We start from the raw sequence: 144179 nt of genomic DNA, 5'->3' as shown, positions 1-144179 counted from the left end.
TCACAAACATCCTATCCTTTAATACTGTGCCTGTTGTTGCTGCCCAGTGTGCCATCATTACTGTACTGCAGTTCAGCTTAATCCTCCCAAACACTATACTTCATATATAATAGAATGTGATTAAAGATAAAAGCAGGAGAAGAACTACACAATCATGGGCCCCATGCCATAGATTTTAATGCTACCGGTGTAACAGGCCAGATAACCCCTTTCAAGTGATATACACAAGAATTACTTCGTTTTTCAATATTTTATTGGAGATTTAGCTTTGCCTGCTAAGTTAAGCGAGAAGCTACTGGCGTAAATCTTAAAAATCTAAATACATCGGGGACATTTATCATTGCGTTTGCTTTAATATATATATATATATATATATATATATATATATATACAGTGTATATATATATATATATATATATATATATATATATATATATATGTCCCCCGTGTTAGACTTTTATATATAGAGGTATCTATTTTGGCTAATAAGGAGATTTTGTGCACTTCATAAAAATCTGTGCAGGATTTATTAAGGGTTTTTGCACTATTTTCTGTCAGTTTTCAGTGCCTGCTCCTTTTTTAAATGTTTGCACTGGGAGGGGACGTGGTTTCTATTAACTTTTTTCATTGGATTTATTATGTGCAAATTTCCAGTTTTTGCACAAAATCCTCCCTTAGCACAGTTTTTTAGCCAAGCTGTTTTAGGCTGGGTTCACTTTTTGTTGCCAACCGTTTTTTCTTCATCCATTTTTTTTGCAAAAAACAGATGCATTTGTGTGCCTCTGTTTTGATCTGTTTTTCCATTGACTTCCATAATAAAAAAACAAATAAATAAACAATCAAAAAGCATCCATTTTTTTTAGCATACACGAAAAAGTTGGTTGACCGTGTTTTTGTCTACACTAAGAAAAAAATGCATTTTGATCTGTTTTTAATTCGTTTTTTTTTGGGTTTGCAAAAAAGGATTAAAAAAAAGGACAAAAAAACACAGTGCGCACAAGAATGCAAAAAACACAGTGTGAACCCAGCCTAGGCAAAAATTGTGCAAGATGTATCAAGGCGCCTGTGTCTAATGATGATTTTGCGCCACAACCATAAAATTTTGTGCAGCCCATAAAAAGCTCTTTCTGCTCTTAGAGTTGTGCAGATGATGCAGTGATGGGACAGCGCCACCCACTGCCAGCTCAATGTAAGCACTGTACTGTATTTCCCAACAAGAGGAAGTAGCTGTGTATCTGAGTATGATAAAAAAAAATGTACACTGTTTTCAACAAATTAGAGAAAAAATGAGAAAACCAGTCAAGTGATAACATTATGACCTGGAGGGATATATTCTGGCCTAGGCTATTTTACACCACCCGGTATAGAATATATCCCTTGGGGTATACTGTGGCCTGGGCCAGAAGTGAGAAAACCAGTGACATGATAACTTGGAGGGATATAGTCTGGCCTAGACTGTTTTAAACCCCCAAATATAGAGTTTATCCCCCAGGGTATACTGTAGCCTGGGTTAGACTATACCCAGGTTTATAGTATGGCCTAGGCTGTTTTACACCCCTGGGTATGAAAATATATCCCCTGGAGTATACTGTGGCCTGGGCCAGATTTGAAAAAACTAGTGAGGTGACAACATTATGGCTGAAGAGATATAGCATGGTCTAGGCTGTGTTACACCCCAGGTCTAGAGTTTATCCCCCGGGTATACTGTGGCCTGGGCCAGACTATACCCAGGTTTGACATTAGATGTATATATTTTGTCCGGGATGGGTATAGTGTTGCCTAGGCTATTTTATACAATGGGTTATAGTTTGGCCTAGGCTATTTTATACAATGGGTTATAGTTTGGCCTAGGCTATTTTATACAATGGGGTATAGTTTGGCCTAGGCTATTTTATACCACGGAGTATATTCTGGCCTAGGCTATTTTATACAATGAGGTATAGTTTGGCCTAGGCTATTTTATACCACGGAGTATATTCTGGCCTAGGCTATTTTATACAATGAGGTATAGTTTGGCCTAGGCTATTTTACATACCGGGGTATAGTTTGGCCTAGGCCATTTTATACCACGGAGTATATTCTGGCCTAGGCTATTTTAAACCCCAGGATATACTCTGGCCTAGGCAAAACTATACCCAGGTATAATGTGGATGGGGGCTAATCAGGCCTGCGACCAGACTCTTAAATTAGTTCAGACCCCCACCAGACACCTGCATAAATTAAGATCCCAGACCTAATCTCAAATTTAGAACAGAAATCCCCCATTCTGAAGCTTACAGGATCTTGCTAGTTTCAGTACTCCCTGGTCCATATCAACCTAGACATGGGGCCGCTGCAAAAATTGAGAGCTAGTTATGTGGTCATATGCTCATGTCAAAAAGAACCAGAGAGCATTGGAACTGTATCTGTGGCAGATCAGGTGAGTATGTCATCTTTCATTATTTTACACTATTGTTAGACATAAAAAAAAATGTAAGTGGCCAGACAACTCCTTTAATGTAAAATGCTTAGCTAGATGACCAACGTATTGATAGTACAGTAAAAAAAGCAATTCTATCAATCTATCTATCTATCTATCTATCTATCTATCTATCTATCTCCTATCTATCTATCTATCTATCTATCTATCTATCTATCTATCTATCTATCTATCATCTATCTATCTAACTATCTATCTATCATCTATCTATCTACTATCTATCTATCTATCTATCTCCTATCTATCTATCTATCTATCTATCTATCTATCTATCTATCTATCATCTATCTATCTATCTATCTATCTATCTATCTATCTATCTATCTATCTATCTATCTATCATGTTGACCTATTTTGTGCCCCTATTATATGGAGTTGTATACTATCTGTAACAGAACCTTCACTCTTCAAATAACAAGGGTCTACGTCAAGGCACCACCATGCAAAAATACAGATTAGATATGAGGTTTCTAATTTTGGATCTGTCTGCATCAGGTTACTGACAAACACTACCACAGATCACTGTTATGGAAACAGAGGCAATTGCATTGTGTCATTATGTGTTCTTGCCAGTAATGACATTTACAACAGGACCTTCAGTAGATTTCTATATTTGTGTAATGGAGTCCTCTGACACACACAGGGATGTTTTCCATGTTATGTTTTGTTTCTTGAGTGAGTGCTTGGAGATTGCCCATGTCAGAAGGAAGATACAGGATACTTTAAATGACTGATGAGGAGGAAACTGAGAATCTGTTAATCCCTGGCCATTAAGATTCTGATGTAGCAAATTACGGTTGTCCAGAGGATACTAGTAACTGGGAATAAATAAGAACATATTTTTGCAACATAAATGCATTTGTTTAGTCAGCAGTGAATGAAACAGAATTCAGGTATAATCCCCATCCTCTTTACCTATTGACAGATATGATGATTAAAAGAGTGCCCGATTTGATAGTAAACATACAATGCAGGGGTGAACTGAAATTCCCTCCATTACCCTGGGAATCCAACATGATATTATATTTATATAAGGACCTGAACTATAAAAGTATAAAAAGGGCCTACTAAAAAGCAATCAGAAAGTCACACATACCTGAAAATTATATCAATATAAACCTACAAGTTTTTTGCCAAAAAAAACCAGCCAGCTTGCATTCTGGTCCACCCCAATATTTACGTATCCTGCTAACATGCTCTGCTGGTGATGTTCCAAATGCCTGCAGCCTGGGTCATTGGCTGCAGTGTGTTCAGAACGTCAGGGCATGTGAACAAGGTAAGTATACACAAGCACCAGGGCAGACTGATCAGCTAGGGATTGCCCAGGCAAGGTGAGTATGTTGTAGTCTGTTATTTTACAGCCCTAGCAGGCTGTTGTATGATTTTTGAAAAGTTCAGAATACCCTTTTAAGAAAACTACAAGAAACTTCTGAGTGATTTCATATTAAAAGTTTGAATTGGATAGTTGCTTTAGTACTGCAATTCAAGGTATTCTAGAGGTGAGGATGTCATTAAAGGGCAACTCCAGCAAAAATGTTTTTCTTTCAAATCAACTGGTGTCAAAAAGTGCCAGAGATTTGTTGTTTACTTCTATTAAAAAATCTTCCAGTACTTATCAGCTGCTGTATGTCCTACATGTCTATGTCTGTATCTATGACATACAGCAGCTGATAAGTACTGGAAGACTGGGGATTTTTTAACAAAAGCAAATCACAAATCTCTGGCACTTTCTGACACTGGTTAATTTGAAAGAAAAAAAATCGCTGGAGTTGCCCTTTAAACTAAACAGAGACAGAGGGCACAAATAAGCTCACACCACATATCAGCAAGATAGCAAAGTTTAAAGTGTCACTGTCGTTACAACTTTCAAAATCTAAATCAGCAGTAGATGTGATATACATTTTTGAATTAACTTTTTTTTTTGGTTATCATGGAAAACACGGCACTTCCTGTTTTCTGACTCTTCTTTTTCTCAAAAATCAGGAAACAGTCAGAGAACAGGAAGTCCTGTGTATCCCAGGCCATCTAAGCGCTCACAGAGAGAAGGCAGTCATGTGACTGATGGACACACTGAGCTGTGACTCTCTGTACTGGCCGGAATTCCTGTGTTTAGTCTGTTTTTTTTCCAAGCAGCACAAGTCAGAAAATCTGCCTTCAGGAGACTGGACCTGGATTTCTGGTAAGTTCAGCTTAGTTTTACAGCATGATAATAATGAATGTAAATTGCAAACTTTCTTTATTTCACATCTATTGTTGATTTAGATTTTGAAAGTTATAATGACAGTGACGCTTTAAGATGTAGGATCCCTTTCCCCCACAATTCCTACAGTAACTAAAGGAGATGTTTTTTTTTTTGTTTTCTTGCTATACTCTTTCCCCATTTTAATAATCCATATATATATCTGTATTACATAGGTGCTTCAATAAATAAGTGTTGGCGTTTGTACAGAACAAAATTATAGCAAATTATAGCAAAATTATAGCAAATCTATTTTCTAAATTTGTGTTTTTTTTTAGTACTATTCTTCATGCACTTATCCATACAGTTCTGTATAGTCAATAACATAATGTTAGAAGGTGACCACTCTAAGGGAACATGGAAAATTCTTATTAATAACCAGGGTATAATAAATAAGTGCTGTATATGGATGATGCACTTGATCTAAGAATAGCTGCCAACAGCTCAGTGCACTCTTGACGATAAGTCTTGTGGTAGAAAGGCCCTCATACATTACATGGGTTTCTGCAGACAACAGGAATGACAATTCCTGATGCTGATGACAGAGTAGTAGAAGCTTTCTAGATAAAAGAGGCCACCGTAAGGTGTGTGTGCAGACTGTCACCATCCACTGAAACCAAAATAGGATGTGTGAAAGTCACAGAGCGGAGACAAGAACAATTTCAGAGTTGTGCTGGGACACAAGTAGGAAGGGTGACAGTATAAGAGGCATAGCTCACATTTTCCATTTGCAAGGGGATTCCCACCTGTCATTGCATTAAGCCATCAGTGCAAACATGTTCTGCAAGAATTTCAACAAAATTATTTTATAGCTGCCTCCTATTCATCTAAGACATCTATTAATATTAAGTTTATGTCTTGTGGCCTGCTTTCCCTTAATGCAGCAGGATTTAAACCCCAGCACATTTGTATTATTAGATTAAAGGTAATCTGTCAGCTGTTATTAACTTTCAAAACTGCTAAAACTGTTATATACCTGTTAGGGTAGGGACACACGATACCTTTCATATATTCCTCAGTGCTTCCAGAATGTAGAAACATGCTTTTATTCTCTGGTACAAAGAGTCAAATAGGCTTAGGTATTGGAGGGGGGAGTAAGGGGGTGTTACAGCTTGGTGCACTTCAGGAGATCAGGAAAGCCTTTTTGACTCTTCATACTGTGGAATAAAAGCATTTATCTATGTTCTGGGAGCACAGACAGAAATATGAAAGGTACCGTGTGTCTCCTTGTTCAAACAGTTACCTAACAGAAGAGCCGGAGTGCCCATCTGGCAATTTCGACAAATGCCAGATGGGCTGGTGTGGTAAGTAGGTCATTCCAAGAACAGCTGTTGGCTGGCTTTTTCCCAGCAAAGCACCCTCCTTGCACTTCACAGCATAGTAAGTCATTGGTTAAAAAAAGCTGTATAGTTCAGACAGCACCGTGCAGGAGAGGAGCCAACCGTCAGATTGGAGTCCTGTATCCAGCCATCCTTCATCTACAAGTTCCCAGCAGGCTCAAACTTCTCATGGTTGCTGCAGGTCTGACCTTGGAGGAAAAGAAGACTCCTTATCAGTACTGGTCCAGGCGGGGGTGACAATCAGAAGAGCAGAATAGTTCAACACCAAAGGGTTTAATGCAAATGGAAGGGGGGGGGGGGGGGGGGGTTAACAAAAGGGCAAGGCTTAGCAGGAATGCAGACAAAGCTAAGTGGTGGAAAGGAATCTAAGGTGCAGGGGTCCTGCCAGCTCCTGTTTGCCAATTACAATGTGAAGTCAACAACAACAACAAAAGCAGGTGAGAATAGCAATGTATGTGGTGTGTCCTGCTGACTGATATGTGTAGTGAGAGTGAAGGGTATATTGTCGATAGAATATGTCCATTGTATTTTAAATATTTAAATGCTTCTAGGATACCAGCCCTTACGTTTGGGTGTCTTGCTTAGTCTGGCCTCTCCCCATTGAACTATCTGGCACGGGTGACCCCTCTGGGACTACTACTCCCACCAGCTTAGCTCATTGGATCACCAAGACACGCAACCTCCCTGAACCTGTCAAGGTGAAAGCACTATGAGGAAGCCCCTCCACCCTAACCCGATAACCCATCCCAACCCTAGTAGGATTAAGTGAAGAAAGCTCCTGGCTGCAGCCCAGGCCCATCCCAGCATCTGATGGGGACCCTTCCTGCGACCTTCCGAGCCCAGGGCTGCCCAAGCCCCAAATGGGGAACCTCCCAGCATTCTTCCCAGACCAAGCCCATCCCAACCCCCTAATGTGGATCCTCCTGGCACCCTATACCAGCCCAAGCTCACCCCACCTCTCTAATGAGGACCCTCCTAATGCCATTTGAAGCCCAGGCCTGCCCCAGGTCCTTCCCCAGCCCTGGCTTGCCACAGCTACTTATGAGGACCCTCCCATCGCCCGTTCAGCCCGGGCCTGCCCCAGTACCTATTTTGGACCCTCCTGACACCCTCTCCAGATCAGGCTCGCTTCAGCCCCCCTAACGTGGACCCTCCAGGTGGTCTTGGCAGACCAGGTCTGCCCCAGGCCTCTAACAGGGATTCTCCTGGCACCATTCCCAGGCCTACCCCAGCCCCCTAATAGTACCCTCCTGACACCCTTCCCACGCCAAGTCCCTAATGCAGACACTCCCAGTGCCTCCCAGGACCCTCCAGGTCCCCTTTCCAGCCCAGGCCCGCCCCAGCCCCCTAACATATTGATACATGATGCCAGAAAGGGATATATTCCATTACACACCTTACCCATCCGTAGGTTTTATATTTTATGGAACATAGGAAGAAGCCCTTAGGCTGCCCTAATATGTTGCAGTAATAGTGTGTGGCTGCTGCATGCATTCATCATTGCAGTCAGTATCTGGAGTTACCAATTTAGGCAGTGTGAAGTCCAGCAGCCGGTCACAGTCTTAAAGGATACCTGCCACCCCCCGTGCCGGGGTGAAAGGCTCCCGACCCCCCGTTAGAGCGCCCTATACTTACCTAATCGCGCCGGGTCCCGCTTCCTGATGCGGTCGGGTCACGGAGATATCAGCTCCCGAAGCCCGGCGCGCGGGCTCACAGGAGAGTCCGATGCCCATAGAGAATGACGGAGCATCGGACTCCCCATTCATTCTCTATGAGCGTTGGACTGTGCGCGCGATTAGGTGAGTATAGGGGGATCTAGCAGGGGGTCAGGAGCCTGTCACCCCGGCACGGGGCGTGACAGGTCCTCTTTAAGTGCTGGTGGCAAGCTGTAAGGCTGTGTTCACACATACAGTAATGCAATAAAAATACAATGTTAAATACAAATGAATAATTTGGTTGCCGTCTAACTGTCCTTTATCGTGTTAACACAATGAAACTCCAACACGCCTGAGGTTCCCCAATAAATGTGGCAGCCACCTGGACTTTATACTGCTTAAAGCGAAAACCCCAGTTGCCAGCTGCAATGATCAACTGGCCCGACAGCTGCAGGCTCTCACCGACGCATCTAAGAGTAGATTTACATATTTCACAAATAAGCAATTAGCTTGAGACTGGTGGAAGTGACTGTAGCATGATATATTGATGTAGCATGCAAATGGCTCTCTTCAGCTTCAACAGTACATAAATATTAAGACGGCAGTGAGTCTGCAGTATAAACTAAGGGATTTTAATATTTACATACACAGTATATATGTAATGTGGAAAAACAATTGCACAACTTTTCTTTAATGCAGTGATTGACAAGTCAGGCCCAGCTTACTGCGTGGCCTGATTGACAACTATCCCTATTTGTGTACAGGAAGAGGTGTGGCAATCAATGGACGCTGGGCAGGGAGTGGCTGGCAAGGAACTGCCCCTGTGACTCTCCTCCCATCCGCCCATTTCCTAGCTATGTTTTCTCTGAAATGCTGGAGGGTTTCAGGGTAGAACCTACCTAGCTGATTGTTACAAGGGAGGCAGATAGGATTTCATACTGGCCATGTTTAGGGCAGCATGAATCTCCTGAATGGTTTCCTATAAGAAAGATAACATATGAGCAATATGTGTACAGCAGAAATATTTTATGAAGTTCCCAGAACTTTACAGTTCGCATCTGAAAACAGAATAGATGGAGCTTGCAAAGAAAAACCTCATCCAGTAAGTGAGGGGTATTGATCTGTAAGTGGCTGCAGTGTGCTTGGAGATCTATAATCATCCTGCTTTACTCTCTGCATTAAAGTTTTCTCATTTACTAAGCAACTTTATGAGGTCAACAGAGCAGCACAATTTATCTTCCATTGATTGAGACCTAAATGCTGAGTGACTGCCAGCAATAATATGTCACTTATTTGTATAAAAAGAGAAAAACATCAGGAAATAATATGATCCAATACAATGTTATCATGTGAGAGGAAATATAAAATGATAAACGTAAGCTAGGTTTTCTATGCCAGAGGCCCATTGTTCTGCGGATCATAGGGATCCTGGAGGTTGGATCCTCACCGATTATACAGTATATCATAGGTCATCAATGTGTTTCCCTTCAAAACGACTTTGTACCCACAATCTGCCTCCCCTCCCCTCAAACCGCTTGTACCCTCGGATAGCTGTTTTTAATCGAAGATCTGTCCTGGGGTCTGTTCGGCAGGTGATGCAGTTATTTTCCTAAAAAACAACTTTCAAGCTTGCAGCCCTGTGTCAAATTGGCATGGCCAACAGTGTCTGTGCCCTAGGCTTGCACCACCTCTCCATCCCTCCTCCCCTGTCCTTTTCATCATTTGGAATACCCCAGGCAGGATTTCTCCTAATCGTCACCTGTCTGAACACTGCACATGTGTTGGATCTTTAAGGCCCATGTGCAGTGTTCAGACAAGTGGTGATGAGAAATCCTGATGGTAAAGAGGGCGGGGAGGAGGGATGGAGAGGTGGTGCAGGCCTAGGGCTTGGTTACTCAAGGCCACGGCAATTTGAAACAGGGCTGCAACTTTAAAAGTTTTTTTTTTAGGACAAAAACTGCATCACCTGCCAAACGGACCCCAGGACAGATCTTGGATTAAAAGCAGCTGTCCGAAGGTACAAGCGGTTTGGGGGGGGGGGTGTAAGATTGTGGGTACAGAGTCACAGAGTCAGAGGAACAGCTCTTTTTTTTTTGCTGTAAAATACAAATATTATTCACAAAGATTACCATCAGAATGCAGTGTTTGAATTAATCCAAGAAAGAAAAACTGCTCTGTGTCTCCAGAAAGGAGTGTGTAGCAGAAGGCCCATCTGCATAGATGTGAAGGTACCATGACATGATCCTGCTGGAGATACTTCCGTTTATTTTCATTTATTTTATAAGTGATCTTGGCTTTGTTTTTATTGTATTGTATGGAACTGCAGCTGGCTGAACTGTAAGCGGCATGTTCTAAAGTTAAAGCAGCCTGCCCACTGGAGATGGAATTGGAACAGGGCCCGCTGTCCTTAAATATGCTGCAGACAGATCAAACCCAGATGTTAACATGGAATACAATATTAACAAATGGTCCCCAAGAGCCAAGAGGAAAAGAAATCTGTAAGTGGAAAGAATTCATAAAACTGGATACAATAGAAGATACTTAACATTGTTTATTATTTATAGATGCTGAATAGAATTGTTAATAGCCTCAGATGTGGCAAAGGTCTAGAAAGACGGAGAAGAGGCTATCAGTGGCATGACATGCTATTTGGCTTCCATGGCAATCTTGGCAGAAAGAGGCTTCCTCAGAATGGTGCCTGTGATCCCCTCAATGGTGGATTAAGAATCTTTTTCCGGATGGAACCTCGGATCAAACTTCTCATACTTCTCTGTTTATTGTCAGGGAGAGATCACATGACTGGATCCATGGCACCTGTCTTGTGTTTTGGAATATGACCATGACCATTTCTGCATGTCATATTGCCACGCTAAGAAGAGTGCAGTCATGCTGCTGCTAAATGTAGTATTATGTGACACCCATTCAAATAAATGGGTGAACATAGTACTTGTTTGTGCTGAATTTGAGTGGGAGCTGGTCTTTTTGGTGCAGTTTAACAATGGGAGGTCCTATATGATGTACCCACCTTTATTTCCCTATGAATAAATATTTGATCATATGGCCAAGGGTTGTAAAATTAGGACGTTTGTCAATATAAGATAGACAAATTGGCGCAACCAAAGTGAATACAGGAAAGTAGTACATGACTATAAATTGTTTTGGCACCTGTGGAGCACATGAGTTATTTATTTCTGCCCTCCATTCTGTTTGATTGAGTACATATCTATATATTGTATTATGACAATATATATATATTCTTCTGCATTTTCTTGTTACATTTTTTGATATTTAATGCATTAATATGTCACATTTATCCGAAACTTTTCACCTTTTTCTTCCAACATTGGCAATAAATATTACTATTTCAGCCATAGCTGCATCTAAAGGGACCACTACAAATTTTATTTTCTAATATTATAAGCCATAATTTGCAACTATTGGAAACCTAGTCATTTGGGAGAGTCGTATAGCAGAAGAGAGTTGAGATCAGTTTACAAGACAAACAAGACTGAAACCAAAAACATGCACTGAGAATAAACCTGACTATTCGAGCAGCACTACTACCCCTAATTAAAACATATAGCAGCCAAAACAGAAAGCTTCATCCCAGGGAATTGGATTCTGGATCTGCTTCTCTCCACAATTTTATGGACCTTGTTCAGTCCTGGACATCTGTCAGCTTTTCCCTGCGCATTTACTTCCACAAATAATCTGCCTCTGTTTTGGATACTAGAAAACTGTTTATTCTATGTCCCCTAGCAATTTTTAGACTGCGTCGATAAAAGCAAATCAACAAACGGAGAAGTTGATTTTGGAGTCCAGCCTGCCATGTAGTGGGCATGTGTCCATACAATGCTGGTATTTAAACCCCAGTAGGTTATATGAGTGATTATGTGGAAAGCCTTCAAAGCAGCACAAATAAGTGAAACTGGCTCAAATATTGTTGAGATGTTCTTGACATTTCTGCTCATTTTCTGAACACAACAGTTAAATAGTCATGTGTATTCTGCAGAACCTGGTTATAAATCAGGCAGAGCCTGTACGTCCCTTGTCGGCATCTATGAATTTTCAATGCTGTGAAAATATGTTATATATAGAGATGAGTGCAACAACAGAATGCTCAAGTCCGATTGTTCGGCATTGTAAAGGGGTTATCCAGCGCTACAAAAACATGGCCACTTCCCCCTACTGTTGTCTCCAGTTTGGGTGGAGTTTTGAAACTCATTTCCATTGAAGTAAATGGAGCTTAATTGCAAACCGCACCTGAACTGGAGACAACAGTAGAGGGAAAAGTGGCCATGTTTTTGTAGCGCTGGATAACCCCTTTAATACCGGAGTTGAATGCAGCCCTAGGGAGTCCAGGAAAAGCCTATGGCTATGGCTGTATCCATGTTTTTCCCTGGACATCCAACTTCTTGAGCCACCAGTACTCAAATGTCGAACAATCAGACTTGAGCATGCTTGAGTTGCACCCAATTCTAATTATATATGTGGATGCAGTGTAATGTAATAACCAATGATTGTTAACTATTATTCCTTTCATTGTTTACAATAGCTCCACTTTAAGTTGCATTACTACATCTTACCAAATACAAGGTTTAGATTAAGCCTGATTTCGCACAACTATAATACGGATGTCTTTCAGCTAAAATGACATAGTTTTGCATCTATCTTTGATAAAGTAAAGTAAAGTAAAGATAAAGTAAATACTGATAAGCTGTCATCTAGAGGAAACCGAATTATACCTTGAAACACAGATAATAAAAAAAGACAATACTATAACTAAATATGTATATAATACAGATCAAACCTAGATATATCTGTATTTTAATCCCTTTTAATAGACTTTATTGAGCCAAAAAGCAGAAGTTACACATGTTGCAATGTGAATAGCTCTATAGATTAACATATACTGTGTATTATGCACAGCAAAAAAACAGATGTACTAAGGACCCAAAATATGCTTATGTGAAAGAAAGCTTCATTTACATGGTATAGCTGTATGCACAGAAGGTGTACACAGTTAATGTAGCATCATACAGCTGCTATAAGGTGTATCCACACATCATGTTACTAAGGCTTTCTTCTTAAAGGGAACCAATCACTGGAAACAAGCATATAGAGCTTTTGAAATGTGCTGTTAGAGCACACAGCACACTTGCCACACGTGTTTCCATAGCCTCTGTGCCTTCCCCGTGTAAGCCGCAAAGTAACTTTATAAAACTGGCGCCCTGTATGCTAATTACCTGAGGTAGTCACCTGGGCGGTGTTCGGCTAGCAGGTAGTCACGGTCCCCTGGGCGTTCTTCCGCTGTAATCACGCCCCTCTGGGCGTGATTCAAATGGCAGAGTGGCTGTGGCGTCACTCGGGAGCGCGCCGTGCCCAACGTCGGCGCGCTTACGTACTGATGCCGGACGCCGCCGCACATGCGCAGTGCAGCCGCTTCCATTCCGGTTGCACTGCGCCTGTGCAGAATAGCCTCGAACTCCGGCTAACAGGCTATTCGAGGCTATTCTGCACAGGCGCAGTACCGCCGGAATGGAAGCGGCTGCACTGCGCATGTGCGGCGGCGTCCGGCATCAGAATGTCACAGCTACTCGGCCATTTGAATCACGCCCAGAGGGGCGTGATTACAGCGGAAGAACGCCCAGGGGACCGTGACTACCTGCTAACCAAACACCGCCCAGGTGACTACCTCAGGTAATTAGCATACAGGGCGCCAGTTTTATAAAGTTACTTTGCGGCTTACACGGGGAAGGCACAGAGGCTATGGAAACACGTGTGGCAAGTGTGCTGTGTGCTCTAACAACACATTTCAAAAGCTCTATATGCTTTTTTCCGGTGGTTGGTTCCCTTTAAGCATCTAAATACAGCCTGCATTAGAACATGGTACATTAGAGGCATACAGAGGTGCAGTATGGCCCCAAATAAGTATCTGTAGTCTGTAGGCTTGCTCTACGACTTAGGGTGCTTATACAATAATCTTCAGCCATCCGCGCCATCAGTGAGATAAGCGCTACAGTGCCTTTGGAAGGCACAGTGAAATCAGTGGCTGGGCTGCACAAACAATCCTTATATAGTTCATGTGGGCATTTAAATGTATTGCTATTGTCCATACTTCCCCTGTTAACACAGGGAGATGCTATCCGATGATTGCTGTCACTTTAACGGCCGAAGAAGCTACATAGTTACATAGTTAGTACAGTTGAAAAAATGTCCATCAAGTTCAACCAAGGAGGGGATGGATGAAGGGAAGAGGGATGGATTATAATCAGCTCCATCCTTAAGGCTTCTTCACAATAAGCATGTTTTGTATGAAACTAAAAACAGAAATCAGTCACACCAGCTGACCATCTAATGTGTATGCCATGTATAAAGATACATATATATCTTTCTTGGGACATGAGTTGTGTTTACAGTATGCTGACTTGTGCTAAATAAAGCACAGCAGACAGGGAATGAATGCAGCAGGTGCTGCAACCTCACTGTGCAATATTCAGCTGTGAAATATTGTGTTCTGTGACAGCTTTGGGTGGGGAACTGGCAGGAGTGCTGTGGGAGGGAAGTAGGCAGGGTGGGAGGACTGTGATGAACAGCTGAGGCAAAGCAACGCATTCTGGGAATTATAGTACTGACCAACCGCTCAACCAGGAAGTACAACCTCGTAGGAGGGTACTCAATGACCACCTGATATTTTTCCTATTAAATTTCAACTTAATTGTGCATTGAAAATAATCCCATCATTCTTAAGGCGATTTTACCAGCAGTACATTTTCTTTAAGATTTTCACATGGATAGAACGGCGCCTGCGCGGGTAAGCCAGTGGTGCGGCCCTTTTTATGAACTGTGGCCAGGTTTGTGCGTATGGCGCTGTTCTATTCCACAGCATCGTCCAGGGCTGAAGAACTGGTGGTGGGCCGGCCGACCCCGAGTGGGAGGAAACCCCTGCCCCTCTATGACACAGCTCCATTAGAATCAATCCGGAGTGGAGCGCGCTTCATAGCAGGTGGAGGCCGGCTGCAATCAGCAGCCGTCACCTCACCGTTATTGACACGCTGCAGCGTGACATTAACTCCTTAAACGCACCAGCGTTTAAGTGTAAGTGACAGGGGGAGTCCTGATCGTTAAAACGGACCGCCGGAGGTCTTTCACCTTCCTCCGTGCGGTCTGATCGGCGCTCTGGTCGCTGAGCCTGCACAGGCAGTCTCAATCAGCAGAGCGCCGATAACACTGATCAATGCTATGCCTATGGCATAGCTATGATCAGTGTATAAAATGAAAGTAATGTATGAACAAGTCCCCCAAAGGGACTTAAAATGTATAAAAAAAAAGTTAAAATCACTAATACACTGCCCTAAAACCCCTCCCCCAATAAAAGTTTAAATAACCCCCTTTCCCATTATATAAATAAAACATATAAAAATAAATAAACATATAATATACTGTAGCGTGCGTAATTGTCCGATCTACTGTAATATAACAAGCGTCATTGCGATTGGCGTACACGATAAGAGGGAAAAAAGTGCGCGGATTACCGATTTTGTTACATTATATATATTTAAAAAAATTAGAAAAAGTGATCAACTTTTCCAGACCATCCCTATCATCCTGCCTAGGTCCTTCTTCCACTCTCTCACCCGCCTTTTCTCTCGCTATGTATGGATGCGCTCTCACCCACGCATAGCATGGCGGACTCTGATCGGACCCAAGAGCCGAGGGGGCTTGTCGCTCCCGGATCCCTTTTACTATTTCCTCGCAGCGGTTGCTACTAGGCTCTTAGACTGGTCGCACCATGCCGACTCGAAGCTCTGGGTGGGATTGGAGTCCGCTCTCTCTATGCTACCACTCCATTCGGCCTTGTGGGTGGAGCCTGCACGACTGCCGCGCCTGGATCTAGCTATTCCCCCGCTTGTCTCGCAGATCACCTTTGCTATATGTTCTTCTAACCTGCCCAGACTCAAAATGCTAGTAAGGAACGGCCCTCTTACTCCCATACACCTGCACCCGGACTTTGCCCCGGGACATTCCTCTGAGCATTTTCTGTCTACTGTACCACATAGACCCCTTAGGTTTTTTTGTTTTTTTTTTTTTGTTTTTTTTTATGAATGGACAATTTATTGGATGGTGTAAACTTTTTGCTGTGCTAGGTTTAGCTCATGAGAAGACTCCATTTCACTGTTGTACATTTATAGCAGCAGCAACTGTAACCCTCGCTGTCCATGACTGCATATGACAGAGGGAGCCAAGTCAGGCACATTGGTTTATAAAGCTACCTCCATCTTCCCCCGTAAAAAGGCACCTCCTCTGTTCATTGGGACATTCATAGACTAAAAGTAGCTTATTAACATAAACACATAGGTATTACTAGGACTGTCAATGGTTTCCAAGACCTTTCATGTCTGCAAGTTGAACAGGATTCGGTGGCAGTGAGAAGTGATCCACATCTATATAATTAAAAAGCATAAAAGGAGAAGTAGTTGTCAGGTTTTTCATAAAAACACCAAGTGAGGGCAATATTCAACTTGGTTGTCACCTGAGAGCAAGGCAACTGTGCAATAGGTCACCTCTTATAATACAGTTACAGTATATTGTATTGGTAATTCCAGCGCAATTCATAAAGGAGTTCTCCAATATTGGGGCTTCCAGATTTTATTTGTTACTATAATTATAAGGACGTACTTGTATAAGACTTATTGGGGGACCTTATTTATTGCCGATCCATAAGCAGCTATAATGGAGAATTCCTTTAATTTTTTTTTTTTTTTTTAGTGTTGCCCCCATGAATTTGCCAAACATGCAGACCATATTTGGCATAAAATTATAAAAACTAAAACATCCCCTAGCGTTTCACTGCCAAAATGTTAAACGATCACATGCATGAAAGTGTTAAAAAAAAAAGTTCTCATTGAACAGTCACTCATAGCAATTTCATCTAGTTTTGCTAACATGCCACAAAAAAGGAAATTAAAACGTAAAATTTGGGTTGGCACTCGTGTTCTTTTTGCAATAGTCCTCCTGTGAGATCTGGCAAAATGTAGTGATGAAATGGTTGAGGAGTCTCTCTGAAGAAACACGTGAGATGCCCATCCTGCCCCAACCTTAAAATAAATACATAGATATCTCCGGTAAGACTGGCAGCTTATCCCTGTACCCAGGAGCCGGCCAGGATAACAGATCTATAAATAAGAAATACAAGTCCTTTAAAACTGATGGAGTCCATAGGAAATGAAGGCTGCGATTATCGGGCACAGCAGGAGCTCCACCTCTCCTGAGAGTCTGATGCATAACGCCTTTATGTAATCTGGAAGGCGGATACCCCAATGGTTTCTGCATGGTAGAGACTTCCAGAACTTCACGGCTTACATCTTGTAGCGATAGATTCACTTCTCCATGGCAGTTGTCACTGGTCTTTTCTTTGCCTCTTCGAGACCATAACCCATCCATAGTTAGCTTGTATGGGGACTAGTGGATTTCAATGTGGACCTGCAGCCGGATGTTCAGCATCATGGAGGCGATAACATAGAGATAGGGGAACTTGATGCGCAGCCTCCAGGCCAGGTTGAAGAAGATGAGCAGGGTGCGGGTCAGGCCCTTGGAGAAGACCCCGTAGGAGCGCACAGCCGCGGACCTGGAGAGCCAGACTAGCAGCTGGGACACGGACGCCATACACCCCGCCGGGCCGGGCCCTGCCTCCGCTCACAGTGGCACACAGCGCCTGCAGCCAGCGATCACCATACCAGTAGGACCCATTGAAGATACACACAGCTCAGACCCCTTAGGTTTTATCACGTTACATCCTCTACCTCACTCCTTCCCCTTGAATCTCTACTCTCGGGCCAAGCCCACCCCCCGTCTGTGGTGCTGCAATATTTACAATTAAAACACTTTTATACCTCCCTAGCGACACGCTGTGACATTCACAGAGACCTAACTGACTTCGAACACTTATGTGTGGCTACTGAAGCACCTTGTCATACGGTTTCGCTCCTTTATAACTTGCTTCTACGTATAAATGGGGAGGACCGATTGAAGTTCCAGAGGGCATGGGAACGGGATGTGGGTAGAGCCCTAACCCCGGAAGAATGGGACAAATCCTTCCACTTCTGCCACAAAGCCTCAGTTTCCTGTAAAGTCCAGGAAACTAATTACAAGATTATCTCCAGGTGGTACAGAGTGCCAGAGTTGCTGCATAGACTCTTCCCCGAGGTTCCAGATACTTGCTGGAGGTGCGGAGCTGCTGGCGGAGGCATGTTGCACGTCTGGTGGGATTGTGGACTCCTCAGAGACTTCTGGGATAAGGTGAGGGACCTCATAGGTAAAATCTCGGGCTGCACTCTACCTAACGACCCAATAGTCTTTCTCCTCCTGGTCCTGCCAGGTGAAATACGCCGGCAAAAAAAGAGCATTGTCAGATTTCTAATTGTAGCGGCCCACTCAGTCATCCCCAGGAAGTGGCGGTCTGCCTCTCCCCCGACAGTTTCTGATTGGCTTCTGGAGATTAGACATATTGCTAGGATGGAGGAGCTCAGGGCGGAAACGCACTCCACTCAGGCCGCAGTTGCACGTCTGTGGTACCCTTGGGATAGTTTTGTCTCCACACCGGAACTCTGTACTGCATAGACGAACCCTGCGTCCTCTCGCACTTGATTATTCCTCTTCCCCTCTACCCCCCACCCCTTCCCACCCCTGGACCACGCTGGCTGATCCACTCTCTTCTTCTTTCTCCCTTTTTTTTCTTTTTTCCTCTCTGTTCATTCTTATCCCTTTTTTTTGTTGCTTTTGGTTCTAAAGCATAGACGCACTTGTGTCAAATTATCATATCTTTTTTTTGTCAGAATCGCTACGCGTTGAAGGGAACTGTTACTGCCAGTTTATATGAAGATGTATGTGTGTCTATCCCTGGAGCTTGTGCTCTTTGCTCTCTTTATTTTATGTTCTCATCTACTGTTTTGACATCATTTGTACCTTCCACTGGATTTAATAAACAGTTTGAATATGACAAAAAAAAAAAGAAAAAGTGATCAAAACGTCCGATCTTCACAAGTATGGTATTAATAAAAACTAGAGATCATGGTGGAAAAAATGACACCCCATACAGCCCCGTAGGTGAAAAAATAAAACTGTTATAAGCGTCACAATAGGCCCATTTTATTAATAATTATTTGCCAAAAAAAAGGATTTCATTAAAATAATATATAACATTAGAGAATCTGTGTAACCTGCATATGGTTGTGTTCGGACTGACCTATAGAGTAATAGTATCATGTCGCTTTTACCATATAGTGCATTACTTAGACACAGGAACCCCCCAAACGTTACCATATTGCATTCTTTTTTACGATTTCACCTATTTATATCTTCATAAATAATATATTTGGAATTCCATCATACATGTTATGGTAAAATGAAAGATGCCATTACAAAGTACAACTATTCCTGTAACAAACAAGCCATTACATGGCCTTGTAGATAGAAACTGAAAGTGCTAGAGCTCTTAGAAGGGGAGGAGGGAAAAACGAAAGCGCAAAGATCAAAATTTGCGTGGTCCACTGGGTCATTTTGGGCCTGGTCCTCAAAGGGTTAAACCAAAGCTGGCTGATTGATCTGACCACTTGGGGAGTAAAGGTCATGTTCCTCCATCCACTAGGATCTACTTTTAGAGCAGCATTTATGTCATATGTTTTATATTTTTTCCTCTTTGCAGGCGTTTTTCTATTGTAGGCTAAGAACCACCTCTCATTATGAGCCCTCAGGCACCTCTAAATGGTTAGCTCACCCCTGATTGGCGCTATCCCATTTTGACATTATCTACATATAGGTACAAGCAATTCAATATTTCCAGCAGATGCTCACTATCGCTTTCAGAATTCATTTCATACCAAACGCCTGGGAATCTAAGGAACGCCATGTTCACTAATGATACTCTTTCAACATGTTGCTTTCATTTAAAATCCCATGGTATGGTCTCCCTTTTCTTCCTGTTCATGGTGGTGTTACTGCACAGACTGTCAAGACAAACACTATTACTTTCTTCCTTCTGCTTTGTCTTTTGGACTTTAAACAAATGGCACAGGCCAGATGTTCCTGCTGGGATCAGCTTACATTTTCTGTTGCTAAGTGCGGTTCGAAGTGAAAAAAATAAAAGTAAAAATAAATATTATTGTGAATCAACTATGATGAGTCTGCTGGGAATTCTCCCTGCTCATTTGGAGATTTCCAACATATTTTACATTATAGCAGCTGCAAAGCATTTTACATTCTTTAAATGCTTTTTTCCCCTTTTTCCAGAAAGGCTTGCAATGGTTTAGTGTAATGTACAGATTTCTATATATATATGATTGAGCTCACTGCAAAGAAAAACTCTAATGCTGGTTTTACACATGGCAGTTTTTGTAGTTTTTGAGCCAAAACCAGCAGTGGACTCAAAGTAATGGGTAAAATAAAGGAAGAACTTATATGTCTCCTACCTTTCAGACCCACTGCTAGCTTTGGCTCAAAAACTACAGTGGCAGTTTTCCGAAAAACTGCCATGTGTGGAACCAGCATAAGCCTTGTATGTGATGGTAAGAAGGAGTATAACAAGAAGGAATAACAATTACTAGAATACTCTACACTGTGCTGTCTCATATCCTTTTGCTGCTTTTACTGTGCAATAAAAGGCATCACTAAACTCGCAAAACAAGAGTCCGTGGAGCATTGGTTGCGAGTCTTAAAACAAGGGCTAGCCAGATATCTTTAGCCTGTTGCCACAGGGTGCCGTCATGATGGGAAGAGCACCACACCACCCTGATAGATAGCCCCTTAAGTCCCACTCGGTTGCGAGTATTGGAACATAAATAGGGCAACAACAGGGTGGGCCCTTTTTGTCGGGCATCCATCCACAGACAGCCGTTTCGGGTATTTGCCCCTCGTCAGTGTGCAGCAGCATTCTGGCTGGTTGGGGCAATGACAAATCAACCAACAAAACACAGTAATCACTGAACTCAAGGAGATCAGTGAAAAAATCCCAATGAAGTACTCAATCCAGAGTCTCCACTGATGCCCCTCAAAAATTTTGGGGGCATCAGTGGAGACTCTTGATTGAGTACTTCAATGGAATTTGTTTTGCTGATCTCCTTCAGTTCAGTGATTACTGTGTTTTGTTGGTTGATGCATCACTAAACTCTCTTCACATATTCCAGCTGCATCACCAGTATATGTTGTGATACCAGAAAAAAAGGTATTCTGACGTATACCGCAGCATACTTGGTGCACTCCAGTTGACCATAATAGAGTACATGTTGTATACTAGTGACTGTGCCTGAACCATACTTTTTTAGCAGGACAAAAGACATTGCAGACTATGCCTTTGATGTCCATACATGTTCTGGCCAGTATAAACATTTATGACCAGCTAAATACATCCAATGCATCCCATAAAGATTTGGTAATACCTCCTACCAGAGCTGTAATTGCAGCCATTTTAGTTGTTCCTCACAGTAAGATTTGAATATTAATAACTTGAAGAATAATTCCAGGATTCCTATTAACTTATCATTTTCTTTAATGCTATTAAAGCTTTTGTGGACTGTCCAAATTATCTTTCTTGTTTCCTGGAAAGACTGGAACCAACCAGAACTAGAATGCAGCATCATGTAGTAATTACACTTACTGCTTCCTATAGGTGCATACGTCTCTCACAGGAAAAATGCCGATTGCTAGCACTTTCCTCTGTTCTGAAGCCTGGACTTGCCTGAGGCCTATGCAATCTCATCAATATCCTATACACCTAGGATATGTTCTGCTGGTCTAGCATTTGCTGAGAACTATGATTTCCAGGATAATGGCTTCTTGAAATCATCCTTTGGGAAATTTGACAGAATCATTAATCATATATTGTTGATGTAGGTTATAAACCAGTGTTGCTTTGTTGTTATGTAAACTGCACATCCTTCAATCCTTCCTTCAATTTCCTTCACAGAGAGAAGGACAAATAAGACCCCAAAACTGCTGAGAACTAGTTGTGTATGACATGATGATATAGTAACTTTTTAAAGGACTTGTATAGTTTAGAAAACTTTTGACCATTCCTAATAATAAGGGTCCCTTTATCAAGCTTTTGAAAAAGAGCACCCTGCTTAGTGGTAGGGTTACACTGCTCACTACTGGCCTTGATTGTTGCAGCTGAGCAGTGTTCTTTGACTGACAGTTTCCTCTGCCCTTTCTAAAACCTGGGTGATCAGAGCACCGGTCCAATGAGGATCCAGACCGGGTTCTTGGTCAGCATAAAACAAGTCCTAGCGCTGGCTATTAGGTTAACTCCCTGGTCCCAGCTTCCCTGCCTACTCCTGCGATCCCCGTTCCTAATCCCTCTGTTTGTTCAACTTGTTTTCTGACCTCCTGTCTGACTATTTGACTATCCGTGTTGTCCGTTTGGTTCTGACTTGGCTTGTTCACTATCCTTTATTGTGTTTGTTTGTCTGTCCTGTTGAGTGTTCCACATATACAGCGTAGGGAACGCCTCTGTGGTTGTCCACAGCCGCCTAGGGCCGACTGAGGCAAGTAGGTAGGGACAGTGGGTGGGTTCAGACTCAGGGCCCACTGTCTTGTCCTGTTCGTGTCTTCCGATCCTGAAAGTTATATTATGTGCGGCAGTAGTGTGGCATCGTTGGCAGCACTTAAGGCAAGGCAAAGTATTCTGCCTCGCTGATGCCCCTAGTATTGTAGATAAAGGGGTTTTCCCATTTCAATGTACTTGTCACCTATCTACAGGATAGGAGACAAGTATGGGATTGCAGGGGTCTGACCTCCGTGTCCCCTGGAGAGCTCTATATAGTCGCCCCTGCTCCTTTGTTATGAATGGAGCTGCAGGTTGCCACCTGACCTGCAGCTCCATTCATTCTCTCTGGCAGCTCTATAGAAAATGAATGGAGCTGCAGGTTATGTGCAGACCTATGGCTCCCTTCATAACAAAGGAGCCCAGGCACAGATCTAGAGATCCCCAGGGGACACGGAGTTTGGACTCCCATGATCTCTTACTTGTCCACTCTTCTGTGAATAGGCGACAAGTAGGTTTAAATTGGAAAACTCCTTTAAACCCCCATGATGCCCCTAGTACTACATTAACCCCACTCCCTAGTATTGAGTTAACATCCCACTCACCTTTCCTCTGCTCCAGAACTGTCTGGCTCCTCTTCTCTCTCTTGTGGTCTTTGCCTGAGCAGTGCAGGGCTAATCCTACAGAGGGCCTTCAATAAAATGGCATCATTGCATGCGTAGGAGACAGAGAAGACCAGCTCCACTCTGGCTTACAGGAACTGGCAGGCACAGCACCGTCTTGTGTCTGGTGGCCGCCGTCCCCAGTTATACTGGGCACAGCATGCGCCGGACAAAGGAAGGCGCTGTGCACAGCACACAAGTCCATGGGCCGCATAAGCAGATCTTATGGCCAGATGCAGGCTGCGGGCTGGAGGTTTCCCACCACTGATTTTTTAGACCATGGGTCTCCAAACTGCGGCCCTCCAGCTGTTGCAAAACCACAATTCCCATCATGCCTGGACAGCTAAAGCTTTGCATTTGGCTGTCCATGCATGATAGGAAATGTAGTATTGCAACAGCTGGAGGGCCACAGTTTGGAGACCCATGTTTTAGACCATAGACTGAAACTTTAAAGGGGTAGTGCGGCGCTAAACAATTATTCACTAAATAACACACATTACAAAGTTGTACAACTTTGTAATGTATGTTATGTTAGTGAATGGCCCCCTTCCCCGTGTTTCCCCCCCCCTGCCCACGCTAAACCCGGAAGTGTAGTGCTCTATACTCACCTGATTCGTGTCGACCCCCGTCCGCCATCTTGGGACAATGATGTCATCTTCAGGAGGCTGGCCGAACCGCTCCGACCGTCCCTCGTGCCGGCCCCCTCACAAGTTGGCGGACGAGGGTCGACACGAATCAGGTGAGTATAGAGGACTACACTTCCGGGTTTAGCGTGGGTGGAGGGAAACACGGGGAAGGGGGCCATTCACTAACATACATTACAAAGTTGTATAACTTTGTAATGTGTGTTATTTAGTGAATAATTGTTTAGCGCCGCACTACCCCTTTAAAGTATGTTTAAACTCTACACATTATTTAATAAGGTCCTGGACCAGCTGGATCCAGTCCTGGGAATCTGGGAGAAGTTTACCAGGACTGGATCCAGGTTTTCCCGCTCCCCGGGGAGGAGCAGTGCAGAGCGACAGTCAGTTAAAAGGCAGCCGGCTGATGAGCAGAATGCAGAGATAGCAAAATGCTTTGCTGCTTTATTACTGTAAATTCCCTCATCTGTACAAAAACAAGCCTATTTATTAATATAAAAATCCTCAAATAAAAAAATAATACTAGTTTTTGATAAAAGAAGATTGTACAGAAGAACAGTAGTTAGATGCAACTTTGTTTTAGCCAGATTAATTTCTTTTGATAATCTGTTAATGTCAAATCTGTAAGTACAGTACAGTAAACTGCAGCATATATTTGTTCATGACTACATAAACTTCCCAAGGTCGTACCACTTAATGGGTTAAATCCGTTTTTTTTTCCTTTAACAATGCAGACCTTGGAGAACGGGAGCTGGCATGCTGTTATTACTTGTGTATGGGCCATCTCTTTGCAGCATGCTCCTAACTCAACCAGAGGAGAAAAGGCACAAAGGATCCAATTAATGTCAAGTACCAAGTGAAACTTTCCCTTTTCTTCAAGTGTTTCCAGGTCTCTGCACAATGATTCTCTTTGCTGATGCTTTTAAATAATTGGTTGTACCCTCATCCCTAAGAAAGATGACATTAATCAGGTCCATTTGAAGTTTGTACACATAGCAGCGGATCCGTCTCTCCCTCGGTGCATGGTCACTGAGATAATGCTGCTGTTCTTCTAATAAAAGGGCAGTTAGTTCTCTGCCATATCACACAAAAACAGTGGCCTACTGGTCCAGCAGAAGAACATTATAACAGTCTGAACTGCTGCTTTGGCAAACTTTCTTCTTGCTCACTATCATAAAATAAACAGGGTTTATCTCCTTGTTGAATGGTTTTATTACTAGGATTATTTCACACTTCCTGAGATTGGAGCGCAGAAGGCGTAAAACAGCTTCCTCATGTTTTTGATGTTGAGGCTACAGTCTGGAGACATCTGCTATTGAAAATCTTATAGGTTTTAAGAAGCAGTTCACAAAAAAATATTATTGGCCCCTCCCCCGCTAGGCGCTGGCACGTATACGTATGGAGGAAGCGATAGACGCGAAACGTGCGTTGAGGGGGACTTGGTGGCAGTGGCATTTGTTTACATCTCAATGGGTGAGCTTTCATGATGTTTACTATAGATTGTTTATGTGTATTGGGAGGCCGGTAGGATTACTCCGGGTAGGGGTGGCAGCGAGATAGGTAGCAACCCATACACAGCACTGTGAGATTGTTGAAATTATCTCCCCATGAATTATTACTTACACAATGTGTTTTGGTGATATATGTTATTTTTGCACACTGCCACTTTCATCCTGGTCCGTTTTCTTGTTGTTTGTGTATGTTTTATAATAAAGTACATTGTTTTTATGGGAACTAGCCTCAGTGTTTTTTCAGTATATAAGTTTGTATAGAGGTGTTGATGTTTTGAGGTTTTTGGACTAGTACATAAGGAGGTTATGATGTATTGAGTTATTTCTATATGTCCAGGTGGGATTATAAGTATAATTACTATATAATACTGTTACATGAGTGACCCAAATAGAAACTAATAAGTATGATGTAACGGAGATACCAAATGGAACCCTATGGTTTTAAAATGATATTTCTGAAGAATTGTATGTTCAGTTAATTCTATAAATAACTGTAGTACTTTGCCTTTAGACTATTGAGTAGGTTGTGCCTGAAATTCAACCTTAGGGGATCTCCACTTATCACTGGCTCTAATGTATCAGCCTTAAAATATTCATTTACTTTTCTTATAGCAGAAAGCATAGTGTACAGCTTCCAAAAATAACATCATGCAAGCACCCAGGCCTGGTATATAGCTCAGATACCACAACCCATCATCATCTTTTAAAAGATGGGTGTCTTGTAATCATTGTAGTAGATGTCAGTGCTACCAATACACCTTCAGGCTACGTTTTTTTGGCCGTTTTTTTGGATGTCTGTCATTTTGGCACCAAAACACAGCCGTTCATGCAAATAGCGACATTGATTTGCATAAAACAGACATGTTTTAGTGCCAAAATGACAGTTGCTAAACAGCCAAAAAAATACCTTGTGTGAACATAGCCTTGGTTGAAGTTGATAAAAGTGGACAATTTCAAACAAAATTATAGTTTATTAGGTAAATGTACGAACTGATGACAGCCTGTTATTGTCTGAAAAGACAATACAAATCTTCAGTTAAGAGGTAGAAAGGTTGTTCGTTCAGGAATGATCATTTGTTCACGAACATTCTTTCAGGTAAGAATATACCCACAGTGGGGGAATTTGTCAATTACATAAAGCCCCGCCCCCATGCCCCAAGCCGGATTTCCTTAAAGGTGCATGCCAGGAGCAGAAATGCTATGAATTATGCCTGCTAGCAGGTTTAAATCATGATAAATTAGGCACGGGAGGTGGCTATGCTTCCTCCTTCCCACCCATCACATATGGAGAGTGTATGCAAGGATTTGTGAAAAAAATCTGTGCTTTTCTCTTGTGGTACGCCAGTCATACCTTTAAGAAATTACCCCCAATGTTACCAGAATTTTCTCAAAATGTTCTCAGAGTATTTACAAAAAGATTGTTCATCCTTTTCCCGGTAACACTAAGGGAGATTTATCAAACATGGTGTAAAGTGAAATTGGCTCAGTTGCCCCTAGCAACCAATCAGATTCCACTTTTCATTCCTCACAGACTCTTTGGAAAATGAAAGGTGAAATCTGATTGGTTGCTAGGGGCAACAAAGCCAGTTTTACTTTATACCATGTTCGAAAAATCCCCCCTGGGTCTACATGGCCAATATGGACTAAATGTACATGGCTGAATATGTGAAAAGATTGTTCGTCATATGAGTTCAACCTACTTTTATCTAACGTGTATGGTCACCTTTTTAGGTGGCCATACACCTTCAATAACTGAAGCCTGAGGGGGCTCATAAATTTACTCTACACAATACTATAAATAAAGCATTATGGTTGAGGCACCCTGTGACAGAGTGGGGCCCACCAGCTTCACGTTACACCTTTGCATTTATTTGTTCCCTATATTGAGGGGAGGCTAAAGCCATTACCAAACTGCCCTGGCGCTGGCTTATTTCAATGGAAACAAAGGGGTAGTATAGTGAAAATCCATCATGTCCAACCCGTATCTCCATCATCGGTTGGTGGAGACTTGTATGAGGGCTTTAGGAGTAGGTAAAATGGGTGGAAGCCTAGGGTGGCTTTGACCTAAAAATGTCTGATGCCACTACATCAAGGGTGGTACAAATCTAAGCACGGCTCCTCAACATTACACCTTGTTTCTCATTAGACTTATCGGTAATTCTATTCATTTTTTCAGTTGTTTTGTAGTTCTGAGCAATCAGAACTGTTGAATTTTAGCAAGCCAAATTCCTCAAAATGTATAACTACATGTGTGTAAATGCCATAGCTCTGCAGCTTATCACACGCTATTATTATCCTTTTTTTATTTTCTTTTTTTTTTTTTTTGCTAAGCGAAGTCTAACAGCTGCTCTAATTTTAAAGGCTCCACTGAGAACGTTTACTGAAATCAGGAAACCAAACACCTCTGAACAGCACTTGTCTACTATGACTGTTAGTATCCTGGTGATAGAAACCTCCCTCAATTATTCATGGCCCATTTGGCTGAAATGTCCTGAAACAGCTAGCCTGTGCGAGACATTCAATAAGCTGTCATAGGCAAAAAGGACAAACACAAAAACAAACCATATACAGCATGTATCTACAGGGTCATACAGTGGAAAATGAAGATTACTTAGTTTTTAATCAGTTTTATGCCAATATTGAGAATAAAGACATGAGAGAGATACTGTATGTTTTGCAGAAGATCTTGCCCCAGAGAAGAACCATGAACTGCTTTGCACCATGTGTCTGTCTAGATAAAATAATGTGAGCTGAAGACCGAAATGTGCAGTATCAAGTTATACAACTTCAAAGCTGTAAACCACCAGACATGTATGCTGTTACCACTGAAGGCAATGCCAGGTTACAGTGTGATGGATAGTTCTGCACCGTGACAAAAAAAAATACTCTGTAAGCTTAGTTTAAGAAATGTCTTTAAGAGGTGTAGATAATAAATGTTTAATATAAAGGTTTTCCAGTGTTTTTATTTCCCTACAGGCTGGAACTGTGGTTAAAAAAAAAAAAATTGCTGCCAGTCCAGTGCAAATAATTTGCTGCCAGTCCAGTGCCGCTGTAACCTCTGGTATCCGCTGCCAGAGGTGCTGAAATGACGCCCCATACATTGTGCATGTGACACTATAGCCAGTCCCCAGGCAGTGTCAACCTACATGGACTGTATATGACCACTGAAGATGGTTATGAGCTGTAGTGTCTCTGCACAATGTATGAGGTATCATGTCAGCACTTTTGGTAGGGGACATCAGTGCTGGGTCACCACTGTAGGCCTGGTAAATCTATAAGTGAATATATATATATATATATATATATAAAATTATTATTTTTTTTTGCCCCTGATCCCAGCCTGTATAAATAGTGCCCCCACAGATGCCAGATGCTCATTCACCCTATTCAGGCTGGGTTCACACTACGTATATTTCAGTCAGTATTGTGGTCCTCATATTGCAACCAAAACCAGGAGTGGATTAAAAACACATAAAGGATCTGTCCACACAATGTTGAAATTGAGTGGATGGCCGCCATATAACAGTAAATAACTGCTATTATTTCAATATAACGGCCGTTGTTTTAAAATAACAGCAAATATTTGCTATTAAATGGCGGCCATCCACTCAATTTCACCATTGTCTGAACAGATCCTTTCTGTGTTTTTAATCTTCTCCTGGATTTGGTTGCAATATGAGGACCACAATACTGACTGAAATATACGTAGTGTGAACCCAGCCTGAAACTGTATAGTCAGCTTTATACTACACATAAATTGGATACATTCTTTTTAGTATGTTTTAAGTTTGATTTATAAAATATGAAAAATATTTTTGGTAAAGCCTGAATGACACCTGGATAAGAAGTAAGAGCTTTGATTCTTAGCTCTGAGTGTTAAATTGTTTTCTTGAAGTACTCTATTGCTTCCTTGAAGTGGAATTAGTGTTCTTCATGGCAAAGAAAGAGTTGATAAGAAGGATGCTGTGTAACATGAGAATACTTTGTGCTGAGGCTGTACATTGTGAGTTGTATTTGCTGACGTTGTCATACCGATACATTACAGACGTGGCGCTCAACAGTACATTCTCATCAGGTGACACTGTGAGGGTGAGTCATGAAGCCTGGAGAAGGAATCCCTGGGTAAAAGCTGATGTAATCTTACTACAGCGCACATGCACCAGATGGCTTGTCAAGAGTTGTTCTTTTAGTGTCGTTTTTGTCAGGAAGTTTTTTTTTTAATTAAACTTTACAATTCTAAAGGATGAAGTGGGCCTAATCATAGTGCCTATATCTATTTCATGCTGCCTCTAGCATGAGTATGTACAAATCACTGACAGGTGATTACTTTTTAATAAAATTAACCTTCTCCGCCGTACACATCAGCATAACTTTTTGTGGCGTCCAGCCCAAATGTGGTGTGAATCCAGCCTAAAATAACCATCAGCTCAGTTCTATATTCCCTTGTAAATCTACTCATTCAGTCCAGACATGTTTCAGTAAAGGGGTGAGAAGCTGCCAAACATGTACAGTACTGTTTACATGCGAAAAACAAAAGATTGGCTGTTATCTGTCTGACATTAGGAGACAGATGCTTAGAATCTGTGGGAAAGTAGGAAAAAGTAAAAAGTAGAATACCTGCCAATAGCCAATCAGCTCTTATCAGCTAAATGATATTGATAACCTAAACATTACATAGTGATTCTACTATGAAAATGCCATCATCAAGCGCTGTAAGCTATAAAACTTATATATAGCTCAGTTGCCTTTATTCAGAATCCATCACAGTCAGTTGCTATTATGTCAGTTCCACAGACCTCTTAGTGTGAGGGAACTTCCCATATGTACAAGTCAAAGCCTGTTCTAGGACCTGCCAGGTTTCGCTTGAGATCTGACAGTTTAGTAGCAAGTGGGACATGTGGAAACTTTTGTCGAGATGAATTATAACCATTATGGAGGGAATTTACATCAGAGGGATGGTAGTGACTGCTTGTTGCTTTTTAATGTAAGAGGAAAACTAATTTTAGCTCAATTTAATGTTATTAAAAGATGACATTATTAAATTGTTGCATCCTGATCTGAGATTACTAGGTAACATACATTGAGTGCTAATTCATCTGTATATTGTTACATTGTGCATAAAGGTTTCTGGGTTGCATGGTAATAAGTGATCATCTTTGAGACTGTAACATAAAAACATGCAAAACAGGGATGGGAGCAGAAAGAGGAAAACGCATACTGTAATTCATAGATGGAGGTAAAAAAATCTACACCTCACCTCAAAGAGAACAAAAACAAACAGACACAGATGACATCACAGTGGTGGGAGGGGTGTCAACGTCTGTAGTCTCATCAACTGTATTGTAGTTTATTGCTTTTTTGTTATTGTTTCTGTATTTCATCCTTCTTTAGTTCTCATTATTATTATTTTCTACCATGCCTGCAGCAAGATTTCTGTTATTTTTTCATGCAGCTGCCTGATTTACTACTGTTGAACCATTTTAGGCTGGGTTCACACTACGTATATTTCAGTCAGTATTGTGGTCCTCATATTGCAACCAAAACCAGGAGTGGATTAAAAACACAGAGAGGCTCTGTCCACACAATGTTGAAATTGAGTGGATGGCCGCCATATAACAGAAGCGGGACCCGGCGGGATTACGTGAGTATAGGGGGATCTAACGGGGGGTCAGGAGCCTGTCACCCCGGCATGGGGGGTGACAGGTTCCCTTTAAACTGGACTGCAAAGCACAAGATAGAGCTGAGACCTTTACCTTAATGGGCAAGCAGTGCCTAGATTATTGGAGCCAGGTACCGAAAGCGGTTCTTTTTTGTAATCTTTTGTCATTATCTGATAGGAGAGGGAGACAGAGAAAGAGGCTCTCATACAGATTTTTGTGTCTTTAACAGAAAGCAGCCCAGAACTGGGGAAAGGAGAGTGAATAGATAATAACAAGTATGGAAGGAATTATTAGTCTCGCCATGGGCAGCAACATATCAAAATTTATTAACCTAAATTCGGACTACTTATCTCCAATGTCCATATGCATCAGAAAATAAATATATCTCCTACAACAAAAAATGATGCTAGACAGTACACCCAAATCAATGAATCAAATCCATACTTTATTGTCACATATAGAAAAAAGAATATATATTTAAAAACATATTAAAAACAAGGAGGCATGAAAATAATACAGTACATGCATCGGATGGCTTACAAGGCAGATGAGATAATATATACTCTGTATAGCAATTTAATTGATGATATGTCACTCAATCCCAGGAGGTACCAAGGTGTATAAATCTAGGAAAACAATATACTCCTAAAGTGCTTAGATCTTTTGTACATGGGTATATGTGCAAAAGAGTGAGCTGCAAGTGCAGCTAAAAAAGTACAAAAAAATATCAATACAAAAGTGTACAAAGGAATGTAATCAGAAAGAAAAAATAGTATAAGAAAATAGTGCAAAAAAGTATACTTAGACCTCTGGTAACAAAAGTATGTTCTGCCCGGTAAGACCGGAGTGGTCTTGTATCTGATGCATGTACTGTATTATTTTCATGCCTCCTTGTTTTTAATATGTTTTTAAATATATATTCCTTTTTCTATATGTGACAATAAAGTATGGATTTGATTCATTGATTTGGGTGTACTGTCTAGCATCATTTTTTGTTGTAGGAGATATATTAAAATTTATGTTTGAGTAGGATACCCCTTTAGTTCATTGGGTTGAATTGGCGAAATTAAATAATTGTAAAGAAAATGTTAATTTCTAATACTTGGTTCAAAACCCTTTGTTGGCAATGACTGCCTAAAGTCTTGAACTCATGGAAATTACCAGACGCCATGTTTCCTTTTTTTATAATGCTCTGCCAGGCGTTTACTGCAGCGGTTTTCAGTCGCTGTTTGTGAGCCTTTCTGTCTAAAGTTTAGTCTATAACAAGTGAAATGCTGCTCAATTGGGTTGAGATCAGGTGACAGAATATCCCACTTCTTTGCTTTGATAAACTCCTGGGTTGCTTTGGCTTTATGTTTTGGGTCATTGTCCATCTGTAGTATGAGACACCGACCAGTCAGTTTGGCTGCATTTGAGTGCACAGTATGTTTCTGAATATCTCAGGATTCATCTAGATGCTTCTGTCAATAAACACTAGTGACCCAGTGCCACTGGCAGCAATGCATGCCCAAGCATCACACTGCCTACACTATGTTTTACAGATGATGGGTTGTGCTTTGGATTATGAGCTGTACCATGCCTTCGCCATACTTTTTTCTTTGCATCATTCTGTTAGAGTTTGATCTTTTGCGTCCAAAAATGTTCTTCCAGAAATGTGCTGGATTTTTTAAATGTATATTAGCAAAGTCCAACCTAGACTTCTTATTCTTTAGGCTCATAGGCCCATCTTTCATGCGGTCTTCTCTTTATGGTAGATTTGGATATTGATACGCCCACAGTGTTTTCACATCTTGTTTCACCTGCATGGAGAGCTCCTTTGACCTCACATTTTCTTTACAGCAGAAATCTTCCAAATCCAAGCACCACAATGCGAATTTGTAACAACGGCTTTGATTAATAGAAAAGTTATGTTGCACTGCAGTCAGAGGGGAAGATTTATCAAACATGGTGTAAAGTGAAACTGTCTCAGTGGCCCCTAGCAACCAATCAGATTCCACCTTTCATTCCTCACAGACTCTTTGGAAAATGAAAGGTGGAATCTGATTGGTTGCTAGGGGCCACTGAGCCAGTTTCATTTTACACCATGTTTGATAAATCTCCCCATAGTATATAGTTCAGGGGGGATCCCAAGCAGCCACAATGAAAACTGACATGTTAGTTTTGTGCGGCCGCTATTCATTGAATAGTGGTCGCACAACACTAACAGCTCACACAATGGACAGTGCAGTTCCAGCTGCACTCTCCATTGTGTGTATTATGGTGAATTGATCAATTTAGCACAAATTAAGTTCATTCGGCCAGTGCTGCAGCACCAGCCGGGATGATCTGACACCAGCCATTCTGTGACATAAGTCACAGAATAGCCCGTGACTCACGTAGTGGGAACCTGGTCTTAATATGGATGCCCTCAAATGAAAGCTTAAAGTCTGGACTTTATGTCCATGTCTGTTTTATAACTATAACTTGAATATATCCCAGTAAACAGGTAAAAAAACCAAAAACAAACTGTATTTCTAACTGTACTGGCTGCTCTACAGTGAATAGCAGAAAATGTAAAGACCTGCTTATGGGAAGAGTGACTGAGCATATAGATAGATAGACGATAGGATACCTCTAATAGTGCATATGTAATCCACACATACTTCTACTGAAAACTATGGTCCCTTTTGATTTTAATTGAAAAATGGTCACTTAGAAGGTATATTTTTCCAATATCCCATAAAATATTCTTCCAGCAAAATCTGTTTAATGAGACTGGTAAAAAGGGAGAAGAGGTTTGTTTTGTCTCATCTGTGTGCTGTTAAAACTCAGACTAGAAAAGGGATATGGATGAACCCGACAGAAGATATGAGTAATGAGAATTTCATTTTGACTCATTAAGATTTATGTGTGAGAAGCCGATCACCCTGGGACATGTATATCTCTCTATCTCAGACTGAGTTAGCAGAGGTCTATGCTATATGGGGTCAGTCAAGTGTGAAACCTCTTTCACAATTCTTCAGCTAGCACAGATGGTATATTTAATCATTGTGCTGATACCGACGTCTGGGAATGACTTGTTGAAATTGAGGGTTTCCGAGTACCTAAAAACAGCTAAAAATAACTAAGAAAATACAGACATCATAAACAGAGGGAAATGAAAAGACCATTTATACTTAGCATCTAACCCTAACCCCATGGTCTGTGATTTTCAAGTGGATTTTCAAGTCTTATGTAAATTATACTTAGAAGGGTTAACCACTTAAGGATGCAGCCTATTTTGACCTTTAGTACTTTTTTTTTCTTTAATTCCAGATTTCCAAAAGCCATTATTTATTTTTGGAACATTTTTATTGACCTTATTTTAACATATAAAAAAAGAAAACATCTGTTGTGAGCCATAAAGTATAAAATATGAATTGAAAACAATTCTGATAGTAACATAGCACATGAGTATTAGGAGTATTTGCCAACAAATAAAAGGACATTTACTAACAGTAATCAAATAAATGGTATGTCCTTGACAATAGCCACGATGTTAACTCACTTTTGGTATTGTCCATAAATCTGCCATGTCTGCTATTTTCTGACTGGTATAAGGGATTTTAATAAATCTCATAAAACAATTCTTGGTGCCTTCATTTTTGCACCACTCCATGTCTACTCTGCCTCCTCATAAAGTAGTTTCAGCTGAGATTAGTTTTTAAATTGTTCTGTTGACTTTTTCTTTAATTGTTCTGTAGACCTCCGTGAGCAAGACGCGAAACACACGTTGGCGTTGACGTGACAGGTAATATCATGCCCTTACATTCTCTGGTATATCCTTGGACAGTCAACTTTGCTGTATGAGATTTAAATGACAACTCAGGCATTAGTGTGTTTAGCCTATTTAACAAACATTACAAAGTTATATAACTTTTTTAATGTGTGTTAAGAGCTATCTGCCATTCTATATTTTATTATATGATTATTGGAATTATTAATAAATGTATTGTGTTTATATGAAATAGTTTTTTGGGGGCCTTTGTGTAGGATATATATTGTTGTGGTTGGCCTGTGGTCAGTGTAGGACTATATTATATACACACTAGACAGGATCACCAAAGGATTTTAGTACCTTTAAAAATAACAAGATGTAATATACACAGATAGGGGTCTGCTATTTACAACAGGTGCATTTTGTTATTTTTAAAGTGTCTAAAACTTTGATTATCTCTGTTTTATATAGCATCAAGTCCGATGAAGGGGGCTAGTATCCCAAAAAGCTTACAATAAAATATACTCAGCTTCTAAACGGTATTACCTGATTTCTTCATTATTCTACTGGCAAACCCTGTGGCCTTTTATTACCCTTCTTTCTGCAAAAAGTAAGACAAAACTGATGCATCACTGATGTGTGGATGAGGCCTGGGATGGAAAGACCTAGGATCAACAGCTATGGCAACCCACCTTCACTTTGTAATTGTCTCATGCCATTAGACCACCTAGTTAGCACTAATCAAGTAAGGGATATGTGCACATTACGGAACCCGGGCGGATTACCTGCCATGGATTCCGCAGCTCGCCATTGCTTGAATCTCCACCTGTGCCTTAGACTCCATTCTGTCATTTCTTTGGACGGATGGCGGAATCGGGCTGACCATAGAATGGAGCCCATGGTACAGGTGAAGAGCTGCAGAATCCTCGGTGGGTTATCCGCCCAGGTTCTGTAGTGTGCACATACCCTAAGAGTCCACACTTAGCCCCAGTCGAGGCTATGGCTCCTTATTGGGAACAGCAAAAGTATGTGTCTAGATTGATCAAAACTCATAAGAAATGGGGAGAACAGTCCTATGCATCTCTCCTTGAACAGACGGCTCCAGTCATACTCTGTGAGCGCCGGACTCATCTCTGGTGAGCGCGCGTATGGCTTCCGACAGCGATATCATGGCGGCAGGACCGAGTCCAGGACCGGGACTTGGGGGAAGGGGTAAGTATATGGTGCTCCTCCAGGGGGTCGGCAGGTGTCACCCTGGCACGGGGGGTTACAGGTTTCCTTTAAAGAGTCCGGGGCTTTGTTTTGCAGGTGTGGTCACAAAATTAGGGATGAGCATAAAAGTCCTATTACGCACACAGATATCTGACAGATTATTGAGGCCAAAGCCAGGAACAGGCTATAAACAGAGAACAGGCCATAAAGGAAAGGCTGAGATAACTCTTTTCAAATCCATTTTTGGCTTTGGCTTCAAAAATCTGTCAGATATCTGTGTAATAGGGTCCTAATTCAAGCATTCTCAAGTCCGATTGGCATTTGATTACTGGAGGCTAAAGAAGTTGGATGCAGCCCTAGGTAGTCTGGGAAGACATGGACCCGGCCTATAGCAGCCACTGATATTCAAAGGCTAAACCAATGGGAATGAAGCATGTTTGTGCTGTGCTCATCTCTACACAAAATCATTTGCAGTGCAATGACTGTGAACTACAATAAATGAGGCAGCACCTGTACTCAGGTAAACTAGACCAAAGCTAGTCACAAGCTCTATTGAAGTCTATGCATATGCTGGACTATCCTTTCCATGGCATTGGGACATACACCACAGCAGTCAATCCATGTAATATGAATAGGCCCCATAATGCATCACGGTTATCCAGTGTTCTGCTATCCTGTGCCCCAGTATAGTAGCAGGCTGTGTTAGGTGAGTAGTCCGCAGGCGCACAGCGCTCCTCACAAGGACACTTCACTGCTCTGCATAAACAGCGGGAAAAGCAGCGCGTACAGAAACACCCCGCCTCTAGGGCGTGTCCACGCAGAAGGGGCGGGGCCAGCGACTGCTCTATGTGCAGCCTGTGTAAGCTGCTTTACGTGCGCGCCCCCGCTGAGTGACAGCAGTGACGTAGTCGCCGCGGACGCGCCAGCTCCCCTCCGCAGTGTCTTTCTCTGAGGGCGGAGGCGCGCTCTGGGCACGGTAACGGCTGCTCGGCGTAAAGGTAGTACCGGGGGAGGAGGAGGAGACGACACCGGGTGTTCACCTCACAGCATTACGGCTGGGGCAGAGCAGAGGTGAGTGCCGGGCGGGGAAGGGGTACCGTAATACTAGTTGTAGCTCCTGTGAGCACACGACGGCCGCGTCTGGCTGTAATAACAGAAGACCCCCTCCTCTTTCTTCTGGTCACCCCTCCCACTGTGTTCCCGCCCTTCCCCCTCCCCGGTATACCGGCAGCCGCATTGTCTTCCTGGGAGATGTTGTTTGTGGCGAGGCTGCGGCCTAATCCGCCCCAGCTCAGCCCTCCTCCCCGGCTGTATGTAATCCCTTATCCCCGGCCTCCCGCAGGACGACGAGCCGCTAACGGCAGCCTGCTGTGTGTGTGGTGGGGGCCCTCTATATACTGTGTGTACGGTGGGGGTCCTCTATATATACCGTGCGTGCAGTGGGGGCCCCTGTATATACTGTGTGCATGGTGGGGGCCCTCTATATACTGTGTGTGTACGGTGGGGGCCCTCTATATACTGTGTGTGTGTGGTGGGGGCCCTCTATATACTGTGTGTACGGTGGGGGTCCTCTATATATACCGTGCGTGCAGTGGGGGCCCCTGTATATACTGTGTGCATGGTGGGGGCCCTCTATATACTGTGTGTGTACGGTGGGGGCCCTCTATATACTGTGTGTGTGTGGTGGGGGCCCTCTATATACTGTGTTTGTGGTGAGGGCCCTCTATATATACTGTGTGTGTACGGTGGGGGCCCTCTATATACTGTGTGTGTACGGTGGGGGCCCTCTATATACTGTGTGTGTACGGTGGGGGCCCTCTATATACTGTGTGTGTATGGTGGGGGCCCTCTATATACTGTGTGTGTATGGTGGGGGCCCTCTATATACTGTGTGTGTACGGTGGGGGCCCTCTATATACTGTGTGTACAGTGGGGGTCCTCTATATATACCGTGCGTGCAGTGGGGGCCCCCTGTATATACTGTGTGTGTGATGGGAGCCCCTGTATGTACTGTGCGTATGGCGGGGGCCCCCCACAGCCCCCTCTATATACTGCTGCGTGTATGGGGGGGGCCCCCCACAGCCCCCTCTATATACTGCTGCGTGTATGGGGGAGCCCCCTCTATATACTGCTGCGTGTATGGGGGGAGCCCCCCACAGCCCCCTCTATATACTGCTGCGTGTATGGGGGGAGCCCCCCACAGCCCCCTCTATATACTGCTGCGTGTATGGGGGGAGCCCCCCACAGCCCCCTCTATATACTGCTGCGTGTATGGAGGGAGCCCTCCACAGCCCCATCAATATACTGTGTCCTCTCTGTATGGATTGTGTTGCTTACCTGATGTTTCTTTGCTGGGTTGGATCAATCATTAGGCTTTGTTCATACAACGTATATTTTCATAAAACCATTCGTACTAAAATATATGTTGCTTTCCCATCTATGGAACCCCGGCTGGAGCGTATACAACTAGGATATGCTCCGGCCGGGATCCCTAGCGGCATCGCAAACAACTGACATGTCAGTTTTCTGCGGCCGCCATTCACTAAACAGCGGCAGCAGAAAACTGACATGTCAGTTGTTTGCGATGCCACTAGGGATCCCGGCCGAAGCATATCCTAGTTGTATATGCTCCGGCCGGGATTCCATCAGTGCACACAGTGGAGCGAGCTGCTCCGGCCACACGCTCCATAGCGTGCAGTGGGGAGTTGTGATGCGGGCGCTCAGGGATGTTCCCACATCAGAACTCTGCGGCGCCAAAGGTCATCCGGCCAGTACTGCAGTACCGGCTGGGATGATCTTTTCAGAGACCGGCAATTCCGGTCTCTTACGTAGTATGAACATAGCCTTATTCTGCAGGGTTTCCATTCACTGACACTAATCATTTTTTTAACAGTTGTGAGCGTTACCATAGCGATGAGAATGAACAAATGATAATAGCCATTGATAAAAACCTGAATGCAGTTGTTATGATATTGAATGGATATGGGGGTCATCACTGTAGTTTGGTGACATTTCTTTCTCCTCCTATCTGCCCAATGTTATGGAAGCATATTGGCCGCTTATCTAATCCTGTTGGCTTCTTCCATTTACAGCCCTTTTGCAAGAGGAAGAGGGGGGGCTTGCATTGGTTCTATCACTACATTTCCCTGGGGCATCTTTACTTATGCACATATGTCACATGTTCGGTGGTGACATAGCAGACTATCCGTATATAGAGAATGTGTAATGAGGCTGTTTATTCCTGATACATGAATATGTCTGGGCTGGCACAAACTGTATTTGTCTGGGTTGAGTTGTATTCGTCCTTGCCATGCCTTTATAAAGGGTATATATGATCCTGTGTCTCTCTAGACTGTGTCTATATGATATGTTATGGTCTATATGATCACCATAATAGTGGAACTGTCTGAGGTGAAGATTATTTCTGATTTGCATAGTTAATGTGGATTTGCATAAGTGTATTTCTCTGCTGGCAGTGAAAGGACAAATCCAGGCATTTTGCATATATGTGAGGATCCTTGTTTGATCTCCTTTGCTTTTTGGAAAGCAAGGAATGGACGTGCTGTGTGTGATAGTAGGCCAGTTGCGAATCTCTTGTGACCTGCTCTCAGACTTTGTGCTGGTGGATTTTTTATTTTTAGAGATGTAGAGCAGAGTAATACACTCCTGTTTGTGCCAACATGGCGAGGCCTAGCTTTATTCTTGCAGGGGTCTTGCGTGACATATCTATTGTTCCCAGCATGTGGCTTCTGGGTATAACCTCAGCAGGCAAAGGCCTGGTCATTATGTCTTCATGTGTTTGCTTTGCATGACTTGCTAAATTACTGTGGTGATACTGAGCAGCGATATCCAATTTCTTTCTATTCTGCTACTCACACTGTTGTTTTATTTTTTTGTCCTCTTGGATGAATGACATCTTCTGTATTGTTAGTATTTCTAGATGGGCATTTACAAGATTCATTCTGTGTAATTTACAAGCTTATAATAAAATAAAATACAAGTGTTTGCTTGAAGCCTACAAAGCACCCCTAATGCTACTCTCAGAAAGAGAGCCATACAGTGGTGATAAGACCGCACACAATCTGACTGACTCCAATACATCCTGGGACTATGCACCAGGCTCCTCTTTATAAGGTGTAATGCTCACTCAAAAATGATATACAGTGGTGCCTTGGATTACAAGAATAATTCGTTCCGGCGTTGTGCTTATAATTTTCCCCATAAGAAATCATAGAAATGCAGACAATTGGTTCTGCACCCCAAAATAATGATTTATTATGTAACATGTAAAACAAATGAAACAAACATTCAGAAACAGCGGAATGTGATATTATAAGTTACAGTACAGTAATGTAGAGGATAGGAAACACAAGGACTGACAGACTGCAGGGAGCATGAAGGAATGAGCCCTTCTGAGGACAGATGTGGGCACATACATGCAGCACTCTATCTGGGGATAGAGGGGTTACAGCTATGGACAGATTACCTCCACAGTCCTGTCCCCTGATGTAAGCCCCAGCCTGAAGTGGATCTGCTATGATTTTGAAGGTGGGGGAGACTTCCTGGGTCAGAGTACAGGGCTGTAGACCCCACTTTGCAGACCATGCTGCTCCCCCTCCCACCCAGTTCAGGGAGCTCTTAAACCAAAGCAATGCTCTTAAACAAAGTCACAATTTTGAAAAACTGTGAGCTCTTAAACCAAGTTACTCTTAAACCAAGGTACCACTGTATTTAAACTGTTGCCAGGTTTCCTTTTTCACAGGCAGGGTTGTGTACTCTGCTGCCTTACAGAAATAGGAGCTATTATTTACCTATTAAAGGGGAACTATCAGCAGGTTATACTAATCTAGCCTTATGATAGGCCTGTATAGTGCCGGGGACGATATGTGTTTTACCTACCTCCTCAATGCCGGTCTGGTGCTGCTAGGGTACTCTCTGCCCCCAAGCACCGTTAAGGGTACTGCCATGTGACACGGGAGTGCTCTTGAGCGAAGTTTACCCTGACTAACAGCGTGGGACTGGTTCGGAGGAAGAAGGTAAGAGACATATATTCCTCCTCAGCGTGTCTGGCACTATAGGAGGCTATCAGTAGGTTAGATACGTCTAACCTGCTGATAGTTCCCCTTTAACTTTTGTATTTTCATATTAATTATTAATGGTAAGGTAGAGCTCTGACCAAAGTAAATGTATTTAGGCTTTGTATTTAAGTACTGAATCTTGGAGAGCAGAGAAAGCATAGTATGAATTCTTGGGCATGTACTGAGAAACAGCACAGGTTGGAGGATGTTAATATGGAAAGAAATAGGCCATTGTATCTAAACAGATTACCCAGAAAGCAATAGGCAATTCTGTTTCTCAACATGTTACATACATAGGAAGAGGCCTCTTGTGATTATATCTGTTAGGACTGTTGATAAACAGTGGTGATAAACAGTGGAAAAAGCTGGTGCTGGGCATAGTTCCTGGAAACATAGTGAAGGTATAAGGTATGAAGTGACATATCCTGCCTCGATGTCTGCATACATAGATACAGAGTTTGCAAAGTATGTGGAAATTCAATCCCCAAACATGCATCCTGGGGACCACTGCAGGTGGAGATGTTTTACTCATTGAACTCTGCATATCCACATAGCATTGTAAAACAAGGTGATGCATACATAGAGGATGGTATGTGTACTACCCCCCTTCTGCAGTCATGGCCTCTGACATCCATCACATATAATGCGTTACACACGGGTAACACCTTTTAATGCTCAATTAGAGAGCCACACTAAAGCCTTTTGAGCATCTTTTATGTGCATCAAACACCTACACAAGTCCCGCATGACAGCTCAAAGGTGTCGTTGTTTAACAGATTTAAAATAATGAAACCTTTTGCAATCCTGGATCTCGTGTCCATGTTCAGCGGTCTGGCAGGGTGCATTACTCCACAGAGGGTATGCATTCTTTGGGGAGAATGAACCATACAGTATGTACAAGCATCCACTGTCAACACAATTAGCCCATGTTCACATATTACGGACCTGTATTTACAGATGGCACTATGGACCCACTCTTTTAAATGTCCCTGTTCACACTTTCTGTAGGTGTTATGGACCAGTGGTCCATGCATCCAAAAATAAAGGCTTCATTTTTTCAAAAACAGCACTACCTCTGTCCTCAGGTTTTTTTTGTTTTTTTGTTTTTGTTTTATTACATTTTTAGCTCCATTCTCTTCAATGGAACCAAGCTGAAAATCAGCCATGTTTTTCCAAGTCTGGACAACCCATTTAAAAAGGTTATCTAGGATTAGAAAAACATGGCTTTTTATCCAGAAGTGACACCACTATTGTCCTCACCTTGTGTGTGGTATTGCAGTTCATTTCCATTGAAATATGTGGAGTCTAGTTGTTATGGTACACACTATCCAAGGACAAGGAGAAAGCTGCAGTGTTTTTCTAATCCCAGATAGTCCCTTATGTTCATAAGGATTTTGTATATGGTGGTGGTCTTTACTTTAGGATATTATATTGTCAGGCAGGTGACTGCTGCATGTAAGCTTTAATGCTGGTTTTACACTACGCTTTTGCAATCCGTTTTTTTTTTCATCCGTTTTTGCAAGTGTGTGCATCCGTTTTTCCATTGACTTCCATTATAAAAAAACGGATCCGTAAAAAAAGACTGATCCGTATTTATCCTTTTTTTTTATTTTTTTATAATGGAAGTTAATGGAAAAACGGATGCACACAGTTGCATCTGTTTTTTGTATTTTTTGCAAAACAGAAAAACAGATTGCAAAAACGTAGTGTGAACCCTGCCTTATGGTCCTTTTACATGGAATGATTTATCGTTCGATAATGCACGATAATGATCGAATTCGAACGATAATCGTACGTGTAAACGCAGCGAACGATCAAGTGACGAGCGAGAAATTGTTCATTTTGATCTTTCAACATGTTCTCAAATCATCGTTGATCATTTGCAAAAAATTCGCAGATCGTTCAGTGTAAACAGTCTTTCAGCGATTTCCCTTATGTGTGTGAGAGGCTTAAGCAATCGCAAAACGATTTTTCCGTACAATGTATGCATCAGATAAGGAGTGCTCACCCCGCTGCAGCAGCTGTAATAGAACCGGGCAGGGGGATGGGACAGAGGGAGGGGAGGACATAACCAGTGCAGGGAGGGAGAATAGACGTCTATTCTAATTCTATACTTTTATATGCGCCCCCTGCTGGACCCTACACTAGAGACGTGATGTCACATTTTTTTTTCGAGGAAGTGAGCCTGCCTTGTCTACTAAATTGAGGGAAATGGCCCTATATGTGCGTTTCCAATAATTAGTGTATATTAGGGATTTGTCTAAGTTTCTTTATGTAATATATTTAAGTTGCAACAATATCCCTTGTCAAACATTGGCATAATTATTACACTTGACAATGTCTGAGGTAACTTTAGGCTGAGAACCTCAGAGCAACCTCTGCTATTTTGTGGCATGACTACAACATAAACACTATCTGCTCTTCAGGTTTTCTTTTGTCTCTTGCATCATCAGTTCACTGGGGATTTGCTAAATTGTAGTGATGGTGCTGGGAAGATTGTCATAGTGCACATAGTACTATGCTGTGTATATCCACCTACCAATAGTTATTTGACTTTTTTTTTTCTAAAACCGTTTTTCAGTTCCCTGCATTGGCACAGTTTATCTGTGCTTAATTCCTGACCTACTTATAAGAAATGGATATAAGCTGCAGAAAGTTAGATTCCTGCAGCTAATATTAAGGGCATTTTCTACCAGGTTAGTTGGAGCAGGTTTTTTTTTATTTTATTTTTTTTTTAACTCTTGTACCTGTCCCAGATGAGCAGGAGATTGATGTACCTAATAGGATTTCTGGCTCATACCCAGGGGCAGCCATGTGGGAAAGTGTCCCTGGTATGCAAAATTTGGTATGGTTCATGCAGTGGGAACTGGTGCTATAGTTTCCATTTAACATTTATTTTAGAAATGAGCAAAGTGCTTCCTTAGCTCAGCAGTCGGCTTATCAGCCGGGTGCCATTGAAGTCCATGATGCTCCTTGTTGCTCCTTTCTTGGTGCCTGGAAAAGCTGGATCAAGTCCTGGGAAACTGGGAGAAGTTTCCCAGGACTGGGTCCAGCTTCTTCCGGAAACCGGAGCCGTATTACTGTGTGACAACAGTACTACGAAGACTCAGAGCTCCTAGCATTCTGCAGCCGAGCTTGCAACCTACTTTAAATCTTTGCGGTACTGTAGTGACACAGCCATGTGGCAGTACTGCAGTGTTTTCGCTGCAAGGAAACTGGAATGTGTGAACACAGCTTTAGGGCCCTTTTACACGGAGCGACTACCTGCTGAATCAGGCGGATTTGGGCAAATATTACTATGTGTAATAAAGACAACAATCGACCAAGATGACATAAGTGGCTTATCGTTGTCTTTCAACATTTTTATTAATCATTGGCTGGCAACTACGTATTGCTACTTCTTACCTTGAATGAGTTACATACCCACAGCAGAATTTTCTTTCCGCTGCCAGTATGTAACCCGGCCCCTTTAACCCCCCGCAGCTCCCGACACGGAGCATACATTACCTGCTTGGTGCCGCGGCTGTGTGTTAGGCTTCGTTCCCACTGAGCAAAACTAGCGGAATTCCGTGGCGGAATTGTCCGCTGCGGAATGCCGTTAGCCTCCCTCTCCTAATGGGAGTCTATGGGAGGCACGCGCTCCTGCTTTGTCCGCGCTGAAGAATGAACATGTTCATTCTTCAGCGTGGACAGAGCAGGAGCACGCGCCTCCCATAGACTCCCATTATGAGAGGGAGGCTAACGTCATTCCGCTAGTTTTGCTCAGTGGGAACAAAGCCTTTGGCTGATGGGGAGCGACGGGAGCCACACACACAGCGAAGGCGCCGAGCAGGTAATGTATGCTCCGGACTAGGGGCTGCAGGGAGTTAAAGGAGCCGGGTTACATACTGGCAGCGGAAGGAAATTCTGCTGTGGGTATATAACTGGTTCACTTCACACTACCAGGATCCGCAGCGGATTTCGCTGCAAACTCGCAGCGTGAAATCCGGTACGTGTGAAGCTATCCTTAGAAAACATACTTACCACGTCCAACCTTTTCCCTGCTCACTGCAGCCACCGCTAAAGCTTCTGAATCTGTCTCTGAAGTAACAGGCTGCTCAGCCAATAAATTGCTGCAGTGCTGTCCTGCTTTGGCCAAAGATCAGCTTAGCTTATGATAAATACCCCCCTATGTGTGTGTCCACTGAAAAGCAGCAACATGTAAATGTGGGAACACAGCTTTAATCACATTTTTGACTAGAAAAACCTGTGAATAGCCTGGTAATGCTAATCCCACAAATAAGACTGTTCACACATGGTGTTAATTTATGGTTAATGATTTGTTTGCCACAATTTTAATTATCTTTTGCCTCAAATAGCATAATTGTAAAATAACTTAAGTTTTACTTCAATTTTGACATACTCGTGTCAAAAATGGGGCCATTTTACAGCAGTTGCTCCATTCGCTGCAAAATAGCGTTGCATCATTAATGCAAAATAAACACAATGTGTAAATGAAACCCAGACAATCAATTTAGACAGATATTCATTGCCCATATAATCAATAAGGTCCTAATTATGAACCATAACAAAACTGCAAATGTAAGTGAATGTAAGAACATAGCTTCATACGTATTACTTAAGAAGTTAGCTGTTACTGAACGGCTTTTTGTTTTTTGAAGGGCTTTATGTAGTGGCTTGTTAGCAGGGCTGTGGAGTCGGTAAGCAGCTCCGACTACAACTCCTGGTTGAATAAGGCAAAGATATATAGTCGATTCTCCTGTGTGGATGCAGCTTGCCTCCATGTCCTGAAGAACCCAAAGCTAGACTAGATGGACTAGGTGGCCTTTTTCTGCTGACAATCTTCTGTTTCTAACTAAATATTTCCCATAAACAAAGAAACACTGCTCAATAGACCAACAAAACACAACAATCACTGAACTCAGGGAGAACAGTGAAAAATTCCAATGGAGTACTCATTTACGAGTCTCCATTGATTGTCCCATACAAAATTTGAATATGCAAAAAAGAGGTCTGTGGAGCCTCAGTTACGAGTCTCAAAACACGGGAATAGCCAGATATCCCTCTCTCCAGAGAAGGAAGCCCATTGCCAAGGGGTGCCTCCTAGTGAGGAGAGCACCAAACCACCCTGATACGTAGTCGCTCAGGTCCTCACTCTGTTGCGAGCTTTGGGACCTAAATAGGGAAACACCAGGGTGGCCCATGTGAGTAAAAGTCTAACTCTGTGGCGAGTATAACCACATAAGACAAGGGTTACCAAGGCTAGGCATCCATCCACAGACTGCAGTTTCAGGGTATTTGCCCCTCGTCAGTGTGGAGCAGGATTCTGGCTACTGGGGCAATGATAAATAGACCAACAAAACACAACAATCACTGAACTCAGGGAGAACAGTGAAAAATTCCAATGGAGTACTTAGGGCTGGGCGGTATACCGCAAAAATACCGATACCGTCACTGGCGTCGGTTAACCGACCTCAACTTAGCCAGGACGGTATCTGCGGTATTTTTGCTTTTCTATCTCCCTGTTAGAGTGGCCCCTCACTGCGCCCATCCTGTGAGAGCGCCCCCCGCACACACGCACGCCGCCTGGCATTAGCGCTGTACATTATGTGCAGGGGCGCTAATATCAGAGCGGGAGGTGGTGGAGGAGCAGCAGTGTAAGAAGGCCCCGCCCCCCGCAAGTCCCGTCCAAGCGCCCGCCCTCCTTACCCGTCCGGTCCCGTCTGAGGCTCCTCACCTGTCCGATACCACCCCACCCCCAGCGGTCCAGTCCCGTCCGATGCCCCCCACTGGTCCCGTCCTGTCCGAGGCCCCCCACCTCTCCCCTCCGAGGTTCCTCCCCCCCACACCCGGCCGGTGAACACTGCCCATGTTTCCTGTGTGTGCAGGGACGCCGGCGTGTCAGAGCTGGAGGAGCAGCATTTGGGGGCGGCTGTCCTGTACTTCCCTAAGTAACAGTACAGGAGTGTAGCATAGGAGGAATGAATGGGCTGCAGCATGCAGGATAAGTTATAGGAGACATCCTGCTGCAGCCCATTCATTCCTCCTATGCTACAGCCCTGTACTGTTACTAAGGGAACTACATTTCCCTGTATAGTAATACACCCCTATCCGCCGCCCTGTATAGTAATACGCCCCTATCCGCCGCCCTGTATAGTCATACGCCCCTGTCCGCCCCCCCCCCCCGTATAGTCATACACCCCTGTCCGCCCCCCCCCCCCCCCGTATAGTCATACACCCCTGTCCGCCCCCCCCCCGTATAGTCATACACCCCTGTCCGCCCCCCCCCCGTATAGTCATACACCCCTGTCCGCCCCCCCCCCCCGTATAGTCATACACCCCTGTCCGCCCCCCCCCGTATAGTCATACACCCCTGTCCGCCCCCCCCCCGTATAGTCATACACCCCTGTCCGCCCCCCCCCGTATAGTCATACACCCCTGTCCGCCCCCCCCCTGTATAGTCATACACCCCTGTCCGCCCCCCCTGTATAGTCATACACCCCTGTCCGCCCCCCCTGTATAGTCATACACCCCTGTCCGCCCCCCCTGTATAGTCATACACCCCTGTCCGCCCCCCCTGTATAGTCATACACCCCTGTCCGCCCCCCCTGTATAGTCATACACCCCTGTCCGCCCCCCCTGTATAGTCATACACCCCTGTCCGCCCCCCCTGTATAGTCATACACCCCTGTCCGCCCCCCCTGTATAGTCATACACCCCTGTCCGCCCCCCCTGTATAGTCATACACCCCCGTCCGCCCCCCCCACTGTATAGTCATACACCCCCGTCCCCCCCCCCCCCCCTGTATAGTCATACACCCCCGTCCCCCCCCCCACTGTATAGTCATACACCCCTATCCCCCCTGTATAGTCATACACCCCTGTCCACCCCCCGCCTGTATAGTCATACACCCCTGTCCGCCCCCCCCCCCGTATAGTCATACACCCCTATCCCCCCTGTATAGTCATACACCCCTATCCGCCCCCCCCCCCGTATAGTCATACACCCCTATCCGCCCCCTGTATAGTTATACACCCCTGTCCGCCACCCCTGTATAGTCATGCTTAGTGAGTTTTTTTACTTTTTTGATATTGACAGTTTTTCATAGCAAGTGGGTGTGGTTTGCAAAAAGGGGCGTGTCATAATTATCGTTCAGTTATCGTTACCGCGGCTACATGTGCGATTAACCGCGATATTGATTTTGGCCCATATCGCCCAGCCCTAGGAGTACTCATTTACGAGTATCCATTGATTGTCCCATACAAAATTTGAATATGCAAAAAAGGGGTCCGTGGAGCCTCAGTTACGAGTCTCAAAACACGGGAATAGCCAGATATCCCTCTCTCCAGAGAAGGAAGCCCATTGCCAAGGGGTGCCTCCTAGTGGGGAGAGCACCAAACCACCCTGATACGTAGGCCCTCAGGTCCTTACTCTGTTGCGAGCTTTGGGAACTAAATAGGGAAACACTGCTAACAATGCCAGATCTCAGTGATATAGATGTCAGACATAGGCCCAGATTTATCAGCTCTCTGTCACTGTCCGTGCTCCTGAATCATCGTGGCCCCACAGGAACTACCCTCTCAGCCAGTCAGTGACTGCAGCTTTGTCCTGCCTCAGTCACTGATTGGCTAAGTGGAGCCATGACATCACAGGATCAGAAGCCCACCGGGGGACCATGAACCATGATCCTCTCTGCAGGGGCACGGGTAAATAGGATTTCTGTATTATGATCCTACCACCCACTGCCCCCCCTGGATTTTTCACTGTTGCCCAAAATAACCTTTTGATTTCGGCCTCTCTCTCTCAAACACACATGCAGCCTGCTGCAGCCATAGCACACTGGAGAAACACACACATCTTCTCCCAGATAGAAAACACCACATTGAGGACAGAGGTTACTGCTACACTATGTGTGGCTTCTCTTTAGATTAGTAGAACATGAAATATATTGATGAGGTACAGAGGGCTATCAGCGAGTCCAATATCCAGTTACTGTAAGAAGTACACTGTTACTTAGCAGTGTATAGGTCTTAGCAGTGTATAGGTCTTTGTGTTTAATCGCCCTACTGAATCTAGTGATACTTTCCTGCTACTGCATACCTATGAATAATATATAATTTATTTTTTACCCACATGTATGCAAGCATGTGATTTAATTCTCAGGAGATGATCTTTGACAGTCTATTGACATAGAAAATAAAATTTAATCCTAAATTTAATTTGTCTGTGAGGCAATACAGAGTTAAGTCTTCGCATTTACAGTTTAAGGGTATAAACCCACACACCGTATATGCAGCAGATATGCAACAAATACGCAGCAGATTTGTTGGTACAGATTTGATGCTGTGTTCAGTTATTTAGATCTAATCTGCTGCGATTTTGCTGCGAGTTTTCTGCGAGTTTGCTGCGTATCGCAGCAGTAAATACGCTGCATATACGGTGTGTGGGTTTATACCCTTAGGCAATATTTACGCAGTGTACAATCAACGGCTGTTGTTTTACACGTTCATCCGTTTGACACTGCATTATCAGCCGGATTAACATTATTTTAAAATCAGTATTATCTGGCCGCCCTGTAGATGTGCCTTGAATGAAGCCTTTCTGTATATTTATATGGTATAAATGAATCCTGCAGACTTTCTTGTTTACCTGCCGCTTACTCCTCTAGCGTGCTCCATTTTGGCTGGAGAGTAGTGTTACTAAAGCCTATCAGGTGTCCTGCAGGTAGTTCAGCCAACAGTCTTTCTTTGCATGATGGAGCATAGATTTCTTTAAGTGGTGCATATCCATGGAATGGGCAAAAGATGATGTACTTGTAGTAGGTCTGTGGAGTGCTAAAGAATGGGTGGGGAAAATTACGGGTAACACTCAGTGAAAAGAAGTGTCTCAAATTTTTGCAGATGAGGCAACCTTCAGAAGGTATTTACTGACCAGGGCACTGACTACTGAGGGACTGAAGTAAAGTGAATATAAGGTGAGTAAATGAATACTGAAACCCCAGCATGGGGGTTGAGCATTTATTTAAACTGTCACTATTGTTACAATATTTTAAAATCTAAATTAACTTGGAATGTGAATGTAAAGTTTGTAATTTTACATATTTTTATTTTTTTTTATTTTTCAAAACAAAGCTATACTTGCTTAAAATCCAGGTACAGACTCCTAAAGGCAGCCATTTAGTCTTGTGGTGGTTGAAAAAAAAAAGACTAAATGCAGGAAGCCATTGTCATCTTCACGCTTACAGAGAAAGCAGTCCTGTGATTGATGGATACGTTGAGCGGTGACACTGCACTGGCTGGGACTTAGTTTTTTTTTTTTTGTTTTGTTTTTTTCAAACAGCACAAGACTGAAAAGCTGCCTTCCGGAGACTGGGTCTGGATACAAGTAAGTATAGCTTTGTTTTACAGCATGGAAAAAAAAAGTTAATTGCAAACATGCTTTAGATCACATAACGACACTGACACTTAGTAACCTATCAGCAAGGGTAATTTCTGATATGTATATTGTGCTGTGTTTAAAGTGCTACCTTTTTATAACTTTCAAAATCTCAGCTGAAGATGAGATATAAAACACTTCTGCATTATACATTAATTTTTATTCATCATGCTTTAACCTGTTAGTGACCGCCAATATGCCTTTTTTTACGGCAGTCACCTACAGGCTTTATTCCAATACATATGCCTTTTTACGGCATATGTATCACAAGGCTGTGCCACACACAAGCGCTGGCAACGCAGGAGATCAGCTTGGGGGGGGGGGGGGTTGTTAGGTCATGGAGGCACATATGTTACCTTTCTTACTCTCCCCTTCCCCTACCACTTTCTTACTCTGTCCTCCCATACCTGACCCTGTTTGGTAATCAGCTTCCAGGTATAAGGCCCCGTTCACACAAAGCAAGAGGGACAGAATTCCGCGGTGGAATGCCGTTAGCCTCTGTGTCGTCATGACACTCTATGGGAGGCGCGCGCCCTGCAGTGCCGAGAGACCCTAAGCGTGAATGGGGCCTTTTACAGAGAGGGGGAGAGAAAGGATTCCAGCATGCAGCTATTCAGGAGCTTGGAAAAGCCTCTGACTGCTTGTACCAGAGAATAAAAGCATTTTTCTATATTATAGAAGCACAGCTGGATATATGAAAGGTTACATGTATCTCCTTGGCTATCTAAGGGTCAGCAGTTTGGAACGGGCCTGAGGCCTTTGTTCTGGGAAAGATGAACTGCAGCCAGACCTCTCTGGCTAGGTTACAACTTCTCTTTCCCCATAGAGTACATAGAAACACTTGACTCTGTTGGGGTGGGGTGGTGGGGGGGTGGACATGGGCCAGATAGGAAAAGATAACTGATGGGTGAACCATCTTTGGCCATCAGTTATTAAAGGTCTGTGGGGACTTTAAAGGGGTACTCTTGTAAAAGTCTTTCAAATCAACTTGTTTCAGAAATTTATATGGATTGGTAATTTAGTTATATTTTAAAAACTCTCTAGTCTTACAGTACTTATCAGATGCTGTATGTCCTGCAGGCCGTGGTGTTTTCTTTTCAGTCTAACCGTGCTCTCTGCTGCCACCCCTATCCAAGACAGGAACTGTCCAGAGTAATAGCAAATCCTCTCCTGCTCTGGAAAGGAAACACCACTTCCTGCAGGACATACAGCAGCTGATAAGTACTAAAAGACTGGAGATTTTTTAAATAGAAATAAATTACAAACCTATATAACTTTCTGAAACCAGTTGATTTGAATGAGAGATTTTTTTTCTTTAATTTATTTCTATTTAAAAAAATCTCCAGTCTTTTAGTACTTATCAGCTGCTGTATGTCCTGCAGGAAGTGGTGTTTCCTTTCCAGAGCAGGAGAGGTTTTCTATGAGGATTTGCTACTACTCTGGACAGTTCCTGTATTGGATAGGGGTGGCAGCAGAGAGCACGGTTAGACTGAAAAGAAAACACCACGGCCTGCAGGACATACAGCATCTGATAAGTACTGTAAGACTAGAGAGTTTTTAAAATAAAACTAAATTACCAATCCATATAAATTTCTGAAACCAGTTGATTTGAATGAGAGATTTTTTTTCTTCAGAGTACCCCTTTAAAGTGACTGTACCACCACGCCCAGGCTGAAGCACTGGAGGCGGGCCGACCCACCCTTAGTGGAATGAAACCCTAGCCCTTCTATGATGTGACTCCATTAGAATCAATGGAACCCTGTCATGGAGGGGCTGGGGTTTCCTCCCATTGGGAGTGGGTCGGCCCGCCTCCACTGCTTCAGCCTGGGCCTGGTGGTACAGTCACTTTAAAATCAGTTAGTGAACCTTGCGCACACTTAGGTTCATTGAACCTGACTGCTCTGCATTTGATTACTGGTCACTAAAGAAGTTGGATGCTGCTCTAGGGAGCTCTGGAAAACATGGATACAGCTAAAGACTGTATCAATGTTCTCTATGGCAGCCTTGTGGCTGCATCCAGCAACTTAAGCCACTGGTAATGAAATGCCGAGCGTTATAGGTTTGATGAACCTAGTGTGCTTGAGGCTCACTTACGTCTAATCCGAGCATCACAATCTTATCTGCTGCAGAGGTAAACGTGACTTCCCCAGCAGAGATGGAGTGTTAGGCTGATAGCAGAGCCTATTGATAAAGTTACCCTAGTGGGTCAGGTACACCAAGAGATCTTTTTTTGAAAATGAGCACAACTCACCACTATGCATCCAACCCGCTGCCCCATCCAACCCTTTTAGCCACCAGTATTCATATGCCAGACGATCAGATTTCAGTTGTGCTCATCTCTAATCCTTTTACTTTAATGGGAATGATTTTATTTTTGTATGGACAAAGCTACCGTACCATCGGAGGAAGTCTTTCATAGGATTTATAATTTGCTCATAGAAATTCTTGGAGATGATTGATATCAGCCGATTGGGTCTCTTGGTATTATTATTGTGCTGGTAAACCAGTAAATGTAAGGCCAGCCTTAAAGGGGACTCCCATATTCTGTGATTTTCTGACGTCCTAGTTGAGGCAGAATTTATGTAAGGACTAGAACAAGAGCAGAAACAGCACCACTACTGCCCTCAGGTGGTGTGTGGTATTACATTCCATCTCCAGCCAGTCTGATGGAGAAGAGCTACAAGAGTGGTGCTCCTCTTGAAAGAGAGCGGCCATGTTGATGGATAAACCCCTCTAGGCTTTATTTACAGTTAGATTTGGATATTGTCTTTATTTCCTTTTCCAGTTTTAGCTTACAAATATAAATTAAAGAGTGATGGAAAGATCTGCATCTCTATTATGAAAATAGGCAGGTGTGAATGGCGCCTTAGGCTGCTGCATGCTGCCAGTATTGTGGCTGTTCCCGGGCCGGCACTGTGGTGAAGGAGGACTCGTCCCTGTGACATGTCTCTCTCGGGGTGACCGGCCGCTGCTGGGTTTGGCGCCCTCTCTGGTGGCTCTTGGCACTTGCTCTCTCACATTAACCCTCGTTGGTCCGGCCTCCTGTCTACGACCCATGAGCTGAGTGCAGGAGCCGGGAGGGACTTGGTGGAGTGGGCATGGTACTGCGCATGCGTGCCGGCTGTGCTGCGGGTGTGGTCGGTACTAGGAGCCGAGCTGCAGTGAGAGTGCTGGGGAGGCACCTCAGAAGGAGGAGCTCCCGTTGTGTGGAGGGTCAGGAGCTCGGTCCCGGCTGCAGTGCCATTGCTGGAGCGTAGTATCGGGGCGTCGTGTGTGAGAGCCCGGGGCCGCCTCTGCCCGGATCTCCCTGGAGTGTGGCGGCGCAGGACGGAGCTGGCATGGGCAGCGGCTGCGCGGCTATTTCTGATCCCTTACCTCACCCCCTCCTCCCGGCCCGTGACAACAACTGCTGAGGCTTCACCAGGGGAGGGGGCTCCGCTATGTACTGCCCAACCCATGACTGGCAAAGCCACCCACAGCGTGCTCTACTCGTGGAAAGGGGTGCTCCTCACATGCCTGGCCGGGAGTAACCCGAAGAAACGCAAAGGTAACGCACCGCGGACCGTGGGAAGGCTACTAGGTGGATGGGGGAAGGGAGAGGGCTGTCACCAGCTGGGGGATCTCCTCCCAGCATAGAGCCCTGCTGCTTGTGTCCATCAGGGCCAGATGTGTGTCCTGTACTGCTCTAGTGGCCATCACACACACAATACCAGGTGCTGTGGCCTCATACAGGCATACATTGTCCTGGGTGGTAACCCAGCATTGTGCATGCTGTCTATCCTCTGTCATCAGCCTGCCTGTATCCTGTGACTATACAGCAGTGACCTTTCTGTCTGTGGAAAACTAGTTTTGTTTCTGCTGCAGCCTACAAAGCCGATGAGACTGAAGCAAATGTGCATGCACAGCCTCACTGCAGTGATCACAAAGGTGTGAACGCCTTAAAATAGCTGCCTGCTTACTATAAGTGCAGCTGTCAGGTGTATAGGAGAATGTCAGCTCCTGCCTGAACTCGAGCTCTGCACCATCACAGTATTACACTCCTGAGGCTATTTATGGAAGCTCACTTACTGTAGGGAAGCTAAGGCTGCATGGACCTTGTAGGTTAGGGAACAGCTTTGCTTATCAAGGTGCAGGGAAGTTTTATTGTGGGTTCACAGTGTTCATGGTTTCCATAGGCTCCAGTTATTATTAACTAGATTGTTAGACATTAGGAAACTAGTGGCACAAAGGAGTAGAGAGGTGTCCTCCAGTCTAGGGGTTGTCTCCCTGTGAAGTTGTGGCCCCATCAGAGTAATAGTTGTGCACAGTCGCCTTGTACTCAGGATAAACTGCATCTGTACAGGCCTCTACAATATATACAATGTGCTATGCTGCCCTTAATACATACATGCATGAACATACTCAAAGGAACAGTGTTATAACTTGGCCCATTAAACCTTATAGTTGTATACAGAATATATATTGGTGGCATTTCCCAATGTTTTATGCCAAACCTCTGGGGTAGAGTCTATGTACCCTTTCAAATCATGTATTAACTTTCCACAACAAAGTGATGTAATGTGTTGTAAGTCCATCCTTGAGAGCAGGACTGAGGCCACAGGTGCTCCTGGGTGTTTACAAGCAGCATCACCATGTATGAGGAACAGCTTATGGTAACATCCCTTCGGTCTGGAGCAGCCTAGCTGCTTGTGCTGTTACGCTCTTTAATACGCTTTATTTCACTATAGATTTACTAATGTTAATTGCAGCTTAACAATGCAAATATTTGGCTCATTGTTACGTATTGGCAGACCCAGAGGGAGATCAGTATGTAGTTTATTGTGGTGTCCCTTGACTCCTGTACGTCATGATTCTGCTATATGCATCTTGTGTATTTTTACTCCAGTTAGTCAACTTTGGACTAGGCAGTTAAGTAAATTGACCTAGCTTTAATAAGACATGAGAAATGGCTTTACTGTACTGCAGTACATGTGACTGGTCACATTTCTGCTTGCTTTCTACATTTATTGTCAGAGGATGAAAGTGAGGCCTTCAGAAATAACATGGTAATGGTCAATGTGAAAGTGCAGTAAACAAAGTGCAACTGGTATACAGAAAGTGTTTGTGGAATGTGAGGATCGACTACCTGGGGGCGTCATGCATGCAGGATTTGGTAACTAGCGCCCTATCCAGGATTGCTAGAAAGCCTGTACAAAGGGCCCAGAGGCAAATGCTTGGCAGAGATTGCTGATCTTTAGTATAAGAATGCTACAGTAGCAGATTTTTTTTTTTTTACCCAGGTGAAATAAAAGTATAGATAGCTCTTTAGCTCTCCAAGGATGTCTGTAACCTATGGATTTTTACCTGTTGTAAAACTACTAACTCCTAGCATGCTCTGGAAGACAAAGGAACTTCAGTTTCTCAGCTGCAGAGACACAGGTTGCAGATCTTTTGAGTTTACTTCTCTTGTGTGTAGTGTTGGCGTCACATCCTGTCTTGACTTCTGGATGGTGTTTTGGGTCATACAGTTGTATATGTGCTGGGCTGGTGTGGGCAGGCCTTTCTACTGCAGAGTTTGTATCTCTTGCTGCCCTGTGCCAGAACATCCATCCCATACTGTCAGGGCATTAAAATACCATTTTGTCATTTTCCCTCTTGGTCTCCTACTGTATGTGAGCTGTAAAATAGACTAATCTCATTTATTTTCTTTCTGGAAAGTAACTGCTTCTATTTTGTCTCCTAGAAATGAGCCGTCAGACTGCTGCAGCCATCCCCACTGGTACCTCAAAGTGTCCACCTTCCCAGCGGGTGCCAGCTTTGACAGGAACAACGGCTTCAAACAATGACTTGGCAAGCCTCTTTGAATGCCCTGTATGCTTTGACTATGTTTTGCCACCTATTCTTCAATGTCAGAGCGGACATCTTGTGTGCAGCAACTGTCGCCCCAAACTCACATGTTGCCCAACCTGCAGAGGGCCCTTGGGATCCATCCGCAATTTGGCAATGGAAAAAGTTGCCAACTCTGTCCTATTTCCATGCAAATATGCCTCCTCTGGTTGTGAGGTAACTTTGCCACACACAGAGAAAGCTGACCACGAAGAGCTGTGTGAATTTCGACCGTACTCGTGTCCCTGCCCTGGAGCATCCTGTAAATGGCAAGGGTCATTGGATGCAGTGATGCCACACCTTATGCATCAGCATAAATCCATAACAACGTTACAAGGAGAGGATATTGTGTTTCTTGCCACAGACATTAACCTTCCTGGGGCTGTGGACTGGGTTATGATGCAGTCCTGTTTTGGTTTTCATTTTATGCTTGTCTTGGAGAAACAGGAAAAATATGATGGTCACCAACAATTCTTTGCTATTGTACAGCTAATAGGAACACGGAAGCAAGCTGAGAACTTTGCTTATCGTCTGGAGTTAAATGGTCACCGGCGACGATTGACTTGGGAGGCTACTCCACGTTCTATTCATGAGGGTATTGCAACCGCTATCATGAACAGTGACTGCCTAGTGTTTGATACAAGCATTGCACAACTCTTTGCGGAAAATGGCAATTTAGGAATAAATGTAACAATTTCAATGTGTTAAATGGCAATCACAAACTTCCAGGGCCAGTGTTTGAAGTCCTTGCTTTATATTTCACTTTCTACATACAGTTCAAATGACTTTCACCGCCGGCCACAGACTTAAAAAAAATAAAATAAAATAAAAATAAAAAAGGAAAAAAATAAAATTGTGGGCATGGCTAATGAACTACAGAAAGCAGATGCATGTAAAAAAGTAAACACTAATATTTAAAAATCAACCACTGAAAAATCCCATACCCTGTACTCGGGCATCTTGTCTTTTTGTTTTTGTTTTTTATTATTTTTTTTATATATAAAAAAAAACAACAAAAAAGAAAGCGAAATTTAAATTAAAATAACCCAGAATTAATTTGTGTTTGTACTTTGTACAGTAAAATACTGTCTGTGTTTCTTTTCCTTTTTGACGGACAAGCCATTCTGCGTGGCCTCCTCCGGGTGCTGCGTTCCTCATTTGTAAGTCACTATATAGAATTGCTGCTGTTTGTGTATATTTTCTGTGTATTGCTAATTTTTATTAACTTCTAGTTTTTCATTCAATAAATTTGACTTTCTTTTCTGTAATTAAGTATATAAATATATTATATATTTTTTTTTTGTACACATAAGTTTGCTATGCATAATTTGAGTTACTCTCGCTCCCCCATATTTTATTTTTGCTCTCAAACCTGGATTGAGGAATGTTAATATTTTTAGTGAAATTGTTTGACCTAACAAGATTGTTTTGACTTGGACGTTGTGGTACATACAATGGTTGATTTGGTCATACATTTTCTGAACACCTATGACTGAAGCCTTATCTAAATGCTAAAAAGTCTAAATACTGGTTGGTCTTTCATGGCACCTACACAGAGGAGAGTCAGCCATTTTAAGGATTGAACTAAATTCTGCCCATTTGGAAATGGTTATTGGTTTCATATGAATTCACTGACTGCATCACTAAAAGCAGTGGTTTGGACCATAAAATGGCAGTATTCGTTGTGAAGGTGGCAGAGTTTTTGAAAAAATATGTATGGAAAGCTATTTTTTTTTTTGTAAACATCAGAATTATCTGTTTTGCAGCTGGTGGACCTGTGAAATTTAGATACGGCTTTAGAAAAGTTGACATTGCATTTGGCGAGTTTACAGTGCAGGAGGCTGTTTGTTTTGTAGTGCAAAGCTCCATTGTCTTTTCAAATTCTAATTGAAACCAGATATTGTTTCATGAGTAGTCTCAAAATGAGATGTTCTCCATCTTTTTATAATTGTCATTAAAAATACTTGGCAAACTTCCCTCTCAGCTGTAATTTGTGCTGCTATACTTTGTCTGCAGAAATGGATTCAGCTTCTTTGTGGGTTTATTTACAGTGCGATCCGTAATTGTGCAGCTATGTGAGATTCAGGATCTTTAAATTCATTTCAGGTTTTGCTTAAAAAAACAAGTCTGGCCATTTAAATGGGCTGCATATCTTTCTGTGTAAAAAGTGAAGTGAAAGCGTTATTCAGGATTTTTTTTTTGTTTTCTTGCAAAAAACAAACAAACAAACTGTCAGGTTGTGTGTATTGCAGTTCAGCTCAGTTTACTTCAATGCAACTGACCTGCAAAACCATACTGAAACAAAGTACAATAGAGGTGCTTTTTCTGGAAGATTTTAACCCCTTTAATAAGCAGCACAACTGGCTGATCCTTGGAAAAGATTGTTGCTCACTTTTGGTGCTGCATAGAAAATCAAGGCCACTGTCTTTCCTACCTGACTAATCTGCTTATGTAAAAGGCCTTAAAGTGACTCTGTACCCACAATCTGACCCCCCCAAACCACTTGTACCTTCAGATAGCTGCTTTTAATCCAAGATCTGTCCTGGGGTCTGTTCGGCAGGGGATGCAGTTATTGTCATAAAAACAACTTTTAATCCTGTAGCCCTGTGTCTAATGGCCGGGGCTTACATTTGTATATGCATTAGGCTGGCACACCCTCTGTCCTTCCTCCCCACCCTCCTCATCATTAGGAATGCTCCAGGCAGATTGTCTCCTATTCCCCACCTGTGTGTATAATGAACATGGGCTGGATTGTTAATACACCTGTGCAAAGCTCAAACAGCAGTAAATGTTCCTGGATCATTTCTAATGATGAGGAGGGTGGGGAGGAAGGACGGAGAGGTGGTGCCAGCCTAATGCATATACAAATGTAAGCCCCGGCCGTTAGACACAGTGCTGCAGGATTAAAAGTTGCTTTTAGGATAATAACTACATCACCTGCCGAACGAACCCCTGGACAGATCTTGGATTAAAAGCAGCTATCTGAAGGTACAAGTGGTTTGGGGGGGGACAGATTGTGGGTACAGAGTCGCTTTAAGAAATGAAAGGGCTACTCCCGCGAAAATGTCTCTTTTAAATCAACTGGTTTCAGAAAGTTAAAGATTTGTAACTTCTATTCAAAAAATCTCAAGTCTTGCACCATTTTCTGCAGGACATATAGCAACTTATAAATACTGAGATTGGAGATTTTTAAATAGAAGTAAATTACAAATTTTATATAACTTCCTGAAAACAGTTGATTTCAAAGAGAAACATTTCCTCTGAAGTACCCCTTCGAAAGCGGTGTTGTGATTGGTAGCTATGGGGAAAAACAGCAAGTTTTAGACTCTGTTAAAAGGTAGTCGGAGCTAGTTTTGGCTGGAGTCGGAAAAATGTACTGACTCCAGCTTTAAAAAAAAAAAAAAAAAGTTTCGCTCATCAATACATATTATAAGCAACATTCTAATAGGACACTGGCCCTATTGAATAAAGGGGGTCGGGGAAAAGTTGTAGGTCACTATGGGCAGTTTGTTTCTGAGCTGGAAGAGTCCATTGTGTGGGGGGAGATCTGTGCTGTTCTTCCGTATATGAGCAGCAGTGTAATATGGAGATATCCTGTGTAATATAGAGGAGAAGACATAAGTAGTGTAGCAGTAACCTCTATCCTCATTGTGTTTTTCTTCAGTGTGCTATGGCTGCAGCAGGGTGTGCGTGTGTGCGTGCTATGGCTGCAGCAGGGGGTGTGTATATGCTATTGCTGAAGCAGGCTGTGTGCTATGGCTGCAGCAGGCTGTGTGTGTATGCTATGGCGTGCGCCCACACCCACAGTGACCCCTCTATATCACTATGGCTGACCTCTATATTACAGGTATCTGGCATTGTTAGCAATGTTTCTGTGTGTATGGTGAATATTTAGTTAGAAACTAAAAGACCACCTGCTCCTTCTAATCTAGTTGTGAGTTGTTCAGGACATGGAGGCTGGAGACACAGGGGAATCTGCTTTATATGTTTCCTTATTCCCTCAGAAGTTGCCCCAGGATCATGTAGGACATTAGGGAGAAGCTGCTGAGCCAGTGTGATAAATAACTTCCCTGGTATATGACCGGCCTTTTATGAAGGAGCAGGAGTCGGTCCTGATCAAATTCAAGAGTCGGAGCTGCGGCTTACCAACTTCACAGCCCTGCTTTAAAGGAACACTTTCCTGGATCATGCTGGTCAAGTCCATGAGTCTTGACTCCTCCATTGCTGAATTAAAGGGTTTTAAAATGTGTATGAAGTGGATCTTTCCTATGCTGGCTGCATCACTGGATAGATAAAAGCATTCAGAAAATAGCAATGCTACAGTCCGGGGAGTAAGCACCATCTTCTTGACTATATTTATGCCTGAAATAGTGGCTTTTTTTTTTTTAAATAATGCATTCAGAAAATACCTGTATTGTTTTTATTATCTACCCAGTAGTTCTGCCAGCTCAGGAGGTAACAGTTTTGCTTTCAAGGGAACCTGTCACCGGGGACGTGGGCACAGAGCGCGCCCCCCCCCCCCCCCCCCCCGGTATCCGGGGGCTGCACCGGGGCTCGGGCAGGCTCTGTGCCCGTGTCCCTGGTGACAGGTTCCCTTTAACCCCTTAGCGACCCATGACGTATCTGATACGTCATGGCCCGGCGGGACTCCGCTCTGAACGGCGCTGATCCCGGCTGACACGTGCAGCCGGGCAGTGCCTCTGTTAGCCGGCGTGGGTCCCGTTGCCGCGCCGGCTAATTAAGCACTTCAATGCAGCTGTCAAACCTGACAGCTGCATTGAAGTGCTTTATGCAAAACATCCCTGGGGTCTAGTGGGTCGGATCTCTCCCCCCGCGATGCGATCGCGGGGGGGAGATCTGTTCTTCTGGCCGTGCCAGGCCTCAGCGTCGGAATGACGCTGATCCCGGCTCGGCAGTAGATTGCTATGGCCTGCAGCAGGCCATAGCAATCTATGACCGATCTCATGGATCTTTGCTGTGTATATACACAGCATTGATCTCTATGAGAGAGCAGTGCTGTCTATATACAAGCCCCCCAGGGGGGCTTCTAGTCCATGTAAAAAAAAAAGTAAAAAAGTGTTTTTATTAATAAAAAAATTCCCTCCCCTAATAAAAGTCCAAATCATCCCCCTTTTCCCATTTTATAAATTAATAAATAAACATATTTAGTATCGCCGCGCGCGTAATCGCCCGAACTATTAATTAATCACATTCCTGATCTCGCACGGTAAACGGCGTAAGCGCAAAAAAATCCCAAAGTGCAAAATTGCGCATTTTTGGTCGCATCAAATCCAGAAAAAATGTAATAAAAAGCGATCAAAAAGTCGTATATGCGCAATCAAGGTACCGGTAGAAAGAACGCATCATGGCGCAAAAACTGACACCTCACACAGCCCCATAGACCAAAGGATAAAAGCGCTATAAGCCTGGGAATGGAGCGATTTTAAGGAACGTATATTACGTATATTGAATTTTTTACAGGCCATCCGATACAATATAAGTTATACATGTTATATATCATAGTAATCGTAACGACTTGAGGAACATGCATAACAAGTCAGTTTTACCATAGGATGAACGGCGTAAATGCAAAACTCCCCGAAATCAAAACAAATTCGTTTTTTTTTTTTCAATTTGACAGCGCAAATGATTTTTTTCCGGTTTCACAACATATTTTATGGAAAAATTATGCCTGTAATTGCAAAGTACAATTTGTTTCGCAAAAAATAAGCACTCATATAAGTCTCTAGGTGAAAAAATGCAAGCGCTATGGACTTTTAAACATAAAATGGAAAAAGCAAAAGCGCAAAAACGAAAATTGGCTTGGACCTTAAGGGGTTAAATTAGTATCTGTTTGTTGTAGGAATTCTGTAGGACAGTGTATTAAAAGGTCAATATTAGAGATAAGCGAATTTACTATATTAACAAAGCAAAGTGCTTCATTAGCTCAGCAGGTGGCTTATCAGCTGGCTGTCTTTGAACTTTGTGCCATTCTGCTTTTGGTGCCTGGGATAGCTGGATTTAGTCCTGGGAAACTTCTCCCAGTTTCCCATGATGGGATCCAGCTCTTTATTAACTGTAAATTTGCTCATCTCTAGTCATTATGTAAACAGAATTTATATACAGAACAAAGTCAGTTATGAATATACATAGTCAGCAGCTGCTTTCATAATTCTGCTGGTTGCTACTAAAATGAGCTATAAGTTAACACTGCACTGCAGCTTCAGAGCGGCCTGTCTTAACTGATAGGCCGCTCAGCCAATCACTGGCTGTGGCAGTCCCAGCCTCTGATTGGCTGAGGAGCGCAGGAGCAGCCCTGGACCATGGATAGGTAATGTTTTTACTTTGCAAATTGTCAGCTGCGCACCACTATTACAGGTAGCGGTGCACGGTCGGTGGTTGACAATTATAGGTCCAAACCTATATGAGCGATCAGCCGATGACAATTATCATTGGCTGATCATTGTGTTTATTACACTGAACGATAATCGGCCGGATAGAGCCAATTTGGCCATTATCTTTCCGTGTAATAGTACCCTTAGTCTCTGAGTAGCAAGTTTGTTAGCAGAGTAGTGTGCTGTGGCCACAATGCGCGCGATCGGCAGCAGATGGTAGTAGAGTCTGGAGATAAGAGGTCTGTATGCAGAGGTGATGGATCGTAGTTGCTAGGTGTAGTAGTAGCTTCTGTCTTAAAGTGCTATATGCATTTCAGAAAGAACTCTTTCCCTCATCAGTAGCAGATTGGTTAAACCTTGGGAGGAAGTGACAGTTCATAGAGGAGGTTTGGATCAGAAAGGAGGAAATAAACTTGAACATTCGGATCTCAGTATTACATATAAAACATGAGCTGGATTCTGTAGTTAATATTAGTATGGACATTTCCTACAATGTAGTCCTTAGACTTAGAACTATCTTTCAGACATGAAAGACCTAGAAAAAAAACAATGAGAACAAAAGATATCAAAGCATATATCACATATCCATAAAACACAAAATTATATAAAACGCATGTAAAACCCATCTATGTGAATAGGTGGCAAAAAAAAAAAAAAAAAAAAAAAAATCTTTCTGCTCTAAACCTCCTCTATAAAGTGTCACTTACTCCCAAGGTTTAACCAAAGTTCTTTCCGAAACACGTATAGCACTTTAAGACAAGCTACTTCTACACCCATCATCAACTACATCCTAGCAACTACGATCCATCAACCTTCACATGCAGACCTTTTTACACCTCCGGACTCTGCTACCACCTGCCCGCCAATTGCGCACGCTCTGGCCACAGCGCGCTACTCTGATAACAAATTTGTTATTTGGAGACTACAACTACACTATTGCTGCATTGTGTCCACACCCGGGAGAGAGACATTGTAGCCGCTAGCATCTGACAGCAGTGAACCAGTCCTGTATTACAAGCTGTTTGCTACTCTGCCATGTATGAATATACACCAGACTGGTAAGCCATCATCAATTAGCTGTTGTGTGAGCATGTTCTCAGTTGCATATGGATTTGTTATAGACTTTCATTATTTTTGGACTTTTAATGTGGACACTATGATGACCTTATTGACGTTTTACTTTTGCTAAATATACACATTATTATGTTCTACATTCGCTAGTTTTATATACACTTATTAAATTCACCATTTTTGGTCATTGTTTTTTTTTTTTTACCTTGAGGACCCAGTGTGAACAGGGTCACACCTTTTGAGAGTTACTCTGTTTTAACAATAGTAATAATAGTGGTGGGACGCACCTGTCTCTTTAACCATGTTTGCATACAGATGCTGAGTTGTATCTTTAGAAGTGTTGTGCAGAAGCCTCTCTTTGTCCCCCACCCTCTGAACAAGATGGAGGAAGCAGTGGTTTCCTGTATGTTGAAATAGTATTATTGCTGGTTTAGTTCAGCTTGGTTGGACATTTCTGGTTTAGACTATGCAACTGTGCCATTCATAAAGACTACCACGGGTAACTCTTATCATTTTCCACTTCAGGCAGTAAAAACAACAACATTTGGGATGGGAACTTTAGCTTTTCAACCATTAGAATTGTGTAATCACTATAGATTGATACAAATTGCAACTGGATCGCTATTAGGAAAGGGTTAACTAAGGTTAACCCTCTTCTAATATACTTATCTATCATTAGATGTCAGCTCTGGGAGATCACTGGGCTGGTCATGTGATTTGCCTGCTCCTGATCTCCTGGCTTCCTGTCATCTCCGGACCATCTCCTGTCATGCTTCCGGTTCGGTGAGGTCAGCTGCACTGAGTTCTCCTGTGTCAGGCTCTCCCTTAGCTGCAGAGCACTGATTGGCTACACACTAGGCTGTCAGCTCCAGGGGAGGGGGACATGTGAAGACGGAGGGGCAGGTCATAGCAGTGTCTCACTCTCAGCAGCAGCACAGACAGTGTCTCTTCACCCACAGAGTGAACATCAAAGAGTCATTCTGGGAGGGGGCATGCTGTGTGTGTCTGTGCTGCTGCCATCCTGATAGCTTGTGCATTCATTCTGTCCCAACATAGAAATCATCTCCTCCGGTCCTAACCCACCCCTCCCCCCTACACACACACACAGGACTCCTGCTAGCTGGTTCTGCTATATCAAAGGGCACTCTGCTGGTGGTGTGTGTGTGTGTGTGTGTGTGTGTGTGTGTGTGTGTGTGTGTGTGTGTGCGTGCGTGCGTGCGTGCGTGCGTGCGTGCGTGCGTGCGTAGGAGGTCGGGACAGGGGTGGAGATGAGCTCTGTGTGGCAGAACACTGTTATGGACTATTTTCCTCCAGCTTCTCCAGCCTCTGCCTGTGGTACAATGGTAAGTGTCAGGATTACCATGATCTCTGGCCAGAGTTCACATCCTCTCACAGTTTGATTTATTTATTTTTTCATCTTATTTTCAAATGATGGCTTGTGCTAAACATTATGGCCATTGTAGAAGAAACACTGAGGGTATTACACAAACAAGATAAAATTTCAAAGAAAATAATGCTCTACTGACAATAACTATTGACTCTATACCTTCTAAAACTGCTATGGATATCTGTATACATGTATTACCTAACCAAAATACCATCATATCTATTTGCCACAATATAATAAAAAAAAGAAGGTATCGAGTCAATAGAGCATTATTTTCTTTGAAAATTCATATTGTTTGTGTAATACCCTCAGTGTTTCTTCTACAATGACCATACTACTTAGCACAAGCTATCATTTGAAAATAAGATGGGGGGGGGGAAAGCAAACGCTGATGGGGTCTGAACCCTGGTCAGTGAGCATGGTAATCCTGATAGCTACCATTGTGCCACAGACAGGGGCTGGTGAAGCAAGAGGAAAATAGTCCACAAAATAGATCTAATTCTTAATAAATAAAAAATTTTAAAATAGAAAAAGATATATATATATTTTAGTCAAATCATTATAATGTTAGAATTCAATATGATTTTATTTTGGTTAGGTAAAAAAAACTAAACCTGAGGCTGCAGCACATGTGGCATTTGATTAGCTCCTTATACACTACAATTCCAACTCTGGCCACTGGGTGTGCTGTGTAAGTAAACAGACACAGCAGCTTGTAAACAAACAATACAAGATATAAAAAGAGCTTTTTCATCACTGGAGAAGCTGATGGAGAAAAAAAATTGATATGGAGAGGTATTTCTTGACTTAGGCAATAATGTTGAATGATTTTTGAAAAAACATAAAAATCTTGGAACACCTCTTTAATATGTAATTGACTTTTTTTTTATGAAATGACTTACAAAAACTGTATATACATACCAGTTGTACACTGTTTAACTTGCTCTGGGTGTCTAGTACATGAAGAGACAGCTTGAGTAAAGACTGATGTTTTCCACGTCATTCTTTAGCTTATCTGTGGTGGCCTTTGCTGCTCCTATTAGTAATATGATCACACATTTAGATTTTTCATTTTAGTTACTAAGTGCAAAGCCAGGAATGGATTTGAAAAAAAAAAAAAGTCTTAGGCTTTCCTTCATAAATGAAGGGCAAGTTAAATCGGTTCCTGGTTTTATACTCAACAATTTCAAATTAAAACACAATGTGTGAACACCTTTCAAGGCTGTATTCCCACATTGTGATCCAGAATGTGGCTGAAGCCATGCTACTTTATCAATAGCCATGTGATGGTGCAGAGATTATAAGCAACATTATATAGGTATTGGAGACCACATTGTGAAAATGTGGCCTAAGCGGTGTGCACAGGTTAATAAACTGGTTGTATCTAGTGGCTGCCTGTGTCCCTCTGACTAAACTCTATGCTATCCAGGAGCTGGTGTAGATTTTAGCTTCAAGTTTTAGTAAATCTGAGGAACACAAGAGGTGGTCACTCTCTTTATACTAAGCCCTATAAAGTGGTGAGCCATGTAAAAATAAGCAAGGGCTTGTGCAACTTTGAAACCAAAAATCTGGTGTACATATTTGATAAAGTCCCCCTAAAGTAAGTCCATAGAAGAGAGCAAGAATTACAATAACATTGTGATGCTTTTAAAAAAAAAAAAAAACAACAACCCTGTGAAGTGGTAGATTTTGAAGCTAGTTATTGGTTTGTTCATACTGTGTGTAATATAGACTGAGACCCACTGCGATCAATAACATGCCAAACTGTTTTTAATGATTTTTTATTATTATTATTATTTATTTATAAAGCACCCTTAGTTCCAGAGCGCTACACAATAGATAGGCAACAGGCAGGAACAATACAAGATCAGAAGACATTACATGAAGGCAAAAGACAGACTGGTACATGGGGGAAGAGGACCCTGCCCGCGAGGGCTCACAATCTATGGGGTATAGGGAGAGAAACAGGAGGTAAAGTGCAGCCAGTCAAGTGTGATGCAGAGTTATTGTAGGTTGTAGCCTTGTTTGAAGAGATGAGTTTTCAGGTTACTTTTGAAGGACTTGATGGTGGATGAGAGACGGATGTGTCGGGGTAGCGAGTTCCAGAGTATGGGGGAGGCTCGGGCAAAGTCTTGGGAGGCGGTTGTGCGAGGTACGAACAAGGGGGGAGCGGAGGTCACTGGAGGATCGAAGGTTGCGTGAGGGACGGTAGCGGGATATCAGGTCAGAGATGTACGGAGGGGACAGGTTGTGGATTGCCTTGTATGTCATGGTCAACAATTTAAAGTGAATACGTTGGGCAATGGGGAGCCAGTGGGGGATTGGCAGAGGGGAGAGGCTGAGGCAAAGCGAGGGGAAAGGTGGATTAGTCGGGCAGCAGAGTTAAGGATAGGCTGGAAGGGATCAAGGGAGTTAGCTGGAAGGCCAGAGAGGAGGATGTTACAGTAGTCCAAGCGGGAGATAATGAGAGCATGGACCAGCAGTTTGGTGGAGTCAGGGGTGAGGAAAGAGCGGATTCTGGAAATGTTTTTGAGGTGAAGGCGGCAGGAGGTGGTCAGGGCCTGAATGTCGTTTAAAGGACAGGGCAGAGTCAAAGGTGACGCCAAGGCAGCGGACTTGGGGGACAGGGGACAGAGTACAGCCATTGATAGTGATTGACAGATTAGAAGGCGGGGTGGAGCGAGATGGGGGAAAGATGATAAGTTCTGTTTTGTCCATGTTGAATTTTAGAAAGTGGGAGGAGAAGGAGGATATGGCCAATAGACACTCTGGAATCCTGGATAGCAAAGAGGTGACATCTGGACCAGAGAGGTAGATCTGAGTGTCATCGGCATAAAGATGGTACCTGAAGCCATGGGATTCTATGATATGTCCCAGGCCAGAGGTATAGATGGAGAAGAGAAGAGGCCCGAGTACAGAGCCTTGGGGAACACCAACAATAAGGGGACGAGGAGAGGAGGTGGTGTGGGAGTGGGAGACACTAAAAGTGCGGTTGGAGAGGTAAGAGGAGATCCAGGAGATGGCTGAGCTAGTGACACCAAGGGATGAGAGGATTTGTAGGAGGAGAAAATGGTCAACTGTGTCGAAGGCAGAAGATAGGTCAAGGAGAAGGAGCACAGAGTAGTGGCGCAAGGTTTTGGCAGTCAGCAGGTCGTTAGCCACTTTGGTGAGGGCAGTTTCTGTGGAGTGGTGGGAGCGGAAACCGGATTGCAGGGAGTCAAAAAGCGAGTTGGATGAAAAATGGGAGGAAAGTTCATGGTAGACATGTGTGTCCAGGAGTTTTAAGGCAAAGGAGAGAAGCGAGATGGGGCGGTAGCTGGATAAGGAGGTAGGGTCAAGGGATGGCTTTTTGAGGATGGGTGTGATGGTTGCATGTTTGTATGGAGTCGGGAAGATGCCAGAAGTTAGTGATAGATTAAAGAGATGGGTAAGTGCTGGGACAAGTGCTGAGGAGAGGTTGGGGATAAGGTGGGATGGAATAGGGTCAAGTGCGCAGGTGGTGAGGTGCGATGTGGAGAGTAGTTTGGAGAGATGTTCTTCTGTGATAGTGGAGAGGTGAGTTAGTGGGGACGGGCAGTAGACAGGCATGAGGGGGGGGCTGAGGGGACTGTGAGTTGAAGCTTACTCTGATGTCATCGATTTTCTGCTTGAAGAATGTGGCAAAGTCCTCAGCAGAGATGAGAGATGTGCGGGGTGGCAGTGGGGGGCGGAGAAGTTGAAGGTGTTAAACAGTTGCCTAGGGTTATGAGATAAGGAAGATATGATGGAAGAAAAGTAGTCCTGTTTTGCAGAGGTGAGGGCAGATTTGAACTCAAGGAGTGCTCTCCTGTATGTTTGGAAGTGTTCCTCAGAGTCAGTCTATGACCAAAACTAACAGAATCATGGGGATCTAGTAAACTTGGCCTTCAACTGTTCACAGTGGTGCAAGTAACTTTTGATGCTGGACTTTCACCCCTGAGCATTTGCAGCAGCTGAGATTCACCCTGAATAACAGCAGGGGCAATTTCCTTTTTATAGCAATGCCCTTGAATAGGCTGCATAGAAGGGGTTGTTTGCAAATTACCACCAATCCTACTGTAGGTCACTTTATAAAGCGCATATTTTTTAAAAAAAGTAAAAGCCGCCTTCTTCAGCATATTTCTGTTTTATGTCTGACAATTAAGGGTATGTTCACACTAAGGAACTGAAGAGGAAAATTTTCAGCTTGAAATTCCCTGCCTATTCAGCTCTGGCAGAATGAGAGCATAATTTAAGCTCAGTTTATTTCTATAGGATTCTTCTAGTGGAATCTGCCCAAAGAATTCACGTGTAAATTCTTCTGGCGGAAAGCCCATATAAGCCTATGGAAAGGACCAATGTTTATATTTTATGGGTGTTATTTCGAACTGATTCCGTATGAAATCTGCTTGAAATTCCGCCTCTTTTTCCTAATGTACACGTACCCTAAAGGAAGAACTTGTTTAAACAGGGTTCAGCTACCAGGCATGATTATTCACAAATCTTTTTTGTGGTTTAGGCATTTGTGTGCTGAACCTTTTTTTTTTTTTTTTTTTCTTCTCCTCTCTGCCATCACTAGAGACGAGCGAACCTGCCGGATTTCTGGTTCGTACGAAATCTCTCATGAGAGATGTCTGCCGGCTCCGTGCAGCAGGTGGATACAGTGTAAGGAACGCCTAGAAAACTGGGATACAGCCTATGGCATTGGCTGTATCCCAGTTTTCCAGGCGTTCCTTAGGCTGGATCCACCCGCTGCACGGAGGCAGCAAACAGCGGGTGTCAGATGCCGAGATTTCTGGTTCGTACGAACCAGAAATTCGGCAGGTTCGCTCATCTCTAGCCATCACATGACCTAGTGATGGACCACAAAAGGTGACAAAACACCAGAAACAAAAATGCCATACACACAGCAATGGCTTTTTTTTTTTTTTTTGAGAAACTTAGAACAATCCCATTAAAGTCTATGGGCGGGTTCAGACTGAGGAATTCTTGCGGAAAATGTCAGCGGAATTCCGTCAGCTGTCCGCCCGCACGGGCACGCGCTTTTCCGCCGGTTCCATAGACACCATTCTATGGGCCGGCGTATTCCGTGATCCGCTGAAAGAAGTGACATGACACTTCTTTCAGCGTATAGCGGAATACGCCGGCCCATAGAATGGTGTCTATGGGACCGGGCGAAAAAGCGCCCAGATGTGCAGGCGGACAGCTGACGGAATTCCGCGAGAATTCCTCAGTCTGAACTAGGGATGCACAATGCACCGAAATATCGATACTACTATCGATATTTCGGGCTGAAAAACGGTTCGGTACCAGGATTTCCTGGTATCGATACTTTATTTTAAGCTGCACTATTAGGCAGCTTAATATAAAGTATAGCGCAGAGAACACGGCCGGCGGCTATCTGAGCGTCGGCCGTGTTCTCTATGTGCCTCTAACTGCCCCCTGCAGTCTCCTCCTCTGCACTTCCTTCCTCCGCTCCCAGCAGCGCCAATTTCAAATAGCCGGCACTTTGCGATTGCCGGCTATGTAACTGTGTTGATGCCGCTGTCACAACTGACAGCGGCATCTGACCCCTCCTGAGCCGCTCCGTATGCAGCAGGGGTAGGCCACTATGTGTAACAGACCCCCGCTGCTGGTGTCTCTCTGATAATAGAGTCTGGCTCGGGCAGACTCTGTTATCAGAGAAATGATTTATGCTGAAGAGTCAGAGCTGCACGGAGGACAGCGGCTGGAGAGGAAGAGGAGGACGGAGAGGGAGAGCGGGAGGTCCGGTAGAGAGGACACATGTGAGGATCCAGCCGGCTGGCAGGTGGGGGAGGTGCAGGGGCTGTGAGGTGCCCGAGCCGAGTGGGCAGTGCATAGCAGAGCCGAGTGGGCAGTGCATAGCAGAGCTGTCTGAGCATTGTATAGCAGAGCCGAGTGGGCATTGTATAGTAGAGCCGAGTGGGCAGTGCATAGCAGAGCTGTCTAAGCATTGTATAGCAGAGCTGAGTGGGCAGTGTATAGCAGAGCTGTCCATGATCGCTGTACACGGTATAGCGGATCACTGTACTCTGTACACAATTATGTAAAAAACTTAAACCTTTATTTTTAACGTAATAAAATAAAAATAAAAAAAAGTCCATAAATTGGTATCTCTGTAATAGTGCAGGCCTGAAGAGTATAGAAAACATTTCAGGTTTATTATATTCGCTGTCTAGGGGGTATATTTCTATCGTTGTTTTAAAAAAAAATATTTTAGTAAGTATCGAACTGGTATTGAGTATCGAAATAAAAAAGTTAGTATCGGTCTCAAACTCAAAATTCTGGTATTGTGACATCACTAGTCTGAACCTACCCTAAAGGTGAAAAGCCTGAGGTTTCGATCCATAATATTAAAACCTTGGTGCAGTAGCTATACTATGTAAAAGATTAGCTAATGTTTCTTTAGGTAGAAAACAAAATTGGGTGGAAAATTCCATAAGGATGTCTTTACACAGGTTTTTAATTAAAATTATTAAAGATAAAGGAACAGATGGTATACTCTTTCAGTATTCCATTCGTGACTTTCTGTTGAATAACTACAGGTAAAAACCTGAATATTTGAATACCCTCTAAATGGACAATTATTTATGCTTATTGTTTAGATACAGTCTGGACTCACACTTTACTTATATGTTTATTTGAAATCCTTATAATTATCAATACAACAACCAATGGTAATTATCAATAATATGTTTCTTCATCTCAGGACCAGACACCATGTGTAAAGTGTTGTCATCTTGTAATAAGTGCTATGACATTATTAACGCCCTTTTTTTAAAAAATTTTTTTTTTGTATTTCCATTAGTAAGGTACAATATAGGACACAAGGGTGGTAGGGACACAAATCCTCTTCAATCAGACTTTAAGGTTAGGGCTACATTACATCTTTTTGTACTGCTATTGATTAATATTAAAGGGGTGGTGTCGCAAAGGAGGTCAAATCAGATGCATACTACATACATAAATGTAAAGGAGAGCAAATATGCAGTTTTTTTGTAAAGCAGCTTACATCACTGCACTATTTTTCTTCTCTATGCATCTGATCCCTTCCTGGTTTCCTCTCTGAACTGTGACCCTACTGTTGCCATGTACCAATGCAGACACTTTCCCACAATCCCCCTGGCTTGCATGTGAAGCGAAAACCAACTGCCAGTACTAATGGGGCCGATCATGTGACTGCAATTGAACTGAGCATGTGTGACCTAAGATGGTTAAGGCCCACCGGTTATCAAACAAAGCAGGCACATGGGAGATTAGTGAGTCTATATCTCGCAAACTATACATTCTAAGAAATGCTTGTATGTTAAAAATATGTTACATTTAACATAATGCTTCACTACAGACCTAGTTTTCTAAGTGATACAACCCCTTTTAACTATGTGATGGCTTGTCACCATGTCGTTAAAAAAAAAACCATTTCTATGTCAAGTTTTGAGCTATCAGGGTCTGAGTGTTTAGACTCCCATCAATTGTTAAAACAAACCAGGAAAAGTGTGTGATTAGCACTTTAATCCCCAGCTTCTTGCATCCGACCTTTATGGATCTTGTCCAATGCAGTGAGACGGAGGTGAATAACACAACCTTGTGCTTCTCCTGGCTCACTTTAGCGATAAGTGCTAGTTTGAACACTGAAACACTAACAGATTGCCATGATGTGCCATGTTTCAGCAACATGTATTTTTTTTCCTTTAATGATAGGGACACTTAGACTGGGTTTACACTTATCTGGCGGCATTTCCCTCCGGTGCAGTAGAAAAGCAATGGAGGGAACTGCCACCATCTTTGTCCCATTGAAATTAATATGATCAGTATCAGTATTGGTGTGCAATTAATATTACAACATGATCTATGATCAGTATCCGGCATGTTAATAGTGCTGCCGGATCGACAGACCCATCATACATCGGAACTCTAGTGCTGCGTTCTGCCTTACATCCTTGATATTTTATGTAAAAAAAAAAAAAAAAAAGGATATGACAACTGATGCATTTTTGAATCAATCAGTAGTGCTGCAAGCCTAAACAGGATAATGTTCATAGGTGCTAAGTAAGCTCTAACTAGACTCCTCCCAAAACTGTGCCTAGTGTCCACCTATAAAGAATTTGTGGGCAGGGCATGATAAACTCTTGCTGTTAATGCTAGAATATATATTCTTTATTGCTAAGAGATTGGTCTATACCCCCAACCTACCCACTATTAATACCAGCTAAAAGACAGAAAGGCACAGTATAAATGTCCCTGTTCTGGGATGTGTATACAAAGCACTTAGTTCCCTCACCTCTCATGAGTATCCCATCAATGTCTACCTATAAAATTCCCCACTTTACCATGCTCTTATAATAAAGTCTTTTCACAGTTTACTGTTGAGGAGCTCCTGTCCCCTCTTAAGCAGGAATCCTCCATCAAACGCTGCATTCAGGACATCCTCCAGTGTTGCTGCAAAGATAAAAGTCAGATCCCGTCTCACATTTAGAGGAATCTCTTCTAGATCTTTCTCATTCCTCTGGGGGATGATCACACGCTTAAGCTTGGCTCTGTGAGCTGCTAACACCTTGTCCTTGATCCCTCCAACCTATGTAAGAGAGATGAAAATGCAGTAAAGTTAGTCAAAACCTACCAAGTTTTGCACTACTACTCTGCAGCTTGTGAACCCAGGCTCAAACATAACTTTTGATATGTTGCCGCTCAGGGTGAGAACAATTCATTCTATACTTATTATCGATTTAGTCTTTGCCCAGTTCTCAGCTGCTGTTTTCTGCTGAAAACACAAAAATCTGTGTGTGGCCTCTCTCTCTCTCCCCCCCCTCCCTTCTGAGACAGCTGATGTAAATAAGTCCCTGACTGACTTTATCTGCATCATTGTAGCTTCTTTGTAATGCTGGAAGGATTAATCACAGTGAGTTCCTTAGCAACTTGACCTCAGAATAACCCTCCCAGCATTACAAAGCTGCTACAATGTTGCAGATAAAGCCAGTCAGAAGGTAGGGGAAGCAGACAAGAGGAAAAAAAGCTCACATGCAGTTGTGTCTTCAGCAGAAAGCAGCAGCTGAGAACTGGGAGAAGGAGACTACATAGAAAATAACAAGTATGGAATGAATTGTTAGTCTTACCATGGGCAGCAAGATATCAAAAGTTATACTTGAGTGGAATACCCCTTTAAAAAGGGGTTGTCCAGCCGGGACTCCTTTATGTGCTATGCCCAGGGAGGGGGTGTGAGTGGGGAAAAAACAAACACTTACCTCTCTGGCTTCAGCCCATACTACACTGCTCCAGTCCTCAATGTGCTGCTGTTTTCAAGGTTGAGGACATGACATAGCAGGCTGTTCATTCATTGGAAGAGATGGGACAGCAGGTGTATGCTTCGGTTTTGTTTGTTTCCCCTCCTGAGCATAAGTCTGGGTGGACAACCCCTTTAAAAACCATGTTGTCATTGGGTACAAAATATTGTGCTTCTAATACAAAGCTCCATATCCTCTTTACATAGCAAAGTTCCAGAATAAACTTAAAGCTATTTTCAGCCACCATAATGGGGTGATAACTATACATTTTAACTGCTGCAAGTTACACTTGTCATTGGTTTCATTTTAGATTATTAAAAAAATATATATTTTTTGATCACTCTTATGATTGAGATACCAGATGTGTATGTCCCCCCCCCCATGAGTCCACTTTGGAATCTTACCAAGCTTATTTGCTTCATTAATACACTGCATTATTTCTGTGCTATACACCAGATGGCAGAATTGCACCCCATCAGCAGGATTTCTGAGAAGAAGCCCCACCTTTCCCCCTCTGTCTAACAGAGTTGCAGTGGTCAATGTTGACCCCATAGCATCTAAGGGGTTAAATGGCTTTTATCCAACAGGGTCAGCTGGCACTTGACATAAAGTGCCACAGATGCGGGTTCAGAAGTTAGGTTTGCCCCAAATAGTTATGGTCCTGGGCCTTTTGTACCACTGGCCAGCGCTGTACTTGTGTGACACATAAAATCACATGCAGTGCCAACAATTTTATAACGTAACCCATTGGCTGTATGAAGAGAAGTGGCTACTTTATATTAGAAAAACACAGTCAACCCCATTTTGGCACTGCACAGGTGGAGCTACCTTACTATGTTGCGAAGAGGATTTAATATGGGAACAGTGGAATCCCTTTTATTTGAAGCACTAAGCTAGTAGTTGACTATGACAATAGGCTGAAACGTAGACTGGGCTACTTACAGGAAGCACCAGACCTCTCAAGGTGATTTCTCCAGTCATGGCTACATCTGAGCACACCAGCCGGCCGCTGAAGAGCGAAGCGAGACAGGTTACTATGGCCACTCCTGCAGATGGTCCATCCTTAGTGACGGCTCCAGCTGGGAAGTGTAGATGAATGTCAGTGCTTTCAAGCAGATCAAAGTTGCCCGATGCTGAAGGAGAAAGAAGACAACAGCTGAATAACATCCTGCAACATGTTTCACCCAAGACTACTCCACCACTTTCATTTATAACATTGTGGCAACAGTACAGTCCTGTGGCTTACAATACAGGTCAGTGGCGGCCTAGGCGCATACTCGGAATTACACTTTCCCCACATTACACACCACTAACAGAGACTGGAGACTTCTTACAGTACAATTCCTTAATAAATCATTGTGTCTCGGAATTAGCTATATGCAAGCCAAACCAATGTTTAATCTGTGGGTTTACTGGGTATTGGGAATAACATTTGTCCTTGGTAGTTTCACTTCTTTCTAAAAGAACCTCTCCACAACAGTGACAGCAGGTTGATATTTGCAATACTGTATGCACAATTAGAAAAGTCTGAGCCCTATAGAAAACATAATTCCACCTTGACTCAAGCATGAAAATTGACCAACTGCATGTAAAAGTTAAAGCACAGACAGACCTTCCTTGCCAATCTGACCCTTACAGCTTGAGGAACAGCAGAAAAAAATTGTTGAGCACCAATAGGTTACCCCACCAATAGGTTACCCCACACCCCGCAGACCTAAGCCAGCTTGTGAGAAATGAGAGCTCTCTGCACCCTCATAGTTTTAAACTGTATCCCAATCCTAAGGGACAGCTAAAAGTTGCACCTGCCCAGGCCACCAGGCAAAAACAGCTCAGACATGGACTGTGGATGTTTTATGCAGCCTGGGCTTTACTGAGATGGCAGGCCCAGTAGCAGCTGCTATGGTTCCTATGGTGGTAGTTATAGATTATATGGATCAATTGGCATCATTGAATACTTCTAGAATTACCACTATTATATGTAGATATGCAGAACACATTCTATTTTATCCATCAACAATGAGTATTCAAGATTACTGGATAAATGTGTATATATGAACCATTAGGAGCACAAAATGAAAATTTATAGTTATATATTGTGATATTTTATCTACAGTTCTATTAGTCCATCAACTGTCTGGTAGTACTGATGCCAAGTTTTACTATGGGCACATTAATAAAATTACTGCTAGCAGAAACTTTCATGAACTTTAGGTGAACTATCGCCCGAGGTCCCATGGTGTGTCTATGATATTGAGGCAGCATTCATTCACATCACATGTATTGAGGTTGTCTGTCACCATTTACCATTAGTCAGCTGATATTTCTTTGCATTGCTACGCAGCCAGCTGATCGCCAAATGTGCAGATTCCTTCATGACATCTCCCAGCTGACCGGTTAGGGTTAACTGGCCTTCTCCATCCATACGACTGGCCTCCACAAACATTATCTCCCCTCCAAGAGGGGTCCAGGCCAGTCCTATGGCTACACCCGGCTGGTTCAGGCGCTCAAATACCTGAGAACATACACAGGAATAAAAGACAAGGTGAAAATCATCAATATAACAACCACCAAATCCTGATAGTTACAGACGGACGGGGAATGATGCAGTGCTGCTCGTTTGCCTGTGCCAATGCCTGGTAATTGTCTTGTACTAAACACTTTCTGCAAATAAAATGTTTTCAGTCCCCAAAATAGCTTTACTTTATCTGCAGCGAGCGGAAAGATCTGCCAGCCCCAGCAACATGGAATGCTTCTCAGCATATCCTGTTCACTAGATTGTTACACACCCTGTAACGTAGCAGAAGAAGAAATCTTCCAGTCATGAACAAGGCAATCAGAGACCACCTGGACCCTCCTCTCCATGCCGAACTACAGTCCCCAGCAGCTACTGCTTCATATCCTTTCACAAATCTGGACATGTAGTGTGTCTGTTCAACAGAGTTGGCAGAAGGAGAAGTGTTCTCTTAGATGGCCTGATATTGGTCTGCCTACAGAAGCAAATAAGCGCTGATCAGTGTGATCAGTGCTCATTTGTATTGCCTGTACACAGCACACCTAATAGAATGATACAGGGATTGTTTGTGTGGCTATTTAAATACATTGCTATTGGCCGCACATCCCCGAGAGATTTGTAGCTGATAAGCCTGCTCAAAAGATGAAAGGAGCCAATGAGTGGACGCTGATCGCTGATGCATTTATACTGACTGATTATTGGCCAAATTAGCGTTTCTATCAACCCGTGTTGCAGCCATTGTAAAAGGGTCCTAAAGGTCCCCATACACTTTGGTAGTGATGAGCAAACAGATCTGTGTTACAAGTGGATTTCACAGCTTCATAGGCAGCACTGGCCCATCTATTCATCCTTACTTAGCTGAATGGGATTAAGAAGTTCAATCACAGCAATGACAGCCCCTGCATGAATCAATGTATTCTGACCATGGGGGGGGGGGAGGGAGGACGAAAACAAAGAAGGAGGGGATGTTAGATGCCAACTGCCCCCCCCCCTTTTTTTTTTCCTTAATCCACTTAAATGTTTCAGATGCATCATTGTAACCACAGAATTCCCTTGTTGTTACAGAATTTCATTCAGGTGTACAGATGTCAGACAACCTCAGATCTCAAGTCCCCCGAAGCATCAACATAACACAGCAGCCACTGCTGTCTGAGAGCTGAGTCACTCTGTCTGTATGATGCTGTGAAAATGTGTGTCTAGGCTGAGCCTCCTATCATAACTACACTTTAGGTCATACCACAGATAGGGATAATGACTATAGATGGAACTGAGAAAAACAATAGAAACTAGACAGAGGCAAAACAACAATAGAAGAGAGACAAAGAGAGCAATAGATAAAGAGTTCACAACTAGAAGGTGGCACAGAATAGATGAAGAGACAGAAAGAGAGTGAGTGAGAGAATATGTTAGGCAGCTAGAGATCGAGAAAAAAAGCATAACATAGCGAGAGAGACCCAAGGGATTTCCACCATAACCACCACATGGACACTAAGGGGGACATGTCTCATCCGGCGTACGGATGATTTTCGGCGGAAAGTGCCGATTTGCGCATTATTTTATTCGCAAATGGCCGATTTGCGAATAAAATATTCGCAAATTGGCACTTTCCGCCGAGTACGCCGGGGGGGGGGAGGGGTGTGAAGGGGGCGGAACGGAGGGCGCGGACTCAGAGTCCGCGCGATTTACCATCCGTTCCGCCAAAAGATACGCCAAAAACCTACTCCAGTCCTCAGCTGGCGTAGGTTTTCGGTGGTGTGCACCAGAGCGCACAGGATTTATGTAGAGGCAGTCCGCCTCTACATAAATCCCCGCAGCGCCGGAGATGCGGGGACATTTATAAGTCCGGTGTAAAAACCGCCGGACTTAATAAATGTCCCCCTAAGGGTACATTTACACTAACCAGATCCGCAGCAGATTTCATTCAATTAACTGAACACAGCATCAAATCTGCACCATCAAATCTGTTGCGGATCTGCTGCAGATCTGCCGCCGGATCCTGTAGGTGTGAACGCACCCTAAAAAAGCAAAACATAAAGCAGCAGATTTACTATTGATAATGCAACAGATTTCTGGCACATTTTCTGGTGCACATTTATTATATGTTTCATAGGAAATGTATCCCTTTTTTAATCGATCAGAACCAGATACTGGAACAAGTTTTTTTCTCCTAACTAAATGTTTAGCCATTTTGCTTTAGATGTTTTGTTTTAACAGCACTTAGAGATACGCTTTACCTGTGGACATAGGTATAATGGACTGAGCCAACCCTAATGGCTTGTATGGGAGAGTTTTCTAGGCATGCTCTGGGACCCATGCAAAGGTCTTTGAATAGGGAGCGGGACACTAAACCCTGAACATTAGCTACTGTGAATAGTGGTAGATCGTATAATAGTGCTGTTACCTTTCTCCATAATTTTTCCAGTTTACTGCTTAAAGGGATTTTTACAGAACAAGAAGGATTAGCTTATTATTAGGCTTAGTGGCCAAAATGCTATATTTTAGAATTATTTTAAAAATATTGTAAAATTGAAAATTAAAAAAATAAACCCCCAATTTTTTTTATGACAATCAGCTGTAAACAATGGGAGGAAAAGAACGACATATCAGGAAAAGGAGAAAGGTTTGCTAAAAGAATGTATTTGCAAAAATATTTACTGTGCACTACAAGTTAAATTTTATTATTTGAGATGGAAATATCCCTTTAGGCATTGTGGTGTAATCATACAATATTTCTAACCAACTTTGAAACACATGCCAGCCATAATTGCAAAATGGCTAAAGCATGGACATCAAAAGCCACTAGATATGCCCATTACACAGTAGTGAGTTACTCATCACAGAAGTAGTAGATCTCGATCTTTGTGGTGTTTCTTATATGCCGTGATTACTGTATATAATACAACATTAAGAGTTGTTGAAAGAGCAATTTGTAGTATTACATAGGACTGCAGGCAGGTCTACTGCAAAATTGATCTACAGGCACATAGGCAACGCAACTATGAACACACAGATATACATACACTGCACATCCTACCTCAATTTCATACATAGGCGCTCCAAGGATGTCCTTTAGAGCATGATGATCAATCAGTATAGGCATCTCTGGGGGCAGGGACAAGTCTGCTGGGCTGCTGATTTCTCGAGGTCTGGAGTCTTCGGAGGGGTTTGCCTTGCGTTCTAGCAAAAGAAAATCACATGGGATTTGAAAAAGAAATTTTCAATGACAGCAAAATTTCATGGAGAGGAATTCCCAGGGACACAGCTGTACCAAGCAAGGCCGGTCACTGACCTCAGGGAACGCAATCTCCATTTCACAGTCGTGGCTCACAATGAGGGGGTGGGGTGGGCCATTACCACATTTACAGGGGTTTCAGAGTTATAAATAACACTGTACAACAAAATGTTCTGCAACTTTGTAACAGAATGTGTTCCTATCCACTGACAGCAATCAAAGATATAAAAAATGGTAAGTTATTCTGAATAAACTAACAGACCTAATATTCCTTACAGCTGAGGGTCTGTTACAACGGTGTCTAATCCTCTGTAAGGTAAATATATCTAATCCTGATAGTGTGATACACTGTCTACGTCATAATGTATCAGATTCTAGAATTTAGAAAGTGATCTACAAATGAGGCTGGAAAAAATGATTTTTGTTACACAGAGGATGAGCATGTCCTGCGGTGGCGAGCCAGATCAATTGTAAAACCCAAGGGATAGACTATGAGACACATTCACTACAGAGACCGCATCAGTCAGCTAGAGACAAGTGAACAATAGAGACAACACAAATCCCAAACTAATCAGCCCTATGAAGTGTACACATGGTCAAGGAGATGACTTTAGGGAAGATTTCCCAGCAGTGAAGGCTACCTTCAGCAGTCACCACAACGCCAGTCAGTGTACCCCAATGTGAATGCTGGCTACTGTGTCACCAACTTCATTGTATAGATAGCACCAGTGACAGCACTCCCAATGGCATCACCTCCATGAGCATCACCCCTGACGTTAGTCACAGCACCATGACAATGGCAGTCACATCACCCCCAACAGCATTACTGTGACAACGTCAATCTCAGCAGCCCCCCCCCCCCCCCAAAATCACATGACAGCACCAGTCAAAACAGCCTTTTTCCCTGTGACAACATAGACTAGTGACCCCGGTCACAGAGCTCCCAAAAGCAGCTACAGACCTCAGCAGCATGTCAAAGACAGCACCTGTCACCACACACCCAACAGTGTCAACACAATGGTGCATGGCATAACACTCTCTAATAACAACAGAGGCTACAGTGGCCCCAGCAGCAATGACAATGTCAGTCAGAGCAACAAAATGCCATAGGTAGCACTGGCCTGAACACCTCCAACAAAATCAGCCAGCGTGCTCCTGAGATTAAGGGAATGTAAAGGAAAGTAGTATTTTCACACAGGGCCGCCGATAGGGCAGTACAAGTGGTACTGCCGTATGGGGCCCGGACCCTAAGAGACAAGGGGGGGTCCGGCGGGCCTACCGGCCGCCGCCCCCCGACCGCTACGCTAGGGGGGCCCGCACGGCCCCCCTTGCCACCTGTTTTTGAGCATCCCGAGAAGCTGCGGCCGCGCAGCTTCTCGGGATGCAGTGATCGCTTCAATGTTCCGCCCGCACAGTGAGCGGGCGGAACATTAAAGCGATCAGAATACAGGAGAAGGACCTGTCAGCGTCCTCCTCCTGTATTCTCTCCCATAGGCTGCCGGCACTTCATACCAGCAGCCTATGGGAGGCCGGGCCGTGACCTCTTCGGCAGGCGTGAGGATGTGACGTCATCACGTCTGCCGGAAGTCCCGTCCCTGCGGCTCGCAAGATGGAGCCCGAAGAGGAGGAGGAAGAGCTGCTGCCTGCACAGCGCGGATTAGGTGAGTAGGATGTTTTTTTTTTTTTTTAGGGACACCTCTGGGGGCATTATTAGTGTACGGGGGCACCTCTGGGGGCATTATTAGTGTATGGGGGCACCTCTGGGGGCATTATTAGTGTATGGGGGCACCTCTGGGGGCATTATTAGCTCATGCGGGCACCTCTGGGGGCATTATTAGCTCATGGGGGGCACCTCCGGGGGCATTATTAGTGTACGGGGGAACCTCTGGGGGCATTATTAGTGTATGGGGGCACCTCTGGGGGCATTATTAGCTCATGGGGGCACCTCTGGGGGCATTATTAGCTCATGGGGGGCACCTCCGGGGGCATTATTAGTGTATGGGGGCACCTCTGGGGGCATTATTAGTGTATGGGGGCACCTCTGGGGGCATTATTAGTGTATGGGGGCACCTCTGGGGGCATTATTAGTGTATGGGGGCACCTCTGGGGGCATTAGTAGTGTATGGGGGCACCTGTATGACACTTTTCTTATTTTGTAGAACATCATTTAGTAGGGGTGCCCCGAGGTGACAGCTACTACATTATCTGTACTCAGAGATATCACTGTGTTATCTGTTGTGTTACATAGGACTGCAGGTGACTACTACATTATCTGTACTCAGAGATATCGCTGTGTTATCTGTGGTGTTACATAGGACTGCAGGTGACTACTACATTATCTGTACTCAGAGATATCGCTGTTTTATCTGTGGTGTTACATAGGACTGCAGGTGACAGCTACTACATTATCTGTACTCAGAGATATGACTGTGTTATCTGTGGTGTTACATAGGACTGCAGGTGACATCTACATTATCTGTACTCAGACTGATATCACTGTGTTATCTGTGCTGTTACATAGGACTGCAGGTGACATCTACTACATGATCTATACTCAGAGATACCACTGTGTTATGTGGTGTTACATAGGACTGTAGGTGATATCAGGTGATTTCTCCAGGTTGCAGAAGTTCAAACTTCATCGTGCCCTGGTGTGCTGGTGTCTGTATGTCTGTATACATGTGTGCTAGTGTCTGTATACATGTGTGCTGGTGTCTGTATACATGTGTGCTGGTGTCTGTATGTCTGTATACATGTGTGCTGGTGTCTGTATGTCTGTATACATGTGTGCTGGTGTCTGTATGTCTGTATACATGTGTGCTGGTGTCTGTATGTCTGTATACATGTGTGCTGGTGTCTGTATGTCTGTATACATGTGTGCTGGTGTCTGTATGTCTGTATACATGTGTGCTGGTGTCTGTATGTCTGTATACATGTGTGCTGGTGTCTGTATGTCTGTATACATGTGTGCTGGTGTCTGTATACATGTGTGCTGGTGTCTGTATACATGTGTGCTGGTGTCTGTATACATGTGTGCTGGTGTCTGTATACATGTGTGCTGGTGTCTGTATACATGTGTGCTGGTGTCTGTATACATGTGTGCTGGTGTCTGTGTGTGAGATCAATTGTAGAGAACTGGCTCATATATCCCATTTTCCTCAGTGGCTTAAAATGTAACCTCTGTTATACAGTTATAAAATTATAGAACCTAAATGTGAACAAGGTGCAATTCAAATAGACACTTGTATAGCTGTCTCTTGTGCTCTGTATGCAGTGCATTATATTCACCCCTGCAACGTACAATTTATAGCGTGTCTACAAGCCCAGCGGGGCTCATTATGATGGAGACTAAAACTTATACAAGAGTGGGGTAGGGGTTCCCCTGTATTCAGAATGCTGTTGAGTGCTAGGCAATGTTCGTCTGGGATTATTGAATTTCGAGGGTCTATGCAGAGCAGGATAAAGACACCTCTGCTGCACAAACAGGATCTCCTAGAAAGCGTTCTCACCGCCATGTATTCGCTATCACTGGCTTGGGTGAGCTAAACTAGTCTGCCTGGGGGGGGGGGGTGATTTGTATATGCTCACTAACATGGAACAGCCTCATTATATTAGCCTTATCAACATATTCTATGTTAGTGAGCATACCGGGGGGGGATATTGGTGAACATATACAAATCAAACAGCCCCCCAGACCCTCGAAATTCAATAACCCCAAACGGGGCATTGCCTAGTACTCAACAGCATTCTGAATACAGGGGAACCCCTACCCCACTCTTGTATAAGTTTTAGTCTCCATCATAATGAGCCCCGCTGGGCTTGTAGACGCGCTATAAATTGTACGTTGCAAGGGTGAGTATAACGCACTGCATACAGAGCACAAGAGACAGCTATACAAGTAAGTGTCTATTTGAATTGCACCTTGTTCACATTTAGTTTCTACAATTTTATAACTGTATAACAGAGGTTACATTTTAAGCCACTGGGGAAAATGGGGTATATGAGCCAGTTCTCTAGAATTGATCTGAACCAAATTATACCTCCCAGCAAGGCGTGGGTCGAACACACAATTTTTTTTTTTTTTTTTTTTATTAATGTGGGGGGCCCAGACACTTTGGTTGTATGGGGCCCCGAAATTCCTGATGGCGGCCCTGTTTTCACATAGAATAGTCTTTCTGTGCTGGATTTGTGCTTTGTTTCCCTCAGTACACAGGGGTGCCCAGTGCTGCTTGGCATTGTGCGCCCTCTGTGCTCTAACCACTCAGCACATTTGTCTTACAAGTGGCCCATAAAAGCCAGGTGTGAGGCTTGCAGACAAATTTTTTTCAACAACTTTTCTCTTTTCGGAAGCCATCTGTTTAGCTCTGATGACTACCCGTAGGGAAATAGAAAGAAAAAAGGAAGATACAAGAACAACCCAAATTAATTTCAGGATCCAGTGGTATAGCATGTAAGGATAGAGTACATCGAGATAAGCTAGAATTTCATAAGATCGGACACTAAGAAGCACAACAATTTGAGAGTGGATGGATCTGCTATCCATTTTTTGTTTTCTTTTTTGCTTGAATTTTGTGAGAACCTGGTGCCTCGTGTGAACTGTGGTCGGGGACTACTCAAGAATAACACAAGTGTATAGTTAAAAGGGATATTCCCCCCAAAATAATTTTTATTAATTATTAATACGTTGCCCACCCATAGCTTTCCATCCTTCCAATATCAATTTATTACGGATTCTGCAGTTTTGCTGTTATCTAGGTGCATTCACCCCCACCGAACATATAGAATCATGAAAACTCAATCCACTCCAACACCACTCCCTGCTCCTGGCCCCCACCCTCCGTGTTGGGATCACATGTCCTCAGTCTCTTTAATGGGCTGGGTTAGTGCTTCTAACCCTGCCCACTGAAATGAGGGAGGGCATTGTCTCCCTCTGTGCCAGCAGCCCATACCCAGGCCACCTGCACTGTGTGCCCCCCCCCCGCACTCACCCATGGCACGCTCGTCCATGGCACCCCCCGCACTGTGAACCACCCCCTTCAGTGCTCTCTCCAGCAGCACCCCCCTCCCCGAATAACCCTCTGACCCACTGCCTGAACTGTTCTTCCTCACTAAGAGTTAAGTTAGTGGGGTAGAAGAGTTGTAGTGAAAGAGCAGAGTTGAGTTAGTGAGGTAGAACTCAACTCTGCTATGTCACTACCTCAACTGTACTATATCTTGTGGATATCACCTCTGCTACATCATGGACCGATCGGCATAAGCATTACATGATGGGAGATGTAGTTTTCTGGCCGGCGCCATGTTGGATATAGTACAGGGCACAGATGCACTCTCTCGGGGGGTAACACACACACACACACACACACACACACAGGGTGACAGGGATATGCAGACTGACCCTCGGAGTACAGAACAATGACATAATGAAGCAGACATTCATTAGACATCCATTTCTGGGGTCTCTTGAGAGTGCCTGTAATATGTTTAGTATCTGACCTCGGTGACCCGCTCCTATTCCTGGTACCTCTGTCTGACATCACCAGGGTTTATAATGCCATAACTATAGCTGGAACTACACAGAATGTAATAACTGGCAAGATCTGCTCCTTATTAATGAACAGCCGCATCACCCTGACTGTTACAATGTCACCATGCACTGATGATTCAAAGCGGGTGCCAACACTGTGCAAACGTACTAATGTTCTATGTAAACATCACCTAACATCAAAGGGGTCTGGGAGTAGCAAGGATGATGAAATACTGGACAGTCATACAAGAGATAAGGAACAGAATCTTCATTGTGTTGTGAGCAGGATAAAAGTCAAGCATAGACCATGAAAACACACAATGTCCTACACTCCTCACTGATCTGACATCCTTCATAAATATATTTCCAGACATCAGTATCTAGAGACAATTTTGTTCATGTAATAAAAAAAAAAACATTTTACAGTTTTGTCAGCTATTTCTAGGTATATGAAATCTGGGTGTCAATCTAAAGGGGATCATTAATAATGATCATATTGTTAGTTATGCAGCTTTCCCAGACATCTGAAAAGCAAAAATTGACTAGTTCTGTAACAAGGGGTTTGTAACCCCAAACTGCCGTAAGATCAGTCGTATTGGTTATCACTCAGCTTGGCCAGTATAATTTCTAGGCACTTGTGCTCCGCCCTGCTGACAGAGTAAATAGAGTTGTGAATGAACATAAACGCATAACTCCAGACGTCCTATTTTTAGTGTCTATTCAATGTAAATAAATGGAACAGGCTGCGATTAGTGAGTGAGTCAAGTCTGATGCTGCCAGGCGAGGACTCTGTGACACAAGCGGCAGTAAATGAAGGGCGTATCCACAGGTGAATGCTTACACATCTACAGACTGAAGTTGGACACTCCACCCAGAACTAAAAAGACACACACATACAACACAAAGCAGTGAAAAGTACTAAATGTACTGACAGATCTAGGCATATTTGTCATTCAGTAGCCCTAGAAAGCAGGATGACAGTACATTTGAGTGATACATCCTCCCAGCCAGCTAAATAGCCAGCTGTGCAGTTGAGGAGCACGGAAAAGCTTGGTGACCAAAGATGTGGGAGTCAGTGTCACACTTTAGGCAGTTTTGTCATTTAGAAGCTTGGAAAAGCTTGGTGACAACACCTTTGGGAGCTTTAATGTCGGGGCCGCCTTAGCCATTGGGCATGGTAGGCGGCTGCCCGGGGGACCTTGTGTCCTAGTGGGCCCCTGCTCGCTGTGACATATTCCAGGCCTGGATTGGTAATCTGGCAGACCGGGCAAATGCCAGTTGGGCTGCCCGATTGCCAATCCGGGGGTCTGCGGCAGGGGCGGGCTGGGCCGGGGGGGCATATGCCCCCTGGTCCGGTCCCCCCCTTGCCGTTAAAGGGCTGCGGCCGCCAGACCTCTTATAAGTTCAGGGAGCTTCCGGGACGCCTCCCCGGCTGGAAGCTCACTGATGCAGTACCGCGGCGCCCGGACTTCTCCTCGCTCCTGCTCGGCAGCTAACATGTGATGTCATCACATCACATGTCAGCCGCCGAGCAGTAGAGAGGAGAAGTCCGGTCGCTGCGGTGCTGCATCAGTGAGCTTCCGGGGCCAGCGTCCCGGAAGCTCACTGAACTTACAAGAGAAGCTGCCAGGCCAGAGGGAGATCCAGGTGAGGTGAGTGTATTGTTTTTTTCATCTCTCACATAAATGCTGCAATGTGGGAGCTACACAGTGGGTCTATACTATGGGGGGGCTGGCTGCACAGGGGGTCTATACTATGTGGGGGGCTACACAGGGGGTCTATACTATGGGAGGGGGCTGCACAGGGGGTCTATACTATGGGAGGGGGCTGCACAGGGGGTCTATACTATGGGAGGGGGCTGCACAGGGGGTCTATACTATGAGGGGGGCTACACAGGGGGTCTATACTGTGGAGGCTACACAGGGGGTCTATACTGTGGGGGGGTTACACAGTGGGTCTATACTGTGGGGGGCTACACAGGGGGTCTATACTGTGGGGGCAACACAGCGGGTCTATACTATGGGGGGCTACAAAAGGGCCTAGAATATGGCTGCTAAAAAGGGGCCTATACTATGGGGGGCTACAAAGGGGCCTATACTATGGGGGCTACACATGGGGTCTATACTAAGGGGGCCTAAACTATGTGGGGGCCTCACAGGGGGCCTATACAATGTGGGGGAAACACAGGGGATCCTATACTATGTGCGGGCTACCTGGGGGGTCTCTACTCTGGGGGCTACAAAAGGGAGGCTATACTATGTGGGGGCTACAAAGGGGCCTATACTATGTGGGAGCTACACTATATGGGGGCTACACAGGTACCTATACTATGTGGTGGCTACACAGGGGGCTACAAAGCGGCCTAACCTATGTGGAGAGTACTTTGAGGGGTTTATACTATGGGGGTTACACGGGGGGGCTACACTACATGGGTCTACTATACAGGAAAGGAGTGGGGCTATATTACATGGGGCTGCTGCACAGGAAAAGGCGGGTTATACTACATGGGGCTACTGCACAGGGAGGGGGGCTAGAATATATGGGAACTGCTTTACAAAAGGGGTCTATACTATATGGAGGCATGAGGGTTCTATAGTATATGCAGGAACACAGGGGACCTAATACTATGTGGGGTTATGGAGGAAGCCTATATGGGAGCACAAAGAGGGCATATGGGGCACAAAGAGGGTCAAACTATATTGCACACAGAGGGACCTAACTACTATAGGGGGCATAAAAGAGTGACCTAATACCGTATGGGGGCAGAGCACACAGGAGGCCTATTACTAAATGGAAGCACAGAGGGGGCCCAGTAATATATAGGGAACAAAGGGGGCATAATAATATATAGGAACATAGAGGGGCCTGGCTACTAGTGGGAGGCTCAAAGTGGGGCTAACTGCATACATGGGGGCAATACACATGAGGACTTTGTATAGAAAATAGCATGGTGCTGGAATGAGGAGCCTAAAATACTTGTCTGATAGATTCTATGGAGACGACTGGAGAAGACTTTGTGATAGCCGGGCCGGATGGAGAAGAAAAGAAAAAATGAACAACCATGATTAGCAAAAACGTCGCTTGCAGTTCATACAGACAAGACGCCCCCAGTGAGTCACTGGATGTAGGTGCACTATAATAAATTATTATACCTGCAGAACCTGCGTATGCTGGATCTACCTCTATATGGTCACTGCTTAGGGAGTAAAGTGGTATTATCCAGTTACTGTGTTGTGAAGATGGTAGTGGTCATGGTGTATTATTTGCCCTGTGTATACTGGTATCATTGGTAATTGTGTTTATATGGTGGATTTTATTCTGTATCAGTATTCAGTTTTTTGGGAAAAAGCAGCAATGTTTTTTGAATCCTGTATAACCCCATAGGTAGGCGTCACTGAATGAGGCGGGTAAGAAAGGTGGGAGATTCTCTATAATGACACATTCTGCCTGAGACTGCATCTGATCAGTTCTGTATTCTGTACTTTAGTCGGCAGTGTGATAATACTTTCCAGTGCACCTATGTATTATCTGTTATATCGTTCTTTGTGTAGTGGTAGTGGACACCTATTCCTGTCATTAGTGTCCGTGGTCCTTTTTTTCGCCTTCTTGTGATGATGATGATGGAGGTCACCATATGAAATGAGTGGCAAAGGTTGTGACCTAGTAAATCAGAGTTTGCCACAGAATCATCATCATTTTTGTGGCCCGGCTGCTTGGTTAATCGTACCTTGTGAGGGCACTGCAAACAAACACCGGGGGTATTGTATGTGGGCTGGTAGGGTTAGACTCCCAGTCCGGCCCTGACATATTCCCTGTCCCCAAGCAAGCTCCCTTGTAGGTATTGTGCCTGTGCTGCTGTCAGCCGCTCCCCCTCCCCCTCGGCCGACGCGACATCTTCCTTGTCCCTGGTCTGCACGACGCAAGCTCCCCCTTGTAGGTGCTGTGCAGTGCCTGTGCTCTGAGTCCTGCCGTCAGCTGCATCAAAAAAGTTGCAAGTTTAAAAGTTGTTTTTTAGGACAATAACTGCATTACCTGCCGAACGGACCCCAAGACAGATCTTGGATTAAAGGCAGCTATCTGACGGTACAAGTGGTTTGGGGGGGGGGGGGGGGGTGTCAGATTGTGGGTACAGAGTCGGTTCAAGTATAAACAACTTTTTGATCACTTTTTATTACAATTTTTCTGGATTTCACGTGACCAATAATTTGAAGTTTTGCACTTTGGCAGGTTTTTGCGCAGGAACTGTCCAGAACAGGAGAGAATCTCTATGGGGATTCGCTACTGGTCTGGACAGTTCCCGTCAAGGACAGAGATGTCAGCAGAGAGCACAGTGTCACGCTGGAAATACTAGTAATACACCACTTTCCACAGGACATATAGCAGCTGATAAGTACTGGAAGACTGGAGATTTTTAAATAGTTTACAAATCCTTATAACTTTGTGACTTAGGTTGATTTTAAAACATTTTTTTTCCCACCGGAGCATCCCTTTAAGTAAATTAATCTAACAGACTAATTTTTTTTTATATCAAAGGCTTTGTCGTGTGTGAATATATCCAAACTATTGAAATATATTGTTATTGATCCTGATTTTATTAAAGTAGTAAAATAAAATATAAACTAGGTATTGTTGAAGTGTAGTGACAGAACACAGTAAATATGCCAGTTTTACTGCACGGTGTCGAAACCCCACCCCCTCCCCCTCCCCCCTCCCTGCATGGGAGTGGCTGGAGTGGAAAAACAGAAAAACTGGCTGCGTACTAATGGTAATAATGAATTGCTCATCGTACATAAGGATAATGGTCAGCATGGTGGAGGTTTCTTGGAATGATTCCAGCTGCACCACACCCTGCTCTGGCCACCAGGATGGAAATATTTCATTGCCCAGTCATTAATCTCTAATCTCTGTTGCGGACATCTACAGGCATTGTCTTACACTCTCTCTGGCCAGTCAACGATATCTGAAATTATAACAAGACTGGTATGGCCATGCTGTACTTCAAGAGACCACCATTATCTTGTAACTTAACAGACTCTACAGGAGGATATCGCCTGCAAAAAAACATTATTCTCTCTAATACAATGCACGCGATAAGAATGTAAAAAGTTGTGATGAAAGAACATCTACAGGGGTATCATGGTGTAAGCAGGAGGATTCTGCCCCTTCCACTACATAAAGGACGGATTACATGGCACGATATAAGGGGAAAGCCCGCTTGCTGCCTGGGCTATTACTTGCACAAGCAGCGAGTGGGGATCAGCGGAAGGGTCTGCCCATTGAAGTCAGCGGCGGGCTGATGCCATTGCTCCTATTACACGAAGCGACAAGCAGCAGACCGGTGCTGACAAGATCAAGATCAGCAGACATCGTGCATGTTGGCTGATCGTGGTCTTTTAACATGCGCTATCACACCAAACGATTATCGGCCAATTGTTTTGTGTAATAGGGCCATTACTCTTGGCTTGTGAACTACTACTTGTGCACATTGATTTCTTCACATCATGACAATGCCCAGTTACATAAAGTCCCTGATATGAGTAGACAGATCACATCACTGCTACCTACAAGATCAGCATACTGTTATCTGCTTCCACAGAAAAAAATATTTTATTCTCTTCTGCTATGTGTCAAACAAGTTTTTCCAAGCTCCACAAATACTGCAGACTGGAACGCCCCCTCGCTCCCCTCTCATACCTGACCCTGCTTGGTACTTATCTTTCAGATGACTGTCAATCATGCAGTGAAAGGGATGGGAGAGATGAGGCTACAGTCCCCAGCACTTCAAGGGTTTAGGAATACCTCTGACACTTTGAGCAGGACAGTTAAAGCATTTTTCTTCTTTCTAGAAGCACAGCTGGATATATAAAGTGCACCCTGTGCCTTCTTGGCTTAAAAGCTATCTAATAGTATGCTTACACAGAGAGATTTATCCGACAGATTATTGAAGCCAAAGCCAGGAACAGACTATAAACAGAGAACAGGTCATAAAGGAAAGACTGAGATTTCTCAAATCAATTCCTGGCTTTGGCTTCAAAAATCTGTAAAGTCACCATGATGGTGCATTTACACAGACAGATTTATCTGACAGATTTTGAAAGCCAAAGCCAGGGATGGATTTGAAAAAAAGCTGAAATCTCAGTCTTTTCTTTATGACCCGTTCCCTGTTTATGGTCTGTTCCTGGCTTTGGCTTAAAAAAATCTGTCAGATAAATCTGCCTGTGTAAACGCACCATTAGTGTCAGCAGTTTGGAATATGCAACTGGCAGATTCACTTTAAGGCCATTCATTACTGATTGTAATTTGCTACACGTGTGTTGTTAGAGTGCGCTGTCCATTTATGGACCATATAGTGCTCTCGGTCCAACCTGACGCCGTGCTCTAATTTCAGAGTGCAGATTTAATTGGCAGGTGTTGGTAGCCATAAAAGAAGAGGCATGCTGTCGTCACCTTCCACAGTTACAGCATGCAGCGTGCCAGCACCGTAAGCCAGAAATGTGAGCGATGTGAAGAAAAATGCAGCCAGGAGCCAGTTAAGGAGCCCTGGCGCAAGCTGTACCTAAGAAATGAAGATCGTTCAGTTCCAGGAAGACGACCAAGGAACTTCAATGCCATCATCACAGAAAGGTCAATGGAAACATGACACTCCTACTGACCCAGGGGAAACTGCTGCAGAAAAAGCATCCACAGTGATTTGGTCCAGACCAAGGAAAAGCCTTAAAGGGAATGTGTCACCTACATTTTTCATTTGCATAATTTTTTTTTACAATCTGTTCCTATTTTCTGACTGTAAATTCATTTTTTATTTTATCTTTGTCTTTATGGGGGAAGACATAGTAGATTTCTTGCAGTACGGCAGCCACTGCCAGCGCCTGCCACCAGACTGCTCAGGGGGCGATTAGGACAGTGACGTGCTGTGATGTCAGGGAAGGTCCTTCAGTTGACATTCAGCAGCAGCTAAAGGATCTTCTCTAACATCACAGCAAGGGAGGGATGATGGGCCCCGTAGCCACAGATAGCTTCTTTTGCCATTCACTAAAGGTTGGGAGAGTCTTTCACTTTAGGACGCAGAGACGCAATCATGTCATTACATGCGTGTGCAGCCCAAAGTGAGAGGCGATCCTGGCCTCTAGTGACTAGAGAAAAAATTGACTGCAGCCTAGAAGAGAGAGAAGATGCCTTAATTTTGTTGAGAGTACAAAGGGATCCTACCTACATGGAGAAAGCTATCCACAAGGGGGTTTTACCTACAGGGGAAAAAATAATTTCTAATGGGGGAAACTACTTACCTACAAAATGGCTCCTACCTTCAAATCGGCAAATTAATTATTGGGGAGGGAGGGGGGGGGGAATACCTACTAAGGGCAAACTACAGGGAACAAAATATCTACCAGGAGAAACTGCCTCCCACTGGGAGCCAGCTACATATGAGAGGTGGGGCGGGAAATACCTACCTAATAGGCGAGCCTACCTACTGCTCCTTTCAACTCACTTACTTACAAAATTCACTGTGCGAGACACCAAGGAGGGGCATTATTATATTTTAGGCAGATTTTTTGCAGAGATGAGTTGTGGCAAGGAAAAAAAAAAAATCATCATCATCATAGGAGTCTAGGCCAGCTGAAAAAGAAAAGTGTATGCTTCTGATGAGAAAAGATGTCACTGGTGAGCCCTTGATATTACTGAACTGTAATTACTTATAATAATTTAAGCAAAACAAAATAATTACCTTTTCAAATAGAACCTCTGTGGCCTGACATTTTAAACTTTACCTTCTGCCAAGTTGCATAGGCCTGATTTACAAAGAAATTATAGTGAACCCTGTTGACTTCTATAGAACAGTTTTTAGGCATGCTCTGTGACCCGCCTAAGCCTGTACTTAGCCAGGCATGGATTTCTTGCAAAAATTAAACATCATCAGAAGCGGTGGAGAGCAGCTGGATGGGATCAGGGTAGGAATAATATTTGTCCCTAATTTTGAAAGCACCCACACTCCAGTGTAATTTTTTTTTAAACCCGGAAAACTTCTTAAAGCAGTATACCTTTTTATGATGACACATTTTATTTGGAAAAATACTATTGCACCCACTGTTGTCCCCCTTCAGTAAAACTGCACCACATCTGATTGTGAAACACGTCTAACCATTCAGATGTACACAGCCGGGAGGTAGTCGGACTGTATTTTGCATGCACAATGTTAATACTATTGTAAAGTATGTTTACTATTAAAATGTCTGCTCCCTGAGGCGATGAGAGATGAACAGCATTTGCATTATTAGCACATTACTAAAACTGTGCTTCAATGTGTTCTCCTGGGAGTTTACTGGCACCATCATGTTCCTGTCCTGTTCTCTAAAGGAACCTTGTACATATTAACCCTTCCTTTATTGTCTACCCATTGATCATATATGGACACGGAATAATTTCCATGATATTGACAGCTTAGGCAGAACACGAAGTTCATCCTCCATCTTGTTATACGCACTTCAATTCAGTACAGTAACAGCAGGCAAGGAATAGATAGTAGTTTCACATTTATATCCTGCATAATAGGACTCCTCAGCCTGTGGGCCCCCATTGCGGCTAATGTTATAATTATGGCTAGGGGATATTTGTGTTGACTGTTGTATTCTTGAAAAAAACAGATATGGAACAAATATACTGAAGCATACATTTATTTATTTGTAGTAAGTGTATCTTTGTGCACTGGCCCACCACAAAAATACCATAACAAAGTAATATATGTTAATAGTGAACGGGCTTCTATGGTCACCAAACACTGACCATCAAAACCAAATGTGGAATTCTACACTTATCGTATTGTACTCATGAGCCTAAAGGCCCTATTCCACGGGCCGACTGGAAGAGCAAACGGGCGCTGTCAGCACTCGTTTGGTCCTCGTTCCCCGCTCACCACCGCTGCTATTACACACGCCGACAGTGAGCGGGTGAGTCTGGGGGAAGGCTGCCCATAGCATATAGCAGCGTCTGCGCCAGCGCTTCTGTTCCACGGAGCAATGGCAGCAGATCACTGCTATCACAGTTGTTTGTTTTTCAACATGTTGAAAAACAACTGACTGCAACGATCAGCTGACATAAACGACCTCGGCTGATCGTTGCCTTCTATTCCATGGGACGATTATCGTTCCGTGGAATAGGGCCTTTACAATCCCCATGAGTGGGCAGACTATTTCTGCCACTTATCCACTAAAGTGATGGGATATTTGCCTGGAGAAACCTTCTATAAATCCAGGATGAGAATATCAATTCTAATCAGGGGGTGAATCACTAACCTTACATCTTAAAGCAGAGAATAATCCCGACACCTCAAACCCAGGGAAAAACTGGAATGACTAACCAGGGTTGGAACTAGAAGAAAAAGTTTTGTCTGTAGTAAAAATGCTGGCTGTATTTACCAAGCTTTGTATGTAAAACGGCAGTCCTTGATGGATGACACAGGCATCACCACAGCCCCCATTATAGGAGGGGATAAAATGAAAGGCAGGCTGTCACATGACCCTCTCAAAGCTAATACCCAGCCAGGTCTATTACCCGGATCATAGCAAGGTCTATCACTGCGCTCGCAGCCCAGGGACGTACAAATTGATTCTGAATTTAATAAGCTTGAGATGTAGAACATAATGGAGGTTTCTGTATGTTGTTATGGTGACATGCGCCTAATCCAAGAAGGCAGCCTCTGAGATGGAGAGATGGAAAGCAGTCCTATATGTAACACATATAAGGAATTAAAGGGTTAAAAATTATATTAGAAGGGACTTTCTGCGATTCTCTCCTATTCAGCATTTTGCAAAATTTGCATCAAAATAGTAAGAGAATCGCAGCAAAACCGCAGCATAAATGCCGTGTGTGAACACAGCCCAAAACAGATGAGAAAAGAGCCTAATCTGCTCCTGCTTTTGATTGGGAACGCCTCTTTGACACTTTGCACAGGAGAACAAAGTTTTTTCTATTTTAGTAAAGTACATAGAAATAGCTGTCTTCCTGCCCAGCTATCTAACAGCAGTTTGGAACGTGAATTGCAGCCGACAGATTCCATTTAAAACAGTAGCAAAGCAGGTATCATCCGAAATTATCAGTGAATTGCACCCGCTAGTGGCCGCAGCCAGCACTTGTGATGCACTGATAAATGAGGGCTGCACTTACACTTGCCACTGTTTACATGGGCGGGTCTAGGTAGGTCCTGCCAACCAATCACAGCTCAGTTTTAATTTGACTAGAGCTCATAAGATATAAAACCAGAGCTGTACTTGGTTGTTGCAGAAAAAAACAAGCTGTGTGAGTTTTCTGGCAGCTTGACAAATCTGTGCCATGATGTTCCACTCCTGGGACTCCAGAGATCAGGTATTATCTGTGAAGGACACTAGAAACAATAGATAGAAACCCCTACAGCACCACCATAGGTGAAATAAAGCATTACACAGTTCTCATTCAAATCAATGTGCTAGATCTTAGGTGCTAGGCAAGAAACTTTGTTACTGCTCTCTGTTAATAGTTTCTGAACAACACCCCTCTCCTTCCATTAACTTACAATCTCCCCATTATTTGTATAGTTTAGAAACCCCATTTGCTTTTCTTCTCTCTCAAATCTTGTTTTTCCTTCGGTGACTGGTAATATTAATACTATTTCTTAGATTTCCTATGTTAATAATGTTATTTTTTGTTGTATTGTTTGATCGACAGTCCATAGGCCTCCTGTTAGGTGCAACGTAGGTAGTGGCACATGCTGGGCATGCTAGGAGTTGCTACCTCTCTTTCATGGACTACAGGGTGCTGTTTGCCCTTCAAGACCCACCAGCCCTAGTTTGGTTGAGCGCTCTCATATGTCTGGATTTGTGAAAATATATTGAGGGATTTCCTGTCTCTGTTTTCACTGATTACTTGTATTGTCAAAAAAAGGTATTCTTTTACATCAGGCTCATTGAGAACTTCATAGTAAGTCAAAATGGGGAGGGGGGGGGCTCTCAGACCCCCGAGATTTCATATACAACAGCACAGCAGACTATTGCCAGCAGGATTTCTCTACCACAGAAGCTAAGCGATCTTTACGATGAGATGCTGAGCTGAACCTTGTGCTTTCACTTATATACAAGCAGCTGAGTGGGTGCAGATGGAGCCCACACGGGTAGAGGTAAATTAAACACATCATAATTTGTTTAATTTGGATCCAACCTGTAGGAGTTTGTGCAAAGCCTGGATCATGAGGAATGAGCCCAGCCTTCCTGTATTGTGTCTATGCTGCTGCTACACCTGGAATCCAGCAACCATGGGCTGGAAACTGCAGGTCAATGGACCCTTGTGCATATTCCAGACCCTCGTATGTGGCACAGACCTGTCAGACATCAACGCTACAGAGGAAATAAAAGATTTGTATTGAAATTACCTCATACAGCAGCAGCTACTGTTATTTCCAGACAGATGAGTTGTAATTCAGGTTAAAGAACATAAAATGGGTCCTTTTAGGCAATGTTTAAATGGCTAAAGTACCATGTTCGAATCCATGTGAAATCTGTATCTGATTTTTTTTTTCACACTGTAGATCTGAAACATGCATCACAGGGAAAAAAAGGAAAAGACACATAACCGCTTGATGCTGAAATTGTGTCGAGTCCCATTCAATAAGCTGTTCAGTGGAGCTAATCTGTGGCATACAAATGCAAAATCTTCCCCTCAAATCTAAGGATGCGAATATGCTGTAATCATGTCATTCAACAGACTGTGTACCCGCAAGCTGTACCTGTTCTCCTTACTGTGTCGCTGCTTTTGCTTTCATTTTTGTTCATATAGCACCCAGAAAAGCCAACGCATCAGTAACCCCTTCTCCCTCCATGTGCCATCCATTGTACTGTGCTTTGTAAATCATCCAGTGCCAGCCTGCCCAGTGCACTTTCACTAGCATGGCATAGCAGAGAGGAGTAGTTCCTGTGCAGTTATTGGACTGTGTATGTACTACTGGCAAACATCTCAGATCTGGTTATTCCCCCTAAAATGGAAATTGCTGTGCACTGCATAGAAGATGCTCAGTAGTAGTGAGAACACTATAATCACCTTGTCACCACTCTGAAGGGTTAATGTAACAAAGCCATGCAGGTTTAAAACAAATCTTTTTACAGGCAAGCATTAAAGTCACAGTCCCAACTGGATTACCCCTGCTAAGAGACCCAAGAATACATGGATGTAATGGGTTGTGTAAGTGTACCTACATGTATTCTATATGAAAGGTGTATGTTACCCCTATATATTCCTCTGGTCATTGGTCCTGTCAGATGAATATCCCCTCCCATTGCTGTTTTCCTACTTTCCTGTCATTAGCAGAGTTCCACACTAGTATGTGGTAATGAAACAGCGACACTAGGACAATACTGATGATTTATATTGCCTTTACAGAACATGAACAGAAGGGTTTTTTCTGGACGGTGGAAGCGAGAATGCCCCCCAGCCCCCCAGTTTCCACTATTAAATTTGGGTAATGAATTAGCACAGCAGAAGGCTAAGTAATAGGCAGGCATGCAGCTGTGTGAGAGGCGAGAGGTGAGAGCTTACATGTGTCAAGTGCAACACCAGAAAACCTGTAAATATTTCTGTGGAAGGGAGAGTAATTCTATATGCTACTGCACAGTAACCACAGGACTGTGAATGAGCCCGGAACAGGTGAAGCCGACAGGAAACAACTGCTGGAAATCTGTGTATTCACCTGATGTGGAGCCGGCTCCCTGAATGAGGAAAGCAGCTAAGCACAGCAGAATAGTCAACTTCAGCAACTGAGGACATTTCTGCTGGGAGCACTGGAGAGAAAGCCACCACATGTGGGTCAGAAGAAAGAGGCAGTTAGTTACCTGAGGCATACAGCTACTTAAAGGGAAAATCTGGGCAAAACAATTTTAAGATATGTTATTGCCCAACAAAGGTTATGAAAATGACTAATAGACACTTATTATGGGAAACTCACCTATAGTGCCTTTTCCCTGCACTTACTACAGCATGACGTGTTCAGGTCTCTGTAACATTGGTGATGTCACGTCACATAAACTGCCAACTCCTGCTGTTCCAGTGTGTTCCACCGCTGCAGCCGGTGTAGGCAGTTAATGTGACGTGATATCACCAACTATACAGAGACCTGAACACGCCATGCAGTAGTAAGTGCAGGGAAAATGCCCTATAGGTGAGTTTCCCATAATAAGTGTCTATTAGTCATTAGGCAATAACATACCTAAAAATTATTTTGCCCGGACTTCCCCTTTAAGTTTACTATTAAGGAACTAAGCCCAGCTAATGTGTATTAAACCATCATTCTCAGAGCTCCTGCTGCAGGGGGGATTAATGGAAAATAAACATTGTAAGTATTGCTAGTTATTAGAAACAGTCAGCAAGATTTACATTAGACTCTCATAGCTATAAAGTAGAAGCTACAGATAAAATGGATTGGAAAAAGGCCAGGGCAGCTACTAATGGCTTCCATTAACACACATCATCTAGCACCACTGTTAAAGGAGAATATTGAGCAAAATTTACTAAAACTGCCTATTTCTTAGAGTGTATGCTTGGACTAGACAGACTAAAAATTCACCAGTGGCCCTTTGTCGTCAGCCTTCAGGGTGGACCTCGCCAGATGGAACATGAAGGGCTTTTCTCGGATAGGCAGAATTAACATTATAAAAATGAACTTGCTAGTGCAAGTTTATTATCTGTTTCAAACAGCCACAGTAATTCTGCCACGCATCTTCTTTCAAAGACTTAATAGTCTTTTTTCTCAGTTCATTTGGATGAGGTCACGCCCCTGTCTGGCGAGGTCTACCCTGTGCTTGGCAAAGATGGTTGGCGGCCCTGTACTCCCTGATCCACATAAATATTATATTGCTGCAGTGGTCACTAGAGTCTTGGATGCGTATCATCTTGCTACCATAAAACCATGGGTTAAATAGGATCCTCGATATGAATCAACTCTGCCTTGTGGTTGGCAACCCAATTAATATTCCAACCTTTATATATTTCATTACTCTAAATCTAAGCATCCCTTATACGAGAGCAGGTGGTCCTCTTACCCCGGTTACAAATAACATATTTTCCAGCAGGCTATTCAGACGCCACCTTTCTCAATATCCCAAGGGGACAACCTCTTCTCTTTAGAAAGATTAGTGGGGCTTCCACCTTGACCCCTTATGAGACCTTGGTCCCTGAATCAGAAAGAACGCCTCGGATACAATGGAAATACCTACAACTGAAACACTTATCAATCTGTGGTACGAATCCTCAAATTGCATAGTCTCTTTTTAAAGGAACTCTGCATCCAGAGTAAAGCCCCATCACATAGTCTCTTTAATATACAATTCGCTGTATACACCAGAGGAGGCACATAAGACAACTTTCCAGCTTGAGTGGGAGACTGAGCTGAACCACACCTTTTCAGGGGAGGGTTGGGCAAAGGCGTTCTTTTTTTGCAGTCTCTAGCAGCATTCAGGAGACAAACTACAAAGTTATGTCTGGGTGTTACGGAGTCCCATCTCTGCTTCACATGCTTTATCCCACGGTCCCTGGCACCTGCTGGAGATGTGGAATGGCTAGTGGTTCTATGTCCCATGTTTGGTGGGGATGTAACCGTTTGCAAGGATATTGGAGAGAGGCGGTATCTATAATTCAAAATATCACAGGGACGACATTTACTAAAGATCCTGCCACTCTTCTGTTCTTGATGCTTCTTGGCCCTATTGCTAAGTCTAAAAAAGGACTTACTAAGTTTTTACTCCTAGCGATCAAAGTAGCGATACCCAAAAAGTGGAAGTTGGAGTCTCCACCCTCAATAACAGAGTGGTTTGCAGAAGTCCTTTACCTTCAGAGGATTGAGGAGCTGAAAGCTGAGTTTTTTTTCATAATTAGTCAGAGATGTGGCTTCCTTGTGTTGCTTTTATGGATACACCTACATATAGGACTTACATTCCCCCACAACATGAGGTGGTGAGAGATGCTCTTATAACTTCGCTACAGGTCTTTTTCTCTCTGGAATCATGTTGCCACTCCCTAAGTATTCCCTTTATTTACCTTTTTGTCTTGATCTACCTCAAAGTGATGTTCCGAGCAGACTTCGGTACTTTGGGTTATGACTATCTTTTGTAATCTCACGATGTTAACACGCTCATGTTTTGTATGGCTCATTTACACTGAGATTGAGTTGTACATCCCCTACCCCATTTTCATTTAGGTTTCCAATTCTCATTTGTTTTTTTAAATAAAAGCTTTGAATAATAAAAAAAATATTCACCAGTGGCTGGGGGTGTTTTATAAAGCAGCTGCACTCTTAGACTGTCTAGTCTCAGTTTAGACCAACTAATAGTTTGCTCAAAGTGCGGGCACAGAGTTGTGGCAGAATGTCGTATCTCATACCATTTCTCCTTTACAGAAGACACACCGCTTTGTCAATGCAGTGAGGAAAATGTCTAAAAATCTTTTTATACAAACTGTGTCAGACTTCTAGTGCATTCTTAATGGTAAGGCCCTATTAACAAATCAGTAATATGTATCTAATTGCAGACAGTACCCACTGATTTCTATGGCCTCGTGCACACATCAGTATTTGTTACTGATCTTTGCCACAAAAAAATACTGACAAGCCATGGTTTGGCCTGGACTTTCATTCACACATCCATAGCCCTCTCAGTAGCCGCGGACTCTCAGCAACGGAAAGGACTATGCATGTGCACCTGCAACCATCCATGGTTACACAGTATCCACAAATACGGACAGAAATAACTGTTGTGTGAAAGGGGCCTTGAAAGTCAATAGGTACGTGAAATTTGCGGACAGCTTACGGAATAATGTTGCCTGTCTTTCCTCCTATTTTTCAGGCAACTTTTCTTTTTTGGGTTGATCTGCAAAATACAGATTCAATACAGATGCATTACAGATGACTTTTTGAGGAACACCGATAACAGACCCAAACAGAAAACATACTGATGTGTGTAAGAGGCCTAAATGTGGGCCAATGTTCCCATCCAGATGTTCTGTACTATGACTACATAAAATAAATAAGATCTAAAATATACTGATATTATTTAGTGACATTTACTCACTGAGATGCTGTATGAACAGAGACTATTTGGTCATTATGTCTTTTCTATTGCTTTCAAAGGATCCACTGCAAACTATGTGCAAAAGCACCTGGAAAGCATTCCCCTTTGTGCATTGACAGGTAATTGGGTGTTCTAATGCTGCGTTTACACGGAACGACTATTGTTCGTATTTTCGCAATAACGATCGCATTTGAGCAATAATCGTTCCGTGTAAACACAGCAAACAATCAAGTGACGAGTGAGAAATTGTCCAGTTTGATCTTTCAACATGTTCTTAAAGCGTAACTGTCATGTTTTTTTTTATTGCAGAAATCAGTAGTATAAGCGATTTTAAGAAACTCTGTAATAGGTTTTATCAGCCAAAAAAGCCTCCTTCTGTACTCAAGAAGCAATCTCCCAGCCTCCCCCCCTGACTTTTTATCTGTGCATTATCAGGCAAACATGTCTTCATTACAGAGAAGCCAGTGAAGACGGGCTCTGCTCTCTCCATTGTAAGCCTATGAAGGGGGGAGGGGCTGAGGGAGAAGGAAGAGGTGACATGAAGGTCAGCTGTTTGTAGACTCTCTGGGCACCTAAAACGCAGGATTCTGGGGTCAGAAAGGTCAGTGCTTATCTATGAACTTACTGAGAGAAGATTGCAGGGTGTTGTGCTGTGCAGAAATCCTCCATGCTCAGTCACTCCTAACAGCCCCTCCCCTCTCCATAGCCACATAATGGAGACAAAAATCCTGCTTCATCTGATGTGAGGGGGGAGGCTGGGAGATTGCTTTTTCAGTACAGAAGGAAACTCTTTTAGTACATAAAACCTATTACAAAGTTTCTTAAAATCGCTTGTACTGTTGATATTTAATGTTTTCAGAAAAACGACCCTGAAATGACAATTACGCTTTAAATAGTCATTCGCTAAAAATTCGCAGATCACTTTGTGTAAACAGTCTTTCAAAGATTTATCCTATGTGAAAGATGGGCTTTCGCGATCTTAAAAACGATCGCAATAACGATTTTTCTTACAAATTTTCTAACAATTTATTTGTCTGAATGCTGATCGTTATAGCCAAATCGTTGCTGATTTGGTTATCGTTATAACCAAATCGGTAAACGATCGATTGGGCGAGTTGTCACTTTGTGTAAACGCAGCATTAGGAGTCCATTGGTTAGGCACAGACAATTGCTGCAGACACTTAGGCTATGCAAAGCTCTGAGGTTCTCTGACACCCCTGGATGAACAGCATGCATACATTAGAACAGGCTTAGCTATATTACATGTGTGCTTTCTGTGCTGCAGTGAGTGTGTGCACAGTATATACAACCTGTCGTTACACCCCATTTACATGTGGGTCTGCAGATTAAGTGCGGCATGTGTTTATGGATTAGTAGATATATATATATCCTATTTATGCATAAGTCTCTATATGTACATGTACTAATGGTTAACTGCTGGATGTATACATTACTGGCCACGTGTATATATCCATGCACATTACAAGTCTCCTTTTTTCCATTATCACCCAGCACTTGTTCTGTGGACCTAGCAGTGATATAAGTGTTGTCTCCAATAAATAGGCAAATCCAAATACTCACCCTCTACATCAGTAATATCTGGCGTCCCTGATTTTCCATCTCGGTGTTGCCCTTCAGCAACTTTTACAGCAACCGCTCTACAAATGGCCCCAAATCTCCGATCTAGGGAGCGGACTCCAGCTTCACGTGTGTATCTGCCAGAAGAGACAAAGCGCACCACTAAAGTGTTAACTGTAAGGTTAAAAGGGTTTTACAGAGTAGAAAAATGTGTCTCACAGTATTGTACACACTCCCTTCATTCACAGCACATGTATACTTAACTAAGCATTCATGTGTGGAGAGATCAGAAGAGATAGCCGTCAGCTGAATGGGCTTTTGGCCAGCCAACAGCTATAACGTGTATGGCCAGCTTTGGGTATGCTTCCACATTCTGAGAGCAAAGGAAACCATGCCCGAATAGACGTGTGATGCTGCCAATAATCCTTGCAACATTGCACGGCTATTGCGGGGAAAATGGAAGCAAGGTTTTCACCAAGTTTGGGACGCATATCTGGAAACTCAGCCATAGGGTCCTATTACACGATTAACGACTAACTATAAACGATCGCAAACAAGATTGTTTATAGTTAACCTGAAATCGTGCAGTATATTACACAGAACGATGGTCGTTAGTTACGATTATTATTGCGATCATTACTGTGATCCTTTATTCCTTCTGATCCCAGCAAAACAATGAACAATGTGCAATTACACTGAATGATTAGTGAACAAATGTGGAACTTGAGCGAACGATGAATGATAATTTTAGGTTCAGATCTAAATCAACGACATACGAACAATTTTTTGATCGTTGCCTGCAATTACACTGAACGATTATCGTTTAAATTCAATCGATATAACAATTATAACGATCGTCCTGTGTAATAGGGCCCATATCAGATCCTTAAAGAAGGTCATAGTAACCCAGCCCCACCCCCCAATGTGCTGCAGGGAGTACTCACCGTGTGATAATTTCCAGGGTAGTCTCGGGTGGGATCTGGATCTGCTCAGGAGTCAGTCCATGCTGGGCAAGCTGTTTAGCAATGAGATGCCTGTGTGCAATCTCTATCTTTTCTTCCTGGCTGTATCCTGCAAAACATCATATTATACTCTAGAGCTGCAGTCAAAAGGTAGAAGGTGGGCAATGTGGGCACTGACTCCAGCAAGAGCATAGTGAGAGCACTTATGGAGTATAATATGACTCAGGGTCAGTACAGGATAAGCAATGTATTTAACACAATGACAGTCTAAGAGATGGATAATGTGAACAAGACTTTGCATTTTTACTCACACATACCTGGAACCTCAAGAACCTCCATTCGATCTAAGAGGGCGGCTGGAATGGTGGCTGTTGTGTTTGCGGTGGCAATGAACAGGACCTGGGATAGGTCGAAGGCCACATTCAGATAATGGTCTGTGAAACTGTGATTCTGCTCTGGATCAAGAACCTACAAGGAGACAATAATAAATAAATAGCAATCATGGGAATACATCTTCATTGGTCTACATAGCTAGAGGTTTATTCTTGCAGTCTGGTACCATGGCATGTACTTAAAGGGGTACTCTGGAGGGAATTTTTTTTTTAAATAAGCTGGTATCAGTTATAGTTATACAGATTAGTATATTACTTATTTTTAAAATGTCTAGTCTTCCAGTACTTATCAGCTGCTGTATGTCCTGTAGGAAGTGCTGTTTTATTTCCAGTCTGACAGGGTGCTCTCTGCTGCCACCTCTGTCTGTGACAGAAACTGTCCAGAGCAGTAGCAAATCCCCATAAAAAAATATCTCCTGAGTTGGGACAGTTCCTGTCACAGACAGAGGTTGTATCAGAGAGCACTGTGTCAGACAGGAAAGAATATACCACTTCCTGTACAGCATACAGCAGCTGATAAGTATTGGAAGACTGGACATTTTTAAATAGAGGTTAAAAATCTGTATAACTTTCTGACATCAGTTTATTTGAAATGGATTCCCCCCCCCCAGAGTACCTCTTAAAAGGGGTTCTCCAGTGCTACAAAAACATGGCTACTTTCTTTCAGAGACAATACGACTCTTGTCTCCAGTTCAGGTGCGGTTTGCAATTAAGCTCCATTCACTTTAATGGAACTGAGCAGCAAAACCCCACCCAAGCTGGAGACAAGAGTGGGGCTGTATCTGGAGGAATATGACCATGTTTTTGTAGCGCTGGATAACCCCTTTAAGCTCACTTTGGGCATACCCTTCCTTTGTCTACAAAGCTGAGGGCTATGCTGGCGAAAATCTTATGCTACAATGCCAGCGGTTACCACCATTCTGGGTGTTAGCTTGTTATACTACATCTTCCTCCAGCACATAAAAGGTTTTCACTGTGCTGGGGTTTGATAATCTGGGAGAGACGCCTGAAATTGAAACCACACTGAAGGATACAATGACATGAGTCAGCAGAATGGATACTATATCTGTAGATGATGACCATCCAGGTTCTAAGGATCCTGCATTGCAATAATGAGTTTACCTGGCTGCTGGTAATTACTGTACAGTAAGCTATTCCTGGACCATGACAGAAGGTCCTCCATCTGGTCACGGCACAGGAGGGAAGATTTCTGTCTGAATCTAGTTGTGAAGTACCTAAAAGGGAAACTCCACAAAAATGGACCGCATTGACGGTAAATTTAAACCCGATCTCTCTAATGCTACGTTTAGACAGAACGATAATTTGCCCGACTGTACGATTAACGACTTCGAAGTAACGATTTTTCTTTTAAAACGATCAGCGCTTAGACTGAACGATATATCGTACGGAAAATTTGTTTTGCGATCGCTTAAACCTATCTCGCACATAGGTAAAATAGGTGAACGACTGTTTACACGAACGACGATTTGAGAACATGTTCAAAGATTAAAATGAACGATTTCTCGCTCTTCGTTCGATCGTTCGTTGCGTTTACACGTACGATTATCGTTCAAATTCGGTCGTTATTGCGCAAATTCGCACGATAATCGTTCCGTATAAACGCAGCATTACGTCAGCTGTTTAAATTCAATTTAGATTGTGCAGTTCCTGGAAACAATGAACTAGCAGGATTAAAAGGGCCACTTTGATCCATAACCAGTTTATAGCTGGACACCATGTTACACTACATAAGAATTCATTCTAAACTGAAAAGAATTCAGACATAACTAAGAAAGGATGAGGAGGAGGCAGCCTGACTTTGGGATCATGGCCAGCTGACAACTGATGACCAGCTGCACTACTTCCCACGCAGGACTATGAACAATTGGTGGATTTTCCTTACAGTAACCTGTGGTGTGTATATACATCACCATAGCTGACACTGTATGACAAAGAACAGGACAAGTTCATGGAGTGGTCTGTGGTCCCAACTAGAACCCTGTAAAACATTTTGTCTGGTCTCCATCAACCTCGCCTACAAGACTGTATACACAATGTTACCAGTTGAGTGAATCGTGGGAAAGGAAGTGGTTCCAAAAATAGTGAAACTTTCTGCTCCGCTTATCACACACTTCCTCTGTCTTCAAGATGTTACAGTCACGAGTGACCGTAGCGGCAACATTTATACAGAAAGGACAAAAAAAAATGTGAAAAATAACAAAAAGTCCACTGTTTAAACATAAAGTTCTGCCATTACATAAATGTCTGCCATTACTTTTGTGTAACCATTTCAGACCATGTTGTTTCAACCCTTGCCATTTTCAAAATCTGTTTTCCATCAGAAAATAGGTACACTGTTTAACTCCTGAAAAAAACAAAAACATTCTGACTCAATACTTCTAAATGAGGGTTTGTTATCACTGTATTTGGTGTAGACCATAGGTGTCAAACTCAGGCCCTCCAGCTGTTAAAAAACTACAAATCCCACCATGCCTGGACAGCCAAAGCCGAAGCTTTGGCTGTCTAGGCATGACGGGAATTGTAGTTTTTTAACAGCTGGAGGGCCTGAGTTTGACACCCAGGTGAAGACAATCTTCCTGCACTGATACAAAGTAACAAACTATCAGCGATAAGAGATTACTTTATGCTGCTTTATTTTACTTGCAGAAGACTGTCTAGACTGGATACAGTTGTAAAAACTGTGGGAACAATTCAGTCTGTATGAGTTTTCAGCCTCCACATATAAACAACAAAAAATTGTGAAGTTGACAAACTTTTCATTATTCAAATGTTAAAATATGACAGGCGCATTAACAGGTTCTGTCGGATTAATCCCGATGACCATTTAAATGCCATTTCTTGGGAATTTGCCAATGCAAGGAATAACAGACAGAAAGGGTTAACTTGACTTCTGGATCCTGAGCCTGGTTTATGGAGAAAGGATGGTAGAAGGGTCCAGTAATTTGCACAGGACTTGGAGGTGCCAGCACCTGCCAGGCATTTCACAACACACAGCTAAAAGCCTCTCCAATGGAGCAGCAGCAAAAGGAGGGGGAGAGGGGGAACAGGGGCTTCCAAGAAAAATAGGTAAGATATATAGTCTGCTATAATGCAGCGTGCGTCCAGTGAAAAGGATTAAATCAAAGTGTCTTTCTGGCTCCATATGAATACATGGCAGTCACCAGCCCTGGCTAAGTGCTCGCTGCACACAAAAAGCACACTGTAATATTTTATAACAAACTGTCCGAGGGGAAACCATGTAAAAAAGCTCCCCCTCCCCCACCCATTATAATAAACAGTCTCTTGTAGAAGAATTATTAAAGGTCATCTAAAATTAGAACAAATGTGGCCCTGTAGTGTAATAGCAGCGACAAACAGGAAGGAATTCAGAATTTTCCTTAATGACTTTGAGGACAGGAAACTAAGGACATTCCGACGACAAGGACTGATCACGTGATCTCTCTTTCTCGGATTAAGTTTCCCAATTCCAGGGAGAGAGAGAGACTGTGACCAAAACATAGGAAATGTGACCCAGCGCCGTCAGTCTATTCCATCATCTGGTGCCAAGTCCTTAAACAGCCAATGTAGCCACAACCTGACATTAGTACATAGCAAAGGTTACATATAAAAGACTCCCCCTAAAACAACAGCAATGGATGCTCCCAAGTACCAGTGACCTAATTCAAAGTGTGTACATAGAGGGCAGTATTATAATAGTTAATGATCAGGTAAGGCAAAGAGTCCCGCACCACACTAATAAGCACCTATGCAAGGAGGTCTGGGTTAGGACCGCTGGCTGGAGCTATCCTGTGGATTGAAGACTGCTGGCTGGGGGTGCACTCAACGGAAAGCAGAAATACAAATGTATGTAGGTAGATGTACGAAGGAGCACTCACCCAGGGTATGCAGTGTAGCTTGTCTTTATTGAGTCCACATGGAGCGGGGAGGTTTAGGGGTTAGGTGCAGACGCATCCTGGGACGTCCGTTTCGGGGACACACCCCCTTTGTCGACCAGGTGTATTATAATAGTTATGTTACAGTAGTTACATTCTTGTTCATGGGGGCAGTGTTATAATAGTTCTAAGCTTGTACATAGAGGCAGTATAGGGACAACTGGAAGTTGTCCAGTTGCATCTATATTCTTGTACACAGGGGCAGTATCATAGTTGTTATAGTCTTAGAAATAAAAGCAGCAGTATAATCGTAGTTACATCCTTGTACATAGGTTGCAGTATTATGGCACTCCTTACATGAGCCACCCCTATGCTTGGTCCTTCCTGGAGGGATATCTGGCTAGTCCTGTGTTTCGAGACTCTTAAATGAGGCTACACAGGCTCTTTTTTTGCCTATTCATGTTTCCCAGGGAGCAATGCACTTAGGATTTCACTGCATTGATCGTTTAACCTGCAGCTGGAAGTGTTAACTTTGGCTGGTCTCCCTGAGATCAGTGATCTGTTTCCCTTATGTATTATATTTAGGTTATCTATCCAAGGTAATCACTTAAAGATTTAGAAAATCATGTGCCTAATCGCACTGTGTGTGTATAGTCCTGCACCAAGTCGCTTCCCCTTGGTCAATCCAACATAAAAAAATAGAATGATCAGGACACTTTACTCTTCAGAAATTTCTTATTTTACTTTTTTCTTATGCAATATAAATAACTTCTCGTACAAAAATGTAACATAACACATCACCACAGTGCGCAGGATTCAGGAGTTTCAGATGTTCAAGCCAAGTTCTTGGCCGGCTCCATTCCTCCTCTGAGACTCTCACTCTCTTCAGATGGTATGATGACGACTGAGCGTGCTGCTACGTTTCGGGGTCCGCCCCCTTTCTCAAGCATCAATATCTATCTAAGGTAACCCTTAGTAGAGCCAAAACTAGCGCTATTTATTTTGTATGCAGCTAGGACATTGAGAGTAACCCGACCAAAAAATATAGGTTAAAAACAATAGATATACAGAGTCCAGTATATGGAATTTAGCAAGTACGGCAATAGTACTATGATGCAGATGTGTAATCAGGCGACTACAGGACCAAGGGTCAAATCCACACCAGAATACGGTAAGCGCAGGAGTATACACATTTGCACACAGCGGTGCAGCCAGGAATCATCCAAGGGTAGATGGCGTAATAAGTATATGTTCTTTTATTGCAACGCGTTTCGGCCCTATATTGTCCAACATGGGCCTTTATCAAGCATCAATAGTACTTTATCATTAGTACTATGAGCTATTCCAAACAAACAAATATAGTAACTACATTAAGACGTATTAACTGAGGTTAGTATGTGCATGCGTTGCCTTCTAGGTGTGTGCACAGGCGTCGTTCTCCCATTTCTTTCACCCATTTGCCCATGGGGATTGCGATTGATTTTAGTTCACAGTAATTCACACTTGACGATTATGATCAGTGTATATCTATGATGGTCTGAAGTTGTCCAGTAGCCATCTCCCACAAAAACATCTAGTCTAAGTGTAGACACATTAGACTTTTGGAACAGAGTGACGTGACTCTCTCCTACTACCAATACTTGGAAGGACCAAAAATCAAACCAACGCGTTTCCGAAGCTTCTACCGGCTGCCTTTGTCCATTAATCTTCTGAAGTTGTTGGCACTAATGGCTGAACTAAAATCACCTGCAATCACTGCTGATCTTTAAGTGCAGGAAGAGTAACTACAGAAAAAAATTCTCTTTGATGTTTTTTTGGAAGGAATTTATAAGTCATAGCAAAACCGTTGGTTTTTAAATGTAGGCGAGAGGCATTCGTGTCAGCCATGGGTGTGAGGTGCAGCCACTTCTCTTTCTCTCTAGGTTTGCATATATAATAGTCATGTTTGCGTGTTTTGTCAACAATATCTATTTATTTCTAGTAAAGCTCTACTTTGGAGCTCTACTGTAGATGCTACATGATGTCGATGCTGGTGGTAACCCAGAAATCAGCCCTGATTATCTCTGCACTAAATTATAAATATGACACTTTTACCCGGCAGATTTCTGGCACATAGTGTGGGTGTGCCCCAAAATAGTTATCTTTTGGAATGATATTGTACATATTCTGTCTACTGTCTGCGAGGTCCAGGTGCCGTTTGACCCCACGGTGTGCCTCTTCGGGTTGCTCAGTAAGGAAGTGTGGGCTCACTATGTGCGTATTTTCCTCAGGATAACTCTTTTCCTAGCTAGAAAAGCTATCGCACTGCGATGGATCGACAGACGCCCTCCTGACAAGCAGCAATGGATGTCCTTAGTTAGTACTGTTGTCTCTTCTGAACGTATTGTATCTGCAGACATTGTCCCACCAAATTTCACAAAATCTGGGATCACTATCACTATGATTTCCCCAACCGATTTACCTTCCCCTTGAGGGATGAGTACATAGTCTGACCCCACACTTCTCTCCGTAAATTATGCTATTTCCAGTACTGTTTTACTGTTATGTTGGTAGCAAGTATGCTAACTTTGCTATTGTTTATTGTGTATATCATTATTTATGATGTGTATTCCTCTTGTCATAAGACTTTTTTCCACTTCTTTTATTTCACAATTGTATTACTTGTCTTACCGTGTAATATGTTTTACACTTTAATAAAACTGAGTTGAAAAAAATAAATAAAAAAAATGACACTTTTAAATAACCCAGATTACTGGTGTCTTACGGTCCTTCTACAGTAAACAATCTTCAGCCATTTGCACCAATCAGCTAGATCAGTTCTCGTTTACAGTGCCTTCATACGCCACAACTAATCAAGCTGCCGGGCCACATAAATGATCCCTGCATCGTTCCTGTGACCATTTAAATTAATTGCTATCGGCCGAGATGTGCAACCAATCAACAATGGTTTATAGGGCTGCACAAATGATGTGATCAGCCATCGAGCTACCATTTTCCCACTCCTCAGCTAATCACCGATACTTTTACATGGGACAATTATTGGCCAAATGAGCATTCTTGGCAACGCTTTTTGCCAATAATCGCCCTGTGTAAAAGAACCCTTATTCCAGTCAACATGCAGCAACAGAAACACGAGGTCTTCCAGTATCAGACTATGGCAATCAATACGGGCGACTGTTTGGCTGACAGTTATCAAAGGTGTATTGTCTGTCCTTGTTTGGCTAAAATGATCCTTCTTGATTAATTTCAACTAACAATCATTTCAGTTAAAATCATCCAGTTCCACCAATTTTTATTTTAAGTTTATGCAAAGAGCATGCCTATTACACACTTTTTTATGAGAATAGGTTCTGGGCCAGTCTATTGTGCCTATGTCCAAGGAGCTTGCTGTAAACCATCTATTAGAATGCTCTAAAAGAGAGCTAGCACAGGCAACATACTGTAACTGCCTCTATAATAGATTTACAAAAAAATTTAAATGAAAGAAAAATTCAAATCAGAAAACAAAAAGATTTTTTTTTCCAGAATCTGGCTTCTGTGAGTAAAAACTAATCTATACAGTCACTTTAAATATATTTGCAAACACTTCTACTGTCGCAATGATATTCAATGCAGTTGAAGGGTTACTACACCTACTGTCAGCCTCTAAGTATACAGCAGTGTTATAATAGGAGCAGCTGATATCAGTGATACATGGATGTAGAGATCCCTAGAGGTTCTTAGCATTGAAGACACACATTAGTGACCATGGGTTACAGTGAGGGTTCCACGCCTCTCTGCACTCATTTCACTGAGGAATACTACAGACAGTCTTTCACAAATGTGAACCTGCAGATTATAGGGTTATCTGTGTGGGAAGTGGCTGGTAACAGGGAGGAAAAGACTAACGTTAACTGAAAAGTAAATGGGGACCAGAGACTTCAGGGTTAGTGTCCCTTTTACCTACTTAAAGTGAACCAGATGTGTTCAAATGCTCAGTCTATCAATCCTACAGGGCAGAATTTCCTATCTCTCTATGGATCAATCGGCTTCTGAGTCAAGCTGGTCATGTCTCTGTGTGATGCGGACAGATGTCTTTCAAAGATGCCTACAAATGTCTGCCGAAATCAGAACCAGATGGGGACGGGAATGTTCCCTGGGGTGGAGGAGGACGGCACCCCGAGAGTCTGCAAGGTCATGTGTCATCCTCTCCGGTCACCTCATCCGCTCTTTAATCACCTCTGATGGAAGCTATAACATCTGTTTAAGGGTCTGGTCCACATGTGGTGAACATTTAAAAAAAAAAAAAAGAATCTTTAAATGGACACTCCTAAGATTGAAGAAGCACCCCAAGAACATAACAGATACTTGAGGAAACCGGATTCCTAAAAGAAAAGGGTTTGGTAATGGTTATTATGTAACTTCTATTTAGCCCTAATATTTGGCCACCAACCTGCAGCCCCAGCTTTCTTATCGTATTTCCATGCTTTCCTTGGAGCACTGATTTATGGCAACCCCAAAAATATATTCTATGTAAAGGGGAGTCACTGTATCCCCTGCACGGTGATCCGATTTCCTCTGCCCTCAGCACGGATTCTCCTTATGCGTACAGTTCTGTTATTCCAGCACCTCATCACTTTCTTGCGCTTTACGACCGCTTCTAAGCTCAGCCATAAAAAGCAGATTTTCTTTTACTTGCTCTTTTCCTAGCCCCGACTTCCTAATGAAACCTGTGTGTCCTCAATTGTAAACTTCATGTGTTCTTTACCAAAACCATTCCCATGTCAGAAGTGGCATACTGACACGCTGTACTTAAGACAATGGCAGCCAAGGAAACACCGGATCTGTGGAGATGCGTAAAGGGCCAGATCAGAGAAGTTTATTAGACTACATAATGTGCAGGTGTAGTATAACTTCTTAGCCCAGCATTCTGGTAAGTCAATTTCAGGGGCTACAATTATCTGTATTTCTACAGTATCTGTTGAAGAAACTCATCTTCACAATTCAAAGAGTCCAGTTGGCAATCATTGTTCACTTCTCCGTGCCTTTGCAGGAATGGATTGCCACTCCGGGACCTCCTTCACAGCCGCAACATGACCCGGTTGATGGACTGCTCGCTCAGCCAGTCAGTGACTGGGGCAAAACACTGTGGCAGTCACGGATTGGCTGAGTGTGCAATCCATCAGCAGTGTAAGGCATTTTCCCCCCAGTCGTGACATTAGAACTCAGGTGGAGGGAAAGCCTTCTGGCAGGGGGCACGTGGTGCATTGTGGGCACTGGAAGAGCTAAGCAATGATTGTTTATTGCTTATGTTCCTTCCCTGTTGGCTGACATTTTTTTTAAATTGCCGGACTTCTGCTTTAATGGTGCATTCTAGTATAATACTATTTTTACATTTTGCTTGGGCACTGGTAAAGAAGTAAAGAAAAAAATAATATCATTCTTACCTACCCATGCAGCTCCATTTGGTCCCCCGATGGTCTCTGATTATTCCTATTTCTAAGCTGTCAGAACCTGCTCGCTCAGCCAATCACTGGCTACAATGGTGTCCCACCTCAGTGGGAAGGTTCTGCTGAGTTAACATGTTTCGAAAGTAATGAGCAGGGACCAGCTGGGGAGCTAATATTGGACTGAGGTAGATAATTACACAACTTACCATTGGTATTGCCCACGACTGGGTAACCCTCCAATTACAGAAACATTTGTCTCATAAACCTATGCTGTATGTGTCTCTCTCTTCCAATCCACAAAGTTCAATGGAATGCAGCACACAGAGGACAGGGAGCCTCTGTTCTTGTGACCAGCAGGGGTATCAGTAATGGGACCCTAGTGATCAGACACATATCTATCATGTGCAAAGGCAGTACAGTGTTGGTCACAAGAGAATTCCTTAAAATAAGACAGTCTCAGCTTTACAACACTCAAGAGAAGCGAGAAAGTGGGGTTTGTTTAAAGGAGCGAGATGATTGGTTATATATATTTATTAATGTGTTATCTGCAAACCATTCCTAGATACCAGCTAGCTATGATGTAAAAGGAGGATTCTGCAGTTCAGAAAAAAAATCACAGCTCTGTAATAGAAGAAAAGCAGAGAGGATATCCTTCTTATTCAGGTCAATATTTTTCCATATTGGAACAGTATTACAGCAATTATATTCTTGCACACGGGGGGGGGGGGGGGGGGGGGGGGCAGTATTAAAGTAGTTAAAATAGAGCACACGGAGCAGAATTATAGTGGTTATATTGTTGTACTTGGAGGCAGTATTGTAGCAGTTATAATTTTGTACATATGAAGCAAAATTAAAGTGGTTATATTATACCAGAGAGAGCAGTATAACAGTATCACTGTTATAAAAAAAACTTCTGACATGGTTGAGAGACAAAAGTCAAAAGTTCAGACCCTGATCGATCGAGAGAACGAGCTCGCCGCTCTGTTAGTGAAAAGAGTTGGGCTCCATAGATTTTATGATTCTATCATATCATTTTGAGTCTGGCTCATCACACACCATACAGCTAGGAGAGGACTGCACTGAACACAGTCTTCTCCCGGCTTGTTCCCCTGATCGGTCAGGGCCTAAACACTCACCCCCGGACCAACCAAAACTTTTTGGCTGATGAAGGCCAAAAGCCAAAACGCAACCTCCATGTTTCCATGTACCTGTGTGATGTATGCACTGAAAAATAAGCATTACTTGATCTGGCCAGTGAAGGGATTTTCATCTGGAACATACTCTACCATGAGCTCACCATCCTACAGAGGGACACTTAAATTTACTTAAAAGGTTTATCTGGGGAAAAAGTTTTTTTTTTTTTTTTTTACTTAACTATGGCCTAATAAGCTGTATGATAAAAATGGCCTAATAAGCTGTATGATAAATATGGCCTTAAATAAGCTGCATGATAAAAGAAAGAAAATACAAAAAAACTCAAAACGTTATTTACCTCCCTCAGAGCCTATATTATCACGGTGCCCGGTCTCCACTGCACTTCACTTCCTTGGGCTGGGGGCAGCAAGACATTGCTGTTCAGACCATGACTGGCTGCGTTTTTTTTTCTTTTCTTATGCAGCCTGGGGATATTTAGGAGTAGCTATATTCTTATAATAGTTGTATACTTTTACATGACACTTAAATCTACTTCTCTGGCCCAGATGTTAAAGGGGTGCTCCTGACACTAAAACATAGTAACAAATACAAACCAGAACGTCCAAAGCTGTCCCCACCATACGTCACAGACCTTATCTCCCAGTATCCACCAGGTAATCTAAAAACAGACAGCTTAGCCAAAACCTGATGTCAGTAAGTATCAAAAGGTTACATATAAAAATATGCACCTGAAATGACCGAGACTGATGTACACATAGCTTCCTTGTAAAGAGTTTGCCCACTGTGGGCAGTACTGTAATAGTTACATTCTTGTTCTTATATGGCAATATTATAATAGTTATATTCTGGTCACTATATACAAGAATTACAGTACATAGGGAGCAGTACTATAGTACTTATACTTTTGTATATTGGGGCAGTAAGGCCCTAATCACAAGTCCATGTCAGTTTTTACTGTCAGGAAATCCTGATCAGGAGGCCTCAAATAGCATCAGGAAAGCATCAGGATTTCCTGACAGTAATAAGTTTTTACCTTCAGGATTTCCTGATCAGAAGAGAAAAAAAAACCTCCCATTATGTGATGTAGTCCTGCATATTACCACACACACACACCATGATGAGAGATGTAGTTCTACTGTGCCACTGCCTACCCCCTCCTATGCTGTCACCTTTTAATCTGTTGCAGAACTACAACTCCCATTATGACCTGCCAATAGGACATGATAGGAATTGTAGTTCTGAAATCTGGATGGCTGCAGGTTGCAAAACTACTACTCCCAACATGCCCTGATGACAGTTCATGATGGGAGTTGCAGTTTTGCCACCTGCAGCTATCCAGGAGGAATAACTACAACTCCCATCATGCCCTGATGACAATTCATGATGGGAGTAGTAGTTCTGCAACCTGGATGGCGGAATTGGTAATGGGGTGTCGGGCGGCAGCCTGAGGTGGGGTGGGAGGGCGAGAATAAGGTTCGGGCATAGGGCTGAGGTCCGGGGGAGGAATAAGGTGTCGGGGGGGGGGGGGGGGGGCAAAGGGGAGGAATGGGGCGAGCTGAGGTCCAGGGGCGGTTGGTCGATGAAGGAGCCTGTTAGTGTTCTGTGGTCATGATGAGGTGTGCAGGATATCTCACCTCTAGTAGTGCAGCTGCAGGGTCTCCCTGAAGGCTCTTCCCAAGTTTATCCACCTCATCCAGGAGAAAAACCGGATTGTTTACACCAACAATCTTTAGCCCGTTGATGATACGTCCAGGCATGCTGCCCACATAGGTGCGTCTGTAAATGAAAGCACACCATGCTGAATGGTCAGTATGTGTTCTATTGACAGCAGCATAATACAAGTCTAACATTATACATCTATTATGCAATGAAAAGGTGATTTCAAGGTTTATAATCACATTTAGTACATTCATTGACCTTACACATATACAGTAAGCTCCTAAATACAATCATTGGCATAAGGCACCATGAAGGAATTCCTGTAACTGAATGAAACCTTATAGATGTGAATGTAATGACGATGTATGTAAGCGATTACAAAATTACAACTAAACAATATGTTTATTGGGGAAAACTTTACAACTGAAGAAAGAATTCTCTAGAATCCTGTTGGGGCACCTCTAGCCTACAAGAAAGAGAAGATATAGCTGGGTATGGAGGCATACAAGTTCTATATAGCTTCCTGCAGTACATTTGCCCACTGATGGTACAGTTGGGCCTGTGGATCCTGCACACCTATAGGTTGACAAAGCTGGCTTGCTATAACAGCAATAAACATGGTGACCGGGCAGGCCAAGTGTTGCAATCTGGTTGAGACATTTTTGGGAAACCCCTGCTGTGGGAGAGCATTCTTATGCTGGAAAATGCCAGCTGGAGGTCCTGCACATATCACTGAGATGTTAGTGCCCCTTCACTAGTTATCACTTTTGGGGGGATTGAATGTGGTATGTAATGGCTCCCCAGATCACAATACCAACAGTTGGCACAGTGTGTCAGTCCACAGCAAAGGCAAGGATTTAAAGGGACAATTAAGCATAAGAAAACAAAGCCATTTTCCTCCCAACCTGAGAATGGACACTGCTTCTGGTAGAGAGCAGCAATATTTTTCTAATACTGGATAACCCCTTTAAATGCTCACCACAAGGCCTCCATGCTCAAATCTGCCAGTTGTTAGATTTCGGTTTGATGCTAAGCCATTCCTCTATCTATCCTCTTTGTGACGCTACACCCATCTTGCTTCTCCCTTTTGGCTCAAAGTTTCTTGAACATGTTTACCTCCCACCTCTCATCCAACGCGCTCTTTAGACATTGTTTAGGCTGCATTCACACATTCAGTGATTTTCCCGGTCCGTGATTGTGGTCCGGCAGCTACCTCCGTGATCCATGCAAAACAGTCCGTTTTGCATCCGTTTTGTATCCGTGTCCATTTTTTTTACGGATTTGTCTTACAGCATTTTAAATGACATTGATTACATCACAACCGTGTTTTTCACGGATGAACACGGATGTCACATCCGTGTACATCCGTGAAAAACACAGATCTCATTGATTTCTATGGGGAATCCTTTCCGTGCATCCGTTCCGAGTAATGACATGTCCTATTTTTTAACGGAACGGATCACGGATCCGTGAAATCACGGAACATCTGAATAGCCCCATAGAAAGCAATGGGCTATAAAATTGTCCGTGCGCACGAATCCGTGAGCACGGACAACTTCCCGGAACGTGTAAATGCAGCCTTAGGGTACGGTCACACTTACCAGAGCCGCAGCTTATTTTCTGCTGCGGATCCGCAGCAGATCCACAGCAGATTTCATTTAAATAACTGAATACAGCATCAGATCTGCACCATCAAATCTGCTGCGGATCCTGTAGGTGTGAACGCACCCTTAAAGAAGATTTAGCAAAAACCACCACTGAGAATGAAGGCAAGAAAATTACCTTCATCCTCAGCATTTTGTGCATCTTCTAACCTACTGTTAGCTTCCCTTTAACTGTTCACAGATGACCAGCTGTCTCTGTCACCTATTGTTTCTTTCTCTTCCTTGTTGACAGTAAGCCCTTGCACGTAAGACCCTCTTCCCCTCTTTATAAGTCCATTACTGTTTTATGTTCATTTTACTTGTGCTATATGTACTTTATCCCCTTCTGTCCAGTTTCCTGCATCTAAGAGTGCTCTAAAAATAAATGGTTATAAATAATATTTATGATGATGATGATAATAATGATGATGATATGGTTGTAGTGGTCTAGGTTTTTCATTCACACCACTGTAAAAGAGGGTGACGATGGCTGACTGTCAATCGCAAGACAAGAAATGGGTGCCATGATACCAAATTTTCTTCTTTCAAGAGCCTGGAAATGGTCCAGGAGAGGTAGGGATATATAATGAACAGCTTAGTTAAAACTGCCTTGATGGTGGGCATTAAGCTGAAAAGACCAATAGGCTTCTCTCAGTCCAATGATGCGCTCCCTTTTAAGTCTGCCAACAGGGCAAATGAGTGTGTCATACAGTCATGTCTAGCAGTCAGCGATCGCTAACCAAGATTTGCACTACCCAAAAGTAGTCTCTGAGAGTCTCTTTGTAGGGCAGCAGGGGAACAGTTCCCATCCAATCATTTACATACTATATCTGCCTGAGACATAACAGCATGCTGAGTTTTGTTGGGTGCATCATTTTTTTTGGCATTGAATACTTAGGTTCCTGCTTAGTACAGAGGACATGGACTGTAGGTGACAATACTGGACGGCTGAACGTCTAATCAGATTCAGCAATACAAATTAGAGAGGCCGGGGACAGGATGGGATAGTGAGTGTTAATACTGATGTTAGTACAGGAGGTAGAAACAGGTGGATACTTTCTCTACTGCAGCAGTGGAGAACATACGTCCTATGATAGATACAATATACAACACAGATAAGGATATGCCGCCTGATTCCCAGATCACCAAGGCAGAATTCCTCATATGAAAAATGATAATACATCACAGGACTGACAGAAAATGTTTATATTGTAAAATCACAAGATGCTGCAAAGAAACCTCCCCTGCAGCATCAGTATTAACCCTAGATGTACTAGTTGCAGTAACATGACTTTTTTTTTCATTTTCATTTTACAATATATGCTGTGTTTCAATTTCCAAAATTCAATCTCAATCTTGAAACATATGTATGTTTCAAGTGAATAGGAACATTTTTGTTTACATCCAGAGGCTAAACATCCACCAAAGGCTAGAATGTGGTACAACTGTATCCAGTCTAAGTAGTCCTTCTGATAGTGTGCTACAAATACAGCATTGTTACCTCAGAGACACAATGGTGGAGATTTATCAAACTGGTATTATGTAGAATTGTCTTAGTTACCACTAGCAACCAATCAGATTCCACCTTTTATTCCTCACAGATTCTCTGAAAAATGAAAGGTAGAATCTGATAGGGGAAACTAAGACGATTTTACTACTTTACACCAGTTTGATAAATCTTCCCCATTGTGTCTAGACTAGATATAAGCCCTTAGCTGTCACCAGGACTATATTTGTATGGGTTTCAGCCCCTGGAAGTAACCAAGAATATTTCCAGTAATTAATGGTAATTAAAGAGCTCTTAAATGGTGAAAATTGAATCAAAAAGCACATATAATAAGACATGACATCTCAAGCATTATGTAAAAATCTGATTTCCCCGCGAACCCAAATGACGGGCACATGAGGTCTGACATAAAAAGATCCAACTTAATAATAGAGCATACGAAGCAGGCGGGAATCATGCAGCTGAACAGCGCACTTCTTTGTTGCTATTATTGTGGTGAACAGACAAGACTATTCATGTAAGTGGCAGACGTCGGGGCATGTGATCAACCACTGTCCAGTTATAGGACTTAGATCACAGAGAGGACGCTCAACATAAGAAATTCTCATCTCATTACCATACTGTAAAGGGTAAAGCAAAGCTTTTAAGAAATGAGGAAAATCATTAAACTAGGAACTGTGGCCTCTCCTGGCCTGTGTTAGTAAATAATGGTCTAGGTTACCTTTTCTTATAGCTCTGTGTTATGTAATTGATCTGTATTCCTACTAGTAATAGATGGTTAAATAGCCTTATACTGTCTAACCCTGCTAGCTTTCATTGGATAGTCCCATGCTGCTTTAAACACGGAACGATTATCGTGCAAATTTGCGCGATAACGATTGAATTCGAACGATAATCGTACGTGTAAACACAGCGAACGATTAAGCAACGAGCGAGAAATCATTCATTTTGATTTTTGAACATGTTCTCAAATTGTCATTGGTCTTTCGTTCACCGATTTACCCTATGTGCGAGATAGAGTTAAGTGATCGCAAAACAATTTTTCCGTACGATATATCGTTCCGTCTGAACGCTGATCGTTATAAAAAAAAAATTGTTACTTCGAAATCGTTAATTGTACAATCGGGCCAATTATCGCTACGTGTAAACCCAGCATCAGACAGTGCAGGGACGCATCCCCACTTTGTAAGTGTCAGACCAAATGTGTCAAACCTGTGGCCCCCTCAGATGTTCCAATCATGCCTGGACAGCCTAAGGCATTGTCTAGCCAGGCATAATGAGAATTGTAGTATTGCTGGAGCTGGAGGGCCTGGCGATCACAGGGGATAGATTCTGATTAGGTGGATGATGAACGCCCGGGCCTCAGTACCTGTGTCCACGAATGTCAGATTGATCGCAAACTCCTCCCAGTGCAATTCGGTGGAATTCTCTTCCCAGTGTCTTAGCAATAGACCTTCCTACACTGGTTTTCCCAACTCCCGGAGGCCCCACAAAGCATAGGATTGGGCCTTTTAAATTATTCTTTAGCTGACGGACAGCCAGATACTCCAGGACTCTCTTTTTCAGCTTTGCCATGGCATAGTGATCATTATCCAGCAGGATTCTGGCTGCTCGGATATCCAGGCGATCTACAGAGAGGAATAAATCAAAAGCCAGAACAAGTTTACAACACCAATAAAGAGCTGTGCAGAGCAACCAGCCTGCCCGCAAGAAGATATTCATTCACCAATGAGAATAATTCAGTTATTTTCTTATTTCTGTCCCTATAATTCATTATCACTTTCTATCATTCTGTCAGATGGTTCCAGCATTGGTGGAATCACTGCTTGAGAAAAGATGGGGGATAGGGATTCTTTACTGGAAGAGCAGTCGGACTATGGAACTAACTTAATGAACAAGTTCAAGAGGGACCTAGACACCTCACACAAAAAATATAATACATGTTATGGGTACTATATTTTTTTTTTAATGTGGCATCTGGGGATTTGTAATGGCTGCCATATTTGGAGAAGGGAATGAAGGCTACCACAGATTTTGGTAGTTTTTTGATCCATAGATGGGTGAAAGGCATTGCATCATTCATAGAGGTCATCCTTATGTAGGGGAAATGGCTTCATCCTATCAGTCTCATAATAGGAAATCATTGTATACACAGTGGCGTAAAACAGATGCACAGATTTATCTTGTGTGTAAAATGCTTTCTAATACCTTTCCAATGATCCCCCAGCAGAATACTATGCACCATGATCTTAAAGGTAAATGATCAAACTGCGGCCCCATCCACATTCACCTCCTTCTTTTATAAACATTGGGCAGAGGCCAACACATTCATGTCTATGACCCAAACTAACAGCATAAAGATAACTATGATGCTTCCAGCTCTGGCCTCTAGACCCATCATTGGCTGGAACTTGTGTCCGTATTAAATCACTTCAGATGTACTGCTATTGCACTGCGACAGTACAACCCTATTACAAAAAAAACAACAGTCGTCATGTCAGTTATACAGACAGGTATGGACAGTTCTGTACACCATACCAGTCTACCTGCCACCGCAGATCTTGCCTTCCCATTCTCTAGTCTGTCAGTGCATGTTGTTTAGTAAAGGACCATGTATCGCAATATAGCAGAAAACGTCTGTCTGATCAAAGTCTGCGCAGCCCTTCCCCCTCACCTCACATCCCAGTGGTGTGCTGGTGGTACGTAAGTGCTCTGCACGGCCTGGTTTTGTCTGATCCTCCGTTTCATGTTACTTTATTAATTTTAAATTTAACTCGACTCCTTTGATCTTTAAAAAAGTTTACAGCTTAAAGCAAATCCTTTTCCAGAAATTGTTGTGTCGCGTCCTGAACAATGGGGCCTGTGACAATCCCCAATGCAGGATTAGGTGGGGTCTTCTGCCGCTCAGATGAAAAAAAGATATTACGGAGATTTTTAATAAGGAATCTTGTAGCCACTGTACTGATCATTTCATAACTGCCTGTGGGGGCCAGTATTATATTTATAAGGAAGTTTTAGTCCAGACTGATTGTCAGGACTGGTCCCATGTGGTAGACATGCACATAATATAGGGAGTAGGGTGCAATATAGTGTTGGAGCCCATATGAATTAACATCATGTTTTGGCCCTGGTATACATCAGCATACCCCTTTGGCAATAACCTGATTTATAGAACAACATTCAGGCCAAATGTGATGTAAATCCACTCTAACATCCTATCGTTATTTACCACAGCATTTTTCTAATCCATTGAATAACCAGGTACATCGTTAATCAGACCTCCAGGAAAGCTGGGTAACACGTTGGAGTTGTGATAGTTGAATAGACTTTCCAAGAAAGTCTTGAAAATCTGGGTGACAGTACCTTTTCTTACTCATTGCATGTGCCGTGCGGAGCTTGTGTTGTACCGCAGACAACAACATGCAGCTCATTTTTAGTTCTGTGTCACACGGCTGGAATGTCAGGCATCCCTTGGGGATAAAACAATGTTTTGCTCAGTCCAAGCAGCGCTCCCCCCTCCTGTCCCGTGCGTAGTTAAAGGTTCCTCCTTGCTCTGCAGAAACAATGAGCTGGCTCCGCACCAAGCTCCTGTCTACTCTGTTCTTTGGTGCTTTTATTTTCTTTTCCTGAAATCGCAATGACGACGGAAAACGGACCGCCACAAAAAACAGAGAAAATCAGTTGCCTCTGGGAATGTTTACTTTTCTATTCCTCTGGTGTTTCGGATAATGTGGGGGCCTGTGGAGGGGATGTATACATATACTTTACCCGCACTAGGAGACAACAGTCAGCAATATGAACACCATCTTCTGGTACACCAAAAAACAAACCACCAAGTAATAAAACAGCACCCCCTAATGGCCATATTACTGTAAATTCCTTTACTTTTGAATCCAGAGCACTTGATGGGCACCAGAATATCAGGAATTCTGCTTGATCAGTTTTACTGATAACTGAATCAGGAGACTAAAAACAAACTATACTAATTTATTAAGAATTTTGAAAGTTACGCCTAGGTTTTCTAGTTTTTCATAACAAACGGTAATCTGGGACCTATTATAACTCCTAATACAAGATTAAAAGGAATTATACAGCATGTTCAAAAGGGTTCCGCAAATATGGCTTAGGCAAGAGAAGAAATTTCTAAAGTTATCATAGTCTGTAATAGTCTATATCTATTCTGTAGTAACATCCGTCTGCCCAGCCTAAAATAGAGAAGCACAGCTATTGCCGGTCAATTTCCAATCTAAACATGGACCCCTGACTAGCAATCCTCCTACAGTCCAAACCAGCCCGGGAATCCTGAAGGAGAAGTGGGGGTCAATGACACAAAACAATGCACAATACTGTATGCAATGTATATATCAAACAAACACCCCTCAAGAACGAACAGTTCTTTGAGTCCTGGTAATGACAACATAAATATAAAACTGAAAAAAAGGACAAAAGTCTTAAACAAAAAAATCTACTAAATTAAATATCTGTCCGAGAAAGGAAAATGTAAAAGGGTCAGGAAATTTGGAGAGTTCTGCTTTGCAGTGTGTAAACAGGTTATATAATGAGATACTATCTGGGCACTGCTGCCACCTGCTGATAAGTTACTGTTACTGAGGTGTCAAATACACCAGTGAAAAATAGCAAAAATAGCCCTACAATTAACCTTTATGATCAAGAAAAGTGCCAGACATCACTGGAAACATTTTAATATTGAAGGTCACTTGACAACTGCAGAACAGTTTCTGCTGACTGCACCACATTATCCAGCCATGAATTTCAGATGTTAACCAAAAAGTCAAAAGTTTAGCTTAGTCAAATGCTGCCCTCCTTTCCTTAAAGGGGTTATTTTCGCTGGACAATCCCTTTAAGTATAGACGTGCTAACTCAACTTGGCTGGATGTGCACTTGTCCTGAATGGGGAGACAGATGTCATACTACTCAGGTTGCCTAGCTATCCAAGCACAACATACATGATCCTTCTCGCCTTATCTTCTGTCCTGTAACAGTCAGGTGGTTCCAAAACACAATAGATGCTCGACCCTACCAAAATAAGTGGGTACAGCAAATACTTTCCCAATTTATTAGTGCTTTAAACAGCAGAATATTACAGCAGTTTCAGTTTTACTGCTGCAGTGCACAGACATAACTTTCCATGCAACAGTTTGCACATATGCTGCTAACTTATTCTTGGTATTCCTGCAGTGTCATCTGTTTCATTCCAGCTCAGCTGCATCCAAACATTTTATTACAGCAGCTGCAGAGTCATGTGACCACATTGGCAGGCAGGCGTGGGTGAGAAAATAATGAACAAGTAAACTCCTAGTACTTCCGTTGTGCTGCTCCTGAGTCATGTTGAGGGCCCCTGGCTGCCATCTTCAGCTGGAAACTGGGTTAAACACGTACCCGGCTCTTCCAGGAGCAATGTCATTGCCTGGCTGAGTGATTGCATGCTCAGCCAGTCAGTGACTGGGGCAGTGTCCTATCCAGTCACTGATGGGCTGAGCGGGCAATTACCAGCCAGGCCATGACATTGCTGCTGGAAGAGCTACAGGTCACCAGCGGCTGTGAACGGGACCCCGAGTTAGCAATACGAGGCACAAGGACTGGTGAGTTAACACTGTTCATTATTATTTCCCCGCACTCCCCTGCCGGTCTGTATTTTTTCCATTTCGTGGGACTTCCGCATTAAGTCAAACTATGCTGGAATAAAACGTACTAAATGTATTACGAAAACTTATATCTTTAAGCTAGAGCAACAGATTGAAATAAGAGTTATATTTCCTGATTCAGGGTATAAAGCTCTATTGTACTCTGCCTTTACCTTAGAGGCATGGCCCAGGGTGCCCTAGGACTGCTTCATTGGCATGTGTCCTTGCTTCTGACCACCCCCCTTACATAGTCAGACGTCTCCCTTAGTTTAGTCAGTAAAAGTCTGCTGTCAAAAACACTGGTAGACAGGTGTCAGAGGAGTGTGGGCATAGGTGCCCTAGGAAGCAGAGAAGCAGCTGATGATGCAGGGGACACATCAAAGACGCTCTGAGATAATAGAGTACAGGGAACCATAGGGCACTCTTCTTAGACACTATCCACCAATGAATAGATGCACTTTTAAAAAAAAATAAAAACTTGCAAGCAACTTATAAAGCAATGACTGTACAGTGCTTCTAAGGATTGCTGGTGGGGTTACAGGTTCCCTTTAAGGAGCTTTTCCTAATATTTATACCATCTACTAGGACCCCCACACATCTATTTTCATAAAATTATACAAATTGCAGCCAAAAAAACAGCAGATGCTAATATTGATATGTTTACTATGCGGCAATCTAACTGCAGCTCTAGACTAGGAGCCAGAGGGGGTCCCAGCAATCAGCCACGGCGAACCTGGCTGTCTGTTTAATGGCAGAACATCAACCTGGATCAAGCACCCTATGTTTTGCCTGCTACAGCCCCACAATAAATCATGGAGGCTTGAAGGTGCGTGCATCTGCATTCAGCATCCTGCAGCTTTCCCATGGGAAGAGGGCATTGTATCAGTGCAGGGTTCACGCTGTGCATTAGTGCTGCTAGTCTTGGATCTATTCCTAAAATAACAGCTGTTCCAACTGCTGACACCAGATAGCAGCGGCAGAAAGTTTACAAAGTCGACTCATTTTCATGGGGAACGGATTGTAAAAACAGCAAGAAGCAGAAGACAGCCCGCAGACACAAAAAATTACAAATATTATTTCACACGCCGATGAGCCGGCATCTCATGTTTACACTCACAATGAGCGTGGGAAGAAACACAAGCCAGACAATTGTGACAACACAAACACACAATGAAACAGCTGCCACACACACAGGGGGCGCTCCAGTCACTTATCTGTATAGTATTAAACAGTTTGTGATATAACTACAGTGCAGTGGCAATACTGCTTATACCTACTAACCCTACAAAGTGCAAAGTGAGCATGATTATATTATTACAGACAGGGCTGTGGGATCAGTAGAACACTACTGGTAATCACATGATGGTGATGAAAAGTCTGGTACCTAAAATAGCTGGAGATGGAAGTTTGGTTAATGGACCCCACAACCTTAATTACAGAGGCTATAATCTTGTGCATAAGGGGCAGTACTACAGTAGTACTGTACATAGGGGGCAGTGTTATAGTCAGGGCCGGCTCCGGGACTTTGTGGGCCATGGGCGACAGAGCCTTAGCGGGCCCTTTTGTGGATCAAGTTATGTGGCGATAGCCCCCTCTGTCAGGCAAACATCTTAGACACTTTACTTTTTCAGCACCTTCCCCTCCTCTATACAAGCTCCCATCATTGTGCCCCAAACATTAACAGGACCCTCTTTTTGCCCCTATCTGTAGCTAGGCCCTCTCTTTGTGAAAAAGAACTCTGCCATTTTGCCCTTATGAACTGTGCCAATGCCCCCTATTAAAGTGTGACAATGTCCCCTAGATAAACTGGGCCACTGTCCACCTAAATTATTGTTTTCCAACCAGTGACTCTTCATGTGTTGTCAAAATACAAATCCCATCATGTCCTGCCAGCAGTGGATGATGGAAGTTGTAGTTTTGCAGCAACTGGAGAATAATTCAAATGTTGGAGAACACTGGAGTAAATAAACTCTCCTACTAAATCTTTGTTTCCCAATCAGTGGCCTTTCAGCTTCTACCAAACTATAACTCCCATTATGCCCTGCCAATAGTGAATGATGGGAGTTGTAGTTTTGTAGCAACTGGAAAATGACATGTTAGAGAACACTGGACTAATGAACTGTCCCACATATCCATGTTTCATGACTCTTCAGTTGTTATCAAACTACAACTCCCATCATGTCCTGCCAGCAGTGCACGATTGGAGTCATAGGGGGAGATTTATCAAACATGGTGTGAAGTGAAACTGGCTCAGTTGCCCATAGTAACCAATCAGATTCCTCCTTTCATTTTCAAAAGAGTCTGTGAGGAATGAAAGCTGGAATCTGATTTTACACCATGTTTGATAAATCTCCTCCATAGTTTTTTTTAGCAATTAGAAAGTCATAGGTTACAGAACACTGCACTAAATTAACTGCTACAATAATCAGTGACTCTTAAGCTGTTGCCAAAATACAACTCCCATCATGTCCTGCTAGCAGTACATGCTGAGGGGTTGTAGTTTTGCAGCACTTAGAGAGTGACATCCTCTGTAAACAGTGCCCCTTTCCCCTTTGTACACTCACCATCACCTGGCCAGGAAGCTGAGCTGCTCTGGCCTCCTCTAATCAGGTCTGGGGCAGGGCAGAAAGATGCAGGGGGAGCAGATCACACTGATCTGCAGCACAAAGGAGACACTGGCTGGCCGGGCAGGGAGAAGAATGTTCCCTATCTCCAGCCAGTCTCAGGCATTGCATTGTATTAGTGTTTAAAAGACACAAATATATTGTAAGGCAGACAGGAAGTCTCCTTCTGACAGCTCTACCTCCGCAATGATTAAGTAAGTAATGGCAGGAGTTGGCCCCTAGGGGCGCTGTGGCACTTCCCCGGGAAAGCTGGGTGCTGACGCCGGCCCTGGGGGGCAGTGTTATAGTACTTATAGTGTTTTACCTAGGGGGCAGTACAATAGGAGTAATCGTATTGTACATAGGAAACAGTATTATAGTATTTATAGTCCTTTCATGGGGGGCAGTGTTCTAGTAGTTATAGTCTTTTATATAGGTGGCAGTACTACAGGAGCAATCACATTGTACATAGGAAGCAGTATTATAGTAGTTATAGTCTTTTACAAAGGGGGCAGTATTGTATTATAGAAACTGTGCACAGCACTCTTCCTAGAATATAAACTCTGTCCTCCATCCTGAGGGATTGTGGAAAGGACACACAGAATTATTACAACTGCCAAATGCTATGGTCCTCACCTCTAGTGCTTTTATTCCAGGGAAGCTCAGACATCAGCTCCAGATAATTCCTGGTCAGAGCATACTCTGGCATAGATTGCGGCATTTTCTTTAGCCTGAAAGATGATGATAAAAATGGAAATACTACTTAAGTGAATGGGGGGACTTGCGTTGTATTGTACTGACATATCGTCCATCCTCACCTCTTCATCTCCTTTACGCACACCTTCATTGCTGGCTCCGGCATGCTGCACGACTTTATCTTCTTCTCCAATAAGATAATGTCATCCGAATCCTCATCATCTTCATCTGCACTTTCCAATGAGAATGGTTTACCTGCTCCCCCTCCGAGCTTCCTTAGCGGACGGATTGCAACAATCTAAAGATAATGAAGACTATTGTGTTTGTAATTTCTCATCCATTAACCTTCACATAATGGTCTTAAAAGGAATCTGTCAGCCCATCTCCATGCTATGAGCTGCAGACATGGCCTGGATGCCAATGGGGCAATAAAGTAAATGATACTTTTTTTTGAAGGTGATGGCACAGTCAGAAGTTTTAAAAGCAAGTCTTTATCTTGGGCACAAGTTTCAAGGAGATGGGCACGGTTACAGGAAATGTATGGCCATCTTCATTCACACTGGTACAAGACAGTAACTTGAAGCATTACATACCCTTTTGTCATCATCTGTTTTGGGGTTGCGTGTTTTGTGGAGAAGTTTTAACCCTTCAATCTGACGCAGCAAGAGTGGAATGGTCACTTTGAATCTCTCTTCCAGCTCAACAGCATCAAGAATCTGTTGCAAAAAACATATAAATTATAGATGTTATTTTAGAAAGGAGCCTATTGCCAATGAGGGCTGAATGAGAAACCAACAGTATAGGGGCGATTTATTATTATAGTGTGCATTTATAGTTTCCAAGAGGATTCTGAAACTACAGACTACTTAAAAGTCTACCTGTCGTTATAACTTAATTTAAATCAACAGTAGATGTGAAATAAAGCAAGTTTGCAATTTACATTCATTATTTTTTGTTGTTATCATGCTGTAAGACAAAGCTGAACTTACCAGAAATCCAGGTCCAGTCTCCTGAATGCAGATTTTCTGACTTGTGCTGGTTGAGAAAAAAAACAGACTAAACAGAGGAATTCCGGCCAGTACAGAGAGTCACAGCTCAGTGTGTCCATCAGTCACATGACTGCGCTCAGATGGCCTGGGATACACAGGACTTCCTTTTTTCTGACTGTTTCCTGCTTTTTGAGAAAAAAAAGGCAGAAAACAGGAAGTGCCGTGTTTTCCATAATAACTACAAAATAAATAATCCCCGTGTTCTTACCCGGCCGGGGTCTGCGCTGTTTTCGGCTGCTGCAGCCGAAAACAACAGAGTGCCGATCTTATTGATCTATGCAGTATAACTATACTGTACTCAATGATAGATCAGTGTACTTATACTAGAAGTCCCCCAGGGGTGCTTCTAGTATAAGTGTAAAAAAAAAAAGTTATTATAAATAAAAAGCCCCCTCCCCTAATAAAAGTTTATGGAAGCACAGATGTATGTATGAAAAGTAACATGTCTCCTAGACTTAACAGCTATCTAAGGGTCCATTTACACAGAAAGATTATCTGACAGATTATCTGCCAAAGATTTGAAGCCAAAGCCAGGAATGGATATGAAAAAAGGAGAAATCTCAGGCTTTCCTTTATGACCTGATCTCTGTTTATAGTCTGTTCCTGGCTTTGGCTTCAAATCTTTTTCAGATTATCTGTCAGATAATCTTTCTGTAAATGTAAATGAGCCCTAACAGTGTTGGCAATTTGTAACCTGAATTACAGGCGACAGTTTCCTTCTAAGGGTACGTTCACATCTATAGGATCTGAAGCAGATCTGCAGCAGATTTGTTGCTATGTTCAGTTATTTAAATGAAATCAGCTGCAGATCCTGTAGGTGTGAACGCACCATAAAGGGGTATTCCCATAACCTATACCAGTGCTTCCCAACCTTTTCCACCTCGGGGCATACCTTGGGAAAAAATTTTTCCTCAGGGCACCCCTACTAAATAATGTTCTCCAAAATAAGAAAACGGTCATACAGTGACTCACAGGTGACGTCTTCTTTGATCTGAGGCGTCACTTTCCCTTTTCCTCTCCATCCAGTCCAGTCCTCCATGATGATTTCTTCCAGATATGTTTCATCTCTTCAGAACCTCCGAGACAAACAATTTAGGCTCCGCACATTTCTAGCAACTTCCTATCCTTTCTCCCTCCTGTAGGCTCCCAAAGTAACTGCGCTGTTTGGTGTTATGTGCAGTAAAGCGACTAGGAATGTGGGATGCCCCCTGTATGTAGAATCCCCTGCTGTGCCCATATACTAATAATGCCCTTTGCTGTGTACCCCCATACAATAATAATGCCCCCAAATGTGCCCCCATACAATGCCCAAAATATGCCCCCATAAAATAATAATGCCCCAAATATGCCCCATGCAATAATAATGCCCCAGATGTGCCCCCATGAAATAATGCCCCCAGATGTGCCCCCATGAAATAATGCCCCAAATATATCCCAATGCAATAATAATGCCCCCATGAAATAATAATGCCCCCAGATGTGCCCCCATGAAATAATAATGCCCCCAGATGTGCTCCCATGAAATAATAATGCCCCCAGATGTGCTCCCATGAAATAATAATGCCCCCAGATGTGCCCCCATGAAATAATAATGCCCCCAGATGTGCCCCCATGAAATAATAATGCCCCCAGATGTGCCCCCATCCTACTCACCTAATCCAGGCTGTGTGGCTGCAGGGAGCAGCTCTCCTTCTCTTCTGTCTCCATCTTGTGAGCTGCGGGGACGGAACCTCCGGCAGGCGTGATGACGTCACATCATCACGCCTGCCGGAGAGGTTACGTCCTGGCGTCCCATAGGCCGCAGGTATGAAGTGCCAGCGGCCTATGGGAGTGAATGTAGGAGCAGGACGCTGACCTGCTCCTACATTCTGCTCACTTTAATGTTCCGCCTGCTCACAGTGCAGGCGGAACATCAAAGTAATCGGTGCATCCCGAGAAGCTGCGGCCACGCAGTGCATATTTCCCACCGGCATCTCCCGCGGCACCCCTGGCAGGTTCTCCCGGCATCCCAGTGTGCCGTGGCAGCCTGGTTGGGAATTGCTGACCTATACTGTTAACAACTTTGTTTCCCTAGGTGGCCGGGCTGTGACGCACTCTGATGCCGGGAGCTTTAGGAATGGCAAGTATTAAGCCCCTATTACACAGGGCGTTCCCTGCTTGCTGCCAGCGCTATTACACGCATAGGCAACGAGCGGGTAACAGCCTGGGGGGGTGCAGGGAGCTGCCCGGGTGATGGCTAGATCGTCCAAGCAGCCCACAGAAGACAGTGGTGGTCTGCTGACGCCACTCCTACAAAACATTGGCAGACAGACAATGATCAGCTGTCATCATTCGTTCGAATATGGCCGATAATAGTTTGGTCCGATTGTTCGACATTTGAATACGAGTGGCCCAAGAAGTTGGCAGGAACCCTAGAGAGTCCAGGAAAACATGAATATTGCCTATGAAAACGCAATGCTGCAATATTTGGTGCAGTGAACTTTACAGTAAAGCCCACATTATCTTCCGATCCCTATAGTAAATGTTTGTTTACTGAGCTTATTACATGGCTTGATTATCATGCAGAAAGGGCTGCACAGAGATTTTTAGCGATGTCCGTGCAGCCCTTGCTTTAAAAGTGAAGTTCAGACATTATCTATCATTCTCACTACACATATCAGTCAGCAGGACACACCACACACATTGCTATTTTCACCTGCATTTGTTGTTGTTGACTGATGAACCTTGTAATTGGCAAGCAGGAGTTGGCAGGACCCCTGCACCTCAGATTCCTGTCCACCACTAAGCTCTGCCAGTATTCCTGATAAGCCTCACCCCTTCATTTAACCCCCTCCACCCCCTTTTCACATTCTGACTTCTCTACACAGGTGAAATGGGTAAATTTAGCAGTTTTCATACGTCAATTTATATCATGCGTCATGGTGCTTGATCAAGTAAAAAGTGATCTTTTATTAACTGCATATTGTGCTAAATGGGCGGAGCTTCACGGCAACAGCACCACTTAGCGCCGCCCACAGCGCCACTGTTGGCCCTGCCCCTCTGTGACACAATCGGCACATAGGCCCTGCCCCCTTGACGCCCATTGGTATGGGCCGACCTCGAGGGGGTGGAGCCTAGACCTTTAGGCCAGCCTGTTTCAATGGTCGTCATGGAGGGGTGGGGCCAAAGGTGGTGCTGTGGGCGGGGCTTAGTGGCGCTGTTGCCGTGAAGCCCCAACCACTTAGCATAATCTGCAGTTGATAAACGATCATTTTTTATGGTGCGTTTACACAGGCAGATTTATCTGTCAGATTTTTGAAGCCAAAGCCAGGAACAGACCATAAACAGGAAACGGGTCATAAAGGAAAGACTAAGATTTCTTCCTTTTTCAAATCCATTCTGGGGTTTGGCTTCCAAAATCTGCCTGTGTAAACGCACCATTACTTGAACAAGCACCATGACGCATGATATAAAATAAGGTATGAAAACTGCTAAGTTTACCTTTTACACCTGTGTAAAGAAGTCAGAAAGCAAAAAGGGGGTGACAGTGTCACTTTAAGCCCTTGGGTTTTGAACTGCAGGGAGGGTGCTGTGCTGGGGAAAAGTCAGCTGCAAAGCTGTTCATGGACTGGCCCACTTAGCACACTGGTCCATCTGGAATTTGCCCGAATTGCCAAATGGGCAGTCTGGCCCTGTAAGTGCTCCTGCAGTAGTTGTCAGCCGAATGTTCATGTTTAGTATCAGCTTGTCTTTTGAGTAAAATGCTTGGGTAGTTGAAATCCTACATAACCGGCCCTTCTCTGCTCTGACATCATCTGTTGGGTGAGAGTCAGGAGGCCCCCCATACAAATTAGAGAGTTGGACAGTCCTGCTAAAATCAGCGGGGTAAGCTGACTTTCTACTAAAGTATATAGGCACCATAACACACTGTGGCAAACTTTTAGCACATGACAGACTTGTGCTGTTGACATGTTTTTCACAGAAAGGAATGTCATGACTGGATACAACTGTAGCAAGCCCTCAGCTGTCATAAGTATTACTTCTGTAAAGGTTTGCCGCTTCTAAGTGGGAAAAAATAATGTTCCTAATAAAAGACAGGAAGTCATGAAAACTGATGAAGAACTAAAATAATATATCAGAAATGTGCAGAACTTTACATTATATGACTACATATAAAGCTCTGTACAAAAGTTAGTGTCGGAGCGTTGCAGAGGTAAATGTAGGAATTCCATTCCAAGTTTAGGAAAAACTACATAGAGAATGAACAGTTTCCTTGCACCTTTGCGGCGCTATAGCAATATGGTATAAAATTTAATTATGTGGAAAATCTGCAAAAAAAGATCATAACTTAGGACCAAAGCGTTTTACTTTGTTCCTACTGTAAAGTCGCTTGTCTCATCTGCATTCTGCTCATCAGGCTGTGGGCTTTGAAGTCTGCTCCGCGACTCTCCTCGCTAGGTGCTGGGAAAAGATGGGAAACTTCTCCCAGCTTCCTAGTACTGGAACCAGCATTCCCCAGCACCTTGGGAGGAGCACCACGGAGCACCAGTAAGTTAAAAGGCAACCGGCTGATGAGCGGATTTCAGAGATATCAGTGCTTCGCTGCTATTGTAAATTCCCTCATCTCTAATCATAACTCACAAAGTGGCCTTTATAAGGTTACAGACATAATACTTTTCATAATGCTGACCTGCAGTTTCTCCTCATTGCTGGTCCGAATGATTGACGTCAGTACATCTGGAAGCAATTCCTTGGGGAGATTATTCAGTAACCTCTTCAGTTTAGCAACTGCAGGCACAGAGCTATCCAACATGCCCACAAGCTTAAAGAAGAAGAAAAAAAAAAAAAAAAGATTATACATACAAACATATTCACCTCTTATAATGGGAAAGAGGGTGACAACAAGCAAGTACAGCAAAGGTCATCACCCAGCTTTCATTAAACTAGGCAGATTTGTTACGCAGAGACTTCTAGGTAATGCCAAGTGATGGCAGATATAAAAGCAGTTATGATGGCCAGATATGTGACGGCTCACCGTTACCCACCTGTACAGCGTACTTGTAAAACTGATCAGAAAGTTCACCTAGCGCCTCCTTAAATTCCTCTTTACTGCTTAGTTCTTCCAGCCGGTCCAGCTGCTCCACCTCAGCAACAGGATATGGTCGTTCCTTCAGAACCTCCACAATCTGAAACCGGCACAGACCTGTTACCAACAAAGTGTAATGTGGCTTCGGCCAGTTACTGCCAACGACCTGCACCACCAAGGCGGCTGTTCCGATCCTACACAGAGAACAACATATAATAACAGAACTGCAGGAACTTGCACAAGTTATAAAGCATTAATGCTGGATTTAAAAAAAGTGTTGATGTCCCTGGGCCACCCCCTGGGGTTCCAATTATAGACTGGCTTAGCTGGGGCTCCAATGCAAATCTACTGGCCCTTTGGTTACCCTCAAGCAATAACCCACTAATCTAGACATTTCACCTGCCTGCCAAAACAGACCTTTGATACTTCGCATAACACAGACGTGCAGCCAGTCATATTTTCTTCAGTGTGCTATGGCATGGCTGCCACAGGCTGTGTGCGTGTGTAAGTGCACTATGGCTGTCACAGGCTGTGTGTAAGCGCGTGTCTGTGTTAGAAAGAGACACAGAAATTAGAGGGGTACTCTGGGCAACAATGAAAAATCCAGGGGATGGGGCAGAAGGTGGTGGGGACATAATAAAGAATTCCTATTTACCGGTCCCCATGCCCCTGCAGTGCAGTCCCCTGCTGGGCTCCTGATTCTGAGATGTCACAACCCCACTCAAAAAATGCCCACTCAGTGAGTGAGGTGGGACACGGCTGCAGTCACTGACTGGCTGAACGGGTAGTTCCTGTGGGACTGCGATGATTCAGGAGTGCGGATGCTAACAAAAAGCTCATAACTCTGGGCCAATAGCTGACCTCCTATATCACAGGGATCTGGCATTGTTAGCGTTTTCTTCTTTGCATTTGGTGAATATTTACTTAGAAACATAGAAGACTGTCTGCAGAAAAGGACAACCTGCTCCATCTAGTCTAGTTCTGAGTTGTTCAGGACACGGTGGCTGGAGACTAGCTGCATCCACTGCACACACAGGAGAATCTGCTTTATATCTTTGCCCTATTCCCTCAGAAGTCGCTCCAGGATCATGTAGGACATCAGGAGGAAGCTGCTGAGCCAGTTCTACTATATACTAGTGTGATAAATACCTCCCCTGGTGTCTGACTGGCCATTTAGTAGGCAGCTGGAGTCAGTCCCTGATAAAATTCAGAAGAGTCGGAGCTGTGGCTTACTGACGCCACAGCTCTGGTGTAAAGGGACCTTTTCTGGTCACACCAGGAGGTTGTGTACATGGGATGCTGGCAGTAACGTAGTTTGGTGGGGGCATAGGGGGCGGCCAACACAGGCACAGAAATATTTTGTTAGTTAATGCTGTCTGTAAAAGCTATTGTTTTTCAGACAGCCTTAAAGGAGAATTCCGGGGTCTGGTAAAAAAAAAACAATTTTCAAATAAACAAGGGATCATGTCTAACTTTTATGTAGTAACAGTTTGAGCCCAAAATGGTTTCTCTCTGACCCCCACATCACCTGTTCTGATCATCACCTGGTCTCTCTTCACTTCCTGTTTGAGCTCCCAGCTCCTCTTCCTCGTGGCTCTTACAATGCCACACCTACTGTACACTCCCCTCTGCTCTTTGTCCAGCCCACCTTCTGAATATTCTTATTACTCTCATTAACCTATATCCCCGCCCCTTCATCCTGCATAGCATCACTAGTACGGAGTCTGCATGGCCTGAGGGGACCTGTTGCTGAAGTCTGAAGTATCTTCTACCAACAGCTTAGCAAAATAGTAAATCATTATACTCCAAAAACAGCACATAGATATGCACCTTTACTATCTAACATATAGTGTAGAAACATGACAGTATTGATTTCACATCCCCTGTTGTAAACCCCCCCCTCCTCCCGTTATGATCGCTGCACAGACAGCCTGGCCGGCTGAGGAGACAGTGAAAGATTATCTCCCCCTGCACTCCCCCCTCCCTTCCTCCCGTTATGATCGGTGCACAGAAGTCCTTTCAGTGTCTGCACAGCCTGCCTGACTTTCTGTGCACCGATCATAACGGGAGGAAGGGAGGGGGGAGTGCAGGGGGAGATAATCTTTCACTGTCTCCTCAGCCGGCCAGGCTGTCTCCTCCTGCACTCTTCTCTCCACCCCCCCACCCCCCCTCCTCCTGTTGAGTGAACAGAGTGAGGTGTTTGCAGAGCCTGCATAAGCCTGTCATGCTTTCATCCACCTCACCTCCCACCCCTGTTCTGGTACCTGCCTTCCACCTCAATCAAAATCTCTATTTCTGAATGTACTGAATGGTTGCAAACACAAAACTAATATGAATAGCAAGTACAACAACACTGAGCTGTTGCTAGCACTGGTGTATATACATATGTACTTGTACTTTTGCTAGCAACATCTATCTATCTATCTATCTTCTATCTATCTATCTATCTATCTATCTATCTATCTATCTATCTATCTATCTATTATCTATCTATCATCTATCTATCTCCTATCTATCTATCTATCTATCTCCTATCTATCTATCTATCTATCTATCTCCTATCTATCTATCTATCTATCTATCTATCTATCTATCTATCTCCTATCTATCTCCTATCTATCTATCTATCTATCTATCTCCTATCTATCTATCTATCTATCTATTATCTATCTATCTATCTATCTATCTATCTATCTATCTATCTATCTCCTATCTATCTATTTATCTCTATCTATCTCCTATCTATCTATCTCCTATCTATCTATCTATCTATCTATCTATCTATCTATCTATCTATCTATCTATCTATCTATCTCCTATCTATCTCCTATCTATCTATCTATCTATCTATCTCCTATCTATCTATCTATCTATCTATCTCCTATCTATCTCCTATCTATCTATCTATCTCCTATCTATCTACCTACCTATCTCCTATCTATCTATCTATCTATCTCCTATCTATCTCCTATCTATCTATCTCCTATCTATCTATCTATCTATCTATCTCCTATCTATCTATCTATCTATCTATCTATCTCCTATCTATCTATCTATCTATCTATCTATCTATCTATCTATCTATCTATCTATCTATCTATCTATCTACTATCTATCTATCTATCTATCTATCTATCTCCTATCTATCTATCTCCTATCTATCTATCTATCTATCTATCTCCTATCTATCTATCTATCTATCTATCTTCTATCTATCTATCTATCTATCTATCTATATCTATCTCCTATCTATCTATCTATCTCCTATCTACCTACCTATCTCCTATCTATCTCCTATCTATCTATCTCCTATCTATCTATCTATCTCCTATCTATCTATCTCCTATCTATCTCCTATCTATCTATCTATCTCCTATCTATCTATCTCCTATCTATCTCCTATCTATCTATCTCCTATCTATCTCCTATCTATCTATCTCCTATCTATCTCCTATCTATCTATCTATCTATCTCCTATCTATCTATCTATCTATCTCCTATCTATCTATCTATCTATCTATCTATCTATCTATCTCCTATCTATCTATCTCCTATCTATCTATCTATCTATCTATCTATCTATCTATTATCTATCTCCTATCTATCTATCTATCTATCTATCTATCTCCTATCTATCTATCTCCTATCTATCTATCTATCTCCTATCTATCTATCTATCTATCTATCTATCTCCTATCTATCTATCTCCTATCTATCTCCTATCTATCTATCTCCTATCTATCTCCTATCTATCTATCTCCTATCTATCTCCTATCTATCTATCTATCTATCTATCTATCTATCTATCTATCTCCTATCTATCTATCTATCTCCTATCTATCTATCTATCTATCTATCTATCTATCTATCTATCTATCTATTATCTATCTCCTATCTATCTATCTATCTATCTCCTATCTATCTATCTCCTATCTATCTATCTATCTCCTATCTATCTATCTATCTATCTCCTATCTATCTATCTCCTATCTATCTATCTATCTATCTATCTATCTATCTATCTATCTATCTCTATGCCAATAATATCATGGTGTACACACAAGGGGATGGGCAACAGCATCACTAAAAAATGCAGCTCCCTGCTTCCCTACTGCTGCAGTGTCAGTGACACTGCTCTTGTTGTTCTATTCATTGCATATAGAGGACGATAATACTGACAATAGATCATAATACTGATGCTCCCTGCTGCTCTTGGTGTTCTATTCACTGCATATAGAGGACGATAATACTGACAATAGATCATAATACTGATGCTCCCTGCTGCTGCAGTGTCAGTAACACTGCTCTTGGTATTATATTCAGTATATATGGATGGCAATAATACTGACACCAGTATTGGTGTCAGTGTTATCACCATCCATATACATTGAATAGAACACCAAGAGCAGTGTTACTGACACTGCAGCAGCAAGGAGCATCAGTATTATGATCTATTGTCAGTATTATCGTCCTCTATATGCAGTGAATAGAACACCAAGAGCAGCAGGGAGCAGCAGTATTATGATCTATTGTCAGTATTATCGTCCTCTATATGCAGTGAATAGAACACCAAGAGCAGCAGGGAGCAGCAGTATTATGATCTATTGTCAGTATAATCGTCCTGTATATGCAGTGAATAGAACACCAAGAGCAGTGTCACTGACACTGCAGCAGCAGGGAAACAGGGAGCTGCTATTGTATATGAATTTCCATTGCTGCTATCTTTTTATAGTGCCCCATAAATAAATAATCTGAGTGAAAAAAGGCAAACATTATAAAAATATCATGTTTTTAGCCATTTTGGCTTACCTTTCCACAGAGGATTACACAGGCATCAAAGTAAACTTTCACACTGCAGCATGCCAGACGAGGAGTAATGAAAACAGTCCAAGACAAGCCAGGTTCTAAAGAAAACTTTTATTGTTTTGCAATTTGTACATGTTAGGGGGGATGGGAACAGCATTGCCCACCTTAGCTCACCTTAGCCCACCACAATAAAAAGCTCTACTCATCGGCTAGGCACACAGCAGTCACATGGTGTTCAGGGCTGTTTGCTCTGCCCTGAGAACCATGTGACCAGAAATCCCGTCCAGGAAGGAGGAAGTGCTGATTGCCTAGTCTGCATATGCATGAGGCTGGGGGCGTGCCAAGGCTCACAGGCGTGCCAACTGCACAGAAGAACACTTCAGGAACGCCCCGGATCGTGACGTTGACTGCTGCACGTCACGACCCATGAAGCTGCAGGGGACCAGGGACTCGTCGTGACATAGGCAAGAGAAGAGGAAGTAGTGGACTTCCGGCGGCTGGAGGCAGCAGGAAAACTCTGGTAAGGGAATGTAATCAGTAATCAGTGTATATTGAGATGTTATATAACTTTTTATGTGGGGAGGGAATAGGGCAAAAAAATTTTCACCGGACTTCTCCTTTAACAAATGTCTAATGGCTTTAATGGGCCCCTGGCCAGCACCCAACAAGTGCAGGCCCCCTGTACCTGGGGGGCCCACTCGGCTGCTATGCCCCATTATTTAATTGTATGCTCTCCTGAGGAGCACATACAATTTAGGACGGCAGGCTAATTGACAAAGCAACAAGAGCATTGACTCTCCCCACTGCCAATCAGTGGGAGGGCCTGCCTTAGGGCTGCTGCACACAAGTGACATCACTCGTGAGCTCGCAGAGCAGGGAGAGAGGTGACTCCAGAGGACTACAGTGTTGCATCCGCGCAGGGACAATGCTGCCATGTGGAACATTACTGCTAGGGGAGGGGGGGGGGGGTCTGCTGGAGGGGATGCCTATATGGAGGCTACTGCTTTCTGGGGGTGGTGAAATTGCCTGAGAGGTTCTATATGGGGGAACAGAGCTCTCTAACTACTACATGAAAAAAAAGAGGATGTGGATGTGATGTGGATGGATGGATAGATAGGTCTATTTTCAAGCAGTGTTCTGAAACATGTCTGATGGGTAAATAAATTCACTATGTTAGTACATTTTGGAGTGTTGCAGTTTTTTTTTTTTCCAGGCAGCTACTGTATGTTTTTTCCATTTCCGGATAACCCTTTTAATTTTTACACAGTTATATATGTGAACTGTAAAAAGTCTTTTACACTCTTCTCAAACCCTATTCATCATAAGTAATATGGCAGAATATATTCTTTATTATTATTATTATTATTTGGAAAGCATTGTCGTCTGCTGCGGTTCCCTATTGGTAACAATTGGCTGGGGGCCCACTGAGACTCACTCGTCCCCCTTAGGCTCCTAGCTACGCCCCTGGATGCTGGGTGTATATTTACTTAGTATCTGTGTAAAAGTATGTCCAGGAATACCATATTGTAAAACATCTACAACATTCTGTCATCTTTGGCCTTCACCTCTGTGTCTTTTATTCAAATCTGATAGAAAGCAAAAGGTAACAGTTCAAAGTCTGAAGACTGGAAGGAGGGTGCACAGTGTTATTAGCACTGACAGAAGAACATTGCCAGACAAGCTACCTGCATGGAATTATCCTAACAAGGGACAGCACAAAGCAGCAGGGGGCTACAGAGGATCCCCCCACATGGGAGGGAGGGTGATGTAACAGATAAACCCCCACAGGGGACAGAGTGCGGCACCTGGCAGCACCCCACACGGGGGACAGAGGGCGGCACCCCACACAGGGGACAGAGGGCGGCACCTGGCAGCACCCCCACACAGGGGACAGAGGGCGGCACCCCACACAGGGGACAGAGGGCGGCACCTGGCAGCACCCCACACAGGGGACAGAGGGCGGCACCTGGCAGCACCCCACACAGGGGACAGAGGGCGGCACCTGGCAGCACCCCACACAGGGGACAGAGGGTGATGTCACAGATAAACCCCTACTGGGGACAGAGGGCGGCACCTGGCAGCACCCCCACACAGGGGACAGAGGGCGGCACCTGGCAGCACCCCCACACAGGGGACAGAGGGCAGCACCCCCACACAGGGGACAGAGGGCGGCACCTGGCAGCACCCCCACACAGGGGACAGAGGGCGGCACCCCACACAGGGGACAGAGGGCGGCACCTGGCAGCACCCCACACAGGGGATAGAGGGCGGCACCTGGCAGCACCCCACACAGGGGACAGAGGGTGATGTCACAGATAAACCCCCACAGGGGACAGAGTGCGGCACCTGGCAGCACCCCACACGGGGGACAGAGGGCGGCACCCCACACAGGGGACAGAGGGCGGCACCTGGCAGCTCCCCCACACAGGGGACAGAGGGCGGCACCTGGCAGCACCCCCACACAGGGGACAGAGGGCAGCACCCCACACAGGGGACAGAGGGCAGCACCCCACACGGGGGACAGAGGGCGGCACCTGGCAGCACCCCACACGGGGGACAGAGGGCGGCACCCCACACAGGGGACAGAGGGCGGCACCTGGCAGCACCCCCACACAGGGGACAGAGGGCGGCACCTGGCAGCACCCCCACACAGGGGACAGAGGGCGGCACCTGGCAGCACCCCCACACAGGGGACAGAGGGCGGCACTTGGCAGCACCCCACACAGGGGACAGAGGGCGGCACCTGGCAGCACCCCACACAGGGGACAGAGGGCGGCACCTGGCAGCACCCCACACAGGGGACAGAGGGCGGCACCTGGCAGCACCCCACACACAGGGGACAGAGGGCGGCACCTGGCAGCTCCCCCACACAGGGGACAGAGGGCGGCGCCTGGCAGCACCCCACACAGGGGACAGAGGGCGGCACCTGGCAGCTCCCCCACACAGGGGACAGAGGGCGGCACCTGGCAGCAGCACCCACACAGGGGACAGAGGGCGGCACCCCACACAGGGGACAGAGGGCGGCACCTGGCAGCTCCCCCACACAGGGGACAGAGGGCGGCACCTGGCAGCACCCCCACACAGGGGACAGAGGGCGGCACCCCACACGGGGGACAGAGGGCAGCAACTGGCAGCACCCCACACGGGGGACAGAGGGCGGCACACCACACAGGCGACAGAGGGCGGCACCTGGCAGCAGCACACACAGGGGACAGAGGGCGGCACCTGGCAGCACCCCACACAGGGGACAGAGGGCGGCACCTGGCAGCAGCACCCATACATAGGAGGGATGGTGGTAACACAGAGGCGTGTGGCACCTAGCAGCACCCAGCCTGTACAGGGGGCATGTCAGACTAACTAACATCAGCTCCACAACATGAAACAACCTGGCACCTGGTGTGTATTTATAGCTGGGGCAGGGGTTCCCTCACTCACCTGTGCATGGCAGGCAGCTCCTCGCTGTCAGTGGCAGGGTCACTGGTGTTCGGGATGACCCCGATGATCGTGCTCTTCAGAGAGGTTCCTCGGAGCAGACGGCTTCGTACTAACTCCATGTTCCCGGGGGTGTCCACGCTGCAGCGCATACTGGAGCCCGGCAGCAGCACCCCATCCCGGGTGAGCAGTAGTGGCAGGCGCCGGGGGATCTGGATGGAGCCGCCGGTGGTCATGATCAGCGTCTTAGGAGACAACTCAATAATGTCAGGTGGTAATCCCGGCCGAAGGGCAAATTCCGGACTACAAGTACGGAGAGCACAAAGCGGACAAACAAACTCAGATCTCGCTACTCCTAACTGCTTACTGACATCTAGTGGTCACTGGCGAAGACTACAGCCCCTGAGAAAAATGCAAAGGGGGAGGGAGGGCACTGAGGTGTCAGCAGGTTAATGCCGTCTGCAAAAGCTATGGCTTTTGCAAACAGCCTTAGCACGTTCGTAGTGGGCCCCCAAGACGGCGTCAGCACCTGGCAAAGAGAGAGAGAGCTGGTGCTGGAGGAGCAGGAGAGAGCCTCAGCCCAGCATGTGGTGAGTGCTGCAGGGAGGCTGGGGGTTGGGGTGAGGGTGGACCTCTCGGCAATACAGGACGCTTATCCCCTTCCCCTGCACTCAGTGCCCCTGTGCTTCTTTACCTGGACCTGCTAATGTTGTAATATACTGGGAGCACAGGGGGCACTGACAGGAGGGGAGTCTGGAGACATGGCAGCTTTATCCCAGCACTGTCTCCTGGCTCTACTCCTCCTTCTTCTCACAGTCCCGACTACCTCATGTTACAGCAGAAAGTTCATGTGAGGAGGAGATAGGAGCCTGAATACAGAGGATGGGGGATTAACCCATTCGTGCCTGCACTGCTGCCTGCACAAGTGGAGAGACACTACTTTTATTGTCTGTTCCCATATTCCCTATTCACTGCAATTTAGATCAAATTGTAATAGACTTATATTACTGTAAATGTCCTATTTCTATACATTTCTGTACATGTCCTATTAGTCACATGATTCTAATCACCATTTGTTCTGTTTTGTTGCTGATATCATGTAAACTATGTTCAGCCT

At 43.5% G+C, this 144179-nt stretch overlaps 3 protein-coding genes across 7 annotated transcripts; 1 reads left to right on the top strand and 2 right to left on the bottom strand.

Moving 5' to 3' along the window:
- Positions 1 to 15825: 15825 nt before the first annotated feature.
- Positions 15826 to 17474, bottom strand: LOC138789777 (small integral membrane protein 10-like protein 3). The gene has a single exon (XM_069968584.1). It carries the CDS (start codon positions 17377 to 17379, stop codon positions 17176 to 17178), a length of 204 nt encoding a protein of 67 aa, XP_069824685.1. The 5' UTR covers positions 17380 to 17474; the 3' UTR covers positions 15826 to 17175.
- A 19070-nt stretch (positions 17475 to 36544) lies between these two features.
- Positions 36545 to 58025, top strand: SIAH1 (siah E3 ubiquitin protein ligase 1). 5 transcript variants are annotated; one of them, XM_069966255.1, is made up of 4 exons: positions 36558 to 36742; positions 49650 to 49723; positions 50089 to 50133; positions 55907 to 58025. In XM_069966255.1, the coding sequence occupies exon 4, from the start codon at positions 55909 to 55911 to the stop codon at positions 56755 to 56757; it is 849 nt and encodes a 282-aa protein (XP_069822356.1). In that variant the 5' UTR covers positions 36558 to 36742; positions 49650 to 49723; positions 50089 to 50133; positions 55907 to 55908; the 3' UTR covers positions 56758 to 58025. The 5 variants fall into 5 exon arrangements, 4 of the variants coding, with proteins under 4 accessions (XP_069822356.1, XP_069822355.1, XP_069822357.1 ...); XR_011362598.1 differs by lacking the exons at positions 50089 to 50133; positions 55907 to 58025 and adding an exon at positions 49881 to 50078 and having other exon boundaries at positions 36545 to 36742; XM_069966254.1 differs by lacking the exon at positions 50089 to 50133 and having other exon boundaries at positions 36559 to 36742.
- A 14850-nt stretch (positions 58026 to 72875) lies between these two features.
- On the bottom strand, positions 72876 to 143369 carry LONP2 (lon peptidase 2, peroxisomal). Its single transcript, XM_069966252.1, has 15 exons — positions 143066 to 143369; positions 134784 to 135018; positions 134429 to 134560; positions 129304 to 129426; positions 128833 to 129008; positions 128651 to 128745; positions 121136 to 121394; positions 116592 to 116733; positions 104406 to 104556; positions 104071 to 104197; positions 103130 to 103263; positions 79748 to 79890; positions 76506 to 76713; positions 75144 to 75334; positions 72876 to 73495 (listed from the first exon to the last, which is right to left on the bottom strand). Exons 1-15 carry the CDS (start codon positions 143296 to 143298, stop codon positions 73274 to 73276), a joined length of 2571 nt encoding a protein of 856 aa, XP_069822353.1. The 5' UTR covers positions 143299 to 143369; the 3' UTR covers positions 72876 to 73273.
- Between the last annotated feature and the right edge of the window lie 810 nt (positions 143370 to 144179).

Source organism: Dendropsophus ebraccatus, chromosome 4 (assembly GCF_027789765.1).
Source record: "Dendropsophus ebraccatus isolate aDenEbr1 chromosome 4, aDenEbr1.pat, whole genome shotgun sequence".
Lineage (NCBI taxonomy): Eukaryota > Metazoa > Chordata > Amphibia > Anura > Hylidae > Dendropsophus > Dendropsophus ebraccatus.
This window is presented reverse-complemented; position numbering and strand designations above follow the sequence as displayed.

Bases quoted from the DNA above. Each gene is read 5' to 3' on its own strand.
- LONP2 (XM_069966252.1), bottom strand. From the start codon at position 143,298: ATGACCACCGGCGGCTCCATCCAGATCCCCCGGCGCCTGCCACTACTG. The intron at 129,009-129,303 runs GTATGTAATGCT...CATTATCTTTAG, and splicing joins AAACAGATGATGACAAAAGG to ATTGTTGCAATCCGTCCGCT. The intron at 121,395-128,650 runs GTGAGGACCATA...TCCTCTCTGTAG, and splicing joins CTGGAATAAAAGCACTAGAG to ATCGCCTGGATATCCGAGCA.
- LOC138789777 (XM_069968584.1), bottom strand. From the start codon at position 17,379: ATGGCGTCCGTGTCCCAGCTGCTAGTCTGGCTCTCCAGGTCCGCGGCT.
- SIAH1 (XM_069966253.1), top strand. From the start codon at position 53,641: ATGACTGGCAAAGCCACCCACAGCGTGCTCTACTCGTGGAAAGGGGTG. The intron at 53,732-55,906 runs GTAACGCACCGC...TTTGTCTCCTAG, and splicing joins TAACCCGAAGAAACGCAAAG to AAATGAGCCGTCAGACTGCT.